The 102,804-nt window shown below is 35.1% G+C and overlaps 8 protein-coding genes across 8 annotated transcripts in view; 6 read left to right on the top strand and 2 right to left on the bottom strand.

Annotated features, from left to right (window-relative positions):
• Nucleotides 1–433: 433 nt before the first annotated feature.
• LOC130657720 (uncharacterized) lies at nt 434–3,748 on the top strand. Its single transcript, XM_057460731.1, has one exon. The coding sequence runs from the start codon at nt 3,111–3,113 to the stop codon at nt 3,534–3,536; it is 426 nt and encodes a 141-aa protein (XP_057316714.1). The 5' UTR covers nt 434–3,110; the 3' UTR covers nt 3,537–3,748.
• A 149-nt stretch (nt 3,749–3,897) lies between these two features.
• LOC130657719 (KICSTOR complex protein SZT2-like) lies at nt 3,898–45,011 on the top strand. Its single transcript, XM_057460730.1, has 61 exons — nt 3,898–4,297; nt 4,825–4,989; nt 5,110–5,187; nt 5,302–5,391; nt 5,463–5,582; nt 7,023–7,137; nt 7,310–7,448; nt 8,573–8,654; nt 9,449–9,464; nt 9,578–9,812; nt 9,895–9,953; nt 10,752–10,825; nt 14,648–14,670; nt 15,308–15,400; nt 16,061–16,099; nt 16,641–16,770; nt 16,938–16,969; nt 17,254–17,328; nt 17,451–17,501; nt 17,643–17,795; nt 17,967–18,081; nt 18,491–18,651; nt 19,314–19,538; nt 19,654–19,732; nt 19,990–20,241; nt 20,319–20,565; nt 21,345–21,680; nt 21,779–22,509; nt 22,763–23,021; nt 23,248–23,497; nt 24,573–25,405; nt 25,896–26,121; nt 26,528–26,621; nt 27,437–27,810; nt 30,077–30,251; nt 30,371–30,628; nt 31,135–31,393; nt 31,866–32,042; nt 32,305–32,824; nt 33,268–33,594; nt 34,093–34,275; nt 34,404–34,464; nt 34,926–35,064; nt 35,355–35,390; nt 35,596–35,753; nt 35,965–36,144; nt 36,532–36,612; nt 36,977–37,132; nt 37,598–37,622; nt 37,980–38,053; nt 38,137–38,250; nt 38,557–38,720; nt 39,353–39,449; nt 39,694–39,780; nt 39,919–39,996; nt 40,564–40,777; nt 41,052–41,474; nt 41,912–42,528; nt 42,968–43,095; nt 43,187–43,325; nt 43,877–45,011. The coding sequence occupies exons 1-61, from the start codon at nt 4,145–4,147 to the stop codon at nt 44,039–44,041; spliced, it is 11,139 nt and encodes a 3,712-aa protein (XP_057316713.1). The 5' UTR covers nt 3,898–4,144; the 3' UTR covers nt 44,042–45,011.
• An 848-nt stretch (nt 45,012–45,859) lies between these two features.
• Nucleotides 45,860–51,033, top strand: LOC130656843 (uncharacterized). The gene is made up of 5 exons (XM_057459785.1): nt 45,860–46,310; nt 47,898–47,966; nt 48,617–48,905; nt 49,907–50,162; nt 50,754–51,033. The coding sequence occupies exons 1-5, from the start codon at nt 45,915–45,917 to the stop codon at nt 50,815–50,817; spliced, it is 1,074 nt and encodes a 357-aa protein (XP_057315768.1). The 5' UTR covers nt 45,860–45,914; the 3' UTR covers nt 50,818–51,033.
• On the bottom strand, nt 50,222–52,914 carry LOC130656844 (uncharacterized). The gene is made up of 2 exons (XM_057459786.1): nt 52,517–52,914; nt 50,222–52,395 (listed from the first exon to the last, which is right to left on the bottom strand). Exons 1-2 carry the CDS (start codon nt 52,863–52,865, stop codon nt 51,776–51,778), a joined length of 969 nt encoding a protein of 322 aa, XP_057315769.1. The 5' UTR covers nt 52,866–52,914; the 3' UTR covers nt 50,222–51,775.
• Nucleotides 52,915–52,976: 62 nt separating this feature from the next.
• LOC130657738 (activin receptor type-2A-like) lies at nt 52,977–59,728 on the bottom strand. The gene is made up of 4 exons (XM_057460747.1): nt 54,737–59,728; nt 54,434–54,608; nt 54,131–54,279; nt 52,977–53,833 (listed from the first exon to the last, which is right to left on the bottom strand). Exons 1-4 carry the CDS (start codon nt 55,487–55,489, stop codon nt 53,729–53,731), a joined length of 1,182 nt encoding a protein of 393 aa, XP_057316730.1. The 5' UTR covers nt 55,490–59,728; the 3' UTR covers nt 52,977–53,728.
• A 3,335-nt stretch (nt 59,729–63,063) lies between these two features.
• Nucleotides 63,064–69,415, top strand: LOC130657488 (uncharacterized). Its single transcript, XM_057460477.1, has 8 exons — nt 63,064–63,443; nt 64,645–64,738; nt 65,075–65,282; nt 65,913–66,016; nt 66,135–66,266; nt 67,145–67,333; nt 67,693–67,842; nt 68,675–69,415. The coding sequence occupies exons 1-8, from the start codon at nt 63,090–63,092 to the stop codon at nt 69,184–69,186; spliced, it is 1,743 nt and encodes a 580-aa protein (XP_057316460.1). The 5' UTR covers nt 63,064–63,089; the 3' UTR covers nt 69,187–69,415.
• A 4,224-nt stretch (nt 69,416–73,639) lies between these two features.
• On the top strand, nt 73,640–78,050 carry LOC130657261 (uncharacterized). Its single transcript, XM_057460242.1, has 2 exons — nt 73,640–75,021; nt 76,833–78,050. Exons 1-2 carry the CDS (start codon nt 74,580–74,582, stop codon nt 76,982–76,984), a joined length of 594 nt encoding a protein of 197 aa, XP_057316225.1. The 5' UTR covers nt 73,640–74,579; the 3' UTR covers nt 76,985–78,050.
• A 16,240-nt stretch (nt 78,051–94,290) lies between these two features.
• The window catches only part of LOC130657656 (all-trans-retinol 13,14-reductase-like), an 8,622-nt gene continuing 108 nt past the window's right edge, over nt 94,291–102,804 (top strand). Inside the window, exons 1-6 of the mRNA XM_057460663.1 lie at nt 94,291–94,690; nt 97,444–97,609; nt 98,512–98,771; nt 99,300–99,501; nt 100,538–100,735; nt 101,516–102,804. The exon at nt 101,516–102,804 is cut by the window's right edge and continues 108 nt beyond it. Coding sequence (XP_057316646.1) covers nt 94,475–94,690; nt 97,444–97,609; nt 98,512–98,771; nt 99,300–99,501; nt 100,538–100,735; nt 101,516–102,360 — 1,887 coding nt within the window. The 5' untranslated portion in view covers nt 94,291–94,474 and the 3' untranslated portion in view covers nt 102,361–102,804. The remainder of the gene's footprint in view (nt 94,691–97,443; nt 97,610–98,511; nt 98,772–99,299; nt 99,502–100,537; nt 100,736–101,515) is intronic.

The raw sequence follows: 102,804 nt of genomic DNA on the forward strand, positions 1-102,804 counted from the left end.
AGCCTTGTACACTACCCGTATTACACAGTTATCTAAGTTGTACAAAGCTGGTATGGATAAAAAAATTCAACTAAATTAGAAGAAGTGAAGTAGGCCCCTCGTATAGAGTATTTGAAGTCGTACGATGCAATCATTAGATCATAAATAGTACGATGCAATCAAAATTAGCGTTCAGAAAAAATTAAAGATATTATCATGCTCACTGAATGTATTTAACAATGTTGGATATTCATTTCTAAACCAAATTGTTCATTGCATAATTTTTGTACAGTAATTGTAATGCCCATTTTCGTACAAAATTGCCCATCTTCGTACAAGCGCCAAAAATGTCCAACCTTCGTACAACAGGTCAATTTCGTACGTAACAGGTCAATCAACCGGGATCGATCGCGACTGTTCCCGGGCAATCAAGGCAAAAACCAAAACATCAGGGCATGATGCAGAACATCAGTGAAGCCTATTTTCCTCTTCTTTCCTTATCCAAAATTCTAATTCTTTGGGAAGCAAATAGTTGGAATGAAATGGATAGTCTGTAGCTTAGAATAAGAAGGCAAAGTAATTCTTTCTAAAATAGATTCCTAATCTGCTTTATATCATAAAAGTGTTTAGTGCTGTTACTGTCATAATCATCAAACAAGAGGAGATGATGATGATGTGCATATTCTTACATGGCTAGCCTCACAAATATCGAGGGATATACCCTGTCTATTATTTCCAGGAGGGGCCATGGCTTAGATGGAGAGTCCTAGAGTATTTAATGCTCATTTTGAGCTACGCAGACCCAATTAGGTTACGCGCTCTACTAGACAACTCCCGGCAACATCCAACGGCCCACACAGTGTGCCATCTCCCCAATTTCCCTCACATGGCTTGGGTTAACCCGGGGCTATGGTAACATTCACTCGCCCATGTTGAGTCGCCGTCAAGAGGAATCAAACCCCGGTCTCCCGCACAGAGTACGAGAGCTATAACCACTATTCTACGGCGCCATAAAGGAGCTTCAAAAAACAGGTTCACACTTCCCTTGGTCAACACGGAATTTGGCAAAAAAGCCTTCCCATTTAGAGCTGCAAAAGTGTGGAATAATCTTCCAAACCAAGTGACCTGTGATGGAAGTCTGCTTTCGTTTAAGACTTCCATCTCTAATGTATTTGGCAAATTCTAATGGAGATCACTTTTTAACTTTTTAATTTTTGTTTTTTATTCAATTTTCACAGATTATAAATGTTACTATGTTTGATTGAGCTGATGCAGTCTAAGGTTTATCATTTTTTGTTTCTTTTTTGTTCTAGTGGCCCCCAGTGGAAACAATCCACTAACTATAGGTTTTTGTGATTTTCTGGGCTAGCCACTTTAAATATTTATTATTATTATTATTATTATTAAACTATTAGTTTAGAAAATACAAACCATTGTTTTCTTTACATGTGTAGCTATAGTATCTATTCACCACCAGATACTAAACATTTGTCATTACATAAAGAGTATTTGTTTGGAATAAAAATGCAGGCTGTGAAACTAGATATATTCAAAGGAATATGATACCATTGCTTTTGCAAAACTGTTATAGATGTGCATATTTTACATGGCTAGCCTCACAAATATTGAGGGATATACCCTGTCTATTATTTCCAGGAGGGGCCATGGCGTAGATGGAGAGTCCTAGAGTATTTAATGCTCATTTTGAGCTACGCGGACCCAATTAGAGCCCGCGCTCTACTAGACAACTTCCGGCAACATCCAACGGCCCACACAGTGTGTCATCTTCCCAATTTCCCTCACATGGCTTGGGTTAACCCGGGGCTATGGTAACATTCACTCGCCCATGTTGAATCGCCGTCAAGAGGAATCGAACCCCGGTCTCCCGCACAGAGTACGAGAGCTATAACCACTAATCTACGGCGCCACATATGATTTCCATGCTTTATTTTTAATACAATATGGGACAACATTTCTCTTCTGTTTTACCTTTTCATCAATAACAAGACACTAATAATAATTTGATCTTTAAAATGTAAAGTTTTCTTGGCATAAAAATTAAAAAAAATAGTCAAATGCTCGGACATACGAACTTTAATTCTTCCTGCAGTCCAAGCAGTTTGGAAAACGCATAAAGGTTAGTCCCCTGGCCACTGCTGTTTTTGATCATGTTTTAACGGCTGATCACTCTCCTTCCATGTTCAGAACTTTTCCATGGTAACTGCTGAGTTGAATGACTTTAAACCACTCTGATGGAGAGCCTTCTTATGGAGCGTGACCGACCTATTCTCAACAACACAATTAAATCGATGCCTTTGGAATTGTTTTAATAATTCTTATTGTTCCACTTTTATTTTTTGTATTAAGTATTTAATACGTTAGAAACATAATTTGTAAATTAGTGTGATCATGCCAACCTCGGAGTTGGCGAAAGCTGACTTGTGAAAAAATAAAATATTTGGATATTTGAATTATCATTTTATTCCACATCAATATTTAACTGAACTGCTCCTTCTGAGTGAAAATTGAAATTCTTACTTTTAGTGTTCTTTTCTCATGTGATTAATATCAGGAAATCCGTTGTTTTGAGTACGAATGGTCTCACGAACTTGATCAAATATATTTATCGTATTATTTAAGAGGGTAAGATGTGCGCACACAACTTTGTGCTCTTTGGTTAATTTTAATTCGAGATTTGCCGTGAGGGTATTTGCTTTGACATTCATTTGGTCTAAGCTTTTTTGTCTACGATTCTCTTCTCATGTTTTAAAATTTTATTATCCATTTTCATCTTAGCAATCAGTGTGTATAATAAAATGAGTGGCAGTAGTGGGGAGGCGAAACTTCCATGTCCCCTATTAATTATATCTTTTTATTTTGTCATAATTTTGTGTGGTTAATTTTTCCCCATTACTGCAATCTGTTTTATTACACACAATTATTGCTAAGATAAATTGAATAATAATATTATAAATACATCACAAAAGGATCTCTGTATCGTTCATACAGATCTGTGATACATGGGACATGCAGAATATCGAGATGCCTGAAACATATTTTGACACACCATTTATTTTTTATTTTCTAATTTTATTTCCTGTTTACTTAGAACAGCACAGCTCGGCTTAATAATGGAAGAATGCAACACTGGTAATCGAGTTAAAAAGTCTGTTGATGTAGCCACTGAAGTAAAGCATTCTGATGACTTTTTCAAGACTGTGTCTATCTTTCATTATATTTGTGTCATTGTTGGTTTTTTGGCTTTTTGGTATGTTTGTTTCACTACAAACGACGATGTTTTTAAAAGGCTTGGTGGTCCTGGTCAAAGGTTAACATTCTTACGAGAGAACTATCTTATTGAAATGAGAATTGGCTTTTTCTTCGCAATACTTTTACACATTGTTGAGGCACTTTATGCAGTCAAAGTTGGTAGCGAGTTAAATCTCTCCCAAGTTGCTATTCAAAAATGGGTCATTCAAACATCGATTGTTGGATACAGTTCGTTACGACATTTAACAGCCTATCAGGAAGAAAAAAGAAAGAAGAAAGCGAAATAGTTTTACTTGTTTGGATATAATTAATTTTTATAATTTTTGTATTCTTTACTCAATTTTTGTATGGTTAGATACAAAATTTATTCTTAGTAAATTGTCTGTATCCGAACATATGTTTTTTTGCCAATAATTTGTATGTGTTTTCATTTGAAGATGAACCATTACGTTTTATGTACAATGAATTGGGAAATAATAATAGTAGATTTGCCAAATAATCCTTTTAAAAAAATCCTAAAATTATTTATTTGTGACAGTTGATTCACTGAGAATGTTTACTAATAGTGGAAATTAATTTTTGAAGACCTTAAATAATTTGGTCCTTTAATAAAAAATGCACGTTGCAAAAACAAGTCATTTTTAGATATATTTTTGTCAGTGAGAATGTATTTTCACTTTAACCTTTTTAATTAAAAAAACTTGACAATGTCAAAATATATTTGCTAGCCTGCTTTGTTTGAATATCGGTATTTGGGATGGCCATCGTGAAGTACAAAACTACCTACCTTAAAGAAGAATTATGTCAATCATTTTGCCTAACAACAATAATTAACAAACAAATATTTCTAGTTGTGCAACATATTTTTAAATATTATTATATATAATAGTTCAAAATGGAGGCTGATGTTAGAAACAACCTTCCAAAGAGTGCAGAGAGTGTTTGGTTGTTAATGGGAAAGGAGTATCGAATATCTAGAAGTATACGTTTACAATGGTTTTTCCAGCATCTGAATAGCGCCGTCACACCCAAATCTGATGAAGAGATTGTATGAATTTATAATTTTCATAACTTAGAATATAAATTTAATTTGCTTATCTGTGAAAACCTATGTACCTTAATAAAAGAAATTTTTCGCAAGAATTTATTTTTGCAAATTTTTCTGGAAAATTTAATTTGGTGAATTGCTAGAAAACAATTTTTTTTTGCGGGAATATATGTTTGTGATCTCGGAGAAATAAAACTTTTGAATATTTTAGAAAATTCTCATTATAATCAGGCGTGAATTGCAGAAAAGGAATGGGGACGCAATTTGAAAAATTAAAATTTTTCACTAAACAAATAATTTTGCCAATTTGAGTATAGTTTTTGAAACTCACAATTTTTTTTTCAGTGAAAATTACTTCTCTTAAGATATTGTCACAGATAATTTAGCTTTGGAATATGTTTTTTTGTTTTATTTAAGTCTTTTTCAACTTTCCTTAAATTGTCAAATTAAGTTTACATTTTGTATGAGAAAGACCAACAATTTATTGAATTAAACTTTAATTTGTTTTGAACGTTTTTGTTTAATAGGTTAATTCATGTGAAGAGTTAGAGGTATTGTCTGTTTTACCAACCTTGAACAGTTCCATGGAAGGTAGTCAGCTCCTTATCACACCCAACACAAGGTTGTCTTTTGTTGGGCGAGAATATCGGTTTGTGTTTTGCATAGACATGAGTCCATCTTTGGCAACTGTGGTAAGAAAAAGCCTTGTTTTCTGTATCAATGACTTTGTTCAACCTTGATTTAAATACTAATTTTTTACTTGTCTGATGAAAACCATCATGGTCTAGACCGGTTTGTTTTGTATATTTTAGGACACTGAAACTGGCAATGTCCTATTTGATGACATGTTTGCTGATTTACGAAATGCTCTCACTGGACTCGTACAACCTGTAAGAAATGATCTCTTAAGAAAGAAACAATTTCTATGACATGAACAGTTGTTTTTTATCAATTTATATTTAAAGTGTTGTTTTTATGAACACGGGAAACATGTTTTTCCATAGTTTTGTATACCAGGAAGTTCGCTTGTACTGAAGCCACGATTGCATGTCACCATCCTCGCCCATACATCTATTCAAGTAAAGGAGTGTCAAGTAAGCTGTTAGTTGTCGTAAACCATTATCAGGAATTTAATTCAGGCTATCAAGTTTTCTCCTCTTTTTAGGTTTTAGTTCAAGGTTATTGTGTGGATGAAGGAAATATAAAATATTTCTTATGTCAGTTAAAAAGAAAATTGGCTGTATTGGAAAATGCTGTGGCAGAGGAAATTGCAATGCGTAATTCAGTATGTGTCTTATGACATATTTCTATTCTGGAAACCTAAGATATTATCATATTTTTATGAACCTTCAATTACATATATTAAAAAAATATATATGAAATAAGGCGACTCCAATTTAATTAGTTGTTCTACAGGCCGGACCGACCCTAATTTTCACAAAAACAAAAAAAATAATAATATCAAGCAAAAAAGTTTAAAGAAAAAAAACAGGAAAAAAAACAAGTTCTCATCCCATCTCGTGAAAATGTAATGAGCATAGAAGATAATCAATGATGTTATTTTTTGTTGATTGAATGTCAACAAGGTGAATCAATTACGTTACTTTACTTAGGACCACTGTTGTTAAGGTCACTGGAAGTTGATTATTTGTTCATGGTAATTTGTTGTGATAAAACTAAAATGCGTGATGCGCTAATTTTGCAATCACAAAAATAGTTATGTGGTTAAACAGAAGTTTTTAAATTTTTATGTGATTTATAACAAAAATTAGCTACTTTCGCTAAAATAGTTATAATTCGTTAAAATAGTTATAATTCGTTATGATTATTATATATGTTTAAAATTACACTAGCTAAACTGTAATACAGTCAATACCATTTAGGAAAAATAATTAAAACAAGATAGAATACGCCTGTTGTAACACCCTCCTCCGTTATGAATTTTTAAAAAAATGATTTTACAGCTGCAAAAGACTTTAAATATTCTCAACTAAACAACCATAGTCCGAAAAAGAATTCGCACTTAAATTTAGATTTTCCTATAAAGCAGCGCAAAAAACATTAAAAGAACACTAAAATTGTTTGTTTTATTATGTTAAGTAGGAAGAGAATAAGTTGCTGTATAATTTTCAAAACAGTGCAAGTATAACCTGCTGTAAGACTTTCAAAACAATACAAGTATATTCTGTACAACCTTCAAAGCAGCACAAGAATAATTCTTGCTGTATAACTTTCAAAACAACACAAGAAACTTAACTTTTAAAAACAAGTTTTTGAAAATGCAAGTATTTTTATCTTCTCACCTTGAAAACTAGTTACATACTTTTTAGTGAGACAAATTATTATTATATTTTCTTCTCAACTAAAAAATATAAACTGCGTGCGTTATGCAAAAATACATAGGAAAAATCGTAACACCCTCCTCCGTTGTTATTTTTATTATTTTTTTTTGTTGTTCCGACCATTCATTCTCAATAAAATTATTTTTAATTCGCTGACCGACCGACCGTAAGCTACTATCGACTTCGCCCGTGGAACAACTAATTAAATTGGAGTCGCCTAATACATGATTTGTACACTTAAAAAAATTTAAAATTGTCAGTTTCAAACATTTTATTCATTTTTATCTTGTCATATTTTCCTAAAACATTGGTCATCTTTTTACAACCAAAAAAATCTATTTTTTGGCTGTATAATTTTTATAATTTTTTTTTAATTAAATTAGGACATGTCTTCTGGAGTTAAGGGTAGCGGCATGAAGAAAACAGAGACAAATTTATTTTATATGATAAGAGATGGCCTGGTTGCTCTTCAGTTGTTACCAGATGGAGCCAGTGCAGGTATTTTTCCTGAGTCTATGTAAGGCATAAGTGTAAACATTTAGGAGCTAATTTGTAGACATTTGTTTGTTGTTCGTGAGCAAAAACTGAAGTCAAGTGTAAGGAAAACTCGTTTTGCATTTTAAACATTTTATTCTGTAACTTATTTAAATTGCAATATATTATATTGTAGGCATCATTGTTGTAACTGATGGTGTGTTTCTGCTGGAGAATGCTGTAATTGGCGATGCTTTGCTTCAGCAAGTTCGCCATTTGGCTGCTGTTTGCTCGTTCTTGCAAGTTGGCACTGGTTATAGAAGGGCTTCTGTTGAGTAAGTTCTTACCTGTTTTTAGAAATCTTGAAAACTACATTCCCACTACATATGTTGCTACTACCTGTTTTTGGGATTAGCATAGGATAGCTGTTTCGAGTTATTTTGATTTAAACTTATGAGGGCAATGTAATGGCTTCACTGATTTGAACAAAGAAGACAATAACTAATTTTTTATTTTTATTTTACTTGATTTAAACATTTTTGTTTGGCTCCATATTTTTAATGACAGACAAAGTTATAGCATATTATAATTAGATGTCCACTATAATTTTTTTAAGAATATGTCCATGTTAGACAATATAAGACTGAAAGTTGAACAACAAAAAAAAGTCAGAATATTTTTTTCTTCAATTGTTATTAACCTTTAAAGGCAAGTGTGCCAGTTTTATTTAAACTAGCTGCAGATTATATTTAAATCATTTTTTGCCCAATCATGGCAAATGTTTTTTAAAGCTTGACAGCGGCTGTTTTAATTAAATTGGCAATGTATACAACTTTGCAACAAGTCCTCTCAAAGTGAAAATGAGCAGCACGATGTCTCTACAATAATTGCTTGCATACCATGTGATGTAGTGGGGTATTTTGTAGAAACTTGAATTGAATTTTAAAGCATGAATTTGGTAATTGATATTGATGTATAGATATAGATTATTTAATTAGACATTAATAAGAAATATTTTATAAGAAATAAGATAAAAACAATTTTTATGATTTCAGCATGATTAAAAAATTGGGAACAGCATTAATAGCTATGTTTGGGTGAAGCTTTTAAAGCTAGCAAAATATCAAGTTTTGCAAAAAAAACACAACAGGGTTTTTTATTCTAAAATATATAGTAACTATATTCCTGGGGATTTCATTTTCTTCGCATACTTCACTATGTTACATTCCTAAGTTAGCCCAATTTAAATATGATGAGCAAGCAAGCAAATGAGCGACCGAGCAAGTGAGAAACATAGTCTAATTTTAGGGAATTTTGACAAATATTTAGGAGGGTATGAAGAGTTACTAATAATAAGCATCAATCTTTTTTAACGTAATAAAATATATTTACTTGAAAAAAAAAACAACTGTACATTATCTATTGGTTTGATGGGAGTCTTTTCTTAATTTTTTTATAGATTCGGTTATGTACCTCATTGTGCTTTGATGCAATTTATTGCCACAGCAACTTCTGGCGCTTATCTAGCATCTTGTCCTCTGGTATGAATGTTTACTATTTTAGCTACAGCTGGGTTGCATGAATGACGAAAATGTTTTTACTACTAAAAGGTTTTAATCCCTTAAAGCTAGTTTAACTTTCGTAACAGGATATTTTTAGTTTTAACACATAAAAATCTTTCTGCATAAAGTAGTTAAAACTATTTTTAAACTGAAGATTTTAATTGCTCAGTCACTTAGTTTTATATTAATATGTTTTACAGCTAAAAAATTGTGCAAATAAATGAAATGATGGAAATAAAATATAAATTCTTCTGGCACATATTGTTTTTAAAAATTCTATGATTTTACATTTGGTTATAACATCTTAAAAATATACCAGTTCTATAAAGGGGAACTTCAGTGAAAAGTACATAATTCTACAATAATTGTTAAAAAGTCCCATGTACACCTTTACCAAGGACAATATATTGTGAAAATTAATTTCTGTGCATTTCTCTAATCAGTATTTCACAATTTTTAAAGATTTAAATGTAAGTGAAGCGCTTTATACAAATACAGAGGCCTTTGAAAATGTACTTTTGCTCGATGTGGTATCGTTGTTTACATAAGGCTTCAGTTCTAAATAAAATCATGCCTGTCTGTGTTTTCATAAGCAAAAAATTAGGTTGCAGAGGTTAGTACAACGATATTAAACGTGAAAAACAAATGAAATTTTTGGTTTCTTATTCTCAGTACTTAATTTTCGTGTATGTAATACAAGTTGATTTAACTTGTTAAATCGTTGTCATTTGAAAATATATTTCCTCATTTAATATTTATTTATTTTATTTTAGGCATTACCAACTGAAGGTAGGCTTCTGTTTTTCTCTCTGATAGTTGCCTTGTAGTGTAACCTATGAACATCAATTCCTTCCTTTGTGGTGATATATTGCTTAATAGTGTTAGAAATGTTCTGCTTTTAGAATATGAGATGAATATGTACCACAAGTCTTTGTTTTGTTGGAATTTCCAACGAGACATAGATCGTGATAAGATTGATTCTTATCAAGATTCATCTGACAACAACACACATTTATTAACATGGGCAGACAGCATGTGTCTCACCCCATCTCAGAGGGATGTTTCTCTATCACTTCCACCCCAACCTCAACAAACAACACGTTATAACCAGCTGGATTTACAAACAAGACTTTCAAGGTACGTACTAGTGTTATTTACAGGAGTTTTTATGTCAGTTTTTTCTGTGTATTTTAATATTATTGTTCTCCATTCATTCCAGTGTAATTGCACTTCGGTCAAGAGAAGGATATATTGCAGATGGTGTTAGAATAACTAAAGGTAAAAGTTTTGTGTATTAATATTTAAATGAGTGAATGGATTATTTTGATAACATTAAAACTTTAACTAGGATTAATGAAGAAAAAATTTTTCTTTTACTCGTTTTCCTATTGTTTTAAAGAAAACTATTTTGTTGATTGCAAGTGATCTAGCACCTTGTCATTTACAGAAAGTTGTTGCGGTACTTATTAAAAAATAAAAGAAGACTTTTTTCACAGTGAATTCATATTGTATTTCGAATAGCATTTGGTGGTAACAGTCCACCATAATAGCATCAATATGTACAAATGTCTACAATATTGTCTTATATGGCAAATCTTTTATAATACGATTGTATTTTAATTATTTACTCATGTGTATAATCTTGAAAAAATTGTTATATCAAACTATCTTGTAGGCGTTTGTACATATTAACATGATCACTAAAAGCCACTGAAAGCTTGTTGAAATATAATATGGATTTGTCGTAAAAAAGTCTTGAGTTATTTTCTTATTTTTTATTTTGTTGAATTAGTATTTGTTATCTGCCTGAAAGTAATACATTATTTGGAATATAACATTCCATGTAGTGGTCCGAAGAAAGTTGAGAAGCAAAACTGGTTTTACATTCAAGACATTCTTGTTAAAATAGCTTCTCTATTAAAACAGAACAGGAACATTTCATTTATTTGATGCAAAGAACAATAACCTAGCAAGCTACATCGTGCTATACCTTATGTGCCACATCATTTCATATTTTATATAACTTCATTATGCATATATCGTTAGTATTTCGTTAGTTGTAGTGTTTTTTTGTAGATAACACACAAGTTGAAGTTAAACTAGTGTTGCCTTGGAAAGAGCATGTGACAATTGAATACATTGCAAAAGCTGTAAGTTTTTTCCTAATATCTCTGGATGTTATTGTTTATCTTCTTTGCTGTAATGTTTCCATTGAGTAAATAAGTAGGTCACGAAAAAAATTTTACTATCAATATTTTTTTAAATCACTTTTCCAAGCAGGAATCCCCTACAAAAAGATTGTAATAAGATTTCATAAAAAATCAATTTGTTTTTAACTTTGAATGTGGTCAAAAATAAACCCCTGTTTTTTGACATTTCACTACTTCCCCACTAATGCTTAAATTCCAAGTGACCTAATTGTGGATTGCACTGAGGTTGATCTTGCAATCTAAGGGCTAATGATTGAACTTCTTTGTGGATTTTTCAGAATGAGAAAATTCACAGTAGCTTTGATAATATAGCCATTTAAATCAAGTGAAAAATTGTGGATAACATTCCACTGTGCATAACTTGGTAGGGCATTTTCAAACAATAATAAAACAGGTTACAATTGAAATCTGTGGAAAAAATTATGTGGTCTGATAGAGAAAAGAAAATATGGCGGATGAATTAATGTGGATAACAATGTTATTAGGTTATAATTGTGGATAAACTTTATTTTTTCTTGTAGTACACACATGGGAAGTGCAATAGAATAGTTTGTCATGAATTTTCCTTTTACCAATGCCCATAAACATTAAATAAACAAAATTTTAGCCCATTGAGTGATATTATGCGATTTACAGTTTAATTTCTTGACCTCAGTAAATATCATGTTTTCATATTTGAAGTATATTCAAACAGTAGTGCTTGTCTCAACTCCACATCGTGTGTTAAGTTAGGGGGTATAGGAAAAAATAGAGGATAACCATTATTTAGAGAAAAACAATGTGACATTTTGTGGATAACTTAATCAGGACCCAAATATTCCTGATCTCTACCAGTTTTAATGCATGTTTTTAACAATTTCTAAAAACAACTTATTTAACCATTGTGTTTATTTAAAGTTAGATTTAGTAGTAAAATGAGTAAAACAAAAGTATTTCAATGTGAGCATTGTGGATCTAAATTTACAAATCGTCAGAACCAGAGTAGACATAAGCAAGTTGTCAAAAGTCTCAACTCTACACCTGTCATTCCTGCAAAAAAAGTTTTAACCGTAAGGATAGTTTAAATAGACATCACAAGTCATGCAAAGGGAGTGATAAAGCTAGTAATAAGTGCAACGAGTGTAGAACAGTTGTTAAGACAAAATGCCATGTTAATCAACACAAACACCAGATTCGCCAAAGTCCATCAATATCAAAACAAAGAGCAACGAAAAGGATAAGTATCATTAACGAAAGCATTCTTGATCTGCCAGTGAAAACACAAAACCTAATTGATTTGAGCATGTTAATGGAATACTTTAGTGCTGAACCCTCAAATAAACCAGAATTTATGGTGCTATATTTCTCATAGGACATTATTAAGAGCACCAATTTGATACAAAGAATGGTAAAATGTACAAGGAGTGTAAAAAACGGTTGCTTTTTATAAAGAGTCAGTGGTTTATCCTTTTGTGTCTGTCAAAGAGAGAGGTGAAAAGCTGTTCATCAGCAATGAACTCATGGTTGAAATCATAAATCATGTTGAGAACAATGGTTTTGCACCAATTTAGCTTTCTTTATAACTTTCATAGCTTTTTATCATTTTAGTCATTTGTTCTATTACGATTTTATTGCTAGGAATTTCGATCATTCTCAGGTGCATCATAAACAATTATTTTTTAAAAAATTTCTGATTTTAAAATTGATGCTGAGCCTTATACAAGTGCCTTGTTTTTTTGCAATACCATAAGTGTACCAGTTACATATGAAGCATCCACAATTTTTCACTTAAATTACTTTCCCCAGTGTGTTCCTCATTTTTTTTTCTTTCGAAACTTCAGTTTCTTAGTTATGGTTCCTTACAAATTTTTTTTTTTTGTTTATGTTTAATCATTGTAGACCAGTGTTATTTTTTTGATGTTGTTATATTTCAAAGGATATTTTCTGCAAAGTATCACTCAAAACAGAAATATTGTTCTTTAAAACCAGTCAGCTTGATCCCAATATATATTTTAGTGTGCTTTTAAACCAACTACATTCTGCTATCCTCTGAAATTTGAATTTTATAAAAGCCCCTTTTTTCATATATTGTTATCCACAAAACGTCACTTCGATGCAAAATCATAAATTACCGCCCATATTTTTGTTGCTACAATATTAGCCTTTTTTAAGTTTGCGATAACAGAACTGTTGCAATCCACAGATATGACACTATGAAAATAGGTACATAATACTTAAGTTAAAAACTAACCATAATCCACGAAAACACCACTAAAATGCTCAAAATTTTATCTCCTGGCTGTATCTATGATAAGTATAACTAATCATTTTACTAAAAACAAGAAGCCCTGAGGGCTCTAAGAATTTCCGCTTGCTACCAAAATATTTGATGACAACCTACTAATTCGTTGTGTTATCGTGCCAAACATTCGAAGAGTTTTGGTGCATGAAGCTCTGAAGATAAAGCACACAAGTGACATTATATGTTATAACAACCGCAAACAAAACGCAATGTTTCATAATAAACTCACATTTAAAAAAAAATTGCTAACAAAAATACAGCCTATCATTCATGGTTGAAAGTCTTGCGGTTGAGACGTTTATGGTCTTAAACGGCATTTAGTTGACAAAATATCAAAAATTTGATGTGACCAACATTTTCAGCATACCTTCTTTATTAACTCTGTCAATTTTTGTCGAAAATAAAGTAGTTTTAATTTTTGGACAAATTTTGGCCTAAAATGACATTTAGGTGACAAAAATCAAAATTATGATGTCACCATTATGTTCAGCATACCTTTTTTGTTAAGTGTGCCAAATTTTGTCCAATTTTGGCCTGAAACATCATTTAGATGATTTCCCAGTACTTGGGAGCTTGGGTACGAAGTTTTAATCTGTGACGTTCAATTGACCATTTAGGACAGGGTTAGTTAGTCAGTTCAATACTATCCTCCTCTCAGATGAACGTGAAATCCCAGGGTCGATTTTTTCTCAAAAAATGCTCTGAAAGAAAAAAACGACGGTTTTAAAGAATTTCCTACGCCTTCGGGCGCGGAAATTCAATTAGACAAAACAATGACTAGTGCTGGGTGGAAATTTGTGGCTGACAATCTAGTGAGTCTCCCAAAATTACTCTGTAATCCACAAAATGTCTCTTCAAAACTGATTTCAAACTACTACATGTCATCCAACCAAAGCTTGTCCGAAAATTTCAAGTGAAAATTCCTGTTTATTCGAAATTTTAATGTCACACCATTTTTGACCATGTTTCTTTATGCTATATTATAACCATATCTTTTAGCATTCCATTTAAGGGGTCATGGTTTGCATTTCGCGTTTCACAAACTGTTTTTTTAAAAATAAACTTATAAACACTTTGAAACAGAAATATAACATTTTGAAATAGAGATATAACATTTCACGTTATTGTTTTGTTTTGTGATGCCAATTTGTTAGTTTAGCTTGTATTTTACTAAACATTGCAAATATGTAAGTGCAAATATACAAATACAAAATATACATTAGTTGTGATTGTGTTATGATTGGTTTAAAATTTGCTAACTGTTTTCACTGGTCATTTTATAATTTGATCAGGAATCACTTTATATTTTATAAATATAACACTGCCTTTATTAATTTTGCTAATAGCAATAATAATTTATACCACTATTATTATTCTTTCCCTAAAAGTGTATTGGTGTTTAAATAAAGAAAGTATTATTTCTGTGTTTTACTTTTTTCATGATTATAATATTAACTTTTATTAAGTACATTTTTTTATAGGCATGGCCCTTCGATTCCTCAAGGTATTTACAAATTTGAATTAATTGTTTTGTATTTAAATCACATCTCTATTTTTGTCTTTTTTATATTTTCTATTGATTTTCTATGGATGTTTTATGGATATTCTTTAATTTACCACTTATACTTTTGTGGGGGAATACATATATCAATTGAAAAACATTAATTTGAGAACGTTTGATATCCGTAAATCACATAGGAACATTTTTGTTAATGTACATTTTCCTAGATGAGATGATGGTTTCATCTTTTCCTTGCTCACCCCTGAACCTAAACTTGCACATCAGCTCAACTGACTTGCTACTATTCTGATTGGAGTTTCTCAGAATATTTTCTATCGCTAATATTATAATATTGCATCTCAGTCTATTTAAATTCTTAAATGAAACTTCTAAGAATTTTACGAAGTCAGAATACTGTCTCTTCTCTTTTTACCTTTTTTCAGAAAGTTTTATTTTCTTTGTGTTATGTTGTTACAATGTGCGATGAAAGATGTATTAGAGATCTCTGTAACTATAGCAATGGCTTTATTATTATTATCTTTGAAAAATTTTTATGGAAATTTGGTTCTTGCTATTGTCCAGAAACTTAGTTTATCGAAGGGTTGTATACTTTCTATATGATGTGTTGTTTATGTTTTAGTTACATGACTCAAATTCTGGTTAATGTGAGTGGACCATATGAATTTTTGGTTGATATTACAAGAACAAAACCCATGAACCATAAACCGTTAAGGTAACACATCAGATTTTCATTTCTTTTTAAAAAAAGTTTTGTTTACGAATTGTCTTTACTTTTTTTCAGATGCATCTACCGTAATGATTCAATTAAGCGCCCAGCATTTTTTAAGCGGCCAGCATTTTTTAAGCGCCCCTTTCGAACAAGTGCCCCTCTCGAATAAGCGCCCAGGTAATTTCCTCAAAGTTCAGTAAGCGCCCAGCACTTATTAAGTTCCCCCTAGAATAAGCGCCCATCTGATAAAAGGCGGAGGTTAATCGAAAAAAACTACCATGAGAAACTGGGCGCTTATTTGAAAATTTTACTTTCTTATTTTATATTGAGAATAAAAAAAACATATTTTATCTTTTCTATATTTCTATATTACATAAATAGGGAATTTCCTATGCAATCCTTTCTTTTTATGTTTTAACTCCAAAGTTGAAAACAAAATTGAAAATTACCGTTGTCTTTAATTTGTCCAAAATTAGGAAAAATTTATAAGTGCCCAGCATTTTTTAAGAGCCCTCCTCAATTAAGCGCCCATGCGAAAAATTAAAAAATTTAATAAGCACCTAGCGCTTGTTCGGATCATTACGGTATTTTAATTTTTCAAAAAAATAATATTTAATATAATATTATGAAATTTTCTAATGTAGACTATTTTTTTCATTTTAGAAAATCTGTTCTCCAGAAATTTGATCAAACCATGAAAAAGTAAAGTTAATTTTTGTTAATTTTTATATCAAAACATATTTTTTATCTTCTTCAGACCATTTAAATTTGAATAGTTGGTCATTATTATTTTATAACTTCAAACAGAAAGGCAAGATAGGGTGGATACGTTGATATATATTTTTAAAAAAGTTAGTTTTCTCCTGTCCTACTGTCTGTGAAAGTTGTGTTAGCCTTGATAAGTGGTATTTCACTTGATTGCCTTGCTCATTAAAGCCACACCTAGCCTTGACAATGTAAAAGGGGAACTACTATAGCGTATTTTATTCAAAAAAAAGTGAATCCTTAATTCGGCAGTTAATGATGAACAGAATTTCAAATATAGTTGAACTTTTTTAAAAGACATTTGGCACCTAAAAAAACCTTCATGAAGACGAAAATACTCATTCACCTCTGTTACTTTAAGTAACTTTACGTTATATTAAAATTTTCTTTAGATTAGATTTTACAACACATTTATGTGGTAAACTATGTTTTGTTGACTCTACCCAGTGCACTAACTAATTCTTAACTTAATATTTAGCTTGGATTTTTCTGACCAGCTTCTGGTGCAGTTACAATTATTTCCTGACCATCCAGCTGCTTCAAAGATACCTGAGACAATAACAAAGGGTTCACCATTATTTTGCTTCTCGCCAAGCTCAAATGCACCAGTAAGCAGATATTTTTGTCTGCCAATTTGTGACTATCGTAATTTATTTTATTGGACGTTTCTCTACCTATTGTGTTTTTACAATTTGTATGCACAATTTGTTTATAAACAATTTGTTAAATATATACTTTTGCATATATACTTTTAACATGATTAATTATTTTTTAGATATTAGCCCTGCAATATGGCAGCAAAGCAAAGTATGTGAAGTTTTTACAATTTTTATATCACAAGATTAATGATTGAAATTTTTAACTTCCTTCATTTTAAAAAGTGAAGGCTAACTAGTATTCTCGCTATAAATGTTTTGAACGCTAAATAAAATAATCATTTGCATAACTAATTGAAAATACTTTCCTGATGCTTTCCTACTATGCTATAGTGAATGGGCGGGCAAAATATTTTTTGTGAAAAACAACAACATAGACTATTATTATTTGCCTGCATATTTTTTCAATATTTTTTCACCCTACTTACTTCTTAGGAAATCTTCGAAATCACCTGAAGCTCAATTTGCAAGTTACTGGAGACATGTTGTCTGTATGGACACAAGAACATGGTAGGTTGTATGTGGAAATCTGTATGATAAGTGGTTATGGTAGGTTGTATGTGGAAATCTGTATGATATGTAGCTATTTCATGCAACGTTTTTTACTGATTAATATGTGATCATTATTTAAGGTCGAAGTGGTTTCATTGTCACCGAATAAGCATGTTGCCAGAGCATGATAGGTAAATATTTTACAACATGTGTATGTTTTATTTTTGTTTTTTAAATATTTGTTTTTCTATCACTTAGTGTACTTTAAATTTTTCTTAATTTCCAGCAGTGATCAGTTGGTCAATGCAGTTAATTGTAAAAATGTGTTTTAGACCAATAACAAAAGATTTATTCATTCCTACATCCACTGGTCACTATCCACCACTCCACTGTCGAGCTTCAATGTCTGCTTTTAATCGCTTGTTAAAAGAATGGTGTTCATTTGTCTTGCTGGAGAACCATTCATACGTAAAGTTTATCTCAAAGTATGTCACTTATAGACTGTTTAGGGCCAGATGTAAATTCTTTAAGAAAATTTGATACACATGCACCTTACAAATAAGGTTTTGTTACAGTACTTTTAATTAAAGTGCTTCTTCTCCCAGCAGTTCAACAGCAGTTCACAACTGTATTTTTCATTACTCATATTTTTTTAGCTCACCAGAGGAAAGACCGTACACATTTTGTTTGCTGCGTTTAATTTTTAAAGGTCATTGTATTGGTTTGCGGTTAGCATTTTTAGGCGGTACACCGGGGAAAAAAAGAAGTCAGGTATAAAGTTTGTTCTGCAGGGCCATTAATGGTTCAGATTAAAAACTAAAAAAGAATAACCTCTGACATAATTTTTACCCTCTGTAATAATTTTCATTAAAACCCCAATAATTTTTTGGGCAAAAGTTTTCTCTGCCCAAATATTAATTGGTCCGAAATTATAAGTTATCCACAATTATATCTTGCTTAGACTCGTTTGTCACAGTAAATAATGTGGGAAACAAAAGATATTTTTTTTCTATTGGAATAAGTATTGTTATTTTTTTCTAAGCGAAATTTTATTAATCTCCTAAAAAACTGCTGTGATGCCAAATTTACCACCATTTTTTAGTCTAATTTTTTTGACTGCAACAAAAAATGTATCTGAAAAACTGAATTTAAAGATTTAGCACCCTCTATTTTTCTTTAGATAACTGAAGACTTCAAAATGCAACTGACAAAGTTAACTGCACCTATACATAAAGTTAATGTAAAAGATGATAGTGTGATGGAATCCTCTTCAAAGTACAATTCAAGCGAATCACTGTGTGTCATATTTTTGACGAAACTATTTGAGAGAATTCTAGTCAAGTATGTTTTTATAATTTGTAGTTCTGTAGTTAACAGTTATATAATTATTTCTTAACTTTTAAATATTCAAATACAGTTCAAAATTAATACTCCTGAAATTGTTTGCAAACGATCATCTGCGAGAATTATTATTATTCACAAACTTTATCATTTTTTTACTTGCGTAATTAATTTTGTACAAAAATAAGTCCCCTTAAAATTTAAAAACAGTGTTTAGTAGAAATATTAAATGTCGTGAGCAAAATTTCACGTTTTTGAAAACATTTTTCGCGGACAAGAATTGAAAAACAAAAATATAATTAGTTGAAAGCTTGTATGTCAAAATTTCAGTTTTGTTTTTGAATCTTTTTACTGAACTTCACATCTTGCAATTTGATAAAGACTAAAGACTTTAGCTACTTTATAACTTTGTAAAAAAAATAAAAATAGTTAAACTAATCTGTTTTATTAAACAGAAATAAGGTCATGATTTAATTTCATATGCCTAACCCACTAAACAATAAAGATCTTTTAGAACTGTAACATATCAACATATGGGGGAGTCGACTAGAAACATGGGGAAGGATTATCTACGAAAGTGGGAATTATTATCCGCATCTTACAATCTCTGATAAAAAAATGACTGAAAAAGTTAATTGGTATATTTAAATTTTGATATACAGATATGATTCAATTCCCGATGAAATCCGTTGTGGTGTATCTGAATTACAAGAGACAAAAATAGTAGATGAGAAGTTGAACCTGTCAACAAGAGCTTCACAACCAGCACCGCGTAGTGTTTTATCACAATATTTGTTTAATCAAAGATGGGTGTGGTTAATGGGACCGACAGAAAACGCTATGTTAGAAGAAAAAGACATAGCTCAGATGCTCGAAGCTATCATGAAGTAAGAAATAGTGTTATGACTTAACCCTTGAAATTTGTTATTCTTTATTTGAATTTTTTTTAACTTTTATTTTTTATGATTAAACCAGCAGTTATGAATTTATTTTTATTTACAGGCAAAGGTTGCATGAAGGTTTTCATTTTTGCAGCAGCAACAAGGGAATTATTAGTTTAGTGAAAGAAGTACAAGTTGTGGTAAGAAACCCAACAAGTAAACTTGTTTTCACATATTTCCATGTTATCGTCATTGTTTTCTTTACCTCCTATGAGTGTGACTGGATGTTTTCATCGAATAAAAAATATTCATTTCTTAGAATGGTTTAAATATTTACCAATTTGTTTATCTGCTTTGTATGACACTGCAAAGCTAAGACAAAATGACACATTTTAGCCACTTTTAAATTAGTAGAAACTTTACTTAACAAGTAACAATGTTTCGAATCAAATTGTAGGTTGATTCATCTGAAGACAACATGTCGAACTGTAGTGTTATTCAATATGTTATATTCCCTCCTCATAACCAACTCATACAGAAAATCACACCAAATGATGATTCAGTGGAAAGTGATCGCATTCAAGAAGTTGAGGGCAACTTGCAAATGGTTATCGAGGTCTGGGTTGAGCCCCAGGTTGGAACAATGGATGTTCAAAACTCTCCGCTAGATTACATTCATGGTGTTGAGTATAACAAAGTACCGGAAAAGGTGAGAAAGTTTTAGCAGCTTTTGAGATATATTTTAGAATTCCGTCTTTTGATTGGAAGGCAAATTTTGCTTTGTAGATGTTTGAGGTTGATGCACAAATTGTTACAGAAATAAGCAGTTATATATTGATACACAAATCATGCGTTGTCAAATCGATTATAAACGACTTTCCGGATGAAGATACAGTGTGGCCAACGATACCAACAAATATTTTTAACTCTTCTTCAATCATTGACATTCCATTTTTGTTCCAAATTTTACCACTGCTTTATAAATCAAGACTAGTTCTAAGCATGTACCCTTTAATGAAGAGCATACCTCAAGGTAGGTATTGTAACTATATTTCTTAGGTATTCTTTTTATATATATTTCTAATTTATTATAATTTTGGCTAAAAAACTTGTTGTACAACAGGGAATTTGGTTTGTATGTTGCAAGGGTTTTAATCTCTGTTATCTGAAGGAATGGAATCAAAATTTCTTTTCACAAACACAATTGTGAAGTCATCAAGTTTATCCACAGCCATGTAATCTTAAAGTCCATTTTTGTGACCATATAACGCTCTATAGTTTCAAAGATTTTTTATGAGGACATAACAAATGCTAAACCAGACCTATTAATAAGGGGAGAGCAATTGCTCTTGCTTACGCAAAGGCTCGCCCAATTCTAAGAAATTAGATGTTCCCCCATTTCCACAAAATTTTGTCTGGTTGAGCAATACCAATTCATCCACATGGAGATCTATGTTATCTTTCTTATTATTTACAGTAAAATAGATAAAAAAGATAACATAAAATAAATAAAAAAGACTTGTGTTAAACTATGCGTTGATAATCTTATTCTCTTTATTTAAATTACTCGCCCAGTTTAAATTATTGTACCCTTGGGGGTGCGATTTATAGCTCTAGTTTTATTTTCTTATTGATAGGCCTGCTAAACTGATTTATAAATTTTAGGTTTAAACAATTTAATTGTACTTTAATGAATAGTATTTCTAGAAACTTATTTTTATAATAATTTTAACTCACTTTTACATATAACAATAGGATAGCAGGTAGGTTGTATTAGTTTATGATTTAAAATTGCTTTTTTAAAATTTGTAGATAATTTGCCAGCTGACACAACCGATCAAAATGATGTGCTACTAATGTACCTGTCTGGTACTCTGGAGAGATTGAATGATCACAAGCTCATCCTTCGTCCCAATGAAAACAAACAAATTTGTGATTTTATTAAAGAGAGATGTGTGCAGAACAATATGAGGATATGGAATGGTGATACGAATGCACCTGTTTTTAGACAGCATATTGAGGATGTTGAAATCAACTTGCAATGTTATTTAAAATCATTTGGTTCACGTCTTATTATAATGTTTACGCCAGTGAGTGTAAAAGATTTGAGTTTACTTCTGGAACAACCCAAAGATGAAATGCTTACAGGTAGGAAGAAATATTTTACTGAACCTAATTTAAAAATTGTCTCTATGAAAATTCAGATTTTATCTTGGTATGTCATTCCCCATTCTTTTTTGTCTTAGATCGATCAGTATCAGTAAACAGTGATCTTCCATCAAACCCAACATTAGTTGGAAGGAGACACCTACCATTTTTTATTTTTGAATGTGAGTATCAGATGGTGAAAAAAATTCCACAAACATATGCATGCTATGATCAAGACATCTTGCAGGATTATACGCAAGCACTTAGTGAAAGTGCTCTCACACCTCGCCACATTAACCAAAAATTGCCTGAAGACAGATCAAGAGAAATAGCTATTTTTTGTCAGGCTTTATATGATCATTATTTCTGGGCACTTGTTAGTGGCGTGTACAGCTGTTTGTTAGGGGGTTATATACTAGACGCAGATGATGTGGAACTCTCTATTGAGTTAGTATGCGAGGAATCAATTCAAGAAATTGACATTACAAACTTTATTCAAACTATATGCAGTCATTATAGAACGAATACCTACAGCATGGATGTGTTTGTTTCAGAGGATGTTTTTGACTCAATCCATGTTCCGCTGAATAAAAGCTTGTCCCGCTTAAAGAAAAGAAGTTCAAGTGGCTCGTCATCAATATTAAGCAGCAAGACGTCACTTAAATCAAAGACTAAGGAGTGTGAAAACATTGCATTGCATGATGAAATCAAAGCTCTCTTTATGGAGATTTTAGAACAATACTTTCAACCTGTACCTAACGATCCCTATTTCATGTTTTTCTCCAATACACTGAATGAAAATGTTGAAGATGTTCATAGTGATGATCAGGTAGCCTTTTATTTACTGCCTCTTTGGGCGTTTAGTATTCGATAGGGGGTGTTGTTTCTTTCAAATAAAATTTGAGAGGAAATGAACCAAAAAATTTTTTTTAAAAGAGGATTGTGGAACAGAATTATGTTGTCTTTAAACAAGTCTATTATTTGATTCACTTAAATAAAGTTTTGTATATTTTTTATATAAGGATGTGTTTTTTGTAAATAAGTGGTATAAAAAACGCGAAATGGGGTATGTAAATTTTTAGGTCGAGGCTTCTAGTGCACGTAGTTCAATCAGCCATTCAACTGACCTTGAAGAGACAGAGAGTATATCAACACCTTGTACAGAAAGCGACAACCAAACAGATGAACTGGAAAGTCTGCCAGCAGATGCCCTGGAAGTTAGTGAAGTAAACGATGGCCAAAGACCTTTGTTTTTGCATTTAACCTGCTCTTGTCACTATAAGAGTCAAGTTGGCAATACCATTAGACCAATATCAGTTACCACTCTTCCAACATGCCTTGGTGAGTCAAAACTTGGTTTATATATTTTCATCCTCAGCCTTAAAAATATCGTGAACATGATTGGCTCAGAGGAATAAAATAAACATATTTTCATTAGAGTGCTTATTATTATATTCTTATTATTTTGAGTGCAATTCTCCCTATTGAAATTGCTAAATATTGAAAAACGTTTTGTTAAGAAAAGAGTATTTTTATGTTATTTTTAAATTTTATGTTATTTCTTTAGTTGACATACTAACCAAACTTGATGATTTTGGTCGAGACATTGATTGTTCTTCCAAAGCATTTTCAGTTACATTGGATTTGATCTGCCTTACTCAGCCAAGTGAGCCTGAAGAAGGCAGTGAATGGAAAACACCAAAAGAAATTGTGTTACAGAGACGAGATTCTTGTGATAGCTATTATTCTGCCCAATCACAAGACTCGGAAAGGCAAAGAAGACAGAGGTTATTATCACAACTTTCACAAGATGAAAGGTATATTTAGCTTCTTTTCACCAGTAATTGTATTCTGTCTCCAACATGGCTGCTGGGAGCACTTTGTACTAAACATATACAGAATACATGTGGACTTTGCCAATTGATGCACTAAAGTCTAAAGGGTCCTCTGAATAGTTGTACTGTATTTCCGGGTATATAACCTGCACATCATATAACCCGCAGCTTAGCTTTTTTAGGGAGTTATAAACTAGATGCTAGATACCCCACACCTTCGTATAATCCACATAAAATTTAAATCAATGTGTTTTACTAACCTGCACCTTTGCATAACCTGCATCATGTTAAGAAAAAATTCAGCGTGTTTTAAGTTACCCTAATCATTTTATAAACATGTGCGTGTGTTCTGTTTTTTCATGCTGGAGACAAGTGGGGGATGTTTAAACTTGTGAACCCCAAACACGAGAACCAAGTGTCTGAACTAGCGACTCTCTTATTCTTAACTTCCTTGTCTCCGATTAGATTAGAATTAAATTCAACACAAAAGAAAAATGATCTCCAGAATTGTGTTTCAGAGCGAGCTTGTAATATTAGCAATGGCAAGCAATAGAAAGTTAAAGAAAGCAATTTCACTGTGTAAAAAAAATTAATTCACGTAGTTGAAGTAAGATTACGTAGATATAGAATCGCGCATGCAGTTATATTAATGTACGCATTTTATCCCGTTGGTACTATTTTCTTCATTGAATGTATAAACTTTAAATTTCACTATAAATGACAGAAAATATAATAAAACTTATCACATAACCCACACCAGATTATAACCCGCACCAGATTATAACTCGCACCAGATTATAACCCGCACCAACGGTTGAAGTTGTAAAAATGAACTTATAACCTGCGTGTTATATACTAGAAAATACGGTAATAAAAACATGCACGATTATCTCCGTTTTTTTTCTAAAAATCTGAAATGTTATCATAAAGGATATTGTTATGTACAGGATGATATGTTGACCCACTACTTATGACTTATAATAGGTTAGATTATAACTTTCAACCTTTTCATTTTTAATACATTATTAACAGGAGTGAAATTATGTTTTGTGTTTAGTTATGCTCAACATGATTTAGCAGATACACTGGATATCTTGCCAGTACCACAGCGTTTAGCAATGGAAAAGACAATGACTGAAATTAATTGGTTATTGGAAGACGAAATAGCGTCTGCATTACGAACGCAAGGACCTGTCACTGAGAAAAACTTAGACAAAGTATCACAACATGTAAAAAGTTCAAAAGGCTTAGAAAACTGTATATTCGAGAGAAGATATTTTATGTTTGTAACAGGAATTGAAAAAGCTAGTGATCACTGTTTACCGCTGTTTATTTGTGAGCTTGAAAGCGCAAGGTTAGGCCGATATGAACTAAGTAGGGTTGGTAAATATTATTGTGTTGTATTAAATCCTAATCGTGATGATGAATCTGATACAGAAAGTGCTGTAATGGACGATGTTAAAGAAAGAGGGAAGACAAAAAGAAAAGGGCTTGGCCATAGAAGAAGTCAATCTGATTTTACAGCCAATCGTCAACACACGATTGATAGAATTGAGCTGAATGAAAGCATGGTCCAAGCATCAAGGAGTCACAGCTTACCATCAGTTTACTTGACTTCTGAGATGTTTAATATCGATATGAGTAGTCAGACCACAGATAATATACTTAATCAAACAACACATATGTGGCAGTCAGCATCGGATATTAATCCAGTAACATCATGCTCTATTGACAGAAAGTCATCTTCTAAAGGAGATTCTTCAGCATCTTTAAATCCTGAAGATGAAGGATTTTTTATACGCAGATGCATGAGCTACACTGAAAAGAATACTGATGAACAATTAAAAATAACTAGAAGAAGTTTTAGTCTTCCCAATTTACATCTGTCAGGTAACAAGTGCTTTATAATTTTTGATGTCTTTTAAACTTTTAAACCGATTATCAGGTTGTTATGCAAAAATAGCAACGGCATGCAAATAACCAAGGTTGCTGTTTTCCCATGTAGTGACTGGATAAACGGTTCATAAGCCATTAAGTATCTAGTAGCTGTTTAACCAGAATAACACTTGAAGTAATGAGTGATATAGCCAAAGTGGATCTTACTTTCAAGTCACAAGAAACATTCTTTGTCTTTTTGTAATATTATACTGAAGAATATGCAAAAAAATTATGCATGAAATAATAACGTGATATACTTTTATGCAAATGTCAATGATACATGCAATATCACCATGAATTTTTCCAGTGGCAAGAACTTACATTTTAGTATTATGAGATTAGGTTGGCTTATACCTAACCAGTGGCAATAACTCACTTTTCTGATAAATGTCAAAATATCTAAAAGTAAAAATATAATTGATCTCTTTGATTTAATTCATAGGTGATCATGATAAAAACATCAGTGGAGATGAAGAAGGGGAAAATAATGATTACGATTCTGTTGATTCGGACATGTTAGATATTGTATCTACAAAACAGAACACCAAAAACCAGTTAATAAGTGAAGCTCTGGATTTTGAGGAAGAAAGTAATTTACACCCACATCCAGATTTCTGGCTGTTTACTCACATTTCAGAGGAGTCTGTTGATGTGTATCTTCACCGTAGGTATGAACCTATTTATTCAGTGATGAAGAACATTCAAGCATTTTTATATATTTAATGGCCCCCAACACGTTTTTGGAAGGAAGGGGTGTAAGAAAAGAATTTAAATGAAAATTTTATGCCAGCATTTTTGTGAGATAGCATAATGGTTTCTCTGAGCCATTTTCATCTGTTTTTTGTTGGTTCTGGGACAAATAGTTAGCATGATTTTCCCCATGTGAGGGGTCCTGATAATGTCTTTAGTTCCTTTTCGTATAGTTATCAATAAGGATCCTGATAAGAAGGAGTGCTCTTAAGGTGCCTATTTACGCTATGGAAGCGTTTACCAATACAACTGCAGGGCTAGGCAATCATCTCAAGTATTAATACGTGTTCCTTTTTTTGTTGAATGACTTTTTTTATGCCTTAGACGTGCAGAAACATTAAGAAACATGGAACATCATAAAAGTATATATGATCGTTTGTTGGATGTAATGGATCAAATTTGTAAAATTGTAAACCAGGTACTGTTCCCATACCATTAACATAAGTCGTACCAAGTTTGTTAAACTGTCGGTATATTTCTTTATCAAAAATTGTATACCCTACTCCAGGATATTAACAAGTCACAACAGTCCTGAGAGAGTTCACCTATTGTCGACCTTGTCAGCCAATAATTTTAGATTATGTTTTCCAAAACAACTAAACTTTAAATATATGTCTATCTAATTTTTGCCTTTTTTATTTTTTTGGTTTATATTTTATGCTTTTTGCGAATCAGTTTAACTAAATTGCAATTCTTGTTATTCTAGGCCTTCTCATTAATTCCTTGTGATTTCTGAAAACTGATGTGTTGAAAAAACATTTTACAGTTTCAAACTAACTAAAAACTTACAGACTTGGTACTCCATGAAACACTTATTTAGGTGAAGGCCATCTGAAAGTTTGTTCATCAACATTTTATAGCCTTAAATGGAAATACGGAATTCATATTGACTATTAGTACCGAATTTCTTCCCTTTTTACTCTTGTAAAATTTGTATTAACTTTGATAAGTAATTTTTGACTTTTATTTGTTGACGACTGAATTGGGCCTCCACACTGAAAAACACGGAAAATCAATATTTTTTCAATGAAAGAGTATTTGATATAAACAAAATATGGTGACATTACTGGCAAAATTGTACATGTGTAGCTTGACAATGAACAAACGAAATATCAATGACCAATTTATTATAGCATAACCTAAGCTGTCTTATGTTCACATGTTACAGTCAATGTTTGTGATTAATTTTATTTACCAATGTCATTTTAGTAATCTGGTAATCAATTTTTTTAGCGTATCCTGCTTGAAAATCTGTACAACACAAATCAGTGTCATAATTTGTTGATCGCTGATGACGAAGAAAGGCTATGGGACACAAGTGAAAATGCTGGAAGTGAAATTGTTTTTGTAAAAGGACGAGAAAACACAAACACGCCGTTTGGCTCAGTCGTCCATGGTGAATATAAATTTCAACCTGGTTATTTTGAATGTGAGCTGGTTTGGCAAAAAAACATTCCTATTCACAGCCGCTTGACTACAACCACAACAATAGGTGGTGCATCAAGAGGTTTACTTGCAGTCAAGAGTGTTTTAATTCAGTTCCAGGTCGCCAATCGTCAAAACCTTTTCGTCATTCGAGAGAATACGAATAATGTATTTTATTTCAGGTATTTTTTTCACATTTAACGTTCTTGGTAACCCGTCCAATTATTTTAAAACTTCTAAAAAAACTTTACACAGTCAATTTACCACCTTATGGGGAATATGTTTTATAGATTCTTCTGTATATACCTATGCTGCCGTAACTCACTTTCCTATTTGTTTATTTGGAATGTGCAAAATAATTTTGTGAAATATCTCTCCCAATCTCACAAAAAGCTACATGGCTATAAAAACTTTCTGCAATGATTATTTTTAAATTCAGTTGCAGAAAGTCACCCAATCTTAGCTCAAAGCTTTCTAAACAGTTGCCAGTGAATTTTACCTTCCTCAATGTACAACTGTAGCAACAGACTTATGGTGAATACACAATCCATTCTGTAGAATCTAATTTTTGGATTTGTTGAAAGAAACATCAACCAATCAGTTTTCTCAAATTGTAACAAAAATTTGCAACCAGTTACACTCCTTGAAATAAAATTAGAATTCAACAAGTTTGTCGAATTCGAAAAATCGTATTTAACAAAATAGATTGTGTATCTCCCAATTACTTTCGAACGCAAAGTTTGACTTTGACAAAAATAAATTGGATTGTGTATTTCCTACTTAAAAGGGTGCTCTACTAAATGTGTGGCAAATGTTCAGGGATGGGGTGGCAGTTTGTAACTATATGCTAGTACAATCAGAGGCTTACATATTTTTAGTGAATACAGAGCAAGCATGCTAAATCTAATAAAGGAAAATTGTAGTTCCAAAGAGCTGAATCTGTGGAGTCATCATCATCATTCATCATTCTCGGCTTAGCGTCTGTTTTCCATGCTAGCATGGGTTGGACGGGGTATATTAATGATCCTCTTCCTATCTGATCTAGACTGTGTTAGATCTAAACTCAACTTCCTCTGTATCAAGTCTGTCCTTATAACCTCCTGCCAAGTCTTTCTCAGTCTGCCTCTGGGCTTTGCTTCAGGAACTATCAAGTCTCTACACTTTCCTACCCAATTACCCCCTCCATTCTTTCCAAATGCCCCAGCCAATTCAATCTTCTTATCTGGATAACATTTTTAATTCTACGGATACTTGGCCGGTTTCTTAGCTCATCTGAAATTTTTCTGTCTCAATTGACAAGACTCTGCTGGTCAACAAAGGAAGTAACTCTGAACTTTTTCCAAGTTGAACCTATCCTGGAAGTAACACTTCTTCCAACCCCCTTCACTGCCGAACATATCACCTAAGTAACAGAAGTTCTCAACTATCTCTAACGAGCCACTGTTGTACATCAATAAAGCTGGAACTAATTCTTTCTTTATAATCTCACCTTTGCAACGCTCACATACAAACTGAATGTCAGCTCTTAACCTTCCACCAATACTACTGCACTTCTTATGTACCCAATGCTTGCAAGTCTGACAAAAAATTGAGTTACTACCAACCCCATTCCTGCAAACTCCACAAGGCCACTTTCCAACTACAAGGTCACACTTGGCTGCAATGCTACTAATCATGACCTTAGACTTGGCTGTGTTCACCCATAGCCCTTTCTCTTCTAGTCTGTGGAGTAAAATTTTTTTTTACTGCTGTCATTACTATATTCCTGCATTCTAATTTTGATTTTTGGGTATTGTCAGAAAAGGCACACTATAGCATACGCACACCCTCATAAAAAGTAAATTAATCGAGGGGTGCTATTGGTAAAACATACAAATTTCCGAATTTTATGAGAAGTTGCCCTAGTGAAAGCACTAAACATTTAAAATGTGATTTTTGTACAAACTAGCCAAAATCTTCATAGAAAAGCCTGGACTGTGTTAGATCTAGACTCAAATTTTTATGTAGCAAATCTGTCCTTTATTATTTAATACCTCCTATGTGTTACTCGGTATACCTCTTGGTTTTGAGAACTTTCTTACTCTGATCATGGTGCAAATATATCTTGAAAGGACTTAGATTACCAACATTTTACTATTGTAGGTCTTAACCGAGTTTTGTTTTTAAACAAGATATATTTTAAAAAATATTTGAGAAAGCTGGCAGAGGGGAAGGATTAATATTTAATCTATAAGACTGAAATTTGCTAATAAAATTATCAAACAAGGATAGTTTCAAAAAAATTATACTTTCAGAATTACTATCGGATTAGGTATTCATTAATATTATTTGTTGCACAAAACTCGGATATCTCAAAATACTATTCTGGTTAAATTTAGAGTTTTAAGTGCCAAAAGTTGTTTTATTCTCTGGGACACTGTTGTTAAAAATGCATTCCTTTTTTAACAGAGTTAATGAGGGCAGCCACAATCGTCAAAGCTCGGCAGTATCTCCATTCCCTGATGATGAGCATTTGTTTACTCCAGTGCGTGAGGATTTAAACCATCAATCCCGTGCATCGTCACTTTCTTCGCTGATTATGAAGCAAGAAGAACACCAAGCTTTTAATCGTTTTGACCTCGAGGTAATGTGTACTTGATATTTTTCAAAATGTAGAATGTATAAAGGTTTATCATTTTGCATCACCTGTTAATGACAGCATAACTCTGCTGTTTTCATTATGTCTGATTTATTTTCTTTTAGCGTCAGGAATCATACCAATCAGGACAGTATATGTCAAAAAACGAAGACCGTATATCTGCATCCGAAGTTTCATTGCATAATCAAGGCATGCAGGACTATGTGAATCTGTCCTTTTATGGTATTAGAGACCCTGGTTCTGAAATTAAAACAGAATTAATGCAGATTGTGATAAAAAAACTTGATGTGACAACATTAGACTTGATAAATCAATCACTTGCTCGCAACCCTAAATGTAAATTGATGCCGCAAGATGTTGAGGTATGCAACTGTTTTTAATATTTATGAGTGATATCTGTTTTGATGGGTTTTTTTTTTTTTTCTTTTTTTAAGTACACAATTGTTATTCCCATGCTTAGGATGCAACAAGGATAAGTAGGAAATGTCTATAAAACTTCAACTTGATACAGCCACAAGAAGATCAGCTATACGATCAACATAAGGACAGTTTCAGATTTCTTCTCTCTGGTCTGTTACTTTATGTCTCATTTTTATTAAACAAACAGTGTAGGACGTTATATATTAAATGTATGGTTTTAAAAATTTTATTATAAAAAACAATTAAATACTGTGTCACTTTGAGGTATGAATCATCAGCTGGCATATATATCGCCATGCTTAATCCACTTTTTTTCAACCAGTCTGTGTAGCCAAAACAAAATATGTTGAACAAGTGTGTGCACTGTGAGGGGTAGTGTTGTCCAATCTAGGTTTTGGTTGTTACCAAGGCTATATTAGGTAAAACATTGATGGTCTGCTGTTTATAGTTTATTCAACCAATTGGACATCAGCCAGCTCGTATCATTCGCTTGTGTGTTACAAACTATGCTGTTCGATATTTACATGCAGCTATGTTTTACCTTCATCAACAACTTCTTGAAAAATACAACACTCCAAGATATACAGTAGCTGAAGCAGATTTTCATTTCAAGGATTTCTCAGCTTCAAAACCATCATCACTTACTGCAGAACCTATTTGTTCTAATGATCTTTATCTTTATAACAGAAGAGAGACTACTGGCAATGGTAAATATGAACTTTCTACTCGACCCTGCAGGGGGAGAGTTTCTTTCTTCTAATAGCAATATATATATACTAGTCAGTGGCCAGTGAATAATCTACGGGTTTGCCCATCCTTTATATACCGCATTTCATGTGTCTTGCTACTTGAGGTACCATTTTGCGCAGAGACGGACAGAATAAAGCTATTATTATGGAGATATAACTATCAATGCAAGCCAGGCAACAGTTAATGATTTCAACACTATTGCATAATTCTTTTCCTGTAAAGTAGATTCTGCTTTTACAATCATTTCAGTTACAACTTCAGTATTCAGAAGTTTAGATGTGTTTTCTGATGTGGTGGTGGTGGTTTAACGTAGATACTATTATTATTCTCCCCCTGCTATCTTATTTACTGCGTTTAGGTGATTCCACCTATGTTCATTGTTTATGCTGTACTTCTTCAGAGACTCATTGAAATAAATTGTGATTTAAGGAATTGGTATTGTTTACGTCACTCTTGTTGATCAAAGCAACAACAAAGTGTTAGCTCAGCCTTACTATCCAACTATTAATTACGAATCTTCCACAACAGAAGAATTTAACGCCATCTTTAATCAGATTTCGGAATTAAAAAAGTTTGAAGATTTAAATGAAGATGATAGTGGCATGTGTAAGTCTTGATTTTTTGTTTTATTTGAATTGTTGGTCAGCTTTTTATTTACATTGTCATCTGCATACATATAATTATATTTTGTATATTCTATACAATTTTACCTCTCGTATTGCAATTATGGTCGTGGTCTCACTGTTTTTTTTGTGTGTTAACATCTAACTTCACAGTTATGTGTTGTTGTGTGGCCAATGCTTAAGTACAGTTAAAATAAATGGTTTGCTGTATCTTTTGGTACACGGTATACAAATCTATTTTATAGGTCGCAATATTTTGATTCAGTTTAAAATATGGGAACGTGGCAATATTGAGATGGATAACTTTGAAAAAGATCTTCTAAACTGTGTAAAGCATGCCCTATGTGACGTGTTCTTGGAATATCATTTGTTTTGTACACCATTGTGTCATATTCCAAAACCACTACAATCGTCAGTTCATTCATCACGACGAGAATCTATCGTACGTAGATCATCATTTACTCACTTGCGACAAAGTGTACACTCCTCTGGATCAAGTGCAGCTACCACACCTAAATTGATTAAACCACATGCAAATCTGAAAAAGTTTTTCTCTGAGCCCACAACGCCAAACGATATGCGCTCAGAATCTCCAGGCATAAAAGTAAAAGACGATTTAAGCCTGGTTGCGGAAAGTCCAAAGAGTTTGCCAAGAGAGTATAACACTTCTGTGGAGATTAGCCCAGAAGAAATTGAAAAAAGAAGATACAGTTTGATGGAGCAGAGAAGACAAAGTCCTGTTGTCGCAAAGAAAAAAACGTCGAGGTATAAGCTTAATTGGTTTATACGAAAATTTAGAAGTGATGTCTTATTTTTAACATAGAAAGAAAAAATTGTTTATCACTATCTTAACCAGATAAAACTTGTTACACAGCAATACTCTTTGGTCATTTTTTACTTTCTGTTAAGTTGTCTCTGACAATGTTTTACAAAGCTTAGTATGTGAAATTATAAATTTAAGGAATCTCTATAATTTTGTCAGAGAAATCAGGACATTATCAGGAAATTTTTATTGCTTTGGCTGAAGACCCTGCAATAGGATAATTTTATGCATCATTTGGAAAAAAGTACTGGATTTGCGTGCTTGCTGTAACAGCCTTACCATAAAATACAAAATGCAACACCAATGAAATCTGAAGTTAATTTTAAGTTGTCATTAAAAGTAACGACAATATTTGCTTCTATCTTTACCTCTTTCTTTCTTTTAGAGAGGATAGTCCACTTATGAGAAAGCGATCTGCCAGTAGTCTTACGCCAAGCAATCACTCAGATGAAGCACAATCAGAATTAAATAAACAACAGAAGACCATCTCAATGAGTGAATTAAACCAGCTCAAACTTCCTGTTACCTCTTATGTGATGCTAACTGATGCTGAAGTTCACGAATCCTTTAAAGCAGTCACAGCAGAAACTGATTCAGAGAAAAAACTTTCAACGACTTGGCAAGAGATTGAAATTCAACGAAGGTTAGAGCTTGATAATCGAAAGGAAAGAAGAAAACACGAACATGGTATAAAAGGCGAACTACATGCGAAGTAAGTACCTATGCTATCATCTATTCGATTTCAAGTCTTTCACAGTAATCTAACCTTATTTTCTGTGAAGGTTTCTTCCCCGTAAAACATGTCTAGGCTGCTCAACTGCGAAAGTATATTCAAACCAAATCATAAAGTTGAGAAAGAAACGCGGAGAAATTACAACTTTAGTCAAAATATAGTCTAATAATTTAGTTTCAAATTTCGATTTTTATTGTTAAAATCAAAACATTCGAATGCACGAAATTTCCAAAAGTCTTCAAAATCAAAAATTGATTTCAAAAATTTCGTTGTGATTTTGATATTGCAAAAGCTTCTTCCTTAAAGTATTCAGGTTTGAACCCTTTTTTGGCCAACTTTAATAAAGTAAAGTTACCTTTTGATACAGTTCTTGTTTTATACTTTTTCTATCCTTTTACATCTTGAAGTCTGTAAACATGTTACCAGTGTAAACCATTTAGGTGGGTATATTACTCATGTCTTTGTTTTATTTTTCAGTTACCACGAATGTGCCCCAACGATATTTGACAACTTGATAAAAGAAGGTGGCCAGAGCATGCACAAACAAGTAGGCTACCTCACACAACAATATCCGCTCGAGCTTGTCATGAAAGAATTTGTAAAAGAAATGAATGATAAATCTGGCGACATTGTGCCAAAGGTTTACAAATATGTTAACAGGTAGATATTTTAAACAACTATTATTTGCTTCAGAAATAGCGTTGTAACAAGAGTGTTGTTTTGTAGGAAATTTGATTAAACTCCCTTTCAGGATTTACTGTATATATATACATGTTTTTTCTACTTAGATGCGTGGATGGTACCAATGTACCTGCATATCCTAGGTTTCAGGAGAGATCAGCTGTGAAGGTAATTGTCGCGCGACCTTTGGTTTGTTCGACAGAGTAGTTCATTTAGGTTGTGTGAAAAAATACGTAGAAGAATGCTTTACAACCTGGTTATTAAATTATATTGAGATCTTTGTGGTCGTGGGCATCCTGAAAAGGGATCATGTTGATGTCAGCTAATATTAGGACTGTAAGGTTGTTGATGCAACCGACTAATCTAATATCAGGGTCGTAAATCTGCTGTAAGAATTGAAAAGGCTAAAATGCATGTATTTGTTATGGAAAGAGTATACACATTGTCTGATGGGGTAGTGTTCACAACTCTATTCCTTTGCTATTATTGTTTGAGACTGTATTTTATGAATAGGGAAATAAGCCTCTTGGACTTTCCTACAAATTAATAGTAACATTGGGCATTATTAGTATCCAAAAGCAAAGCCTTATTTCTGATATTCTCTAATGTTATTCTTTTCTTTTTTGAAGCCTGAACAATCTGGTGAATCATCAATGGACTCACTCACTAAGACACATCCATCGTTAATACCAAAACAAGTAAATAAGTTTGTTGTGGTTGGCCACAATTCTCACAAATGGTTGCTCAGTATGGGTACAAACGAAGCAGGTAGGTGGTGCATCTTTAATGGGGATATGTTGTTAAACTTTTTATTTCGTGTAACAACTGAAAATTTAACTTTGCTCTCAAAGTTTTTATAAGGAATTGACTTTGTCATAAAATATAGTGATGGGGCATGGAGGTCTTGTAATTAGACCAAATGAAACTCAAAGTTTGTGTAACTTTACTTTAGCTGCTATGGTGTTCGTTTGAATTAGAGATCTTAAGTTTTGATAAAAAAAACTCTTTTTAATGAAAGAAGACTTTCAGACTGATTTTAATGCAAATTTTTTTTGCAGAGCTATCTGATGGTGAAGAGGGAAAGTCAATGCTGGGTAATGCTTGTTGAAACTTAATGTTGACTTTACAGTGTATTTTTTGTAGAAGCAGAGCTATATTAGATCTGAAAAGGCTTGTTGCGTATCAGTGTTGATAGTGCAACGACAACCATAGTCTTATTTTGTCACCGTTAGTAAATCGATTTGTTTGATTTACTAAATTTTTCCACTACATTTTTTTTATTTATTTTTCATTTCGTAGAAGATCAATGCAAGCAAAAATTTCGACCCCTCCAACTTCCAAATCCTGGCAGCAGTCATGAACGAAGACGATTCCAAGATGTTCAACCACCTTCTTGTATTTCACACACGTTTGTACCTCGGCAGAAGTTTTTTATGGCTGTCTTTGAACAGAAAAAGGTACAGTAAGGCTCATTGTTAGTGTAAATATAATAATTATTTTTGAAATGAACTATTGATGTTTTACCAGAAAAGCTTTATTTGTAGACTGGTAATTTTTTCATCCTTTTCTAGCCAATTAATTACAAAACATGGAAGGGACAACTGTAAGTTTGATATACAAGGCGTTTTATGAGAATGTTTAGTTAATAAACGATGATCCTTTTTTTAGATTACTTTCTACACATACAACTACACATCTGATGTCACTGCTGCGTTGGACAAGCAGCTTCAACGATTGTACGCATGGCATAATGTTCGATCACATCTTCATGCTTGCTTGCTGACACAAAAATTGGGATTATTTCATCATAAACATTTTGTGAGAGATTGTCCTGGGAAGAACGATCCAGTGAGTTTTGTTTCTTGTTTTATTTCTTGTTAGTTTGAATATCAAAAATGTACCTCTAGTGCATTTCGGGTTTATTTATTTTATAGTCGCAGAAAAAAACCCAGTTTGTCCTCATGTGCCAATAGTCTTGGTCGTAAGAACTTCTATCCGTAAGAAAAGTTGACATGATTTTAACTTTCAGCTTGCATAGAAACATATCAAAACATAAATTCCCAAAATATATTTGCTTTAATAATAAAAAATACTATATAAAATATAAAGTCCAAGTCTTAAGTGCCATGCCAATGGCATAAGTATGGGATACCTAAATGACTATTTGTTGCAAATTTATAAACAAAATCTACTATAAAGAAAATTTACTTTGATTTTATTCTTCAAATATACTAGGATGTTGCAAGTTTTGCTGTTTCAGCAAGTCGAAGTTACTTGGTGCCTTTGATGAAAGAAGTTTCTCCTAAATCAAAAGAGGTATTCTTTTAAAACTGATGTCAAGGTTGTTATACTAACAAGTGAGATACACTGTAGTGAGGGAATGTTTCCTCTGGATCGTATAAAAGACAGATTTGTTCGCGTTTTCTCACAACCAATTCACTTGTGTTTGTTTTTCTGCTTCAGTTTCGTTAGTGCCTTCCTTACATTCAGTCGTTTTTCGTAAACTGTGTGTTGAAAGTATTTCCATTTGTGACGTCATGTGGTCTCACTGTTTGACTTAAAAGAAGTGATATTCTTCTATACCGCTTAATGTTCACGTATTTTTTTGTTTTCTTACTACCGATTTTAAGATGTTTTTAGTACTTAAAACACTGCTTAGTAAAGACAATTTTAATTTTAGAAAAGCAAGCAGGAAAATGATTACCAACCCCCACCTGGAGTTAAAGTACCTACATTTGATGAAGTTTTTCGTGGGATTTGCCCTGCAAAGACGTTACATCAAGCACAGTATTTTTCGTTATGTGATCTGGTGAAGAGACAAGCCTACCAATACCAAGTCTGTAATCTGTTTTAACGCTGATAAACTGCGCAGGAATAATAATTCCCACTTCTACAACCAAATGGTTGTGTTTGTAGTCTCTATTTTATGTTGCTCTTCGTAAAGCATGCAAGCTAATCAAGTTAATGTTTTCCATTTGTTGGAAATACTAGATATTACAACCCAAAGGCGCTTCCTCGTTCTTGATTTTTTAATTATATGATATTTTAAGTGGGTTGTGTCTTCGTTGGTTAGCGTAATTATTATATTAAGTTAATTTTAATGCCAAGGGACTAGACTTAAATTCTTAGACTTAAATTCCAATTCTTAGACTTAAATTCCAATAATTTAAGCCGTGTTGTCCCTCACAGATGAGTGACTGTTTTTTGTTGACATCGACAGTTTATTCTTTTTAGACCCTTAAGAAACATTAATGACTTCCGAATTAGAATCTTATTTTTTATTTCTTTGACTTTCTTTTAGGACGTGAAAAACATAAAATTACACAGTAAGTTCGAAACATTTGTTTATATCGACGATGTAACAGTAAGTTCGAAACATTTGTTTATATCGACGATGTAACAGTAAGTTCGAAACATTTGTTTATATCGACGATGTAACAGTAAGTTCGAAACATTTGTTTATATCGACGATGTAACAGTAAGTTCGAAACATTTGTTTATATCGACGATGTAACTGTAAGTTCGAAACATTTGTTTATATTGACGATGTAACAGTAAGTTCGAAACAGTTGTTTATATCGACGATGTAACAGTAAGTTCAAAACACTTGTTTGTATCTACAAACGCAGGATAATTTTTTTTTCCAACATTACGTTTTTAGCTCGCTTTTCTTCTATTTTAAGTTGCTCACCAAGAAGCCAGACTCAAGGAAATATTTGATGGATGGAAACAAGAAGGAGCTCACGTTCCAGTTTATGTACGTACACCGTTGTGCAATTATTATGTGTTAGAAAACGCGGTTGTATTGTAACTGGTTTATCATTTAATTGTTATTCGCAGGAGGAACGACTACACCTGTTAAAGAAACATTCTCGTTTTCTTCATTATTGCAACGCGCCAGTCATGTTTAAGATTGGTGACGAAAAAGATGATGACTCTGATGATGTCTTGAAGGTGAGGTGTTGTAATTATTTAGGCACCAGACCCCTGGCGTTTGTCAAGGGAACCTTATTAGTTTATATTTTATATACAGAATGGCCAATTTAATATGGATATCAAAATATAATTTTCTTAGTTCTGGCTATAATTTTGTTTATTGTGCAGTTTATTAAGGTCCTTTTTATTTGGGAAACCCACCGGCACAAGAAAATATGGAATTTATACTTTTTTTAATAATTGAAACGCTATGTATCGAATACGAAATACTGTTGACAATACGACAATACAGTTGGCATATGCAAAATGAGTAATTTTTTTTAGGCCGAAGAAGTAAAAGAAGCTGGGAACTCATCTGATGAAAGCGACAGCAGTCAAATCAAAAGCAAGGGAGACTGGTACGAGGAGTTGAAATGGACATTGGTTCAACAGTATATACAATATCTTCAAACACTTGGGTTATGTTTAGTACAGATAGTTAACAAAAAGTATGTTTGGTTTTTGGAGTTTTTTTCTCACTCAAAGCTCCTCCTTATCCCTTTCCCCTTTCTCCAAGTTCCCTAATATGGCAGGTTGACCCGTAGCTGTGGCAAAGACACTTGCTAAATATGCCTGTACTGTGGACTGAATCGCAAATCTCGTGCTTGCGAAGCCTACTATGCAAATAGTATTTGTTAAAAAAATTTTCAAACGTGAGTGATTTCCCCCAATTATCTCCTGTCTTGTTGTCACTCCATCTTTCCACTACTTGCGTACCAGTATCACAGCCTTTCTATTCTTTCTTAATTCTTTTTGTAAATGAATTATCAAATTGTATTGTGGATGTCTTGTTGCAGAGCATAAATAATACAGTACGCTTCGAAATTACTGATACACTCCTAAAAAAATATGGTGTTTTTGTTATGATTGATTGCTTTATTATGGCTTTCTTAAAATCCATTGTGGTTTTCCATAGCCCCAAACTGTTTTGTATTGTATTTTGTTGGATAAAACTTGCAAACTCTAAAAAATGGTATTTAAAACAAATTTTAGGGAAAATCTGTTTCAAGAAATATACTAAAATAATTTTTTTAAATAGACGAACATGTAATATATAGAAAATAATCATCTTATTTTGTAGTGCTGTTCGACCTCAACCAACTTCCAGAGGACGAAATAGATCATTTCGTGTCCATCGAACATCAAATCGATCATCTGATGGTAAAGATGTGAGAGATGTATGTTTTATATGTGTTTTTAATATTCCAACATTTGCACGACTCCCATTATATTGTTTTTGGTATGTCTGTATAACATGTTCCTTATAATTCCGACATTGGATGGCTCCCATTACATTTTGTTTATTTAATACGTCTTGTATATGCTTTATTATTCCAACATGGCATGATCACCCCTAGTATTCTGTTTCTTAGGAAGTCCAACTCAGAATTAACTGTTTTATGTATATATTTATAATTTCAGTTGGTAGCACCTGAAGTACGCCCTGCAGTTTATTACTTACAAAAGACTTCCGTTGGTGGTATCATTTTGATGGAGGTTTTTTTCAGAGTACGATTTTTTGTTTTCTACATTGTCCTTAAGAAACCTCGTTGGCAGACTCCTAACTAACTAGATGCACCTTGCAAAGTGTTTTAACTTAATGTTTCTCTATTAATAACAAACCAAACATCGTTTTTTTTTATTTAGAAAGATTATATTTGCATCAAGTTATTAGCTTTCGATACCGATTCATTACGTGATTCGGGGGGGTTGGTCAGTGCAAAGGTATGTGACCCCCAGTCGAGTCATGTCAGAGACTATAACAGTGTAGATCTGTCCTATCTGCTTAGCGCTCAGCATGAGAATAGGATTGATATATTAGGCGGTTGTCTAGAGCTGGACGATTGCTGTGCTTTCACGACTTTCGTAGCTCGAATGAGATAAATGCACTAGGACTCCCTTTGCAGGTCCCTCGTTTATAGCAGTACCAATAGGAACTGAAGAGGCTATCCTGGGTAAACAATTTCAATAATAATAAGAGCGTAAACATCCATGACTTTTCATAAACAAATATACGGATTTGTATCTAGGTTGAAATTTGTTACATTTTGTGACGTCATATCTATTGCCATGGTGACTCTCGGTAACTATGCAGTAGTGAGAAATCGAACAAAAAATTTTTCACGGCTTTTTTATGTATTCTTAAAGTCCATTTTCTCATCTAAGTCGCGTTTTTAACTCCTGGCTTTTTAAAGTCCCCAATTGCCGGACCCGAACAGAATTAACATTTAAATTGCATAATTGACATAATTATAAAATAATGGGTGTAATAAAGTTTTGTTTCTATTTTAGGACCGGCGTCATTTTGGTGAAGATTGCAACAAGTTTAAAGATTTGACGCATTTACGTTCGTTTACTTACGACTTTCATATCCGACAAATTCAATATCATTTGTCGGGGAGACATTCGGTTTTTCAAAAAGGTTATCCTGTGCACCGATTGATGGAGATAATAATGCAGGAGTATCCGAAATCTCCGAAATTTTGTACTTGTGTTTTAGCCGACGGTGAGAAACTTTTCTTACTTTTTCTTTACAAGAAACAATACTACGAATGATTATATACAAATATGCTTCTATCATCAACAAATATTTTCGTCCTTTACCGTTTTTTTTCTCCCCATGCCTTTCTTATATCTTAAACAAATTCTCGATCCCTCTGCAAGTCAAAGATAGAGAAAGCCTTTGAGTTAAAACATTTATCTCTCCACCACAGTGTATGTAATAATCAGCGGACGGCGTAGGAAAAAACGTTAACAATATTAAATATTCCTTTGTTTAGGTGTCGTAAGTTTACCATGTACTCCTGGATTACTGCCCCGCACTGTTTTCAAGTATTTAATTAGTAACTCAAGCACATACAAACTATCCAAAATATGCGTTTCCATGGAAACGAGAGAGGATTTAGACTTAGTAGACCCAAACGATTATATTCTAACGTTCAATTATAACACAGAAAAAAAGCCAATACAATTTCCAGAAGGCTGGCGTACACGTCGTGATGCGACTGAATATGACGGCAATGTTGCTGTTTATTTTGTGGCGTCGGAAAATAATGACGTGATTACGTTGCCGTTCTTTTTAATTTTGGGCAGTAAGAAAGAGTTCTATCCAAGACCTTACATGCTTTCAAGTGTAAGCGCGTTGAAGAGACGTGAACGAACACAATCTGGCATGGAGATAGCACCGCACGAAGGAGAATATGGTAAGGTTATACAGAAGATTTAAAATATGTTTCCTTAAGGAACTATTAAAGATTTTTTTTACAAAATTTCGCGAAATTTAAGACGTGATATATTTCAGAGCACTTAATTCTCGATTTTTTTTGTCTTGATGGACGAAATTATCGATAATTTATGTTACTGTGCACTAATAAAGTCATTTATACTGTTCAAAAATCTATGTTTAAAAAACTAAGATTTTCGCGGTTTATATCAGACCGTGCAAATTAAGAATGCGCGGAAATCAATCCCGCGAAATTTAATTTCCACGAAATTTAGTTCCCTTTAGATAACAACTAGCTACTCAAAATTTCTGTGTTTTTGCTGTTGTTGTAACAACTTTTTTGTTCATGTGGTGGCATTTAATAAACCGTAAAAGTTCAAGTATATTATTTTATACAAATTTATTTTTATTGTTTAGTCAAACAAAAGGTACGCGTACGGTTTAGTGGACCTTATGAATCTCAAGAAAGCATCACTGTTTCCCAAGTTCAAAGTACCGGAAACTTAAAACGGTTGCCGTCATGGTCGCTCGGTTTGTCGGAGGCATGTCACAGTGGTGGCTCTCTCAGTTCAATAAGAAGTTCTGAATCTGACACATGCCTACAAGGCGTGGCTATTCGTAATAGCAACTTCTTGTCCAGATCACCTGGAAAACATCCATTTAATGTTTCGCCTGACTTGCATGTATCAGGATCTCCCGATTCCGACATCGTCGTTAGCGACATGATAACACGACGTACGACTTCTACAGCGTCAACGCAGGAAAATTTTCTAGCAAATGAGATGAAATTTCTGAATGTTGAAATATGCGGTGTTCGTGATCAGTTGAACAGTAAAGTGGGATTGTGTTTGAGTAACTGCTGGAGAGATTTGATTTGGTTGGAGCTGTTGACGTTTGATGATGACGAACAAGCTCAAAAGAAGAAAAGCAGGATGACATTAGGTCCAGGAATGGGTGTATTCTCATTCACTAAATGTATTGACGATTGGAAAGTTGAGAAATCGATGCATTTATTACCTTCACTGTCGTCCAGTGTGAGTCTTATACTTACTTCTTCTTGTTTATCTAACCTAGATCTAACTTAAGGTATCTTGTTTTAAATTTTTAAAATTATGCTCTTGTTAATGCTTCATAAATACAAGTTTAATCCATCGAAAGTTGTTATAGTACTTTTTGTTTTCTCACCAATGCTTTTCTATAGGTCTTCTTATCAGAACTAAGAATTTGGATTTTAGCCTGAGATATTTTTTTATTTTGCCATAGGTTTAGCCTGGAATTATTCTTATTTTGTTTTTATATTTTAAGGACTTTTTTATTGCACCCACAATCTGAGTATATGCAAATTATATGAAACAAAAACACTTTATGTTTATCTTGAGTAGTATTTTCCATGTGTTCTAGCTTTTTTCAGGAAAGAAGAGATCAAAAACAGTCAAAATTTAATTCTTACTTAAAATTGTTATATTTTTTTAGAATATTAATTTTGCGCAGTTGAAGTTACTGTTAGGTTTGGTCACATGCGTTGCTGTAAGTGAAATTGACGATAGAATCTCAGATGTTTACGCCTTTATAAAACCCGGCACGCAACATCACGTGGTTAAGTAAGCGAGTTTCTGTTATTTGTCTCACTATCTCTTTTTGAGAGTCATCGAAGTAGCGACATTCTTAATGTTTTGTTTTTGTTTTTCTTAGAGCGTTAATGCTAAAGTTCGGTGCACTTTGTCGGCAATTTATTTCGGATGACGGCGACTCCACGTATTTGTGCATTTTGAACCCGTATTATTTGGACATGTTTTTTCTTGTGGAAACCAATGATACCATGTGCCGAATGGTAATTTATTTGCTTTATTATTTATTTATTTTTTGCACAAAAATTCCTTGAAAAAAAACCTTGAAGGAGCGTTTATAGTTCCGAATATTTTTTCCTTGTTCTAAAATTTTAAAAATACCCGTTTCGCCGTGGAAAACAATAAATGCTGTATGCATGGCTTTTTGAAAATGTGGAAATTCGACAATAACGCGCACTTATTAATCGCTTTTTGCGCGTTTAAATTTATGTGTTGAGGCAATGGTGAGAGGTTCCAGATTGGCAGATATTTTTTACCTGAGAATCTTTAAAAAATATAATCCTGGTTTTTGTGAAAACTTCTAAACCTAAAACTTCTAAATTTTTCATGAATTTTCTTTCGTGGAATATATTTCCAAAATATTTATATCTATCTCTCTATAAGAATCATATCATTAATTATCCTGGAAAACGCTGCATTCTAACCCTGCAAAAAAAAAAAATAACACGTGTTTAACGTATTCCTTGAGAATTCTTCATTCTATTTAAATATTTTGGCTAAACATTTTTATAATTCAACGTTTTTATTTTTTTAGGAGTTCTCTGTCGTGTTTCGTTCTCTTCCACGCAAAAGTCAAACACCGTTCGCAGAATGTCTTGAGGAGAATTTAAAGTTGCATCAGAAGCATACACGAAGTCATGTCGAGTTTGTTTTGTCCTGTCTATGTTTTTGTTTGTGGCAGCAAATGCTACCATCTTAAATTTTTTTTTTGCACGCAGTAGTGTCTATATTCTTTTTATCAGAAAGTTATGAAAATCGGCCAGCTTGAATGTTTTCTAGCTAAAAGATTCATCGGCCAGCTTGAATCTTTTAAGAAAAAGGAGATCCATGCTTGACTCGTTCACTTTCGCTGATTTTGCGAATGAACTCAATTTTTTTATTTACTTTAAGGACACTTCTAGCAAAAGTTTATGTTTTATGACATGTCATATAAAACAAAATCGCAAATTTACGGATAGTTCTCCACCTGAAGAAATTTTTTTAAATATTTTTTTTCTCAGATGTGTGTTTAGAAAATGTTCAAATGTATCATTAAAGTAAACATGCTTTTTAAAAAAAGGTGTTTTAGAAAAAATCAGTTAATTTGGATCATTTTGTAATTTTGTAGAATTCCTGAAATTCACGGGGGCGATTTTATTCTTTAAAATTATATTCACGCAAACACATCATCTTCAAATGACAGTGTGTAGGACGACGCGTTCTGCAGATTACAACGTTATAAGTTTTTTATTATCTTGGGCATTTTTTAAATTGACATCAGATAAACAAATTTCCTGATAGGGAGAAGGATCCTCCCCACTGTACGATAAAGAACACATCAAGAGAAAAATTTTGGTGGTTTTCTTTTTTTCAAAAATGTTCCCAGATACAAAGGACTTGTAAACCCGATCATGTTCTTACGTTCTTATGTCCTGTTGGCTGTCGAAACTCTTACTTTGATGTTAAATATGATACTAGGGAGGTAAATAAAGTGAGTGCTCCTCATGTATTTCACAATGGGACTAATTTTTATATGAATATAATTTTCATGTATGACTGTATTTTGTAAAAAAAATTGTCATTAGATGACGTTTTGTCTTTCTAAGTATTTTTTGGATATTTTTAAACCAGAATATATAAAATTACAATGTTGTAAAAATACTTTTCTAAAAATAGAAAATTTCTTTATATATAGTGTGTTTATATTTCGTCCCTAGTTGTTCTTTTACACCCTGGTAACGAAGGTGCTGTTTTATGAAATTTTTTAAACCGAATGTAACACAAAAAGCCTTTAAATTTTTTTAAAATGCGTCTTCACTAAGTTAAGGTTGACGGGTTTTGTTCTTACTCAAGGACTAATTCAGAGCCTAAACGTTCTGGTATTAACTGACTTTTAAAAGAATGTGTATACACAATTTTTAAAAGAACGTCTAAATTTCAGGTGAGCTGTGTGCTTATTTTTTTTACGCTTTTTCGGCCTTCAATGTTCTTATTTATGATCTTCTTATAGGTCGGAAAATACATGGAATCTATGGATAATAATGAATATATTAGCATTGAAAGAAATACAAATGTTGGGGTTGTCTTATTGTGGAAACTCTCATGTATAGCACAAAAAAAAAGAACTGTTGTAAAATAATTGTTTTGTAATAACTAGAGACTTTTGTTCTTATAATCTATGAAAGAATTCAGGCTTCGTTCTTAATATGCTTTCAATTTTTGAAAAAAATGTCAGCCTCGATGTTCTTATATGCTAGATTCTTATAAACAGACGTGTACATCGCATTACATGAAATCGCAGTGTCGAGAATTTTTATTCAATATTTTTTTTATTCAATTGTTTGTACTCACACCTGTTTAAATTCAGTTTATCTGTAAGTGCAAATATTTTAAAATTTTGACGACAACAGAATGTAACTAAGCAACGTTAAGCACTTTTTATAAACCTATAACCCAGTCTTCTTTATTTTAAAGAAGACAAACACCTCATAGAAAGCTGTGTTCGAAATTGTGTTATCGCATAAACTTATTAAAATATATTTTTTTTTCGACTTGGTTGAAAATTATCTCTGAAGTAGATAAAAATTGTAGACATGTATAATTATAAAGATTTAGTTTTATTTTTCAGTCAACTTGTTTTAATTCACGTGACTTTAACGCAAGCCGAAAAATTATCAGTTAAGAAAATATTGGAGCATAATACAACAGTCCAGCCATATTATTTACACACATTTAGTCATAACTTGAAGCAACATATAGACAAAAGCCTTCCACTGTCACAACCACTGGCATCCACCACTATTCATCCAACAGTCTCTCAACGCGTTCCTTCCACAGTTTATGCTCACACGTCGAAGGCTACCGCACAGCAAAGTACGGTAAAAAGTTCAAGTGTTGTTCATAAAAATAAATATCATGGTGTGAACATGGAAGCTGGTTTTTTAAAAGAGTTAGATGAATTGGATGAATACATGGTCAACATTTCGAAGGTAAAATGTTAGATATTAAAAACTTAATTCTTAGTTTGTTATTCAGCGAAAATATACGGTACCTTATCGCTCATAATTTTATCGACGTAAATTCAAACCTGTGCATAGAAGACATCCATAGGAAACAGTTTTATCTACTTTAAAGGAAGAAACTTTCGCGTTTTTAATATTTTTGACCTAAATCGCAAAAGCTAGGTCCGACGAAAATATTTGAAAAAGCTAAATCGCAAGTTTATTTTCTGAAAATATATTGAAACAAGCTATTCGCGAAAGTAATTTCCCGCGATTTTTTATTTATTCTGCAATATCTTATATGAGATAAAAAAAATCTCCTTCATTGAATTTCCGCGTCCGAAGGCGTAGGAAATTCTTTAAAACCGTCGTTTTTCCTTTCGGAGCATTTTTTGAGAAAAAATCGACCCTGGGATTTCACGTTGGTCCGTCACAGATGTAAACTTCGTACTCAAGCTCCTTAACTACTGAGAAGTCTAGTATTGATGCTTCAGGCCAAAATTGGTATTTGTTTTCAACAAAATTTGACACAGTTAACAAAAAAAGTATGCTAAACATAATGGTGACATAATAATTTTGATTTTTGTCACCTAAATGTCATTTTAGGCCAAAATTGGTCCAAAAATTAGAACTACTTTATTTTCAACAAAATTTGGCACAGTAAACAAATAAAGTATGCTGAACATGATGGTGACATCAAAATTTTGATTTCTTGTTACCTAAATGTCATTTCAGGCCAAAATTTATCCAAAAATTAAAACTGCTTTATTTTCGACAAAAATTGACACAGTTAATAAAAAAAGTATGCTGAAAATGATGGTCACATCAAAATTTTGATTTTTTGTCAACTAATGCCGTTTAAGACCATAAACGTTTCAATCGCAACACTTTCAACCATGAATGATAGGCTGTATTTTTTGTTAGCAATTTCTTTTAAAATGTAAGTGTATTATGACACGTTTCGTTTTGTTTGCGTTTGTTCTAAGATATAATGTCACTGATGGGCTTTATCTTCAGAGGTTCATGCACCAAACCCCTTCGAATGTTTGGCACAATAACACAACGAATTAGCAGGTTTTCATCAAATATTTTGGTAGCGCTCGGAAATTCTTAGAGCCCCCAGGGCTTCTTGTATTACTTTTATCCTTATTGTTTAAAGTTTTTTGTAATAATTGTTAACTATATTCTATATATTCAAAATCATATTTTTTATCACTGATAATATTATTTATTATAACTTAGACGCCATTTTAAGGTCATACATACAATACAATAATCAACTCCTATGTATATTGCAAAAGTTAGTTCTCGCAGAAAATCATTGAAATGGTCATTTGCGAAAGTTACTTTTAGTTAAAAGTTTTTAAAGGAATTACTCGCGAAATTTAATTCCCTTAATCTAGCGATTTTTCTGACTTTAGCTAAATTTTTTGTAGAATTTAAAACTTGGTATTTTATCATTAAAAGTTTTAATATATCATCATATTTTGATCCATTCTCTCTTTCTGATAACCTGTGTTTTTATTTTCTTTAACTAGTTTAAATGTTTTTCTTTGTTACATTCTTTTTATTTAGTTCGAATTTGCTTGTGGAACACCAAAACAGCTTACGTATTGTTCCCATGTCAACTATTCTGTACCTGCGGTGAGTAAGCCTCAGCTAAAAAGAGGGAAAATAACATTTCTCCAAAAAAATTTTCTTTATTGTTTGCATTCATGTGTTCTAAAACACGCTTCTTTCAACTCATTACTCGAAAAATGTACATAAAAAAATAAACATTCCTTAAGGAAGGAATTTTTGGGGGGAATAAATTTTTTGAAACTGATATTTGCAACAACACTAATTTTCGCAAAGTTGCACTTTAAGAGCAAATTACAAAAGTAAGTTCCGCAAAAGTGATTTAGCCGCAAAAATATGTTCTGCACTCCGCATAATTATTAAATTCCAAAAACAATTAAAATTCTTTAGAATTTGTTGTTGGTATTATTTTGTGCAGTAATAATATACTTTGTGTTCTAAATAGAAACACTTTTCATAATTAAAATTTATGTTGAGGAATATTTAAAACGCAAAACTAGGGTATATATTTTTAAAAACAATCGTTCTAATCGGAAACGGATTCAGTTTATGAGAGATTTCAATCGCATAAATAAATTTCGAGTTTTGCATAAAAAATCTAATCGCAAAAGTTTATTTCGCGAAAAGTTTTTAAGTTCCGCAAATTTACATTCCAGTTGAAATTCCCTCTCAAGGGAACTACGTTTTAAATGTTTTTTTTTTTCTAAATATGGTAGACTTTAGATGCTGCACCATTCTTTCAAGACAGTATGGCGGAAGCAGCCGTGGACACACTGAATATTCTGACGAAAGGTGCAACCACTACCTGTGAAAACCAATTAAAAGAAATCTTTTGCGCAGAAAAGTTCCCAGTGTGTCACGAGTTTAAAGAAACTATGACCTGGCACAACCGAAGTAAATGTACAGAATTATTATCAAAGTGTCCACAGAAAGCTCGAGATGTTTTCGATAAAATAAAGTTATGCGATAAATTGAGTCGAGGAGACGATGTGCAACTGACTGAATGTAAGATTATTTTTTTCATAATTTAATCATGCTTAGCTTATTTGGGGAAAAAGAAACCAGTTTAGTCTTGGGATTTGAATAGCCGGGGAAAATTATTAATCGTGAAAAAAATTTAGTCACCAATGCATAGAAGTAGTCGCGATACTTCGACGAAAGTTGGGTCTCAGGTGAGAAAAAAATATCTAATTTCTTAAAAATATTGCTGTGAATTTCCTTCTTTAATTTCATTTTCCCTCTTCTGTAATCATTAGTAAGTTAGTATGAAAGTTTGTCGATTGTCTTAGAAACAAAATTGAAACAGTTTGGACATAATATTATGCGTTTTTTATATCAACTGTATCATTATCCTGTTTATTACCTTGTATTGTCGTAAATCATGAGAAAAAAGAAATTTTGCTTAAAATTTCTTTCCGCTTTTATTTTTGTCATTTTATGAAGAAAAAAAAACAATTTCGCGTGTAATAGTTTTGACGCAAAAAGATTTTCTGCACAAATTTCGCGAATTTACAAATTGCAATACACAAAAATTGCAAAAAAAATTTTCCGCGAAAATTTATTTCCTTAAGGTATACAAAGTTGGTACAAAGGTTTTTTTTGGAATCAGCTAGCTAAACAACAAACCTTAGCTGGTCCTAATAAATATTTGTTAAAGTCAACTGTACAGTTTTTGTTTATAAAATTTGACTTCACTCTTAAAATTGACAAGAATTTGTGTAATATTCAAATTTTTACAAGATTTCTGCTGAAAACACAATTGCACAAAAATTAGTACGTGCCAAATTTCGTACGAAAAATTGTCGCACGAAAATTTGTACTAATACAATAATAACCGATTACCTAGCTATGTCAAAAAGCTCCCAAATTTATCGGCCCGTCGTCAACAGCACTAAAGTCAATCAGAATGCCTGAAAACCCGTTTTGCCCGCTTTCAAAATCCAGACGGTTAACATAGTAACGTGATTTTTCACATACTACACAATAAACTTCGATTCTTCTTGTAGGCATACCATACCTGCGTCCAGATAAAGACGATTTGTGTCAACCAAAAAAAGTATCGCCCTGGTTGTATCACGCAGCTGTTGAAATTAACTCTTTGTTAAAATTTCAGTTTTCATTGAACAAAAACTTAACTACAGATTGTCAACACGCGCTCACAAACCAGCTTTGCTTCTCTGGTTTGCAGTGTCACACTGACGAAGATATATCGAGTTATGTAGCAAGCATGAAAAGTAAATGCGAAAATACAATGAAAGTATGGTAAGGTTTTTAAAATAACTTGAATAACTTGAAAATTAGGGTGAGGGTGAGGGGCGGTGTTAAGGGGTGGCAATGAAACGTCCACAGGGGTAGATCGAAGTATGGTAAAACCTCAGTCAAACGTTTCTCTAACATATATTATTTGTAAATCTAGAGAGTGAAACGTTATTGCGTGGGGAATGAAAACAATGCGATGCTTTTGGACCTAATTCTCCCATTTTTTGCATTGTTAAATTGAACTAAGGGCTTGTTTTAAATTAGATAAAAATGTCTGCCATATGTCTACATTACATACAGTATTACAGTTGTGGTTTTCTAATTGTCATTACAATTTGTCCTGAGAATCCAAAAAAAATGAAAATTTGCTATAATTGCAATAAGCGGAAATTAAGTGAGCAAATTTTTCTTTAGAGTTAGATCTGTTTAAACACCTTTGTAAATTTGCGATGGAATTCTTTGAGGTCGACGTCAAGAAAATTTTGCCTCTTTTGCTCATCCTCGTCCCAAAAGCTAGCGCTTACTTGACGGCAAAAGTCCCTGGGGACGAGGTTGGGTTTTGCTGTATCTTATGCAATTTTTGTTTCATTTTAGTGAGAAGCAAGTGTTAAGTGCTGGAATTAAAGATTTGTTTTTAAAATGTGAACGATATTCGTAAATTGTATTCGCAGAAAAGAACCGACTGGCATTAATTGTATAAACACGATACATCAAAATTATATCGATAAAATAAATCGTCAAAACGATTGGAGGTAACATTATAACGATATAATGTGGTATGATAAATTATTGTAAGTTAATATGTAAGGTTTCTTAACATCGTTTATATGCAACATCTCTATGGTTAACATAATCATGAGATTACTTTGCTCAATTGATTCTTCTGGTATAAACATTCCCCAAGTCAAACAATTAAGAGAATGAGATTCAAAGGGAGAAAGAAGTACTAAAGTAGCCGCGCTGTTAAGATGATTGGTCAGTTTGGCTAGTAGGTTTAGCAAAATATTGTGATCGAAGAAAAAATTACAAAAAATACTATTCTGTAGGATGCAATACCCAACCTCGTCCCCAGGATCTTGTGGCCCCTGAGCCGTTATTACACTATCAGCTTCATCAACAAGACAAAATGCCCTGGGAACGAGGTTGATGGAATCCTTAAGAACAATAAACCTCTGTAATTGACTGTAAACTTGATGTACGGTCTATCACTATCGCAAACCTTTTCACCGTCCTTGGCGCTAGAAGATGTCAAGGGACCCTTAGGAAATCAATTATAAATATGTATATTTCTAGCAATGCAATTGCTCCATCGAACGACATTCAATAAAAACAGCATGAAATGAGTTACAATTTTTATAGCGCATAGTGAGATTTTTGTTAGGTAATTTTACTGCAAATTATCTAGAAACGTTCACGCCCATATCCATCTTTAATAGCCTGAATTTTTTCAAAAATTTTTTCGATTGGATAATGAGATATTGCAGCTTAACAAATTTAAACGTGTAGATGCATGCTCTTGTCGACACTTCTGTTAATTAGAATTTCTAATTTTGTGAATGAAATATTCTGTCTAGTGGAAATCGGCCTTAAAGTTTAATTTTAAAATGTCAGCGACCTTAACTACTGCAGATCAACAATTTTTTATAATGCACTACCATATTTCGAATAATTCTTTGACTCACTTCCTTACCATCCTTGGAATTTAATTTGATTGGATGAATAAAAGTCATATTAAACCTATAATGTCTCCAAAAATTTCGTGCAGAGATATCTCTCACTTTCAAATCGGGAAGATAGGTTCCATTTAAGTATTCGAAATTTTCTACATGATCTAACGTTCGGATGATATTGTTAGCAGCTATTTCCAAGATTAATTTATTCTCGTATGCAATGTCAGACAACCTTGCATAATCTTGGGCAAATCTACCTGGCACGTAAAACATATCTGTCCAGCCTTTGGCACATCTTGCTTCACCTTTACCATTTTGTAAATATACATTTAGGTAATTCTTGTATAATTTAGGATGACTTGCGGCAAGTACTTTTAATTGTTCGTAATACTTTTGACATGCTTTAACTCCCATATTTGATTTCCACCAAACCCACGAACCTCTTATTACCTCGCCATATGCTTTTTGCCTCCAGTCTACTGATCCACTTTGCCAAATTTTTGTTCTATCAAATTGAAGGAGATTCCACCAATTAATGAGGATATCATCGTTGCTATAGATATAACCTGAAACATTTTGTAAAAAGGTAGATGAAATCGTAAGCAATTTCTTTAACTTTAAATATCTTTTTACAAACCTATTTTTTGCAACGACAAACATTAATTTAGATGGAGGCCATTTTGTTACCTTTAAATCCAGGATATTTTCGTATTGCTTTTGTCAAACATCGGTATCTGAAATACCATATCTTCTCCTCTTTATACAAAATATCTGGCCCTTCATTGTTTGGATTATCAGGAGCTGGTCCACAAGTTAAAACCTTTCCAAATACATCGTCATATAATTCATGTAATATTTTTTTATTTCCATAAAATGCGTAGTTGAAATTCATGACCAGAAGTGTATCTTTGAACACATTTTTATAACACGGCCTTGTTAACTGCTGTAAAGAACTTTGACAAAAAATTTTAACTTGAATGACGATAATAATTCCAAGAAATAACAAAACAGCATATCTGAACGTACTCCTGGACATTTTGAAACACGACTGAAGTTTTACACATTCATATAAACATCAGAATTACGAAAAGACTTTTGCTTTTGTTTACTACGAAAACAAACAGACCAATGTTAATAAAATCTGTTTTTATTAACATTAAAAATCTTTTATTTAAACTTCAACGTGTTAAGTAAACACAAACTTTATCACAAAATTAAAGGAACCTGCAAAACGGTCCTGGGACTTTTATTCCGCGTCCATATAAATTAATTTTTCGACACCAACTTGTTAGCGTTCGGACAAAAGACACTCAAACAAGCCGTGGTCATTTATCGTCTACGCAGCTAAATCACAAAGGCAAAATTTTCAGGACGAAGTGCACCAATATTTTGAACAATAGCGATATCCAGTGACAATTTCATTCAATGATATCCATTGGATGAAATTGGCACATGACTCGTTTTTACAACGTAGTTTTATTGGATAGCAAAGATTGATCCTAAAATAATCAAGACAAAACGTTAATCAAATATAGCGGGATTTTTTTTTGTCAGAAGTTCAATATTTATTTTATAAATATTTTTATAACTGATATATGTTAAGACCTCAGATACGCTAAAAAATATAAACATGAATATTTAAAAGTTAACAATCTTAAGGACCAGATTATTTATTACTTTAGATAAAGTTGCAATGTCATGAAAGAATAAAAATTCCATAAAAAAGTTAGGTTAAACAAGTTTTCTTTCTTTTTTACAGAAAAAATAACACAACATAAGAAAATACATGTACAAAGAATGCGTAAAAAAGTGAATACCATATTTATTTATGTACGCTGACTCTCGTTGCGCCACATATCGTAGTATTCACCGTTCAAAAAGGCCGTGAAAATACATTTACTACATTAAGCTTGATAGTCTTTCGTAAACACAATCTGCAGTTAATCGAGCCGTGGGCGCTTCATCCCAGCAATCTTGAATAGTTTTGCAGATAAAATTCAACTCCTGGAAGAAAGCATATTTAACTATCGTTAAATATTTGTTATTATAGTATATATACACTACATACACCTGTCATCAGATTTTACGCCAGTCGTATACCTGATCGGTTAAAAATGTGTCGGACTTTTATTTTGTCGGTTAAGATATTTCGTCTGTTAAAAAAATGTCGTCACCTGGCCTAAATTAAGTCACTTTTAACCTACATATTTTTAACCAATGCAACGCTATTATGCATTTGTAGTACAAATTAGCGATTTAGGTTATTTGAGCAATACTAGGGTATTGATTTAGGAGATTTACCTCATCCTTCCATATTATTGGTCTAAATTCTGGTCGATAATTCTGTTGAAGAACACAGGACTCCAGGTCGTTTACGTTCGGCTGTCGTCCAACTTTGTTTTCATACGGAGCCATGTAAGAAGGAACATCATCTACTGACAGGGAGAGTACTATACATTACTAAAAATATAAGGCACATTTTACACCCTGGCCAATAAGTTAGTTACACATACACATTGTTTTACTTTTTTCCATTTTAAAATTCTAATTACTTCAGCAAAGACCCGTCAATATATACAAAACATAACTTTATGCCTTAAGAAAAAACGCAATTAAAGAAACGCAAAATTTTTTTTCTACCTGAACTGTAACAACACCGTGACAACAATTCCCACATGATAAGAGCGGTAGAGTACATATCTGCTTGAAAAAAAGCTTCCTCATCGAAATCCGTGGTGCCAGCCAAAACTTCAGGTGGCAGGTAACGTAGAGTACCAACCTAGGTTAAATAAAACGTTATAAACAAGTTGATTGTTAAACACGCAGGATAAAATACGGGGTCGCCCGTCCTTTAAATTCCACGCTATTTCATGTGCCTGTAGCGCGACTTTTTTCTTGAGCACATACAGACAGAAAAGCTATGATTATCTCGCAAATCTTAATATTCGTGAAAATTAATAAACTTGTAGCAGCAGACGTTACCTGCTCTATCTCCTTGTTGGAAAAATTCCTGTGGTCAATGAACACGTAGGCGCATTCAAAATCAGCCAGGCAACATCTTGTGTCGCTTTTCATTAAAATATTAGAACTCTTTATATCGCGATGAGCGATTCTGTACTTCCTTGGTGTAGTGTTCATATTTTCCGAATGTAAATAAGCAACTCCGGATATGATCTCTTTCAAAAGAGGCAACGCATTTGACACCGGCACTATGTTAAATTTCAAAAAATTCAAGAGATCACCATTAGGGTGGTATTCAAAGAGCAGGACATCGGTTTTTAAATTATCGACCGCTTGATGTAGACAATGCACAAAACGAATGATATTTTCGTGTTTTAATTGATAATCTTGAAATAACCGCTTCTCGTTTTGCACTTGATGTTTCGTTGTTGATATTTTCGCAGTTAAAATATGACACCCTCTCGATACTTTCCATACTTGACTGCTCCGTCCTTTATAAATCAATTCCATAAAGTTAACTGTTTCATATGCAAAGAAATTTGATAAAGAGTCTAATTCTTTAGGTGTGTTACCGTCTTCCAAACAACTCTTTTGACGCGATCCAGTTGTTATTAAAGTTGGTTGGTCCGAATCTGCTTTGATAGAAACCCGCGGTTGTCGAATTGAACGCTTGAGACATAGAAAGATTTTGCACGACATTTTCACGATAAATCCACCGAAAACGAAAATGGCAGAGACTGTGATAATGATGACGTTTTTTTTAAGTTTGTCGCTTTTGACGTCCTCGTGGTTTGTTTCATTTTCCAGTTTCTCAAATGAGCCGTAATCTAAAAGTTTGAACGTAAATTTAAAAAAAAATTTTTAGCCAAAATTTTTAGCCAACATCTCACAAATATTGGAAACTGAATAAAACACATTTACAAATGTATTAGCAAATGATTAACTTACCATATACAGTGAAGGTTAATGTTCCCATTTCTTCGCGTCTAAGATAGCGTCTTGCATTTGAATTGCAGTTTTGACCGGAACAAAAACAAGCAAACCCACCGATACGAATTTCGTGGCAGCTATTATTGGGGTGTTCTTTCATAAATATCCGTTGCTGAATGCAGCCACCCAAGATTAACTTTAAATTTTGGCCAATCTTTTGGTAAAATAAATAACACTGTTTGTAGCTAGCGATGCAGACCACAGGACAGCCAGTTGGACAGGTTTTGGTGTAGCGATGACAGGTGGTATGGCCTGTAATAGTACAAGTATATACGCAAAAATAATACACTGGTCTTTTTTAAGAACTACAATATTTAGTTTATGCCTCAGATAATCTGTAATTTCTTTTACATTTACTGTTGTTAAGAACTTCCGAATCTTAAAAAATGGCAGGGCTAGATTTAGCCAGGAGACCCAGCTTAACTTTTGATAATCGGAATAAATGTTGATATCCTCAAAGAAAGCTTAGTTAACTAGGCTAGACTGAATTCGAACCTTTGCAAATCTTTTAAATCTTACATTCCAACGCGATCCTTAAACTGTAATCTTTTGTTTTATTTAATTTTCAATTGACACAAACGAGACAATTGTTTAGACTCGTTTACTCCCAACTTTGGTACTCGGCTTCTTATAAATGGGTTTATCGTAAAACATGGTAATAAAAAATTAATGAAACACTAAATAAAAACAAATCTCTTACCACATAACACAGCATAGACGCAGATTGTCAACAGGAAAATACAATTTATCCAAGACTTCATGACGAGGCGTCAAAAAAAGAATATATGTAAATTAAATATATTCCAGCGAAAAACAAACGAAATATCTGTTCACAAGCATAGCATGCTCTGAAGTAAATATTTTTTGGTTGCGCAAATCATCTTTATTCATGTCTAGACGTTAACTTTATGCACGTAAGAATTTCCGGCGCTATAAAAAGCTCAAGAAACATAAAAAATGGTAGTTCTGTATATTTTTTAAAGAAATTCTAATTTATGATCGGTTGGCAAAATTTTTTTTTTTTAAGGAATAATTTTGCATTAACGTAACGTATCAAAAAATCAATTTTTTAAGGTTACTGTAAAGGAAAAAACTCACTTGATGAGTAGTCTCAGAAAAACCCTTATAATTTATCAATAGTTTTATATTTTTTTATGTTTTTTGTTTCTGAATGCTTGATGAAAGACTTTTTTGATGGTGCTATTTTCGTGAGATGGTAATTTTCCAAAAAGAAAATATAATGAAATAAACACACACCAATTTTTTTTCACCGTACGTTTTCAAATGGCTTCTTTTTCCGAACGCATGGTCGCAGACTTCTCGTTTTCACACCATTATATTCAGCATAAATTAAATTCAACAAGAAGCCCTGGGGGCTCTAAGAATTTCCGCGCGCTACCAAAATATTTGATGAAAACCTGCTAATTCGTTGTGTTATTGTGCTAAACATTGTTGTGTTATTGTGCAAAAATCAAAATTATTATGTCACCATTATGTTCAGCATACTTTTTTTGTTAACTGTGTCAAATTTTGTCGAAAACAAATACCAATTTTGGCCTGAAGCGTCAACAGTAGTTAAGGAGCTTGGGTACGAAGTTTACATCCGTGACGGACCAACGTGAAATCCCAGGGTCGATATTTTCTCAAAAAATGCTCCGAAAGAAAAAACGACGGTTTTAAAGAATTTCCTACGCCTTCGGGCGCGGAAATTCAAAAAGGTTCCCGGTTTTTTTTTCTAATAACGTCGTTATGAAATTATTTGTAATTATATATAATCATTCAAAAAAATGCATATTTTTTTCTTTCTGTCGTCATAGTTCGCTAATCAGTAATTTATACAATAGGAAGCTTTCGGAAAAAGAGACCACAAACGTAAAGGCATGTATGCGAAAATTTACTAACGAGATATTTGTTTTTAAAGATTTTCGTAGGTGTTATAAAAATGTGTGAACTGAGTATGCAGAAAGATGATAGAAGTGCGAACTTTTTCTTTATGCTGAATATGCGTGCACGCGTTCAGAATTATTAATAGACAGAAGTCAGGTTTACAAGAGAGAGCTCATATGCATATTCCTTAACTTTGATTTTTTTTAATTCGATAGTGAAAGTAAACTATCTAAAAAATATTATTATGCATATTTTTATACGGGAGTTCCATATTATGCATAATGTTTACAAAAAATATGCTCAACTCATTTTGCACATATTTTTTCAAAGGTGTGAAGGATATAACACCTCTGAAAATCCTCTTTCCAGAAAAAAGGGATGTTCCAAATATTTTCATGGAATATAAAATATGTCATTGGAAAGAGAATTTTTTTTCTATATGTCATGAATTTTTTGCAAAAAAACCTAGAAAAAAAATTGTTTCCTTTACAGTAACCTTAAATTCAACGAATTATTTTTGAATTCAACGGCTCTTTTTAATATTCAACAAAGTATATTTTCGATTCAACGAATTATTTTCGATTCAACGAATCATCTTAAGAATTTAAATCAAATCTCTATTTTTCGTCGTGCAACTCCTGTCACAATATTATTCTTTTAGTTGAGAATTAGCTTAACAATCAACGTTTCTCGTCCCTCTTGTTGTTGTTTTGTTGTTGTTTAGGACACGCCCTTAGGAACAAGCTTGATTAACTTCCTGATATCCGGGCGTTATCTTGTATCTATAACATTCAACAGAGTTTCAAAAGAGAAAAAACATATAGTTTCAGACTTTCATATTTCTTAAGCAAACAAAAAATAGAACAATAAAAAAAGTATAACAAACAAAAAATATGCCAGAAAAAAGGTTGCAAACTAAGTGAAGAAAGAGAGGGCATACAAATATTGGGGCATATAGAGTTAACAAATAGAACAAAATACACCTCAGGTAATAATATTTTCAAAAACAAAGCTTTGCTAAAAAAATCTATTCTTTCTTAAGTAATTCAAGACAACAACTCCCTAAGTTAACAAAAATAGACCTTAGGCTGACAAGTCAAAATTCCATAACATCGGCCGATGTTTGAAAAGCCTTCTTTTTCTGTTCACCAAACAGAAGAAAAAACACAGAATGAACAATTAAACTAGTTGTATGTCTCTATAAAATAAAATCTAGTTAAACACAGTTGAATGATTTCTCATCCATCACTGCTTCCAAAGAAGCCTTGCACATTTCGAAATCCCCAAATTTATGAGCAATGTTATCGTTTTAGTGCACACGGATGAAAACAATGTCATAATATTATTAAACATAACAGTTATTTTTCCAAACCCAAAGCCAGAAATAACAGGTGCTATTGCAAACACCAAAAATCCAGTTGTTTTGAAAAGCAGGACTGTAAATAGTTGATGAAATACTGCTTTGGACTTCCTGCTGGTTTTTCATAAAGAAATCTCAAAGTTTCCAGCACAGCCACACTTTCTATAACAGTATGGGAAAAAAATCAATTTTGAAACTTTTCTATCTGTATATGTATGAACAGATTCTGCATGTTCGGTAATTTACCAACTTTCAATTTATTATTTGCAAAAATAATTCGTTAAAAATAATTCGTTGAACGCCAAAATATAAAAAATTGAATTCGTTGAATAAAATATTCGTAAATACAAACATAATTCGTTGAATATAAAAATAATTCCTTGAATGCAAAAATATTCGTTGAATATAAAAATATTATTTTTGCAACAAATAACCAACCATACTCTTGTGTCGTTTTATTCATAAAAACTACCTGTAATTCAACAGTTTTCTATCAATCATCTAACTAAATGCTCAATGCAGAAGAAATATTCTTGTTCTCAGGATATTTTGTTTTCTTTAAGTAATTTTACGGTGGCGTAAAAGCCACTCTGTAAATAACGGCTCAGGAACCAGGCAACGCTGGGGACGTGGATGATTTAAATTTTAACGAAAACGAGGAAGCTATTTACTATCCAATAAAAATAAACATATAAAATACCGATCAAGAAACATCGGAAATTTTCGTGTCGCCGTCGCAATATCAAAAAAAGAGACAACGAGCGCTGGAAACGAGGTTGCAATTAAGGGAAATGTATGAACAAGATTTACTTTATATCTGTTTCCAAAATTGTCTATTACATTTTTTTACGCTTAAAGGACCTCATTCTCTTTTTTAAAACGCAAAAAACCTTGTAGACGAGGTTGTCTTTAAGGCGTAGAGAAGTGGGATTCGCACCAAGGCTTTTTGCAAAGTTTAGTGTTTAAAGATAACGTACAATGTGAGAATGGGACCAACCTCGTTCCCAGCGAAAAAGGGTCCTTAGTCACCCTATTCTTGACCGCATTTTCGACCTCATTTAGAATAATCAGTCTCATTATTATTCATTATTTAAAGATGATTCAGTTTCAATCACTTTATTTTTTTCTTTACTCTTTTATCAATCAAACATTGACTTAACAACGGCCGCAACTTTCAAAAGAAAAATGACCTTCATAAAATATACATTCTTCGCAACCTCTATGATGTACCCATGCTCTTGTGTATTTAACTGATCTTAATATCCATTTTCGTCATCTCAAAGAAATCTGGGGACGAGAATGACTAATATTTTAGGCTCAAAAAGAGTGTTTTTTTTTGTTTTTTTATACAGCATAACAACTTCGATTACCTAACTGATTTTATTATAACACGAGCCTAAGAATAAACTTCAGGTTCAAGTTATTGTTTCAAAAAGAACAACCTGAGTCTGAATTTATTATTATTATTATTATTATTACTAGTCGTTAGCCCGTGGAAAAATCCACGGGTTCGCCCGTCCTTTAATTTTACCCGTGGCAACAAAGTGGATAAAAATATATCGCATTTAATGCTCGTGTTTCCGTAGCATCATTTTCTAACTCAGCGGGGGACCCGCGCAGAGACAGACAAAATACGGCTATTATTAAAGAGAAGTCGTTAGCCCGTGGAAAAATCCAAATCCGTCCAAATATAAAAAGCCTAACAAGCCCTGGGGACGAGGTTGAGTAAAGAGAGAAAAATAAATAAATAACCAAATCCATAAGGAAGAAAGGAACAAGTTAATTAAGACGATTAAATAAGGCAAGAAAGATGTATGGTAAAAATATATCTTAAATATTTATAGATGTAGTTTATCAAATATTAAATATTAAAAATAGCATTAAAAATGAAAAAATGAAAAAAAATTAATGAAACTATCAAACTCGCCTGATGATACTTTGGCTAAAGCTCTGTCTGTATAAAAGATTTTTTGCCTCTTTTCTAAACTTATTGAAGTTCTCTTTCTTTTTGACATTTTCTGGAAGTTCATTATATCTCTCACTTGCACTCAAAAGGTATTATTCTCACCAGGCGTTATCATAGGCTAGTGAGAGATAGATTACAATTTCTTATTGGTTTAGTAGTCTCAACCATGCAGGTATTATGGATGTGTCATATTTCAATTTATGAACAAGTTCCATAATAATATCTATATTATTCAATAACAATGACTGAACAGATAAGTGGTAATATTTTTAAAGTTCCTCCGTATAAAGTCCATGTTTTCCTTAATAGCAGCCAGCTTAGCTTAACGATACGCTGTAGCGGCCATCGGCTGTTGTGGCGTAACGCAGACATATCCAGCTGTTACATTATGCCTTTGTAATCAAGTAATCTTGTATTTTGGTATTTGTGCAAAAACGATATTGAATTTAAGATCCAGGACTTAAATTTTCTGACAATTCTCTCTTAGTCTAAACATTGGTTGTGGTCGTTGCTTTTCTTTCGCTCGATTGTTATGACTACGACTAGATCCAACACAACAAAAAACACATCATTTTTTATATAAACACAGATATTAAAGAATTTTGAAAACAAGATCTAAATATAAGAACAAAACAAGGCTGAAGTTGTGTTCTTATTATTAAAAGCAAGTAAAAGCTCAAATTTTATAAGACAAGGCGTACTAAAATAAATATATTTCATCCTTGGGTTAAGAAAAGAATGGTGAAAAAAAATTGGTAGCAAAATGATTAATAAAATACCAAAGAATTTAAAAATCTAATTCTATAATATCAATTACTTGACAAATCCAAATTCAATTCGTTTATAGGCACAACCTATGGTTTTTGTGAAGCCTACAGAAACGGCTGATTAGATTGTAATTAATTTTTAATTGTTAATTTTTTAGAACTTACAAAAAGAAATCATAAATATTTTAGTCAACACTAACAAAATAATTTATTTTATAATACAGAGGAAAAGCTAAGAGACACAGGGCCGTCAGAGCAAGAATAAAAGTGGAGGGGCCATATTTTAGCGATTCTCCAACGTGCAGTGGAGAAAATGAATTTTTTTTGGCAGCAATGTTAATGGCTAGTCGGTATCCGTGGATAAATCCATGGGTTCTTAATATATCGCATTTAGTGTTTCAGTTGCGCACACCGGATCGTATAACTAACTCACATAAAAATTATTCCTGATTTCGGGAAGAAAAAAAATTAGGACAAGCAGTTGGGAAAGGATATGTTATAAACCATGCATATCCTTTTTGAGCGGAGTGACTTTGGTCGCCCTGGAAATTCCCAATTATCCGGTGCTATCCGGTGTGATAAAACGAGGATTAAAAATTTTCTTGATACAGTCGGTTTAAGAGCAAGTAAGATGTAATCGTGTATACAAAAAGGACAGGGGGTGGCCCATCAAATATGTACAAGCAAAAAAACGTGTCGTACACATTTGCTAAGAAAGACTCTTATTAATACTTAAATTCTTCTTTCAGTGTGTGTGTGCAAAAATAGTCGTGCTACGGGCACACTAAATAACAAATGCGATATATTTTTATCTACCTTGTTGCGACGAGTGAATTCCTGTGGAATTTACAGGTCAGGCGCCCCCTGGATTTTTTTAAGGGTTAATAACTAATTTTTTAGTATTAACCTGGTATAAAAAACGGATTTCAATTCATCACTTAATCACCGTCAGCTGCACGACTGCGCTAAACCCCGGGTTTACTATATTATGAAGAGAAATTGTCAACGCAACAGTAATAGATTATCTTTCTTATTTACTGTTAAGTAATAGTAACCGACGGTAAATAAATTAAATCAATCAATCAATCAATCAAGTAAAGTTTCTAGCCTTTTCATTCCTTTGATTTTCTATGGGTTACTTCAAACAAAAATGGAGGTGTGAAGCAACGGAAACACATTCATTTAGAGAATACCCACTCTTGTTTGTGCATTCACATTGAGAAGAGTTTGTAATTAATAAGTAATACAGAATAAATATTTCAAAATTATACTTCCACTACAATGTTATAAACACTCAGATGTTGCTTGAGCTAAGACACAAAACACAAGATGTTGAAAGAAATTTTTGTCTTCTCAGCAGTTTGCTTTTTTCAGATACACATTTCTCATCAAACTTCGATTGCAAGGAACGAGCAATTCAGATCGGCTTTGTTTCTTCGTGTTTACACAAACACAAAATTATCAATAGCCACACTTGTAGAGTATGTACTGATTAGTTTGAAAGAATGTGGCCGTCGATGCATATGGAATGATCTATGCAAAGCCTTTAACTATCATTCTGGGGATAAAGCCTGTCATTTATTGAGCAGTGATAGAAACAGTGAGAATGTATTGACTAATTTTCAATCAGCATCCAATTGGAATTACTATGACACAGGAATAGGTGGTCCTTCGATTAATTTGGTAATTGTTTTTTGTTTTTTCATTTTATCGAATAAAAAATACGCCAATTGACTTCACTGGAAGGCCATATCAAAATACAGTAACAGATGAAAGAGAATTTCCTTTCTAGCAAATGTCATCATGAATAGCTGGTGTCAAAAAGCTCACTACAACGACGAAAGTTCGTCGGCGATAAATCTTTTATGTCGTGTTTTTAAAAGCTTTGAAAGTTTAATTTGAAATTAAAGACGTATCGAAGTCCAATTCTACTGATCTATTAAAATGTTTTTTCAAGTTACGGCTAATAAACGACACTAAAACGCTTTAAAATGACAAATTTGGATAAACAAGAATTAGTTATTTTATTTCATCAGTTTCTCTTGCGCACAAAAGAACGTAGTCTTCCAGTCACCAACATGATAAACTGTACGTATCGCTTTCAACTTTTTCTTCTAAGAAGCCATGCATGTCCTTAAGTCAAAGGTCCTATTATGTTATATAGATATACCGTCACCTAATAAAGTTTTTTTTTTTAAAATATACAATCAGTGACTTATGTGTAGTGGACAGCATTTCCCATAGGTAACACAAATTTGTACATACAAGTCATAAAAATTGATGACAGGCAAAACAAACTTTACCTCTAGGAAATTGAACAATCTTTTCATATGAATAATAGATGGAGAATTTGAAATGCCATAACAACCGATATCAGAGTCTGGTTTTAAAAAAAGTTTTAATGCGAAGGCAAAATAGTCAATTGTTCTAATATTACTCCTAGGTAAAGTTCTTCATCATCGATTATTCTGTCTTGTATGGTCAAATTTGTGTTACCTTTAACAATATGCTATGCGTAACATAAATAAGGGTGAGGTGGTATAACTGTAAAACAAAATAAACAAATTGACTGAGGGCTTATACATGGGAGGAAGAATAAAGGTTTTACGTATATAGTTAAACTGATTTTTAGGATGGATTTGTGACCAAGGCAAATATATCCATATTATAATGCCCGTATACGTCTGTCTGTCCGTCCGTCTGTTTGTCTATCACGCAAAATGGTAGCTTAGCTGCGCAGGTAGCGAGACGCACGCAATGCGGTATAAAAAAAGGACGGGCGAACCCGTGCATTTTTCCGCGGGCTAACGATTATTGTTACAACTATAAGTTCATGTGAAATCGTTAAAATCGTTAATTTTAAACTGGATTCGTCTATCTTTAGATTGGTGAAAAATGTGTTCGGGAAAATCCTTGTTATCCTTGCTCCTGTTTCGGAGATGAAGAAAGTGTAAAAAATTGTAGCTGTCGGCATCCAAGTATGGCATTTAGATCCAACCTCGATTCCAGGGCTCTTCCTGTTCCCGTTATAAAAAAGAGACATAAAGCCCTGGGATCGAGGTTGATTCAGATAGTATTAGAGAAAATACTACACTTTTTTATGAGAATTTTTATTTTTATTTTTGCCAAAAATTAAGAACAAAATAAGAACAGGCTCAAAACATTGTATTCAAAGCTAAGAAAAGGCTGTGTCCGAAATTTGTCATCAAATAAGGAGTAATCTAAAATGCAAATTTTCTTGCAATTCTCTCTCAAGCTTTGTTTGTTTGTCTGTTTGTTTGTTTGTTTGTTTATTCATTTATTTTATATTTTAGTACCGCAACAGCAGCCTGACATCTATATACCTATGAAAAAAATTGATGGAAAGAATGCAAATTTGTATCATCAAGGCTCAGACAGTTTAAATCACGTGGTTGTTACTTCATCAAGACGTAAAACAGTTGAAGATCAGTTTGGAAAAGGAAAAGTCTTGAAATTTACTTCAAACATCACCTTTGGAGATTTTAGAAATACTAGCTTGCAGTAAGAATTATAAAATATACACCTAGAAGTATTTCATGTTTGGAATATCCACTTCTAATATTTATTAAGAAAAACTTTCCGCTTCTTTTATTACGTTTTGCTTTCATTTGCGCTCAATTTCATGCACTATATCTGATTGGTGGAAAATTGGTGAAAAAAATTTAAGAATTATTAAGCCGGATAGTTGAGGAACGTCTGCAAACGCAATCTCATCCCCATGACCTGTTAGGCTTTTTATAATTAGACGGCCTGAACAAATATATAAAGCCTAACAGGTCCTGAGGATGAGGTTGATGTAAACACCTATTTAATTTCCAAGGACACAGAGTTTTAATGCAAAAAGCAATTTTTTGTTTTATATAAAATGAAAAAAAATATTACATGCCCCTCCTTGTTAAATATTAGATTTACCGCTTTCGGTAAAGACAGTATTCCATTGCCTGCCCTTCGGAAACTATTGTTTTATCTTGAGTGGATAAATACTATATCATCCCCCCCAACCCCCCCCCCCCCCCCCCTAAGTTGAACTTTACCTCTTTAATTTTACATCTTCAAAATCTGTTTTCAAAGTCGACAAATAGCCCTGCAATATCCGTTTACTGTGTCTTAATACTTTTTTATTAATTTTAGTGTTCCCACTTCAAGCTTCACATTGTCATTTTGGTTTCGTCTGCTACCTGAGCCGGCAGAAACTGGATGCACCTTGTTTTCTTCAACCTCTTCGTCAAAAACTGGTAAATGGTTTATAAGTTATACGAGCTTGACGCAACTGTAATAATATGATATATCTTTTCGTATGCTGGAAAACTTTTCTTTACTGTGTCAGAAACGAGTTCTGAAAAATGTTTTTAGGAATTCTCATAAAAGTAGAAGGGGATCGCATATCTGCTCTTGTTAAAAGTCTGACACATCAGCATCAACACTTCTTCACATTTTCTCAATACTGGTATGTCTTTTGGACACACGTGGTTGTACGATGGCGAGGTAGGAACTTGTATGTTATGCATCAATACAGTGTACCAGTCTTAGGCCCAAACTTAGCCTGGACTCAGGAGCTAATTTGAATTCGCTTATCCTTTTCAAAAAATTAAAAGAGGTTTTTTGTTTTTTGAACAATTACGCTTGATGTAAGTCGACAAACAAGACAGAATCATTTTTACAATTAGGAGTAGTCAAAAAGTGACGAACAACCGCAATCTATACACTGGAGAAATGAAAAACTCACATTCTCCCATCAAATATTACTATTCAACAAAAATCAAATAACATTTAAATCGCAGCGAACTTTTTTAATCGAAAATAGTATTTTAAGGGACTGCTCTAAAACAAGTATATACCAGGCTAGCCTAACCTAGCTAGCTAGCTAGATAACTTTTCTTTTTTTTATCTGACTATCGAACCAACTCTCATAAAATGGAGCATTTTTTTACTTGAGAATCCCAGGCGAGCAAAACTGCGAATTCAAACAAATAATAAACAGTTCTGTTTCACATTATTAGCTCAAATATTCCAATAATTAAATGTAGAACTAAAAAAATACCAGAAAAGTACAGAACACGCTGAGAACTACTATCTACCATCTAAAAAAAATATTATTGCAAAAAGAAAAGGAACAAATATGTAAAAAAAACCCAGCATGTTATAACCCAAAAAGATATTTGGTAATGTTTACTCATACAGGAAATGGTGTAACTGCTATTGAGTTAATTGAAGAGGATGTATGGATTTGGAGATAAGTATGAGTTGACGTAGAGGGACATTTAATTTTATATGTAACCCGATATTGTATTAATTAGTACGGTATTAAAACATAATTTGTTAAGTTTCCATCAATGGCTACCGACGAAGTTTTATACATTTAGCTGAGCAAAACCAATTGGAACTCTATGTCAATGGCTCAAAAGGAGATACTGATTATTCTGAAGAGGGAACATTCTCCGTTCCGTCAACAGCAACACTAAATGGAAATTGTCATGGGATATATATGAGCGATGTGGCGATATGGTGGAAGGCGATACCAATGGAACAAATTTCCCTTCTTTACGAACAAGGTTGGGAATTATGAAAATTATACAGTGTTTTGACTGTTCATATGTCTGTTTTATAAAGTCATTCGTATTATTAATAAAACAAACCTTTTTAATTCTTAATGTTCACTGCATTGTCATGCGCTTAAAAGTCGAATAACGTAGAGTAGATAATCAAACGAATGTAAACGAATCTCTAAGTATATACCTTATTAATATAAAGAATAGAAACATTTTTCTTATCAATACATTCTCTCCTCTTTACGTAGCGTTCCTCTGATAGTTACAAAACGTTTTTTCTCGTTGCAGGGTTCAATTAAATCATTTAATAAGTTATTTATATTTATATATTAAAATAAGGCAAAATTTGTGTTCCGTTTCAGGTAAAACACCCCCATATAAAAACTTTGGTGTGAACCACCTTTCGTGTTTGCAGTTAAAAGAAGTTTCAACAAGTTTACTGGATGGTTACTACTGGATAAATTTCACAGGAATTCCAACCAATGTACTATGTGATATGACAACTGATGGAGGTGAGCAACCCAGGGCTTTTTTTGTATGTGCATGCAGCGGGATAAGAATTCAAGACGAAATTACCCTTATCTATTTTCCCGTAGACAGACCTGACAGAACATAAACAACTTGTTTTGAGAAGAGTAGTCATCTTAAAAGGAGTCGTCTTAGCTTTGTTTAAAGAACTTTACAATGCTTTACAATGCAAATGTAAACAAAAACGTGCCAAGATAAGTGATAAATCTAAAATGGCTACTAAGAACGGAGAGTTTAAAGTTCAACTTGCCTAACCGCGATAAAAAATTAAAGATGGTATCCGCGTATACTCTACAAAACCACAATATCGCTATTTACTCTCACAATAAAATGGTCAAAAAATTACTATAAAAGTATTACACAGTCGCAAAATAACCATGAAATAATTGTAACGCAACTACACTGACAACTTTCTTCTTCATTTTTGAGTGGGTGGGAGGGACCTTGAATACTTAAAAGTCAATTTTCTTGTGATTTAATTTTTAAAAATTCCGCCCTGTTGCTTGAAAATCACGTGACAACGGTTCTCGTCCCCAAAACATAGAATTCCCATAACAGACCAATCAAAATCCATCACGTGACCAGACTGGTCTAGAGCTACTTTCAAATTAATCTCAAAGAGTTCTAGGGCCGAGAATGCGTGACAACGTCATACCGAGGTTATTTCTGTAAGGCCTGTTCTACACTCTGCAAAGAAAAGTTTTGACAGTTTTTCCACCATTCTCGAGGTTTATTTCTTTTTCTGGGGACTAAAATGTTTTCCGCGGCAATACACATTGTAACTGTTAAATAAAATTAGCGTACTACACATTTCAGGTGGATGGACAACATATTCATGGGTTTACACTTACGACGGTGTTTATATCTCCCAAGAATCAATGAATCCTGATCTCACAAAAATCGGTCAGAAGAATTTTCTTCTTGATCCTTTATCAGTTCCGTTATTGCAAGAAAAAACTGGCTTTACGCAACTTCGCTACAAATGTTATAAAGCATACCACAATTACAGGGTAGATATTGCTACGAAACCAGACGCTTCAGGAAAGGTGGTGGTCGACTACTTATTATCACGAACGGATACCCGTCCATTGGCCTGTGGTACATTTACCGCTTTTGAGCACGACAATTCACAGCTATCTGCAAATTGTGATAAGTGGAGGGACGGGAAATGGGGCCGCAGTGGCGATGGCGCTAATCGCATTTATTATTACACGGTCTATGTTCCGAATGCTTATCATTTTCTTATACCGCTCAAAAGTTCTTACTTATACTATTGCGACGATAAAGGGGAATCAAAAATAGGAAGTTGGAAATTTTACTTTAGATAATTACACACATGAGGAAAAGAACAAAAGATAAACAAACTTATATCATACATAACATTTTATGCACCATGCAAGCACAAATTATTTTCGCACATTGAATGCCTTTGAATTTTAAAATGCAGATATGCTTTATGTAACGGACATCTTATATGGCAGATAAACTATCTACTATATAACAACCTCGTTTCCAGGACTTGTTAAGCTTTTTAATTTAGACAGCCTGATCTAACAAACACGCTATACAGCAGAAATACTATATGCTAAACTTTTCATAAGGGACAATCTTTTTGACAACGACAAAAATGCAGTTTTTATCGTTTCCGGGTTTTTTTTGTCTTTTTGATATGAGAGATGACGGAGGAAAATATTTTTCGCCGTCATCTCTCATATCAGAAAACCCTGAAGACGAGGGTGGAAAATCCCTATAAAGTAGAACTTAAATATAGAAGTCATTCTCCTTTTTGCATTTTGCAGAATTATATTTTAAAAGCAGAAACTTTCGCGAGCAGAAACTATTGCATTTTTGTTCATTTTCGCGAAGTTTTATGACTTTGGAATTTATAATTAATCAGCAAAACGCCAAATTTTTTTACGCGATTTCATGAATATTTTTTGAGACGAGAAAGTTTTTAATAAAAAAAAAACAACAGAAAAAAAGCCCGGGGGAATCTCAATGTAAGGGATCTATTTCTTCTTCAATCATGAACTACAATAACATTTGGTGTTTCCATTCTTCTTTGGGGCTACAAACATTTTTCCGAGAAATCCCGATTCCTTGAACAGTAATGGATCCAGACTTTAGCTTATTAATAAAAAGGGGAAAGAAGAAAAAAGGAATTGTTGCCATTCGCGACAAAGTTTCCCTTGCAAACGAAGTAAATTTTTTACAAAAAATTTGTCTCAAAATTTCAATTTACACAAGTTTGTCGCGCCCACGAAACCTTCTCTATTGTAAGAATATCAGCTTGGGATTTTAGGTTAAAAACAATAGGTTTATTGTTTAGAATATTAGAGAAATGAAAATAAAGACCACCCTGCAACCTCTTTCCCAGGACATTTTGCCTTGTTGATGAAGTTGATAGCGGCGAAAAGTTTGCATTTGTTGGCCACTCCGATATAACGGCTTAGGGGCCACAAGACCCTGGGGGTATAAGGTATGTTAAATCTATATAAAATGGACAGCTTCAAAACAAAAGGTGAAAAAACGGCTTCTCTGAGGCGTCTTTCCAAATTGTCGCACATTCTTCCAGGAAATTATAAGCCAGGGAACAAGCATCATAGACGCAGGTAAAGATTCTCAAAACTGTGCACATAATGCGTCTGTCTGTAAGAAAAGTGTCGTGAAACAGACATACGAAATAGTATGTATTTTAAAAGACAATAGACCCCGTGGATTTTTCCACGGTAAACAACTAGTTTTTAATGCAAGCAGCTTATTTTGTAATAAAGCATAGTCATAAGAAAAAAATAATCTTTTCCTCATTTCTTGTTTACATAAGTATTGGGTAGTGGAACTTTAAAAATACTGAGCTCTTTGTTTCTCTGTGATGTAGGGCATCCAAATATAGCAAAATTTTCGCCACGCTTAGTAAAAATTGCAACAAATAACCGAAATACCGAGCAAAAGGTCACAAATAACACATTTAAAAATGCGCCATTTTGAACTTCTGTGTAGCATCGGAGGTTTGGGCGCCAGTATCTCTCGTCCATAAAGACATGAAAACAATAGATAATTGTTTCTTACCAGACTATCTTTTTCTTACTATGAATACTTTTTATTATGAATAGGTGTTTCGCAACTATTCTAGTAAAATGAAATTTTTGTGACTCTAGTGCAGAGACCTATTTAGTTAATCTCTTTGTAATATTAACTTGTGAAACCTACTTAGTGAAATGACATGCTCTAATGATTATGAATCGAAAAGAGGGTTTCTTGTCCTGTTAGCATAGCGAGCCACAAACGACACAATACACATCTTTTTGGTGGTCGCAATTACAGCGCCGGTACTGGCGGCCAAACATTTTTCGAAGTAATACAAATTGTTTTTGATCCTTCTGCCGCCTCCTAGACATTTTTTTATACAAAAAACGTAAGTATTTGGTTAATCCTGAAGTTTCATTAAAATTTTAATAATTTGAGCCTCAATTATTTCAACTTTTTTTATTTAACCCTAAATCGTTAGTATTCATTTCTGACGTAATTTCGAACGGATGAAAACAAACGAATGATTTCTAGAGCAGCCATGAAAGAAACTAAAAAATGTTTAAATTTCGACTTTTTAGAAAGTGTAATGAATTTTATTTAAGATTGAAATTTATCAAAACAAGAAATTCCAGTCATAGATTGTAATTAATTGTGTCATAAAGCTATAATTATCTTTGAGAAAACACGTCATCCTGAACTTTATTAAAAGAAATGGTTTGAAGTTGAGCCGTACGCAAAAGAGTAAAAAGCGTAACAAAGAAGACTATAGGGATACATACAGTGATGAAGTTTATGCCACATTTAGAGAATGGCTTTTTTAAGCTAGTAGAAATGATCATTATATTGTCAAGTTTGGCAGATTTCCACATAACGAGATTTAATAATGATCAATCGCCGTTATCATTGCCAATAATTCAAAGAAAACCTACAAATTGATTGATGTAGCAATACAGAAAACAAAAACAAAACTCATGGCCTGGATTAGATAGCATCTGGAAAACAACCCAAGACTGCAGTGATTTTTTGTGGATCTGGTAAAAGAATTAGTGAGGACAAAAAGCTTCAAAACATTCGCAAGTGGATGTATATTTCCAAAACTGTGCTTAGGCAGATGCGTGTTGTGAATGAGTTATCCGCACCGTAAAACCAGCTGTTGGAAATAGATTGGTTTTCTTAATATTGCTGGCATTTGCTGGTATGGCGTACCTGGAGCGACAGATGTATGACAACCTATCGATGCAAGCTACGCTAAACAACTAAAAGCCTTATTAAAATAGGCACACTACAGTCGGTTCTCGAAAACTCAAACTGTCAGGGGACCGACGAAAAAGTTCGAGATATAAAAAGTTTGAGGTAAAGGATGGTGGAGTTATTGAGCGTCGAAGGACTTTAAAGTTCGAGATAGCAAAAGACCCGTACTTGTTTACGAAAGTACGTTCTTGATTAAATTGTTTAGCCAGAAACGAGGAACTTCCGCTTTGTAGTCATTTTTGAAATGAGGAGGATTTCAAAAATCCCAATTTGTAAACATTCGAAAAGCTTTTTTATGTATTAATCAAACGTTTTATAAAATCGAATGTTTTTGTTTGAAAAATAAGGGAAAAGTTCAAGATAACGTGATAAAATGAGCTGAAGGGACTAGAAAAAAAAGGTTCGACAAAACTAAAGTTCGATATAACGAAGTTCAAAATAACGGAGTTCGAAATAACTGAGTTCGAAATAACGGAGTTCGAAATATAGAATTAAATTTTGCCTACAAGAGATTGCAATGACTGAAAGGAACGGAAAAAGTTCGGGACAGGGAAAGTTCGAGATAAAGGGTATTCGAGATATCGAGCGTCCATTGTATAAGTGGTTGGAGGCGCTGAAAAAATGGTACTCTCTAAACACCTCATTTACAGCATCAAAATGACGTATCCTTATCCGCGCTCTGCCAGACAACTTACCGCAACATAAAACGGCGCCATCTCCCCAATTTTCCCCACATGAATTAATTTTTGGGCTAACTCGGGGCTATGTTAACATTCACTCGCTGATATTGAATTGCTGCTAAGGGAAATCAAACTCTCTTACGCTGGGGGATTCTGCTAATCAAGTAGTACCTGACAACCTTCGTGATGCTACAGAGGATAATCAGGATCTAGATCAAAATCAGGAATTCGATCGTGGAGGAGGGCGACATGGAAGGGAACATTTTTGCTTTGTCAAACATGTCATATAAACATTTAGTTTATTATAAATAGATGTATGTTAAATATAAATTTCATGAAAAAACATATTTGTGTGTCCTGCCCGTCTTGTGTAAGTTTCTTAATGTTGGTGATTTTCTTAGCCTGCTCAAGTTACTTAATAAAAGTTTCTTAAAATTTGGGTTTTCTGAGTCTAAGGTTTCTTATAGAGTGGTTTCTTATAAAAAATGTGTAGTCGCTTTACACCAGGGTTGGTTGTGCACGAGTTCTTTGCGCCCAACCTGGCAAATGCAGCTACTTTAGGGATGGAATATACCAACACTTTTTAAAAAACCACGGTCAAACTCGCATCAAAAATATCATCCACAATTTCACTTGTGACGTCACAACTTTTCGTCACGCCCCATTGCACAAAATTCTGCTAATAATCAACGCATGCGCTGTAACACGTGACCAACATGTTTAGTAACATTGGTAAAAGCCTGGTAAAGAACCTACGTATCACTTTGAACGGTAAAAAGGTACAGAACATATCGGATTACAATATCCTAGCCGTGTATAGGGACTTGTGGCTGCCAAAATTTGATAGGGACAACAACCTTGTTTTAGAGGGCATCAATCCTAACGACGGGACCATCAAGGCCCTGCAGGTTAAGGCAACTGGTCATGTGGGAACGGATAAAGAAAAGGCAATCGTGGCGGCATAAGGAAACACTTTCTGCATACCACTAGGCAAGATTTTTTAACTGACAAGGGACCTACACTTTTATGCAGCGGGTTTATACGACAGGCTACAATTCGTAATACATTTTGCAGGACATGCTGATGTCATCAAGGATGGAGGTACGGGGTCCAGGAAAACGGCGAAGGCAGCCGATGCCGCGTACGGGATAAACAACATTAGGTTAGAATTTGACAAGCTCAGTCATGAAGGTCTTGCGAGCGTATTGATGTCGAGGTATGCAAGATTGGCCCTACTATACAAAAGCATACTCCGTAGCAAGTTGTTTATTATTAAAAAAGCCGACACAAGTTATAACCTCCAATTTGACACCCCCTCCAAATCGTTTAAGGGTGTCTTGCTACTCTTCATAGACCCTGTAAAAGTGAAGGTTTACGCTGGCATTAACGAAACGTTTTATAACCCCGAGATTGAGAGGGTTAGCGTGACTGTCGAGGGAGAGCCTAATGAGTTGTACTCTCACGCCATGTTGCCCAAGGATCACCTTTAACAGATTGTGAACCTCTTTGGTAGCCACGACTCGAACGTAACCATCGGGCAATTTTTCAATGAAAGGTATGCCCTCTTCATCGACTTTCAGGCGTCTCCCGATCATACCCTACGTGGTAGTGGAAGGCCCCTACAATGTCTAAATGATAGCATCACCCGACATATCACCATAAAAGCAGACGGAACCAGAGATTTCATGGCTTACGTCTACCTCTTACAGGATGCCCAATTAAATATCCTAGACTGTAGGTTTCATTCTGTGGAGTATTAAATGACCACAATTTATATTTGTCCTCGGAGGCAAATACAAATCAATATGGAAGAAAGCAAGAGCTGTAAAAAATGTAAAAAAGTGTTGGACTTGGATGCATTTAAGGTGTTGAAAAATGGTCAAGCTACAAAGACATGCATCAAATGCCTGGATAAAAAGAAACAGCAACGTGAACGCAATAGGTGCCCCAATCAAAGGCAGAGATCCTCCTGTAAAGAATGTGGGGGAAGTCAAATTTCCCCCTATCAAAGGGTGAGATCTAGGTGTAAGGAATGCAAGGGAAGACAAATATGCCCGCATCAAAGGCAGAGATCCCAATGTAAGGAGTGTAGTGGAAGCCAGATTTGTTCCCATCAAAGGATAAGATCCCACTGTAAAGAGTGTGAAGGTAATGGTATTTGCCCTCATGAAAGGCGAAGATCCAGGTGTAAAGAATGTGGCGGTAGTCAAATATGCCCCAATCAAAGGGTGAGATCCACCTGTAAAGAATGCGGGGAAGTCAAATTTGCCCCCATCAAAGGGTGAGATCCCGGCGTAAAGAATGTGGCGGAAGTCAGATATTCTCCCATCAAGTTAGATTTGCCCTAAGGCAGAGGGGACAATGTAAGGAGTGTGGTGGAAGTCAAATATGCCCCCATCAACGGGTGAGATCCAAGTGTAAAGACTGTGGGGGAAGTGAAATATGCCCTCATTAAAGGGGAAAGATCCAGGTGCAAAGAATGTGGGGGAAGTCAAATTTGTCCTCATCAAAGGATAAGGTATCGCTGTAAGGAATGCAAGAAGAAACAATAAATGGCAATGATTGCTGTATTTATCTTTTATTTCAGCAAGCTCTCGGGACATGGCTAAGAGGAGCGCAGGCGTCATGACGAGGCCGTCGAAAAGTTAAATACAGCCCAGGCGGAGTGGATACGTAAGAGGCAGGGGAAACTCGACTGGTTCAACGAGGAACAAGAAGGGCAAACATACTCACAGGTTGGATCGTATTGTGACGGGTAGTCGTCTTTTATACTACCTAAAGGATGATCCTGAAAGAAGCTTTGTCTCGGAAGAACTCATGCAGGTACCGGAGGATGTTAAAGTGCCTCCACAACATGTGAAGGATTGGTAAATAGTATCTTCAGGAGTACCTCCAAGGGTTCATCCTCCAACTCCTTACTCGGATACCTTATATACAGCAAGGGTGGATCGGTATAGAATGGATATCCATAAACGATACTTTTGATGACATCAGGCTCACTATCCAAATCAATATCAACCAACTGCCTATCCGGTATAGGAAAATTGAGTATTTTTCTTATTGTTGCTATATCAGCCAAATCCGATAGCTTCAGGTCCCTATCCTTGATAACCTCGTAACAGAGTGCCCCATACTTATTCTCCTTAACCGAAAAAATATAGAGCCCTAGGCGTTCAATATCATCCTCGAGATCATCATCGATCCCGCTTCTTGCAAATGTCTCCCATGCTTTTTCGCCTGATGCTACCCTGTGTAAAAGATCATCATCCGTGGGGTATTCAAAACCTTCATACTATGCCCGTCTCGATACCTAAAATTTTCTAGGCAGGTAGGACAATAACCCGTTACTGATCCTACATTTATGCAGCAATACAGGACGGGTACCCGAATATCATAACCCCTTACTTGCTTTTTTTGTTTATAGGCTTCCATCTTTTTGATATTTCACTACCTTTTAACATACAGCTGAAAGAGTAAAAAAGGATAATTTTAATACCGTAAGGGTATTAAAATTAGCGTCTGTTTAGTCGTCTAGTGCTGGAACACCCAAATCATATAGCTCATCCCGAGTAAGATCGATAAGCCTGAAATGGTTTCTATAACGTTCCACATGCTCCTCCTCCTCAAACCGATTAAAGGTTTGTATACCGTTGGGGTTGTCGATGACGACAATCTCCTCCGCGCCTGGGTAATTGTCACTGAACCACAATCCCTTTTTCTTAATATTGCGCCTCTGAACACGCGTGCAGTAATAAGGAACGGAAACAATATGTCCGTGGGGGTTGCAAATGGGGCAACGCAGTCTCCTTTTTTCATGATGGCAAATTTGATTACCGCCACATTCTTTACAGGAGGATCTTATCCTTTGATGGGGGTATCTTTGACTACCGTCACATTCTTTACACCTGGATCTTTGCCTTTCATGAGGGCAACTACCATTACCTACACACTCTTTACAGTGGGATCTTATCCTTTGATGCGGGCAAATTTGACTTTCGCCACATTCTTTACAGGTGGATCTCACGCTTTGATGGGGGCATATTTGACTACCGCCACATTCTTTACACCTGGATCTTCCCCTTTCATGAGGGCAAATACCATTACCTCCACACTCTTTACATTGGGGTCTCTGTCTTTGATGGGGGCACTTTGTACGCTCCTTTGACACCTTGCTAGCATCGAGGCATTTTATGCACCATTTTGTTAGTTGAGATTTACGCTTGATCTTGAAACTGTCTAAAGATAAAAAGTGTTTACATTTTGAACACTAACATTTTCCATCAATGTTGACTCGTTTTTGCCCTAGGAGGACAAACACGAGTTGTGGTCACTTATTTTGGTTTAGGAACTATGCTGGCGGGTAGCCACCCTTTGGAGACGGCCATTTCAGGACTTGCTCACCCTGCTGAAAAATAGGCAACCATCTTAAGATCGCTGGTATCCATTTTTGTAGATTGCCTTGTTATGTCAAAAAATTTCTTACCTGCCATGGCATAGGCAAATGTGAAACCAAGGTCCAAGACTGTTTCGTACAACATATCCAAAATCTCCTTTTCCTTCGGTGTTACGTTGCTTGTGGTCATTTATTAAGTGTAATTTTTTGAAAAAATTCAATGCATCTTGAAGATCTCAATCTGAGGCCGCGTTTTGCCTTGTATCCCCTGCTGGGGCTCCGATGTGGGGTTTTGGGGTTTGTTTTTAGCCCTACCAAACATATACCAGACACCTACCCCTATGGCCAATATAGCTAGTGTTCCTACCCTATAGATGTGAACCGACTGTATAGAACTATCTCCAGAACAGGCTTTGACTGCAGGCTGTACAGTACCCTCTTGTTGCTTCATTTCTTTCTTCCTCTTCTTCATCAGTGCAGCCAACTTGTGTCCTTGGGCATCTCTTCACGGATGCTTTGGCGGCTTTGTAATGACTCTCTTTTCTTGTTTCTGAACTTCTTTACTCACTTATCTTATAGCACCGTCTCCGCCTCCTCCACTCCTTCTCCTTTAAAATTTGACGCTTATTGGGCGGGGGTTCCACATGTTCGTATTCTACAAAGGTGGCTGCGTCGAATACTTGTGCAATATCAGACATCCTTTTTATTAGTAGTCGATATCGAAAAAGTACATAGGCAATCAGAGCATAGGGTAGCAGTATAGCGACTAGAGTACACACTTCCATTTTATTCCCCTAAACCACAAGCGGAGAGGTATCAACACCATCGTCATGTACAATTCTTTTGTCGTAAAAGGCTGAGAGGCCAAGCTTGTTTTGTTTGTACGTGATCATACCCCGCTCATGTACAAGAAAACCTACGTTTTTGGCCATATCTAAACCACTCTTCAGCGCACTCAGGTATCTACCCGAGGTCACAGCATTTTGTCTCTTTGACATGCCCTTACATGAGAATTTAGTACCCTCCTTACCTTTAACAAAGTAGCACTTAGTTTTTAGGGTAATCATCCGAAACCCAATAAATCCTTCCTTAAATAACCCTCTTGTTTGGCTCGAGTACTTATCGGTGACGAGCCAGTTTTTTACGTCTTTATCATGCTCGTCAAGCAGTTCGAGAAGAACGACATCCCTCAACTCTTCTCCGGTGATGGCAAAATACGCACTGTCGGTGTCCATGTAAATATACTCAAAGTTCCAACAATCCACGTATTTGTCCAGAAAATCGTTGTAAAATTCGACCATGCGCAACTTCGCGAGTTGATATACCGCGATACCGCACTGGTAGGGTCTATCGATAGTACATTTGTGCTTGTCCCTTCTTACCTCATACGCATTCCCAATCTCTTCAAGGTCCTCCAGGTACGGGCTCCGCAGGGCTGCATCATCCTCCTTTTCATCCCTTGTAAATGTAGTATTTGCATGCCTTGCCAAAACTTCAATCATCTTGCCGTTGAACAAGTTGCCTTTTAACTTTGCCGTATCCCCTACATTACGTTTGTCGGGGTCTTTATCAGCCTGTCGTCGTGCATCGGCAATCTCCTCCGGAAACCAGGCAAAGGGCCTACCTCGAGCGTGGTTGAGGAACTGGTGAAAGGCAGTAACCTTTAGCCCATGGTTAAGGTACCATTTTAGTACAGGGGTATAAAGTAGGATTTTTTCAGCTCTCATCAAACCCAAAAGTTAACGTTTTTAAGTATTCGTGCATGTGCTCGGGGATTTGATAATCAGGTATCTCCTTGACGACAAACAGGGAAGCCATTTCACTAAACCTTTCGCACAGATACTCGGTTACCTCGATAACAACCTGGGCAAACCCACACAACGGTCCATCCATCACACCCCGCGCCAGTAGCTCTAAATTATGTGCCGATTTCGGTGCAGCCACCTTGATCAACTGTTCCTTCCAACAAGGAGAGTCCTGCATAAGGGTACTTGGGTACAGCATGTTTGCATCATACCCTATGGTCTTGCACTTGTGGGGTTTGCTGTACACGTGAAATCTGATACCCGTCACGTCTCGTTCGTGGTATCTACAGAATACGATTGCGGGACCACCCACCATCGCCGTCCGCAAAAGGTCGTAGGCCTCATTCCTTGTACATTTTTCACATGTTTTCCGTACCTCCTTGCAGGCCTTACTAGTCTTGCTATAGCAACAGTCCTTACACCTATGCCTGCAGGGGTCTCCTGGAGCGTATAGCTGTAGCTTTGGGTTCAGCCGTAGAGACATGTTCAATACGTAGCGCATTGACACGCTCGGAATACTGACTGTGTCCTTCAAAATATCGATTTCATCATCGTAATACTGCAACCTCGTCTTGTTCACGCCTTCAATGAACGGTTCCACATCGGCTAAGTTGTACTCACGCAACCAGTCCATCATGGTGACACAGCCTTGCCCGTAAAACTCGGAGCGGAATGTCTCGTATTCTTCGCCGGATAGTGTGTTTCTCCCACTTAGACGGCTATAAAAGTCCTCGTGAGTCACAGGCCCAACATGTTTCAGCTTCTCGTGGCTCGTCAACCATTCATACGGAAACATGAGCTTTTCGAGCTTACATTCCAACGACTTGCACCAACCGTCTTAGCTTAGACCGGGGGCAAGGAAATTTTTAATATCTAGAAATTTGAATCTCAAGGTAGTGAGGAACATGTAGTCTTTATCCTTTTTCATCGCCTCGATCTTATCGCTCTGCGCGATCTCTTCAACAAAATACCGCTTGATCATGTTGATGTCGTACTTGCCGGAATTAAACCCTATTACAGCTACTTGATTTAGCCACTCATCCCACAACTCCCGGTTCTTTTTGGAGAGCATGTCAAAGTCGTCGGGCTTCGGGTACATTCTCTCGACCTCTTTCACAACGAGGGCATTCCTCTTTTCCAGCTCCTCCACAATCTGCTTGACCAAAACCTTGGGGTCTTCGTGCTCGATGAACGTCCGGTGGCCATTCAAACTATCTGCAATACCAACACTTATAGGAACATGCCTCGAAAGTTATGTTAGAACGGATATATGCCGATAATTTAAAGGTGATAGGAGGGCTTCGAAATCAAATACCAGGTAGTGAGGATATGGCTTGAACTTCTTCTGAAAGTACCTTCTGATTTTGGGTGGTTTTTCACATTCCCAAGCCGTGACGAGGTTATAGCCCTTTTTCCGTTTCATCCTTTCGTTGGACAGGGTTGCACCATACCGGGCCTTTTCTGCCTCGGTTATCCCGGACAGACAAAGACATCCGTGCCACTTGCAACTGTTGTACTCGTAAACAGTCTTTGTGACAGGCTCATACCCATCCACTTTCCACTCCTTTTTGCCATCACGGATAACACGTTCACCACCATGACCGCATAAGGCATGATGGATATGTCTTCCGGTTTGCTTTGACATGTATTCTATCCATTTTGATGCATCATAGCTATACACCTCATCGTAAAAGACCTTCTCAGCCCTGCTCGGCATACGTTTGACCTTCCACCCTTTGCAGATAATCGTCGTCTTAACACCCCCGCATTCGTTCCTTTTATGCCGCGTAAGATTCCAAACCTCGGTAGAAACTTGGCCGCATACCTTGCATTGCCAGTGTTGGGTCAGCACACCTAAATCCTTGATAAAAAAACAGTACCCGTCCAGCATACCAAGATTGATAGTGTCTAAACCCTTTTTTTATTGCCTTTGACCATAGACGAGTCGCCATGGTGTTTTCTCAGAGTTTGTCCTGGTTTCAAAGACTCTGACGTTGATCTTGAATTGTTTGATCTTGAATTGTATGATCTTGAATTGTTTGGCAACGCCCTCCAGATCCACCAACCTCGTAGGCCTGACATCCTAACTCTTAAGCTTAGGGTTCCCGTAGTACTTTCAAGCTAATATGAGAGCTGTCTTCGTTAGACGTTCTGTTCCCCGTGCTACGTTGGCCTTCTCCATCACACCTAAGCATCTCCAGAAACATAGGTTGTCTTTTCGTTCTTTTTCCCCGTCCATGGCGTAGATGCACCTCTTTTTTGCAGCCAGCCCGAGTAGTAGTAGGGAGTGATTATAGGTACTTTCTTTCCTCATACACCTTTTAATCACAAAAAACCCGCTTCCACCACCACCTCATCCCAAAATAGAATAAAACGAAATCATATACTGATATCAACACATAATAATAATATGCCAATAACCAACACATACTCATATTAATACACATAATAATATTAAATACCAAAACAAAAACATGCGCAAAGGCATATATACTAAATATGCTGACATCAACAAAATTAGAATTGAGTAGGGGGAATTCCCATGCTCAAACTATGACCGCACCAAAAATTTTGCTGATGTATCTTAGTGTATAATAATAATAAGATGTCTATTAATGATCATCTCATAACGCCTGATCGAATAGTTCGTGCTGATTCATGGACACTAATGTTCATACCCGATCATTTCAAGCCACAGGAAATGTGTACTGCCGTAGTTCGTGAACATCCCTGAACACTAATGTTAGTACCCGATCATTTAAAGACACAGGAAATGTGTGATGAGGCAGTACGTGACAATCCAATGCTCCTCGAGTACGTTCCAGATCGATATATCCGTAGTAGCATATCAAAGCCCTCCTATCACCTTTAAATTACCAGCATATATCCGATCTAAACATAACTTACGCATATCAAGGGAAATTCCCCAATTATTCGAATATATTGACCAAGACCATGCCTGAGTATATATACAAAACCCATCAGAACGGCTGATAAATTTTCAAATGCTGTGTTTGACAAAGCGAGGACGAGGGTGGCTACTGCACTTCGGGCAATGTCTGAGTATGTGCAGGAACCATCGGAGCAAACCCTATACACATGCTACAGGTGTGGTGGCCAAAATATTTCACCAGTGGTTAAGCAGGTCAGGTCATGCGATGAGGGAACTTCGGTATTTAACACGTGTGTGAAATGCGGGAATACATGGCGGGATGGATAGAATTTAAATAATGGTAATTTCCCATTATTTAAATGTCCTTCGAGTTAGATATCTAATTATATCAAAAAATAAACAATGGATTATTATCAGGAAGTGTGTAACCGGAATGTTGAATTTAACCCATGGATGCTCCAGTATGTACCAGATTATTTCAAGACTCGTGATATGTGCAAATCAGCGGTTGAAAGGGATCCAATGGTATTCGTGTATGTTCCGTATTCAAGACCCTGGAGATGTGCATCGGAGTAGTACAGCAGAATCCCGGAATGTTTGAGTATGTTCCAGATCGTTATAGGACCCCAGTTACCAGGGCCTTATCAAATAAAGATGTGAGAACAATGTGACGATTGCGAAATGGTCCTTGACGAATACGATAAATGTAAGTGTGGACGGAGGTTCCTTATAAACGACAAACTGCTTTGCTGGTCCTGTTTCTACATACATATAACGTACAACGGAGGAATATGTCCATGTAATAAACCTTAGTTGGGCTCCAATTTTCATAAAACAAAAGGGATGTTCAAATTTTATAATGACTCCGTAGAGGCGAGGGATTTTTAAAGCGAATCAACTGTGCTCGATATCGACGAGGTTCAAATTGAAAACATTGTAATCAGCGATCCCATCCAAGCTAAGGGTAAGGATACTAGATTCGTTATCGGTTATAAACATGATAACAACATATCGTCGTTGCTAATCATAACATCGAGAGGCCTATATAGCAATGGTGCATCCAGATATGACGATGGATCTTCGCTTACCATGTCATTTGATATGCATCAACATACTGCGTGGATTGAAAAATATAAATGTATCCTGGCCAAGATACAGCAATGTATGGTAGTGAGTTCACGACCTCATCAGTGAAGAACGGTGGATACCTGAACACAAAAATAAAAGAATGGGAGGGTAAAATAAACACATATTTCTACGATCTTCCAGTACCTATACGACAGAAATGTGAATGTATCTCAGTCATAAAAATATCTAGTATTTATCGGCAGAATTCTAAGCATTTCCTTCAAGTTCTTCTGGAAGAATGTAAGTATAAACCGGTGCAACAACCTTTAAGGACCCGGCACCTTATTGATTCAGATGATGAAGAGGAACCATTCGTTGTGGTCTAATAAGCTTGATAGATTTTGTATATTTCATCAAATATACAAAAAATAAACATGAATGATTTGAAAAGAGAGGCAAAGGAATTTGGTATAAAGGGCTATTCTACGATGAAAACGGCTGATCTTCTCGCTGCTATTCACAAAGTAAAGTACAAGAACACTGGAACTCAGACGATGGGTCCGTACTGTGGACCATGCTTAGAAATCGCATCAATGAAAATCCTGGATGAATATATCAGAGGTCTCGACGTAAAACAAAAGCGAACTATTATATATGACGGTGATTTTATGGTTGACGCCAGTACCGGTGAGGTTGTTAGTATTATTTAATGTTTTGTACAAAAACATTAAAATTATGAATATTCAGGCGGTTTGTTTAGGTAGCGTTTACATATTGTGCAGATTGCAAGTTTTTTAACAACTCAGCCCTCGCCTCGTCGCGACCTTGTGCGACAAGCTGCTGCCTTTCTTGCCCGTTAATCGTTGCCACAATTTTCTTAGTGCGTTGTCTTATTTGTTCTTTCAATAGAAGGTATTTTTGTTTTTCTTGCAGGAAAAGGAAAAATTCATAATCACTTATCACTCCATTCTCAATCGCCCTGCTAATCAACGATGGAGTTCAGCTTCGTTTCCGCCAATAATCGTATGCTATCGTGTATTTTGCGTTTGTAATTCAGCTTTTTACCCCCTTGATTTAAGGCCGTCTGCCCCAACCCTACAGCGATCGCGATTCCTCCCATTGCTACCGCCAGAGGAACTCCTATCCCACTGAACATGCTCCCTATCCCTACGCCTGAGGTGATCACGCTTATCGCTAATAGCCCGTGATCCATGTAGTGTATCCAGGTTCCATGCATTCCAAATTTTTTAGCGAGTTTTTCACGTTGCTTAACTTCGCTTCGCAGAAATTGTTCGATTTCTTCAATTTTCTTTAATCGATACACATGCCCCTCATTTTCTTGATCTAATTCCAACGAAAGGGTTCTTTTCGTCTTGATATTCGTTCATGAGCATGAAATTTAACCTGTCTGTTGAACCTTTAAGGGGGAGGTATATAGGAGTGTCGAAACTCCATGTCACCATATCTCCCCAAGTGTTTAGCTCTTTGATGGGAAGCAGGGCTAGTATATTGTATTTCTCACCATTTAAAAGAGATTAATCCGGATCGTCAGTTGAACGTCAGTCTTGTAGATGCTGTCGTGGTCGCCTTTGGTAAACTTTACCTTGTTATCGAAGACCCGTCCCATAAGGTCCTGCAGTGCTTGATCAATTATGAAATCGTATCCATCGTTGACACGGAGTCTACATACCCCGTTCCTGAGTATGAAGAGCTTGATCCTGTCCCCTGCCTGACTGTTGACTATGGTCGCGAGATCCACGATTTTATATAAACCCAGCACAATCGAGATGGAGACTTCCAAATCCCCGACTTCAGTCGGCTTAGACCCCGCCTTATGGATGTTTTATTACTATTATTTACCCAGGATAGCCTCTTCAGTTCCTATTGGTACTGCTATCAACGAGGGTCCTGCGAAGGGGGTCCTAGCGCATTTAAAGCTCCCATTTGAGCTACGAAAGTCGTGGAAGCACAGCAATCGCTCAACTAGACAACCGCCTAAGATATCAATCCTATTCTCATGCTGAGCGCTAAGCAGAAAGGATAGATTCACACTTTTATAGTCTCTGGCATGACTCGGCCGGGGTTTGAACCCAAGACCTCCCGCACTGAAAGCGAACGCTCTACCACAAGGCTATCAGTCGGATCTCGCTCTTAGTTAAGAGGTTCACCAACCTAGGTCGAATACTGATGGATTTTAGAGTGATCCTCGTGCCTTCCCCCAGATGAGGGTTGAATATTATAGGCTTTGTGATATCTGTGACATACAACTGTCTCATGTTTCTTTAAAGAAACATGAACATTTACTCGTATAACCCAAAGGCAAAGTACAAGTCCAACAGAGGTGAGTGGCCTCTCGGTGTAACTAACTTGGAGTATCAGGACCTCTACATGTCTACGACTCAGCACATTTCCGTCGTTCCAGGTCTTCATTGGCCTTGGCTATATCCCTGTCCCAGATAGCTAGCTGTTCCTCGGATGCTCCAGATGTGGCCTTCTTGCTCTGGAGCTCTTTCACCTTGGCTTCTGCTTTGTCGATCTCACTGTCGTAGAAGATCATCTTGCCTTTCAAGTACTTGAGGTTACCGCGTAACGTCAAGGTTTAGCCCTCTTCTTTTACGCTCTGTGATATCCCCGCCAAAGGATGTATCCTCGATGATCAGGCTCTCCGTGTCATCGAGCACGTTCTCGAGTAGCGGCAGCATTTCGATGTCATCAGCCTTTTCATTGACATTATCCAATTTGTTAAGGAGTTTTTGAGCCATAGTCTTACTGCCCTTGTGTGGTGTAGTATAGTCATCGAACCCCATGGTTCGCAATCGTCCCGCACCTAACCTCCTCCGTATCTCGAAAACGCTCCTCAATTCACCATTTCTTTTCGTGAGCTCCACACCATCGTAAAGAAGCCGGCTCCCGTCGACTTTAAACTTGTTGTAGTATCTCGCACTCGGCTCTCCCAGCTCCCCACTAAGAGCTTCGTAGAGGCTATCAACTTTTGATTTTAGTAGATCCTGCCTTGCCGTGAGAGTCGTGGTGTTAGTGAGGCCGCCTCGTGAAGGTGTTGCGGGCGTAGTGCTTGTTCCGGAAATATCCTCGGGTCGAAGGATCTCGCTACTGAACTCCTCAGGCTCATCTGGAATGCCTTCCTCTGGCGTAAAGTCATCTTCATATATTGGATTAATTGGCATTTATTCAACCCTCTACAACCTATTAATAAATGTACGGAACTATCTTAAATCCTCACAAGGAATTAAAAAAGAAGCTGGCCATGAAAGGCAAGAAACAGCCTGTCAAGGTGAGCCATGTCCCCTCAACAATCAACCAGAACGAAGACTTGTATGTCAACGTACCAAACATGGGACAGAATGATATAATTTTTCCGGGCTCTCTTAAACTCCTCTTTGACTTGGAGCTTACTGGCACCAATACCAAACGCACCATCGTTAGCAACATCGGCAAAGCCCTGGTTCAAAACCTTCGCATCAGCTTGAACGGTAATGAAGTGCAAAACATCTCGGACTACAATACCCTGGCAGTGTATCGGGATCTCTGGCTGCCCAAATTTGTCGGAGAGAGCAACCTGATTCTCGAAGGCATCAATCCCAATGACGGCACCATCAGCGCTCTGCAAGTAAAAGCCAGCGACCATGTAGGGAATAACGAGGAAAAGGCGATCGTGGCAGCGTATGGTAATACTTTTGCCATCCCTATCGGCAAATTTTTCGAGTTAACACGAGACTTGCCCTTCTACCAAGCAGGCTTACATGACAGGCTCCAGTTTGTAATACACTTCGCACCCTATGACCAAGTCATCAAAGATGCTGGTACGGCGGCTTCTGGAAGCACGGCAGCCAAGCCAGATGATGCTGGCTATAAAATTACCAATATCGCGCTCGAGTTTGATAAAGTGGAAAACGAGGGTCTCGCGAGCGCTATGATGTCCAGATACTCGAGATTGGCCCTGCCCTATGAGCGAGTACTTCGCAGCAAGGTCATAACGACGAAAACGTCCGACACCTCCTACAACCTCCAGATCGACACTCCTGCCAAGTCTCTGAAAGGCGTCCTACTGTTGTTCGTAGACCCGGGGAAAGTGAAGGCCTATTCGGGGAACAACGAGGTCTTCTACAACCCCAAGATAGAGAAAATCGCAATCACTGTCGAGGCTGAGCCTAACGAACTGTATAGCCATGCCATGCTTTCAAAAGATCATCTGGAACAAGTCTTTAAACCTTTCGGATCCCACGATAGCAAATTGACCATTGGGCAGTTCTTCAGTGAAAGATACGCGCTGTTCATTGACTTCCGCAGTAGTCCAGATCACAGTCTCCATGGTTCTGGCAGGCCTTTGGAAAGAATTAGTGATGGCATCACCTTGCATATGACCAAGAAGGCGGATGGAACTGGGGATATACGTTGCTATGTGTACTTGCTCCAAGATGCGCAGCTGAATACTTTGGATGGCAGATTTCACAGTGTAGAATACTAAGATAAACATGGCTACCTTAGCAGTAATGGCAGGAGGAGCGTTAATTAACGCTCTAGCATTCTCGGGGAGTAACTATCTCTTCAGCAAACTTGGCGGCCATAGCAAAGAAGAGCGCAAAAGACACGATAAAGCTATTGAACAACTTCAAGCCGCTCAGGCGCAGTGGCTGCGGGATCGTCAAGCAAAGATCGATTGGTACAATCAGCAACGGGAGCTTAAGCGTCAAGCTGGCGAGAGTCTTAAATAACTCGATGAAGGCATGCGACAGTACTATATCGCGACGATCGAAAAATCTCCCAAACTCTCCGACTACTATATACCCAGCAAACAGCAACAAGACGAGCTGACGTTCATCGTGGTGTCCTTGGCTTTGCTGGGTTTTGTCGTGTACAAGTATATGTAAGGAATATTTTTGACATGTAATAAATATGTCAAAAGTTAAGCATGTTGTTTCGGCCGAAGAAGCCGAAAAGCTGAGCCAAATCTATTACCAACCCGAACATCTCTGGACTGGACGGAAAGCCATTAAACTACTCTCCGAGCAGAGTGGTCTCTCTAAGAAGCGTGTTACTCAAATCAAAGGCCCCAAGCGCATCAATTACCCACATTTCACCATAACGAAACCCAATGAGATGCATCAGTTTGACTTGCTCTACATGCCACATGATAAAGTTTATGGAAACATGTATAAATATATACTCACAGGCATCGACGTGGCTTCGCGCTACAAGTGGCTCGGCCGTTACGTACCAAGAAATCTAGTGAAGTCGCGGAGATGCTCCGCGATATTTACAAAGCCGGACCTCTCCGATATCCGAGTATCTTCCAATGTGATAATGGTAGTGAGTTTAAATCGGACGTGACAAAGTTGTTGGAAAGCAAAGGTGTTGAGATCAAGCGTGCTACTACTAAGTATCACCATACTTTCACGGCTTTTGTTAAAAGCTACAACAAGGTACTCGCGGAAAGATTGTTCAAGCCTCAAGATGCCCAGGAGCTTGCATCTAATAAAACCAGTACTACATGGGTCAAACACCTATACAATATTGTAAAAATCATGAACAATCCAAGACCACGATGATTGGTATAAACCCTTCAAAAGCCATCAAGCTTGATGATGTGCCACTTGCAAAGAATGAGAAGCACCCGGAGGAAAAGCCTTTACCTAATGATGGCCTATACTTGTACCTCCTGCAACCTAGAGAAGAACATGTGGATGCTCGGAGACGTGCAACAGATGCGTTCTGGAGCAAGAAAACGTACAGACTCGACCATATAGTGACAGGTACGAGGTTATTATATTACTTGACAAATGGCCCCTCACGTAGTTTCGTGGCAGAAGAGCTCATGTTGATTCCAGAGGGCGTTGAACTACCCCCAGAGCATGTGAAACAATGGTAAATTTCTCGAGCCCGAGGGCCATTTCACCGGTTCCCCCGCTACGGGGAAACCGCTCAGTTGATACCCATAAGCGTAGTTAATGTGAACCTATGGCTTACATTAATACAAAAATGTTCGGTATCCCTGGAGAAGGCTAATATCTAGTATATAGTATTTTCAAGAGTACGTCTAATGGTTCATTCTCTAAATTTTTATTCGGATCCCACAAATATAGTAAAGGGGGCTCTGTATAGAACGGATATCCGTACACGATACCTCGAATAACATCAGGCTCGATATCAAGATCGATGTCAACTAAACGTCTATCTTCAATAGGAAATTTGATTATGTCACTTATTTTATCAAATCAGCCAGATCCGAGAGCTTTAACTCAGGATCCTTAATGACCTCGTTACATAGCACACCCAACCTGTTTCTTTTAATATTTACAATATGCAGACCCCTGCGATCCTCGATATCGTATTCAAACACTTCATCCTCCTCCTCGCATGCAATTGTCGCCCAGGGCTTCTCTCCTGATTGCACTCTATTCAAAAGCTCATCATCGTTCGGATGTATAAACCCCTCATAGTATGCACCACCTCTAAATCTAAAATTTTCCAGACAAGTAGGACAATAACCAGTGGTGGATTCTGCCTCTATGCAGCACCTCAGCACGGGTACCTTAATACTATAATAGTTTTTTTGTTGGCCCTGTACATAGGTTTCCATTTTTTTTCTTCAAGTGTTAACTATCTTTTAACACTTGAAGTGGTCACGTACTTGTCGAGAAAATCATAATAGAATTCAAGCATCCGCAATTTTGCCAATTGTTACACTAGGATTCCACATTGATATGCCCTATTTATCGAAACCCCCTGTTTACTCCTCCTTAATTCATACGCATCTCCGATTTCTTCCAAATCCTCCAAGTAAGGGCTCCTCATTGCAGCATCTATTGCCTTCTAATCCTTCGTAAATGTGGTATTAGCATGCCTCGCCATATCCTCGATCATTTTTCCGTAGAAGCTGTTACCTTTAAGTTTAGCCGTATTGCCCGCAATACGTTTGTCAGGGTCTTTATCTGCTTGGCACCGCGCATCCGCGATCTCTTCCGGGAACCATGCGAATGGTTTACCCCGTAAGTATTTAAGTATTTGATAACAAGCCGTAATTTTTAATCCATGCTCCAGGTACCATTTAAGCAGGTCCGTACAAAGCAAAATCTTAGAAGCTCTCATCACTCCCAACAGCTTCCTGGTACCCGGGATACGTTTTCGCCCGGTCTTGGTCAAATAATCGTGCATATGTTGGGGGATTTGATTGTCAGGAATCTCTTTAACAACGAATAGTGGTGACATTTCCCTGAACTTGTCGTACAGCTCAGTAGGGACTTCTATATCAACCTGGCAAAAACCAAATATTGATCCATCTAGAAGGCTCTGCACCAGAACATCTAATCCTCCAGCAGGGTCCGAAATCTTTATCAGCTTCTCTTTCCCACAAGGGAAATCTTGGAGTAGGGTGCTCGGGTAGAGCATATTGGCGTCATACCCGAGTATAGTCTTGCACTTATTTGGCTCGGTATAAATGTGCGATCTGATACCTGTTACATCCTTCTCATGATATCTGCAAAATACTATCGCGGGGCCACCTACCATGCCCGTTTGGAGGAGCTCATATGCCTCGTTCTTTGTACATATTGTACAATCTTTTTGAACCTGCTTGCATGGTTTGCATAAGGCCTTGGTACAAAGAGCCTCACATTTATGCTTACAGGGCTCACCCGGTGCATAAAGATCTATCTGTAGGTTCACCCGCAAGGATTTGTTAAGTACATAGCGCATAGATACACCCGGAATGCTCACGGCATCCTTGAGAATGTCAATATCATCCTCGTGGTGAGTGTTGCGGGTCTTGTCGACGGCCTCGATAAATGGTATTACATCGGCCATATTGTATTCAGCCAACCAATCAAGCATCGTGACGCATCCCTTTTTAAAAAACTCATCTCTGAAAATTTGGTGGTCTACAAGTGAGAGTGTGTTTTTACCACTGAGAGTGCTATAAAACGCCTCATGATCGACTGGGCCCACATGGTTCAACCTCTCATAACTTGTTAGCCACTCGTATGGGAACACTAATTTTTTGAGATTGCAATCCAATGACTTGCACCATTTTTCATAACTCAGGCCTGGTGCGAGGAAATTTTTTATATCGATGAGTTTGAACTTTGAAGTGGTTAGAAACATATAATCATTATCTTTTTTCGCCACTTTGATATTGGGATCATCCGCAATCCGTTCGACAAAATACCGCTTTATCATGTTGATATCGTACTTGCCACTATTAAAACCGATCACCGTCACTTGGTTAACCCATTCGTGCCAAGCATTTTGGGTTTGCTCCGAAAGCATATCGAAATTATCGGGCTTGGAATATATACGTTCGACTTCTTGAAAATACGGATCTGTCTCTGCTCCAATTGCTCAACGAATTTCTGTATCAACACCTTTGGGTCTTCGTTCATGATGAAGGTAGGATGTTCCTGCAGACTATCGTGGATTGCTACTCACTTACAGGGATATGCTCGGAGACGTATGTCAAATCAAACGTTTGCTGCTGGTTCAATGGTGCTAAGAGAGCCTCGAAATCAAAGACAATGAAGTGGGGATATCCTAGAAATTCTTTCTTGAATACCCTCTTAACCTTGGGAGGATTTTCACACTCCCATGCAGTGACAAGATTGTATCCCAGCCCCCGAATGTGGTCTTCTTTAAATTTGGTACGATTAAAATTATTTTTATCTACGTTGGTTCGCTGTGGTTGACATGGGCATCCGTGCCATTTGTAACCGTGGTATTCGTATACTGTCTTTGTCTGAGGTTCATAACCGTCGATCTTGTATACTTCCTTAATACCGTCGTGTATCACACGTTCTCCCCCATGTCCACAAAGAGCATAATTAATATGCCTACCTGTTTGCTCCGACATGGCCTCAATCCATTGGCATGCCGCCTAACTGAACCCTTTATCGGGGTAGAATACCCTCTCGGAGCTACTCTGCATCCGCTCGATCTTTTCACCTCCGCAAATTATCTTTGTCTTGATACCTTCGCCTTCGTTATTTTTGTGTCGTGTGAGGTTCTCCGATCTGGTAAATCTTTGCGTACAAACCTCGCATTCCCAATGCTGCGTTAGGACCTCCATCTTCTTGATATAAAAACAATGACCTTCCAACATACCAATATTAATCGTGTCTAGCCCCTTTTTGTACTGGCCTTGTCCATATACGAGTCGCCATGGGGCCTTATCGGTGTTTGTCTTCGGCTCAAATACCCTTATGTTAATTTTGAATTTTTTGGCAATGCCCTCTAAGTCCACGAGCCTCGTGGCACGTACCTCTTCCCTCTTTAACTTGGGTTCTTCGTAGTATTCACGAGCTATTTTGAGGGCCTCTTGCGTAATATGTTTTTCGCGTTGCTTTCGATCCTCGCGGTAATGAACGGCCAAGCATCTCCAGGAACATAGGCTGTCCGTTATTTCATCTATCTTGTCAAAACTATAAATGCACCTCTTGACCCGCAACCAATCTGGCAAAGGTCCACATCTAAGTAGGGGTTCCCTATTAGAAATTATCTTGATCTGCACGTGCTTGAATATTATTTTACCTTCATATGCTCCTGGTGTTTCAATAGTTCTGTCTGGTGGTAAGTAGGCCTTGACCCAAAATTCAGAATCTTCCAAATCAAGGCGTTTCATCTCACATTCATTGATGAAAGCCACGATTTCAGCCATGCTTGAGAGTGACCTGGAGCTCTTGGTTTTGTGATAATTCGCAACATCTCCACCGCCTCGGTAAATATCGCAGCCAAATGAGTATATCACCTTCACACGCATGTCTACATGGGGGGGTGATTTTTCGCATGATAGCGTTCGTCAATGGCTGGTTAATGTTATTATTAAAACGCCATGTCAGGATGCGGTTTCCCTCTTCAAACATTTCCGCGTCATCATCAAAAATGTTCTGAATGTCCTCGATTACATCAGGGTTCGTGGCTTGTTTCGATTCTTTCCCGAACGTATGTTTAAGATCGGCAATTCCCTGATATTCCTCATCTATGGTGACACGTTGAACCTCATCGTGGAGAGTTGGTGATCCTGAAAATTGATCCCTGGCCTTGTTGTAGTAGTAACTAACGATATCCCGCACACTCCTTAGTTGTTTAGTGAGAGCTTCGCGAGTTGCCGCTACTGGTGCCGACACGGTATTATATATTTTACTGATTGCATTTTTGAACCAACTCATTCCTTTATTATAGGTACATTTCATTTCCAACCAGCATTTTTTTTGTTTTTGATTTGGTCAAGGATTGAATATTTAGGGAAAATCCCATGCTCAATTCTAATTTTGTTGATGTCAGCATATATAGTATATATGCCTTTGCGCATGTTTTTGTTTTGGTATTTAATATTATTATGTGTATTAATATGAGTATGTGTTGGTTATTAGCATATTATTATTATTATGTGTTGATATCAGTATATGATTTCTGTTATTCTATTTTGGGATGAGGTGGTGGTGGAAGCGGGGTTTTTGTGATTAAAAGGTGTATGAGGAAAGAAAGTACCTATAATCACTTCCTACTACTACTGCCCGGGAGAGGGCTGCATCCCAAGAGGGGTTCACATGTGTTTATCACCTTAATCTGTAGATAATTTTGCCTTCATACGCTCCCGGGGTCTCGGTGGTCCTAACAGATGGTAAATAAGCCTTGGTCCAAAACTCGCGATCCTCTAGATCGAGGCGCTTCATTTCGTATTCTTCTACGAACGCTTCGATTTCCGCTATACTTGACAACGACCCGGACCTTTTACTTTTGTGGTAATCAGACACATCGCCCCACCTTTGTAAATATGACAGCCAAAACTGTACACAACCTTAACGCGCATGTCCATGTGTGGTGTAATTTTTGGATAATCACATCCTTTAGAGGTTGGTTTAGATGCTTGTTGAAACGCCATGTTTTGATCCTAATTCTATCCTTCCTCATCTGGACATCGTCCTTGGGGCCTTGAATATCCCCTACGTAGTCCTCCCTTGCCTCCTGTTTAACCTCGTCGTGAAGCGTCGTACCTCCCGAAATTTGTTCCTTTGCCCTGTTGTAATAGAATGCAGCAGTATCCCGCACACTCTGTAGTCGATCAGCAAGGGCGTCGCGAGTTGCTGCCACTGGTGCAGACACAGTGCTATATAGTTTGATAATTGCATTCCTGAACCAACTCATCTCCTTTCTTATATACACATTTCAACAAAGTCCGAGGATTTTATTCTGCCCAGATGTTACAGCGCCTGCGTTGATTATTAGCAAAATTTTGTGCAATGGGGCGTGACGAAAAGCTTTTAAAAAGTTTGGGTATATTCCATCCCTAAACTAGCTAATGCCGCTCAGGAATGGAATAGACGCCCTAGAAAACAAGAGTATTGAAACAATTGGCGCGCCATGCTGATTTTTTAGCTGGGTCACGGTGTTTGCAAAAATCGGGCAAAGTCCATCTTTAAACAAAAAGCCAAACACTTCATCACCAAATTCTCTGTCATACTAGTGTGACAGGCTCAATAATCTATCATGGCTATTGTGAACAAGTTATTTTTTCATTTATTATCATTTATGAGAAGTCAAAGTGTATTCAATTTAATTGTGATATATACTGTTGCTACCATAATTATCTGGAGATTATTTTTTAAGAAGAAACGTGGTCCCAATCCTTTTTCTAAAGAATGTATACGACCTCGAAGACCATTAGTAGTGGATAAAGAAAAAAGAGATGCAGTGATAAAGCAGGTATATTCGGCGATTCGGTTTGAGGTCATAACAATTTTTTGGAGGTTATAAGTTTCTGTATTTTAGGTGAAGAGAGTGCAGAGCTAGACACATTTTGGAGTTTTAAGAACAATGTTAGGAAGTTTGAGCAAAGATATTTTTTAGAGCAAAATCTAGATAGCTAAGCATCATTTCCAGACAGTTTTTTATTATGGTTACCTTTCGTTAGCTAATTATTTTTCCATTTCCACATTTTTTTGCATTCTTCCCCCTCTATGAACTAGGTTTGTTTTCACCCTGCAAAATTTAAAAAATGGCGGATGTAGCACAAATGTGATTCGTCAATTAAGCAAAATGTCAATCATCACTACCGAAACAAAGCTGAACCGAATCGCCGAATAGTATATAACTAACTAAATGTGTTGACCTCAATAAAAAATAGCAGACATTCCTTCTTCTAAGTCCAGGGACATCACTTCTTATGGAAGAAAAACAAAATAATATATACATGAAATTATCATGTTATTTTATGTACATGTCTTTCTGAATTGTTGTATGACAGTGCCACACTACCCCCACCCGCCAGGAGACACTAACAGTCAAGGATAACTGCAAATTAGGCTATGATAGTCTAATTTGCTAATGTCTAATTTAGACGATTTATCTCTCTTAATTAGGCTATCAACATGGTTTTTGCTGCCTATCGCTGTTCTGGTGCATAGGCGCAATGATTTTGTTAGCCAAAAACATTCTATAGAACCTCCTTTTGATGGTCCAAATATTTTTCTTTGTTATTTGTGCTGTCAGAAGATATAGTGTTTAGTTAAAGAACGCATGCTCTGTGTTCTTTTTTTTCTTTGTTTTACGGCCATGGTTGCTTCTGGAAAAAGGCTAAATTTCCAGCGCGCATAATTTCAACATGTTGGCGCATAGCCTAAATAGACTATTTCTCTTCTAATTAGCTGATCCAAAGACTTTTGACGTATAATTTTTAGTCTCGTAAAGCAAATTATAAAAAATTTTGCTCGATCGAAGATGATGTAATGAGCAACCAAACTCCGAAAAAAGATGGCGCAACAAGACGTGGTTGTCGAAATAATCGTAAAAGAAGAAAACACATCTCCTAAATTGGAGATGATCTCCTAACTAGTCTATGGAAAATCTCCTAAGTAAGCTACTATCCTAATTTAGCGTGATAGCCTATATTGCGGTTATCCCTGACTGACTAATCGCATTGGCTAAATGTCAAGTCCGGCCCTCTGAATATCCATGGTGGCATGTGTATGACAATAGACCTTTTTGAATGTTTACATTTTTCGCGCAAAGCCCTTTCGGCTTTAACAATTGCATGGCAGGCAAAAAAATGCAAGCGCTAGGTGAAGTGAGGTCCTTTTTAGTCTGTTTCTTTGCATGAAGGTATCATTGTGACTTTACATGAATATATGTCAATCAGAAGTTATCTATGTACACTTAATAATAATAATAAAAATGTTTCCGTAGGAAGAAATGGGCTTAAAAAGACCTTTCTTCAGCAAGCTTCCGCATTTTTCTGCCTGCCACCAAGTTGTTAGAGCCAGAAGGGCTTACCGCGGAAAATGTCAACATTCAAAAAGGTCTATAGACATTGAGGTTAATATTATAAAATAAATATATATATATATTATAATAGTTATATAACTTTTTTTATTGTTGCTGTTGTACGGGGGAGGTTAATAATTATAGAATAAACATATATAATATATAAATAATTTTTTTTATGTTGCTGTCGTTAAAATCTTGCACAATGAAAACTTTTTTTGAGGTTACTATTTTATGGTAAAAACATATTATCCTGAAAATTCTATTTAAAACTGAAAATCAGAAAATGTTGAAAGGTTTCACTTAAAAAGAAAGCTCACCCCTCATTCACTGTACAATCAATAAAATCATAAACACATAGCAAAATTGATTACATGGTTGCTGGTTACATGCCATCACTAAAAAACAAATTTAATGAGGGAGAGCTGAGCATGTGTAGCGTGTGCATCTTTGCAACACCCAGACCTCTTCATGTTTCCTTTTTTTGATGGCTTACCTTTGTTCAAAGAGCTTGTTGCTTTTTTATAAAGAAAGTATTGCATTGGAATTTATGGAATTTCCCTTTTTACATTTTAAAATTATTTATCACCACATTTTTTTCATTTTTAACTTTCACTTTATGCACTTTCCCTCATATGAAGTTTTGGGAAAATTATGTAACATTTTAATAAAAAAAAAATCATTTGACATGAACCCAGCATTTTTTATTGAATGCAGCATTAGAATTTTGATGTGATGTTGTTTAATCATATTTCACATTGTTTGGTTGTTTTATTAACTCCATTTAACTTGACCTAACGTTGGTGAATCAGTGCCAAATTGTTATGGACACATTGAGATAATTGAAGACATTGTTATAGCTATAAAATTGCTATAAAATAATTATATTAGTTTAGATAGGAAACATGAAATGCTGTCAGAAATACTGTTAACAGCTAGACCTTTAAAATAACCCTTTACATTTCTACTAAAGAAAACAGCTGGATCTTTGGCTTTGAGGCTTCTTATATTAATACAAATACTTTTTTTACTAATTTTTCGTTTTTTAAATAAACTTACACCACTCTACCATGGGGTCACAAAAGTGAAGCCAACAAGCTATTAAGATGTTGAAAGAGTTATTTTATTTAGGAGAAATTGTGAAAATACTTCTGTTCAACCTTCCAGTGTCATAATTATGTCTATATATTTTCTAGGGATTTACTGGAAAAAAGATTCCCAAAGATATTGATGTGATTGTTGTTGGTAGTGGCATTGGTGGTCTTTCTTGTGCAGCACTTCTTGCGAAAGCTGGGAAGAAAGTGCTTGTTTTAGAACAACATGATCAGGCTGGTGGATGTTGTCACACATTTATTGAAAAAGGTATTAGGATATGTTATTTTGAGAGTTTGAATGTCAAAATCTTTACCTGAAACTCCAATTAGGAATTACTAGATAGGAGTGAAAAACCAAAATATAACCAGCTGATTTCAAAATGCCAGCTGTGCTTTTACCCATTAAAATATTTAGATTCCTGTAGAAGACTAGTAGAGACCAAACACTCTTTTTTGTTTGTTTCTTATGCAACTGCAACTGATGTTAAAAACACTCATGTTTATATCATTTAACAAAACATAAAAAATCTTTCTCAAACTTGACATAAACTTTTTTGGAAGTGTGATGAAGCATTAAAGTTTGATCTTACTAAAAATTGTATTAACGCGAAAAAAAATTCCTACTAGAAAAATTTTGCAAAGCGAATTTTTGTGATTGGAAGGTTTGAGAGAAGATGAAAAGAAAAGAAGAAGAAGAAAAGAAGAAAAAATGTGTTACTTAAAGGACATAAAATAAATCACTGCACTGTAACACTAAAGCAATTTTTTGTTGTGTAATACAAACATTATTTAAAGGTCTTCGACTTCAAGAATTCTAAATTTTTTTGTAATCCAATAAATCTATTATATTAAATTTTGCAGAGCTAATTTTTGTGAATTGCTCTAAAAATAAGAGCAAAAATCGCAAAAATAAATTCTACAAACACAACGTTCAAAATAATTTTCACACGGATGTTACTTCCCTTCCTTAAGGTAGACAAAAAGCTCCAATTTTAATGAATTGCCAATGTAAAGGGAGCTCCAGATCATACAATATACAGACCCAATATTCAGTCTAGATTAGCAAAAATTTTACTAGTTTTGGCTGGCATTGCAATGGCAACTTCGCTAAAATTTAAGAGCTGTGTGTGCTGTGTATATTCTATTTTCCCTGATATATCATTATTTTAGGATATGAATTCGATGTGGGTATACATTACATTGGTGAGGTGCATGGTAACACCCTTACTCAGACTTTTATTGACCAGATAACAGAAGGACAGTTAGGATGGGCGCCAGTTGAAGATGTTATTGACCGAGTGGAGCTTGGTGTTGGTGATGATAATACCTCACATGATGTTTTGAAAGGCAGAGAAAACTGGAAACAGGAATTGAAAAATAAATTTCCTAATGAGCATGATGCAATTGACAAGTTCTTTTGTGCAATGAAGGTTAGAGATTTTTTAATTTTCTATTGCCTCAAACTATAAATTTTAAGTTCTAGGTATTTATTTACAGTTTTTTTTCACAAATTTAAACACGTTAAACACGTCTGTTGTTTCAATACGTTTGTAACCTGCAAAATTTTCTGAGATAGTTGACAGATTTTATTAAAATACCTCAAATTGAATCCATACTTATTTGATTAATTTGCGAAATGAAGTCTATCTAATCAAAAACAAAGCAGCCCAAAGTGGTTATAAGCGCAATGCTTGTTAAAAAATAAAATGAAGATATGATTATACCTTCAATTTTAAAATTGTATTTACTTAATATGAATCGTTTTTTTTTAAAAAAAAAATGTCACTTTTCAGCACTTGCCAAATGAAATTTACGCCAATTTTTTTTATAACTTTCGGTTTGCCGAATCAAAAAAATGGGATTGCTGTTAGCAGCATTATTTGGAAATTTCGGCTACAGTCACTTATTTGTCACTAATATACAAACTTATCAGTTATATGTTTTTCTTTTTATTTCAGAAAGCTCGTCGTCTCTATCCCCAAACATTTTTATTAAAAATGTTACCCCTATCGTTGGTCAATGTGCTTCTCAAAACAGGAATATTTAATTTGCTCTCCGATTTACCAAAATATATCAACAAATCAACTGGCGAGTTTTTGGACGAGTTAACAAGTAATAAACGATTAAAAGCTGCGCTCTGTTATTCGTTTGGAGATTATGGTAGGTCGAGTTTATTTTTAACACTTTTCTGTTTTTTTTTGTTGTTTTTTTATTTCTTCACAACACCTTTTTGACCTTGTAGTTTTATTAATGTCATTTTTATACACCTACGGTTTTACAATGAAAAACCAACTAATAAGGCCACCAGGACAGTATATTATTAAGAGATTTTTAATGTTTGGATTCGTACTTTAGCAAAACAAAAAATGAAAAAGAGAATTTTTATTAAAAACTTTATTAGAGTAACGGTTCTTTATTACTTACTCTTAAGCAGCTGAAATTTTCAACAATAAGTTACCATGAGTGCTGGTTTAAATCTTGCTTGCCTACTAACAATAAGTAACCAACACTCTGCTCTAAAAGTTTATCGCACGTACTGGGACTGGGTACTAGTATCATGGGAAACAAAAGATATGACAATAGCCATGCGTGCGCCTGTAGACTTTATCATTATTGGCTGACGTTAAAAAATGTTGACAAGAGATTTTTTTTTAATTAACACTTGTGTCATGACTCTCCTTTTTTCTATCAACAACTAATAAGCTTAAACAAACTTGACCTAGATGGTTTATGTGGATGAAGACAGAAGACCTAGATGGTTCATGTTTGGTACCGTTGAATAGCCCAATTAATCCTCTTTCTAAAACATGATAGTACTTTGTATGACAACTTGGTCCTCAGACTCTATGGCACTCCAAGGGTGAGGCCGGTTTTGCTTGCGGATATTTCCGTTACTGTCCTCTAAGTGTTAATTTTTAACTTTTTTCATCAAACAATTTTACCAAAATTTTAAGTAACTCTGTATAGCCTATGGTCGTTTCAAGTAGGGTCATTGCTCATCTTTTATCGTCATATATTCCTAATGTGTAATATCCATTCTCCTTTTCAACATACCCTCCTGGACAGATTCTCAGTAATTTATAAATAAGCTTAAATAGGTATAAAAAATCTGTGTTAAAGTTACACGAAGATTGTGAATTGTAAAAATATATCTGTATGTTTCACGTACTCAACCAGGGGAGTCATATTTTTTTAGGTACTCAACCAAGGGAATCACCCATCCTCATGCAGTTAATGCTTTTACAACACTACACTCATGGAGGATATTACCCGATCGGTGGATCCAGTGAAATCGCTTTCAACATTATACCAGTGATTGAAAAAAATGGGGGAAAGGTTTTAGTCCGTGCAAATGTTACACAGATCTTAATAGATGAAAATGGAAAGGCCAATGGTATGTGTACTATTTAACCTAAGAGAATGGAGAAATCCTTTTTGACTCAAATGTACAAAACTAATTTATGCGAGAAATCTTTTAAAATAAAATTTCATTTTCGCGAAATTTACAAGTCTTAATATTTTTCGATAATAAAATTGCACGAATTTTGCGAAAAAGAATTTGATGATCATTGTTTTTTTTTAATATATATCTTTTTTCACGGGCGTTTATGTCTGTCACGTTTGAAATTCACAAATAGTATATGTAGTTTTTGGTCAATTAAAAAAAAAGAATTATTATAATTCGTTTTTCAAAAAAGAATGTTGAAGTGAAGTTTTGTGGAAATTAGTTATCGCGAGTTTTGCAAGAAGAGAGTTTTTTCAATCATTTTCGCCAGAACTAATTTCCTCAAAATTTAAACTAAAAAACTCGCAAAAATATCCCTTAAGTTAGCAAACTTTAACTAACAATGAATTATACGTATTTGTAGCCACAACTTTTTAAAACTCACTCACACAACAAACCCTTATTACACACTCAACTTATACACACTTAATCCACGTCAGTCAAATCATCGCTAGAATTATTTCAGATTTAATGTTTATTTAAATTAAAAGTGCGGGAAACTTATGATATATCAGGTTTTTGGTCTGAAAATTGTATTGTTTCATTGTCTATGCTCATGTTTGATATTTACGTGTGACTATAAGATGTAAAATTGTTTTTTTTATCAGAATTTTGTTTGTGTGTTATTTGGAGTCTTATATATTTAAACAAAAACTTTATTCGTCTTAGGTGTCTCCGTCAACAAAGGTGGAGAGGATTTTAAAATATACGCTCCGATGGTTATATCAGCTGCTGGTTACATAAATACATTCGAGAATCTCGTTCCTGATTCTGTCAAAAACAACGTGGACATTCAAAGCGTTCTAAAAAAGGTTCAAAGTGGATGGGGCGCAATATCAATCTTTGTTGGTTTGGACGGAACGAATGAAGAGTTAAATTTAAAGGCTACAAACACATGGGCGATGGCTGAAATTGATTTGGATAAGGGTGTTGATGAGTTTCTGTCATTGCCAGCAGAAAAAGCTGGTGAGAGTGACATCCCATTGCTCTTCATTTCCTTTCCTTCAACGAAAGATCCAACTTGGAATGAAAGGTACCCTGGAAAGTCTAACTGCACTATTGTTACCTTAGTCAACTGGGAATGGTTTCAAAATTGGAAAGACGAAAGGGTTATGAAAAGAGGAGAAAGTTATGACGAGTTGAAAATGCGAATAGGAGAGAAAGCCTGGGAACAGACGCTGAAGTTTTATCCTCAGTTAAAAGGAAAACGAAAGTACTTCGATGTTGGCACTCCTTTATCGAACAAGTATTATATCGCATCTCCCAAGGGTGAAATCTACGGACTCGATCACACCCTTAGTAGATTTGATCTTTCTGTATCAGCACGCTTAAGAGCCAGCACGCCTGTTCCAGGGCTGTATCTTACTGGACAGGATGTGTCTACATGCGGTTTTGCAGGGGCTTTATATGCGGGTCTGCTTACTGCTTCCACTGTCCTTAATCGGAATCTGATCAACGACTTGATTGCAGTGAAAAAAGAGGTTAAAAGAGAAGCAAGCAAGAAAAAAGATTAAACATGATATAGAATAATTTCAGATCTTTGAATATTGTATGTAAAGGCTATTTCGCTATTAAGGGTCATTACCCAGCGGACGATCTGCAACGAAAGTAATTTATTAAACCAAGTTATCGATAAATAAGAAATATTCGAGTTCGGTTTTTAGTTTTTGTGTCATTTTTTTTACCTTTTTTTGAAATAAAAAAAGGTGTTATAAAATTTCAGCTCGATTAAAATTTAAATTTTAATCGAGCTGAAATTTTATAACACCTTTTTTTATTCAAATATTTTTTTAAGCGTAAATATGTTTTGTTTCCGGTAAAATTCTTGTTGATCAACTTGGCAGCCTTTTCTACGCTAATTAAACGCCATTTGGAATGAATTTTCGCGAAATTTAGTTACCGCTAAAATCGTTACGTAACTCGCTATTAGCGAAATATTTGGGCTTGTTAACTTCGCA

This window comes from Hydractinia symbiolongicarpus, chromosome 9 (genome assembly GCF_029227915.1).
Source record: "Hydractinia symbiolongicarpus strain clone_291-10 chromosome 9, HSymV2.1, whole genome shotgun sequence".
NCBI lineage: Eukaryota > Metazoa > Cnidaria > Hydrozoa > Anthoathecata > Hydractiniidae > Hydractinia > Hydractinia symbiolongicarpus.

Bases quoted from the DNA above. Each gene is read 5' to 3' on its own strand.
- LOC130657720 (XM_057460731.1), top strand. From the start codon at position 3,111: ATGGAAGAATGCAACACTGGTAATCGAGTTAAAAAGTCTGTTGATGTA.
- LOC130657719 (XM_057460730.1), top strand. From the start codon at position 4,145: ATGGAGGCTGATGTTAGAAACAACCTTCCAAAGAGTGCAGAGAGTGTT. The intron at 17,796-17,966 runs GTATGTCACTTA...ATATTTTTTTAG, and splicing joins TACGTAAAGTTTATCTCAAA to CTCACCAGAGGAAAGACCGT. The intron at 40,778-41,051 runs GTGAGAAACTTT...TCCTTTGTTTAG, and splicing joins TACTTGTGTTTTAGCCGACG to GTGTCGTAAGTTTACCATGT.
- LOC130656843 (XM_057459785.1), top strand. From the start codon at position 45,915: ATGTATAATTATAAAGATTTAGTTTTATTTTTCAGTCAACTTGTTTTA. The intron at 46,311-47,897 runs GTAAAATGTTAG...CTTTTTATTTAG, and splicing joins ACATGGTCAACATTTCGAAG to TTCGAATTTGCTTGTGGAAC. The intron at 50,163-50,753 runs GTAAGGTTTTTA...GTTTCATTTTAG, and splicing joins GAAAATACAATGAAAGTATG to TGAGAAGCAAGTGTTAAGTG.
- LOC130656844 (XM_057459786.1), bottom strand. From the start codon at position 52,865: ATGTCCAGGAGTACGTTCAGATATGCTGTTTTGTTATTTCTTGGAATT. The intron at 52,396-52,516 runs GTAACAAAATGG...AAAATGTTTCAG, and splicing joins AAAATATCCTGGATTTAAAG to GTTATATCTATAGCAACGAT.
- LOC130657738 (XM_057460747.1), bottom strand. From the start codon at position 55,489: ATGTCGTGCAAAATCTTTCTATGTCTCAAGCGTTCAATTCGACAACCG. The intron at 54,280-54,433 runs TTTCTTAAGGCA...AGTAATGTATAG, and splicing joins GCGTTTCTTTAATTGCGTTT to TACTCTCCCTGTCAGTAGAT. The intron at 53,834-54,130 runs GTAAATCTCCTA...GCTTTCTTCCAG, and splicing joins CAATAATATGGAAGGATGAG to GAGTTGAATTTTATCTGCAA.
- LOC130657488 (XM_057460477.1), top strand. From the start codon at position 63,090: ATGTTGAAAGAAATTTTTGTCTTCTCAGCAGTTTGCTTTTTTCAGATA. The intron at 66,017-66,134 runs GTAAATGGTTTA...AAATGTTTTTAG, and splicing joins AACCTCTTCGTCAAAAACTG to GAATTCTCATAAAAGTAGAA. The intron at 67,334-67,692 runs GTTGGGAATTAT...GTTCCGTTTCAG, and splicing joins TTCCCTTCTTTACGAACAAG to GTAAAACACCCCCATATAAA.
- LOC130657261 (XM_057460242.1), top strand. From the start codon at position 74,580: ATGACCACAATTTATATTTGTCCTCGGAGGCAAATACAAATCAATATG. The intron at 75,022-76,832 runs GTAGTCAAATAT...CATTCTTTACAG, and splicing joins CAGGTGTAAAGAATGTGGCG to GTGGATCTCACGCTTTGATG.